The 124,739-nt window shown below is 49.0% G+C and overlaps 8 protein-coding genes across 8 annotated transcripts in view; 3 read left to right on the forward strand and 5 right to left on the reverse strand.

The window, feature by feature from the left end:
* Positions 1-244: 244 nt before the first annotated feature.
* Positions 245-10,874, reverse strand: LOC136947218 (gamma-aminobutyric acid receptor subunit rho-2-like). Its single transcript, XM_067241142.1, has 9 exons — positions 10,679-10,874; positions 9,659-9,762; positions 5,750-5,817; positions 4,398-4,621; positions 4,143-4,225; positions 3,926-4,066; positions 3,571-3,723; positions 3,265-3,473; positions 245-1,799 (listed from the first exon to the last, which is right to left on the reverse strand). Exons 1-9 carry the CDS (start codon positions 10,798-10,800, stop codon positions 1,494-1,496), a joined length of 1,410 nt encoding a protein of 469 aa, XP_067097243.1. The 5' UTR covers positions 10,801-10,874; the 3' UTR covers positions 245-1,493.
* Positions 10,875-11,418: 544 nt separating this feature from the next.
* Positions 11,419-28,576, reverse strand: ube2j1 (ubiquitin-conjugating enzyme E2, J1). The gene is made up of 8 exons (XM_067241034.1): positions 28,272-28,576; positions 22,485-22,558; positions 21,221-21,352; positions 20,632-20,716; positions 18,553-18,658; positions 15,875-16,004; positions 15,420-15,545; positions 11,419-12,717 (listed from the first exon to the last, which is right to left on the reverse strand). The coding sequence occupies exons 1-8, from the start codon at positions 28,300-28,302 to the stop codon at positions 12,427-12,429; spliced, it is 975 nt and encodes a 324-aa protein (XP_067097135.1). The 5' UTR covers positions 28,303-28,576; the 3' UTR covers positions 11,419-12,426.
* Positions 28,577-34,371: 5,795 nt separating this feature from the next.
* On the forward strand, positions 34,372-55,417 carry ankrd6b (ankyrin repeat domain 6b). The gene is made up of 16 exons (XM_067241031.1): positions 34,372-34,541; positions 43,502-43,855; positions 46,788-46,886; positions 48,037-48,135; positions 48,545-48,643; positions 48,980-49,078; positions 49,695-49,793; positions 50,260-50,358; positions 50,482-50,559; positions 51,573-51,677; positions 51,786-51,902; positions 52,026-52,196; positions 52,575-52,727; positions 52,967-53,080; positions 53,255-53,558; positions 53,983-55,417. The coding sequence occupies exons 2-16, from the start codon at positions 43,730-43,732 to the stop codon at positions 54,672-54,674; spliced, it is 2,454 nt and encodes an 817-aa protein (XP_067097132.1). The 5' UTR covers positions 34,372-34,541; positions 43,502-43,729; the 3' UTR covers positions 54,675-55,417.
* Positions 55,402-56,654, reverse strand: lyrm2 (LYR motif containing 2). Its single transcript, XM_067241036.1, has 3 exons — positions 56,568-56,654; positions 56,222-56,362; positions 55,402-56,119 (listed from the first exon to the last, which is right to left on the reverse strand). Exons 1-3 carry the CDS (start codon positions 56,610-56,612, stop codon positions 56,036-56,038), a joined length of 270 nt encoding a protein of 89 aa, XP_067097137.1. The 5' UTR covers positions 56,613-56,654; the 3' UTR covers positions 55,402-56,035.
* A 116-nt stretch (positions 56,655-56,770) lies between these two features.
* On the reverse strand, positions 56,771-96,854 carry mdn1 (midasin AAA ATPase 1). The gene is made up of 101 exons (XM_067241152.1): positions 96,722-96,854; positions 96,157-96,383; positions 95,841-96,065; positions 95,645-95,752; positions 95,335-95,527; positions 95,011-95,220; positions 94,787-94,918; positions 94,552-94,655; positions 94,351-94,465; positions 93,984-94,189; positions 93,032-93,113; positions 92,733-92,828; positions 92,380-92,492; positions 91,758-91,906; positions 91,609-91,669; positions 91,298-91,509; positions 91,077-91,180; positions 90,822-90,966; positions 90,302-90,398; positions 90,089-90,202; positions 89,837-89,984; positions 89,449-89,556; positions 89,114-89,265; positions 88,695-88,873; positions 88,362-88,570; positions 87,933-88,079; positions 87,678-87,819; positions 87,171-87,305; positions 86,638-86,776; positions 86,371-86,509; positions 85,996-86,126; positions 85,776-85,914; positions 85,565-85,679; positions 85,181-85,441; positions 84,536-84,733; positions 84,213-84,421; positions 83,948-84,070; positions 83,593-83,790; positions 83,385-83,492; positions 82,800-82,988; positions 82,605-82,694; positions 82,219-82,482; positions 81,679-81,943; positions 81,158-81,317; positions 80,934-81,050; positions 80,630-80,838; positions 80,204-80,352; positions 79,879-80,078; positions 79,555-79,778; positions 79,034-79,147; positions 78,778-78,907; positions 78,390-78,496; positions 78,132-78,265; positions 77,593-77,753; positions 77,216-77,336; positions 76,802-77,009; positions 76,465-76,708; positions 76,237-76,360; positions 75,733-75,897; positions 75,433-75,647; positions 74,801-75,191; positions 74,590-74,702; positions 73,798-74,467; positions 73,485-73,646; positions 72,678-72,957; positions 72,055-72,338; positions 71,858-71,953; positions 71,533-71,627; positions 71,145-71,263; positions 70,835-70,993; positions 69,982-70,091; positions 69,808-69,881; positions 69,508-69,691; positions 69,020-69,170; positions 68,448-68,594; positions 68,125-68,251; positions 67,544-67,649; positions 66,468-66,583; positions 65,718-66,137; positions 65,358-65,587; positions 65,049-65,186; positions 64,668-64,849; positions 64,394-64,555; positions 64,126-64,263; positions 63,817-63,955; positions 63,437-63,612; positions 63,182-63,313; positions 62,953-63,091; positions 62,563-62,870; positions 62,295-62,450; positions 61,907-62,008; positions 61,594-61,792; positions 61,294-61,461; positions 60,949-61,196; positions 60,414-60,529; positions 60,057-60,231; positions 59,476-59,549; positions 59,253-59,367; positions 58,832-58,898; positions 58,114-58,256; positions 56,771-57,972 (listed from the first exon to the last, which is right to left on the reverse strand). The coding sequence occupies exons 1-101, from the start codon at positions 96,815-96,817 to the stop codon at positions 57,787-57,789; spliced, it is 16,656 nt and encodes a 5,551-aa protein (XP_067097253.1). The 5' UTR covers positions 96,818-96,854; the 3' UTR covers positions 56,771-57,786.
* Positions 96,855-97,141: 287 nt separating this feature from the next.
* On the forward strand, positions 97,142-106,432 carry casp8ap2 (caspase 8 associated protein 2). Its single transcript, XM_067241630.1, has 12 exons — positions 97,142-97,203; positions 97,501-97,592; positions 98,073-98,172; positions 98,494-98,568; positions 98,746-98,849; positions 98,967-99,041; positions 99,180-99,295; positions 99,406-99,584; positions 100,242-102,467; positions 102,588-105,114; positions 105,457-105,556; positions 105,675-106,432. Exons 3-12 carry the CDS (start codon positions 98,118-98,120, stop codon positions 105,735-105,737), a joined length of 5,520 nt encoding a protein of 1,839 aa, XP_067097731.1. The 5' UTR covers positions 97,142-97,203; positions 97,501-97,592; positions 98,073-98,117; the 3' UTR covers positions 105,738-106,432.
* Positions 106,433-107,583: 1,151 nt separating this feature from the next.
* On the forward strand, positions 107,584-109,128 carry gja10b (gap junction protein alpha 10 b). Its single transcript, XM_067242432.1, has 2 exons — positions 107,584-108,993; positions 109,090-109,128. The coding sequence occupies exons 1-2, from the start codon at positions 107,584-107,586 to the stop codon at positions 109,126-109,128; spliced, it is 1,449 nt and encodes a 482-aa protein (XP_067098533.1).
* A 4,190-nt stretch (positions 109,129-113,318) lies between these two features.
* Positions 113,319-124,739, reverse strand: part of bach2b (BTB and CNC homology 1, basic leucine zipper transcription factor 2b) — a 20,905-nt gene continuing 9,484 nt past the window's right edge. The window contains 4 exon segments of the mRNA XM_067242431.1: positions 113,319-115,225; positions 116,369-116,575; positions 123,198-123,335; positions 123,337-124,677. Of these exon segments, the coding sequence (XP_067098532.1) occupies positions 114,746-115,225; positions 116,369-116,575; positions 123,198-123,335; positions 123,337-124,677 (2,166 nt within the window). The 3' untranslated portion in view covers positions 113,319-114,745.

Genomic DNA, 124,739 nt, shown 5'->3' on the forward strand with positions numbered 1-124,739 from the left:
TAAATTCAAGTGTTGTTTTGTTGACACAGTTCAGAGGTGACACATGTTACACAGGAAGATAGTCTGTGAAATCCATAGTTCTTTCTCAGTCATACCCTCTCTGAAGCTTTCTCTATACGCTCGGAAATAAAACATTCAGAAAGATCCTCCAGCTTCAAACATTCTTCACATAGCACGACTCAAAACGCTCATAAATCACTCTCAAACACATTTATACAGTACATGCTTTAAAAAAAAGCTTTTATTTTGAAAATCTGCTTCAGAAGCATACATTCTGAACATTTTGTAATGAAACAACAATGGTCTGTGTTGGTTCGGAAGCTGGTACAGCTAGCAGGTCTTTCTGAGGTGGTTTGACTAAGTTGATTTCCACACGCTTACATGAGCAGACCACAGCAACAGTGACGAAGTAACGTTGCACATTCTAAAGAGTGACATCACCCGCTCAATCCAGCACATGCTTGAGGCTAACTACTACATTATTTATAATTTGCACTAATACTGTCTGAATGGAACGATGTATCGAGAAATACTACAAAAGAATAAGCAGTCAGATAATCCAAGAAATCAACAAACTAAAAATATACACCCTCATAGGCTGTATAAAACCACAGATGACTTTAAGGCTGTTCACATTTGTTAGATTACTGATAAAGCTTTATTATGACTTTAAAACCCTTTCTCAGCATCACAATCTGTCCCAAAAAACATCAGATCACAATAAACTTCACATTGGTAATGCCGCCATTATGATGTTACCAATAGATTATCACATCTTTTCAGACAAGTAACTGTCAAAGTAAACATGTTCCATCAGGTTTCATCCTCTTTCCAACTTAAGGTAAAATGGCATATCTATCAGTGCACTAAAAAGTAATAAATATATATAAATAAATATGAGATAAACAAATTAATTCTTGAAAATGTTAGACAATTTTGTTCTGCTGCAAGTCCTTTGCTGCAAAAAATTGTGTATATACATTATGCACTGTCCTAGTGCATAATGTAATTTCACATTTGTGAGTGGGTTGCTAGAGCAGATAGATTATAACAAATAGAAACACTGTTCAATACATTATTACAGCAAACTACCCTTGTATTCCATGAATATTTATACTCTCCTTCCAATCCACATGGTCAATCCACATGCTCAATATAGCAATCATCTGATTCTCATGTTAAAGGATGCCTTTAATTACTCTAAAATAGTCCGCTCCAACATTTACATTTACAAAGTGTCTGCAATGTAGACACATACTTTCTGGTTTGACAGTATCACTATGATAAAATATAGGAGATAAAATTACGATTATATTAAAAGAGTCTGTTGCATGGACCTGCATGTCATGTGGTACAGTGGGGACACAGAGTATGAAAATATGCCGTACAGAAAGCTGGTGTTCAAAACCCCTCCTGTACAAGAGCCACGACTGCTCAGCTCAGGGTTCATAAAAACAAACAAAAACAGTAGTTTATCTGGATGAGACGGGATCTCAACAGTATACAGACCAGTAGATTAAGTTAAAGATAATGTAGGCGCCAGGGAAGATCATGCGCGAGTATGTGTCTATGGCGTGAGTGTTCTGGATGATCCGGAAACCTCTTCTCTTCTTCTTGGTTCCTGTGGACTCGCTGTCCAGGGACAGGTGGACCACCATGCGCTCCTGCTTCTCTGGAGGGTCCTCGGGCACCATGGGAGCCCGGGTGTAGCCTGCCAGGCTGTTGGTGTCTGCCTCACTGTAGGTCCCATCCAGCATCATGGTCCTGGTGTGGGACATGCCACAGGTACATGGCAGGGCCTGGGGGGGGGGAAGAGAGAGAGAGAGAGACAGAGAGAAATGTAAACACAGACAGAACTGACAATGATCGCTACCAGTGAGCTTTTTATGAATGAGCTTATATACATTTTTGGGGGCATATTTTCAGTTAGCAGATGGTACTGTTTGAATCGCGATTCCATCTTCTACTGCCGGTAACGTCGTAGAATAATCTTCAAAGGGGGTTCTTTATTAATGAATGAATGCAATATGAGTAGGCTAAATGCCTGAAAATATCACGAGAAGGGAAAACTTAAAAGGACGTTTAAGTCATAGAGATTAGGTCCATTTTTACACAGGTCTGCCAAATTTATTCGTTTTGATTCAGCTATGAGGCTGCCTCTTGAAGGGGAAATGAGAAGACATCATATTTAATTCTACACTTCACTCGTATTTTCAGTTGTAAATGAGCAGCACAAAAAAAATGCTTTTAAATCTATGTGATCTTTATAAATAATAAGTATGCATTTTAATATAAAATATACAGAAATATCAGTTGTAAAAATGTAATTCAAAAACGGGCCCCTGTGCAACCGACGCAAGCAAGCACACCCTACAATTTCCCCAGAAATTGTACCCTATCTAGTTAGATTTGGATTAAATATGAACGTGTAATATAATAATTATATATTCTTAGTCATGCTGAGCAATTTTAAATGACTGTTTTGCCAAGCAAAGTGTGCTACAGTTTGGGTCACCTTCTGATCTGAAAGTTTGTGCTGGATCTGTGCAATAATACTTATTTCAGTGAATGCCCATTTTAGTCATGGTTATCTTTCCCTTTTATCTTAAAGCTCAGCACTTAGCCTACCAGTTAATAAATATGCGTTCTTTTTTGGGCTATTATTCTCAATCTCCTGTTGAGAATATTGGCCATAGGCTACTGTCAGAACGGTTTCAGACAGCTCATGAAATTACGCTAATTATCAGTAGGCCTAACTGCATATAGTTATGTTAAGGAGATTTGGTAGGCCTACAATTTACGCATTTTAACGGGCGTAATGGTTTGACAAGTTGTTTCCCTTGCCTTGTTAATTGCGGCAACATTGCTGTTTGGGGACAACTCCAAAAAAACTCAAAAACTCAATTTACGCTGCTGAAAATAACGCCACTCTGCTGGTTTACGCTTTGCTTTTTGCGACATGACTCCTGTTTTTGACGATCGCCTGATCAGGGCTGCATAGTCGAAGCTTATGGAGGTCTAGCTTGAATTAGCGTTGCCTGTTAGTGGAACGGAACATTAGTGGAACGGCTAGAGGCTTAAGTCTAAGTTGACGTTTACCCAAGTGAGACGTGTAAGCGCGACTTGCGTTAGCGACGTTGATGGAACACCCCCCAGATCAGAGCATGTCATGGACTCAGAAGAGATCATCTCTGTCATTAGCATGAACAAGCCATGATCAATAATCCCCAGCATAGTCATGACAGCGTAACCATGACTACTCACCTGCTCTCTTGCCTTCTCCCTGAGCTTCCGATCTTTCCCGTCTCTCACCGTCGTCAGGTAGTTCACAGCTGCGTATTCCAACACCGACAGGAACACAAACACAAAACTGACCCAGAGGTAAATGTCCACAGCTTTGATGTAGGAGACTCTGGGCATGGATGCGTTCACTCCAGTGATGATGGTGGACATGGTGAGCACCGTGGTGATACCTGGAAGGCACAGGCCAACATGTCATTCAAGGACCGTAGGCCTCACAGGCAAAGAGAAACAACAACGTCAGCGTGGGATAGGTATAGGCTAGCATACCTAATGAGACTCTGGCAGGTACAGCCCTTCTGTCGATCCAGAAAGACACCCAGGACAGCATGACCATCAGGGTGGCAGGAAAGTAGGTCTGGAGCAGGAAGAAGAAGATGTGGCGCCGCAGGGTGAAGTTGATGTACAGACGGTTGTACCAACCTGGGGGGAAGAGAGGAGATGGAGACACAAGAAATCCCCTCACAGTAAGTAACATAATGCATTAGTTTTGCATGATGCAAATCATTTTTGACAGACGAGTCTGGTGTATATTGTAGACACAAGGATACGCTACAATTAAAAAAAATGTTTAACTCTCTTTTACAGGATTGAGGCAGAATCCTTTATTGACTTGAGCATCTACCTGTGCTGCTGTAGAAAGCCAGTCTAGAGGAAGTGTGAAACTTCTGGATGAGGAACTGGGAGAGGGAGATTCTGTCGTCCGTGCTTAGGGACTCATCCCCGCTTTTCCAGTACAGCATGAGGTCCTCATCCGTGTAAGCGTCTGAGGACAAACGTTTCAAAACCGTCACAATCGCTTCATGCCAACCGGACGCAGAGAGCAGTTGTTGATAACTCACAACTTTCCAGCTCCAAAGTACAGGTTTGGGAGTCCAGTGGAAAACGACTGAAGTCCATGTTACAGGCTGCAGTCACTGTGACCCTGGGGATAGAAAAAAAAAAATCAGAAAAACATGAAACGTTACATTATTATACAGACTACAAGAAAAGGCTGCTGGGCACATTTCCCTCCAGTCCACTACTGTGGACAGAGCACCATACTCCAGGGAACTGTGAAGGTCAAAGGTCATGGTGACAAAGATCATCCTCCTCACCTCAGGCTGTAGAGAACATGTCCGTCAGGGAAAACCCTCAGCATGATGTTCTCAGTGGTGGTGTCATGGATGAAAGACCTCTTGGAGTGGACGAAAAACACATCAGGCACCCAGATCTTCTTCACCAAGCGCCCGTCGAATGTCATGCTCTTATTGGTGGAGCTGGGGAAAGACAGGCGCTCATCCTTCCAGTAGTGTCTCAGATACAGGGTCATGGTGAAGTCCTGGGGGAGGGCAGAGGGGAAAGCACACAGCAAATCCTCATGCTGAATCTCTTCCTTTTTAAAGCTCCATCTTTTGCTGTTTACATCCATTGATTGTATGCTGGGATTATCAGGGTGTGTCTGCCTATGGATTACATGGTGTGTTAACGATTAAACACATGTCCTATGTTTGATACACAGCACAGCAGTGTTGTCGTCTCACGAGGTATATAATGATGGTGGATGCATTATTTGCATTGGCCACTGTCACTTATATCCCCTCCTCCTCTCCCTGACCTGTCCTGCTATGACTGCACTGCCTACTACATCCTCTCCTTTGTCATCGAGATAACAAAAGATCATCCTCTGACCCATTCAGCTCACATTATTACATAATCTAAAATAAAATACCCAATCTGCTTGGAATAATGGCTCCAAAGATGGGTGCTCACAAGCACTGTTATTGTTGCATAAGATGGTAATAAAAGATACATTTTGGGCACTTTTGTACAAATGCAGACACCGTAATAATCATATACTTTTCATTTGAGAAAGTCATTGTTTTTTTGGCTGTACTGTGATTCAATGTTCTGGCACTATCAAATCACACCAGGACTAAAAATATTTAAAAAAAACATTTGTTTGTGTGACTGTTTTATGTACTGAGAATTAAACTAAATGTAATACTTGGTCATCTTCCCATATAAAGGGAACAACATCGGGATTTTACCGTCCAAATTACAGCTTAGAACAGAACGACTACTTAATTACATTACTACAAAAAATATACTTGAGCCTTGGTCTGGCACAAAAATCAATTTATACCCTCACTGTTCAATTTAGAGATAACTGAGAATGATGAAGTGAATATATTCATCTTTGCTTCACAAGGAAGTGTTAGATAAGGAAGAATCAAAATATAGACCCTTGATCTGACATTTTTTATCATGCCTTTTTTCCTCATCTCTTGGGAGGCCTGTCAAGTTGGTGAGCAGAAAACAAACCTGGTAATAACTTTGTCCTTGTTAATCATATTTATGGTGTTGCTGTATGAAGTGAAAGCTTTGCCCGAAGCATTAAATTGACACTATTGTTTTACAGTCATTACTAAACAAATTGTGCTCAGATATCGTTGTCAGCACTGCTTACCATGTCAACCTCTGATATACTGTCCAAACTCTCCACCTGCACATCGACACCTACCGGAACAGCCGGGCCTGGAAAGAAACATTCACAATATGAACCATAGAACATTATAATCTATTATAATCCTCACCCCATTTCTATGGAACCTCAGGGTAAAACCGACACAAATGGTCTCATATCCTTTGATTCAGCATCCAGATGATTGATGAGGATTACAGTTATATTTGAAAGTTCAGGTCATGTTTATTTTCCATCTCATCCAATTGAAATATTTACTCGCACCTTGTGATTTCGTATATATTAGCCTACGTATTGGTAGCCGCCATATCGTCTGCTATAGTTAATCTGCTCTGCAGCAGTGCCTGGTCCTGTTACATAACTCGTGGCAAAGCTATTACCTGGAAGCCAGGATATTAACTCATCGCCTTGTGCCAGCTGCGTGCTCCCTTGTCCTCCCCTCACACCATATGTCATCTATCCGATCTCTGACTACTTTAGTAGGACAACTGGATGACACACCTGTCACCAGCCAGCAGCAGCCCTACCTCCAGATTAGAGCGGGGATTGGGCTGTTATTTAAGAAAAGATTTCTATTACATTCAGTGATTACTGGTTCTGTCCATCTGCTGCTGGCGGACCGGTGCACAGGAGGGCGCGTTGGCTAGGCTGCACCCGCCTAAGATCACGCACGCAAATACAGTAATATATAGCCTACTTTACATAAACACACACACAACCACACACAAACGCACGCACACATACATAAACGCGCACACACTCTTATAGACGTAGTTGGTCACTTTTCCGGATTGTTTATTCTGACGAAGAAAATATCCGGAATGCAAACAAGTTTTGTTTTTTGTCAGGATAATCTTTCGTTTTGCCATTTTAAAGTACAGGCGCATTTTAAATCACTATAGTTTTTGATGTTTGCGTGACTCATTAATTTGAGAGTCACACAAATATTCTATATTTCCTTCCATCCCCCTATAGTGTAGTTCTTTACTGTAGTCTACTTGGTTGGCAAGCAATGTTAAATCGGCAGAAAATGCAGTGTTGCTCAGTGTTCGTCCAGCCAGTTTGAAATAACGTTCTGTAGCCACCTCACTGAACCTCCAAACACCAAACACATCAACACATCAACACAGTTGAGCTGCATTGGTTTCAGACTGTGGATAAACAACCCACCGGACCAGTTTGTGTGTGGCTAGTGAATGTACAGTTCCCACAAATTGTCCCAGAAAAGATGATTTACTCGATCATGATAACATTCCATGAGTCATAGTGTCTCATTAGTAAGCATGTCCACACACACACACACGCACGCACGCACGCACGCCGAACCTCCTCTAAAACAGTCACTGAATATTGAAAAGAACCTGTCATGGAAAGTTTTACAAGATCTGAAAGTATGTCATGAAGAGTTCCTTTATGCCTTTAATATACAGAAATCCAAACTTCCCTGGTCACATGCAACTAAGAGCTGCATGTGTGTTAGTGAATGTCTCAACAGATCTATTGTAAGGAGAAAAAAAAGCCCCTTGTCCATTTCCCCCAGCAGTGCTGGGGTGCTCTCCTGTTCTTGGATTAGCAACTCTAAATCCACCATTGGTTAGCACTGTCCAGATTAGGGCCAGCTAGGCCCATGCATTAGACACAGCTGGTCCCTCCAGAGGGAAATCCCATGGGGTCCATGTTCTTGGAAATCACAGGAGCTAGATGGGGGGCGGGGGAGCTCTCTCTATTATGCAAATATGATTAAGCCATATCAGGCCTTTCTACTCTCTCCTCAGGTGACTTCTAAAGCTGAGGATATCATTTTTTGTTTATTTGAAGCCTTCATGCAGAGAATGTTGATTTGTGAAGAAGCGCCAACAGAATATTGGCCGTTGTCCACATCGAATTGCATGAAGCTTCATCCTGAGAATGTGAAAATATTGTTACCGTCATGGCCTTTACTACAGGGAAGAGCTGGGCCTGTTGAACATGCAAACCTCACACTGTCTCTGCAACATCCACGGATACCATACACATGAAGAAAGAACACAGTCCTACAGGAAACAGGTTTTTTCCCCTCTGCAAACACCACATGCACGTTGTGATAAGGACTCTCCAGAAAGTAGCTGTGGCTATGATATACACAATTGGACAATGCCGGAATTCACCGGTAGGATTTGTCTGATTCTATTTGGACTGATCACCCGCCTGTGTTGTAGCCCCCTGTTGGCACGTCACAAGGCCGGCTGTGATAAAGTCTCTCCAGCTAGCAGGCAGCGTTTGTGTAAGAGGCTTTCATTAGCGACGCCGCCTGGGCGCTCCTTTTGAAGCTGGGAAGACACACTGCGACACCCAAATTAATTCAGACAGTTTGGGAGGCGAGGCGAAGCTTACACAAGTCAACATTTCATAACGTATGAATAAGATAGGCAAGAACAATCTGGAAGGCGTTTCTATTCCAGGACACACGATGGGGTGTCCCACTTTCAAACAACACAACACAGACATGGGTCCTCACAAGCAGGCAGGCTTTGTCCCGGACTCTCTTGTCTGCTGAAGCTTAGTAAACCTATTTTATTCAACAGGAGGTATCCCTTTAGGCATGTTGTTTACACAATAAGCATTTCTTACACATTTGGGGAGATCTACCCATGGCATTGTGAAATGTACATAGAATATTACTGGGTTATCATCAATTGTTCTTTTTTTATTCATGTCCCATATAGTTAGTTCATGGTTTTAGTCACACGGGTAATATGAATCTAGGCTTCACATAGGCTCATTCACAGCAATCATCTTAGTCTGACATGTCTTCCCACAAAAGTAAATCCAGAGATAAACAACCCCAGTCTTGCAGGCCGTAGCAACCATCACTACCGGACTGTTCGACTAATGTTTCGACTGCTCAAAGATAACTAAGAGACTGACAAACTATGGAGATGCTAGAGGCTGAGCATATGTAACAGGGTGGACATGTTGAGCACATGTAACAGGAGGGAGACGCTGAGCACATGTAACAGGAGGGAAATGCTGAGCACATGTAACAGGAGGGAGATGCTGAGCACATGTAACAGGGTGGAGATGCTGAGCACATGTAACAGGGTGGAGATGCTGAGCACATGTAACAGGGTGGAGACGCTGAGCACATGTAACAGGAGGGAGATGCTGAGCGCATGTAACAGGAGGGAGATGCTGAGCACATGTAACAGGGTGGAGATGCTGAGCACATGTAACAGGAGGGAGATGCTGAGCGCATGTAACAGGAGGGAGATGCTGAGCGCATGTAACAGGAGGGAGACGCTGAGCACATGTAACAGGGTGGAGATGCTGAGCACATGTAACAGGAGGGAGATGCTGAGCGCATGTAACAGGAGGGAGATGCTGAGCGCATGTAACAGGGTGGAGATGCTGAGCGCATGTAACAGGGTGGAGATGCTGAGCGCATGTAACAGGGTGGAGATGCTGAGCGCATGTAACAGGGTGGAGATGCTGAGCGCATGTAACAGGAGGGAGATGCTGAGCGCATGTAACAGGAGGGAGATGCTGAGCACATGTAACAGGAGGGAGGCGCCCACTCCTCCTGATCCTCTCGCCGGTGCTCGATCCTGGGACCTCTGACTCACCACGTCTGTTACAAGTGCATGCCTTGTGGTCTGAACACAGAGCTCCAGGACACTTTACAGGGTAGAGACCTGTAAAGGACCCGCTACTGCCCAGTATGAACATGGCCTGGACGCTGACTGGATTCGAATCAAATCAACATTTATTTGTATAGCCCTTTTTACACGCAAGCATGTCACAGAGGGCTTCACATACGCCCATAGAACTGCCCCTCAACCAACCTAAACCCGCAGGGAAGACAAGGAAAAAATCCCAGAAAAATTCAGGATTCAGATGATGACTGTTAGAGCTTACCTGCAAATGCTGGTCTCATGGTGAAATCATGATCATCCACACGTAGCAGGTGGTCTGTCTTCACCTTACGAGTTTTAGTTCCATCGACCAACTTTTTCAGGGGACTGCAATGGAGAGGAGTCACCAATGAGGGCTTACAGAAAATGTTGAAATGTGATGTTACAAAATATTACAAAAAAAATTATAAAAAATGATATATATATATATATTTGTAAATGCAGCAATGTTCAGAAGAAAAATTCACTTGTATGTGTTGTGTGTACGTGTGCATGGGTAGCCTATGTCTGTGTGCGTTTGTGACATAGGCTAGTTAATTAAATCGGCAGTTATACTGTCTGGTTACTAAACGTATGCATGAGTTCTTAGGTAGGTGTGTACCCTTGAATTTACCTCAGTTAACCCGAGGGTCATCCTCTACAATACGTCATTGCATGAACCAGGCATGGTGTAATGAAAGCTCAATGATGAAACAACATTTTGATTAAAACAGCAGCAGATTGATGAGGGGCAGCTGTGTGTAGTTGAACAGCACGCGGGGAACATCATGTTTGCGCACGTATTAGACTGTTGACCTAAACAAAAGAGGTTACCTCAAATGTTTTATGACCCAACCGAATAACCGGCAGCGAGACACCGCATCCTAGCGAGCAGAAATGTATGGATGTTCACCTATACTGTCCGTTAGACGCTTGGAATGCACAATGTGCGAAATGTGCGCCCTAGACCTTTTACGCGCGGCTCAATCCCTGTTGCGCATTCGATGTAAAACGGAAAACAAGCACACACGAGAGTATCATTAATAATATGATCAAAATGTCCACATGCATAAAAAGTCGACTACAAGTAAACGTATAACAATGAATGTTTGCGTTGAATTGCAACAAACACACGTTACGTACGGATCGTTAAACGCAGATTTCACCAAGGCAAGGTCGCGTAATTTAAAGTAGACTGAAAAGCAGTTAACCATATTGCTTTTCTGACAGAAATAACATTCTACACGTGAATGCGGGTACTTACGTGCCATGTTTTTGAGATTCCACAGTTCCAGACCACCGCCTTTTCCTACTTTTATGTTTCCGGCACTCTCCGACAAGGATCAAGCAGAAGAGTACAAACAAGAACCTTGTATAATATGGCATTATGTGTTCAAACTTTAAAGTCCTCTGATGAGTGGAGAAGCTCCTTTAGTCCACGTCCGCAACGATTTGAGCATTGTACCATCTTTTAGCAAGAAGCACAACGTCTTTGACGGCGAGCATTGTAATGATGAACTGAGTCGGCTGATTAGAGACCAATGACTGATAACGCGGCAGAGCGGTTTGTCTCGCCCGCCGATTGGTCTACTGGCTCCAGAGGTTTTTACGCTCTGGACCACGGCTCCGCGCAGCTACAGATTAGTGTGACCGCAACCAGGGCATCCTCGATCAACTGACGTAACACGTTCTTATATTTACTCAGCTGTCTACAGGCCTACTCTTTCGTAAAAATATAAGTATATTCTGCTTGTTGTCTCATTTTATATGATCTAAAGCTGGTGGTATTTTCATTTCCAGTTTTCAGAATAGAACCTAGTACAATTGAAGATCAGAGTTGGTAGATTAATGTTAGGTTAAATAATATATTAAGTCAGGCAGGCTTCCTGGCAACATACTGTTGATTGTTAACTAACCACTGCTAATTCTTTCTCAAATAAACTAAAAATGAGAGAATTTCAGAGAACTGAGAGACCACTTATTAAGAGTGACACAACACTAACAAAGTATCAGTATTTTTATTCAAAGGATTTATTTCCATTACAGTGTCCATATTTAGGGTTTAGCCATAGTAACTGAGGATGTGAACAGATGGATTATATTATCTTAAAAACAATATGGTTCTTGGTCATTGGACTCATTCCACCCTGAGGTAGTCTATCCGATCACAGTGACCATGAACGTCATGAGAACAGTACTACGAGAGAACTTATCTGTTCTGGTCCAAAAATGCTCCTCGAGAACGATGTCTCCACCCACACAAGTCCTGCATCAGCTCCCAGACAGAAAGATAACAGCGCATTCATCTGTCACACTGTGTACAGGACCTGAGTTCAACCAAGCCAATGTCGGGTCAATTGTTGGATCTTTCCCTTGCTCTACAGACATCTGCATCATCGATAAACTAAATACTTGTAAAAGCAGGAAAGCTGGAACTGTAAGCAATCTCAGGTTTTCAAAATGGCTGTCACAGGACGCTATGATAACTAATGTGCAGGTTGGCATTTTACTTCAAATGGAACAATTACATAAAGTATCAGAGACCAATACAAGCCTTCATAGTTTAGACGAGTTAAAACCATTGACTTTAAATATTGAAAGCGAGCAACAAACCCAAAAACTAAAATGAAATAAAAACCAAAAGGAAGTCTTTGTTTGTTGACGTTGAGTTTGGACACCAGACTCTCACCTTAAAAACACATTATACAGAGAGCAGTTATAACCCCTGGGGAGGTGTTGTGGTGAGTCGACCGTGACCCCCACAGGAATGCAGGACACCCTGACTGTGAACCCAGTCCCCAGTGATCTGTCCTGGGGAGAGCACCCCACCAGGCCAGCAGGAGCCCCCTGCACACAGAGCTGACGTCCACGCATATCCAGGTCCCTGGGCGTCACAGTTTGTCCAGCCAGGGGTAGGAGGGGGGGGAGGGGTAGGAGGGGAGGGGTATGAGGGGTAGGAGGGGAGGGAAGCGGGGGGGAGGGTGGCAGTGGGTGCGTGTGTTAGCAGCGTTATCACAGCTCGTAGTCAAACTTGTACTCTTGTGTCAGGTAGACCCTACGGAAGATGAGCGCGGCCAGGGCCAGGGTGAGCAGCAGGATGAGCACCACGGAGCCCGTGTGGCTGCCGTCCTGAGGGGGGTGAGGGGCCACGGGGAAGGCAGGGAAGATGGGCCGGCTCGGGGACTCCCTCTGGGCCTGGGCCTGGCCCTGCTGCTGGGCTCTGCGCTGGCGGGGGCTGAGGGAGCGGGCGCTGGCAGCAGGGGGGGCGGCCTGCTCCTCACTGGCTGCTGGAGATGCCTCCGACTGTAGGGATGGGATCACACACACACCGGATCAAAACACACACACACACACGCTCGCACCCCCAGTGTGACGTCGATGGCGTGGGGCCATCACAACTGTGTTTCTGCTCTCACACCATTTCAAAGTGTGTCGAATTTAGGAGCTTTTCAGATTACAATATTAGCAAGACTCAGAAATAACTTTTCCTTTCAAACATTGCTTTACAAGTTCGTGAAAAGAGTCAAATCATTTACGTCCATTAAACAACCTAAAACAAACTAGTGCAGTACCTATAAAAAGCTCAAACTGGTGAAGGAGCAGATGTTTATTTTCAGAGTATTTCTTGGGATGATGACTACACATGAGCACCGTAGCAGCAGGCAGGTTATTGTACAGAATAAGTCAGGTGGCTGAGTGGTGAGGGAATCGGGCTAGTAATCCGAAGGTTGCCAGTTCGATTCCCGGTCATGCAAACTGACGTTGTGTCCTTGGGCAAGGCACTTCACCCTACTTGCCTCGGGGGAATGTCCCTGTACTTACTGTAAGTCGCTCTGGATAAGAGCGTCTGCTAAATGACTAAATGTAAATGTAAATGTAACACGTTCCACTAAGTGAGGACCCGGCTTGAGGTCAAGCAGGGACATTGGGAAATGTCCCTGCTGTAAATAAGGACAGCAAAATAACAGTGCTGAAACTTTGTGTGTGATTGCTTGTGTGTTTGATGGCGCTATCTGGTAGCCCTGTCCTGTGACAGGCTGTCTGGTAGCCCTGTCCTGTGACAAGCTATCTGGTAGCCCTGTCCTGTGACAGGCTGTCTGGTAGCCCTGTCCTGTGACAGGCTGTCTGGTAGCCCTGTCCTGTGACAAGCTGTCTGGTAGCCCTGTCCTGTGACAGGCTGTCTGGTAGCCCTGTCCTGTGACAGGCTGTCTGGTAGCCCTGTCCTGTGACAGGCTGTCTGGTAGCCCTGTCCTGTGACAAGCTGTCTGGTAGCCCTGTCCTGTGACAGGCTGTCTGGTAGCCCTGTCCTGTGACAGGCTGTCTGGTAGCCCTGTCCTGTGACAGGCTGTCTGGTAGCCCTGTCCTGTGACAGGCTGTCTGGTAGCCCTGTCCTGTGACAAGCTGTCTGGTAGCCCTGTCCTGTGACAGGCTGTCTGGTAGCCCTGTCCTGTGACAGGCTGTCTGGTAGCCCTGTCCTGTGACAGGCTGTCTGGTAGCCCTGTCCTGTGACAAGCTGTCTGGTAGCCCTGTCCTGTGACAGGCTGTCTGGTAGCCCTGTCCTGTGACAAGCTGTCTGGTAGCCCTGTCCTGTGACAGGCTGTCTGGTAGCCCTGTCCTGTGACAGGCTGTCTGGTAGCCCTGTCCTGTGACAGGCTGTCTGGTAGCCCTGTCCTGTGACAGGCTGTCTGGTAGCCCTGTCCTGTGACAAGCTGTCTGGTAGCCCTGTCCTGTGACAAGCTGTCTGGTAGCCCTGTCCTGTGACAAGCTGTCTGGTAGCCCTGTCCTGTGACAGGCTGTCTGGTAGCCCTGTCCTGTGACAAGCTGTCTGGTAGCCCTGTCCTGTGACAGGCTGTCTGGTAGCCCTGTCCTGTGACAAGCTGTCTGGTAGCCCTGTCCTGTGACAGGCTGTCTGGTAGCCCTGTCCTGTGACAGGCTGTCTGGTAGCCCTGTCCTGTGACAAGCTGTCTGGTAGCCCTGTCCTGTGACAGGCTGTCTGGTAGCCCTGTCCTGTGACAGGCTGTCTGGTAGCCCTGTCCTGTGACAAGCTGTCTGGTAGCCCTGTCCTGTGACAGGCTGTCTGGTAGCCCTGTCCTGTGACAGGCTGTCTGGTAGCCCTGTCCTGTGACAGGCTGTCTGGTAGCCCTGTCCTGTGACAGGCTGTCTGGTAGCCCTGTCCTGTGACAAGCTGTCTGGTAGCCCTGTCCTGTGACAGGCTGTCTGGTAGCCCTGTCCTGTGACAAGCTGTCTGGTAGCCCTGTCCTGTGACAGGCTGTCTGGTAGCCCTGTCCTGTGACAGGCTGTCTGGTAGCCCTGTCCTGTGACAAGCTGTCTGGTAGCCCTGTCCTGTGACAGGCTGTCTGGTAGCCCTGTCCTGTGACAGGCTGTCTGGTAGCCCTGTCCTGTGACAGGCTGCCTGGTAGCCCTGTCCTGAGCCCAATCCTCCAGATTGAAAGCCCTTCTAATGTTCCCCCCCGGTGCAGCACGTGGTGGGAAGTACGGTCGGGGCCTGATACAGCCGTGTCATCGTGCGCTGCGATTACTTCTGATGCCATTAGGCGTGATTTCCTGTCGGTGGCGTGCTGCGGCAACACGGGACGAGCCAGCCGTTACATAAAGCACTATCAGAGATGAGGGATCATTTACAGGACAACTACAACGTCAACATAGCCATACTCTGCTCTTAATCCCTGACCCCCCTGTGAGGGGCACACAGACCCCCCACAGCTCAGCCTCATAGATCTCATAATGAACCTTTAATGGGGTTAGAATCGAATACCTCGGAATCAATGACTGAGATAACAGACCCCAGGACTTACTGACGAGGGGGCGTAATCATGTCTAACCGTCCCATTCCTCTGGAAAGGAGGGAACATTACCAAGTTGTAGAAGATCCAGCTAATCTCTTCGGCGTGGATCATTTCCCCTGGTGGTTTTTCTTCCCACATTGGTGACAAACATAGCGGGCTGTGGGGGTTTGTGGGTGCTGGGCTGGCCGTGTCTCCTACCTGCTCCCCCAGGCCCTCAGAGGGCCCCTGCTCCCCCAGACCCAAGCTCTGACCCTGGGAGCTGGCGGAGGAATCGCTGGACGCTCCGGCGCTCTCGCTGGAGAGGCTGGACGAGCTGGACTCTTCCTGCAGTCACACACAGTTACACAAGCATGAATGCAAGTACACTTACACAGACAAACAACTGATGTCAAATACAATGTACTCCAGTGTATTTGAGAATGCTGAGCAAGTCTTTAAATGTAAAAACCCAGCTTTTTTTACTACAACTACTAGATGTAGAATGGGGTTAAGACACAGAAACACATTTCCATACTGGCAGCTAAGGAGTTCTGGAAGAAAAAAACCCCCACTTCACAAGAGACACACTTTACAATATTATGTTAGATTTTTATAGTGCCTTTCTGGAGCTCAAGGACACTTAGAATACACCATCTAGTAGACAATCCCTGTACCTTGAATTTGATCTGCTGGGCGAGTTCTTTGGCCTTGGCATGGGCAGGGCTGTGCGTGCTGTTGGGGGAGAGGGACAGCAGGGCCGTCCGAGTGGAGCACTCACAGGCCTCGCAGCAGAAGTCCAGGGATCTACCACAGGGTCAACAAAACACTCAGCGTAAGGGCCCGGACGAGCATGGGAGGCTCTGAGGCTGGGGGCTTGAAGGGACGTGTTTGCTCCCGTGCACACGCATCTTCTGTTGCGCTTGCGAGTTAGAAGTCCCGGGATGGAGTACCAGTGAGGGGAAAGATGACTGAAAGAAGACTGAAAGAATCAAATCAAATCAAATTTATTTGTATAGCCCTTTTTACACGCAAGCATGTCACAAAAAGAGGAAAGAGGACTGAAAGATGACTGAAAGATGACTGAAAGATGACTGAAAGAGGACTGACGAGCAGCGTGATTTCTCCCGTAACACCTGCACGTGTCTGCAGACGAACGTCAACCTTCATCACTCCTCGGTGAGTCAAACTCCCACCAGACGGTCACCCCCGCCCTGCAAGTCTCCTGCCAGTCCAGTCCTCACTCACTCACTCATCTACCACAGAACCCTCTGCTGCACGCCTTACTGGAGCATCACATTAACACCAGTTGAGCATCTGGACAAATCAATTTTCACAGACATTTACTAAAAAAACACAACAATTTCCATGCATTCGATGGATTGATGTAAGAAGCTAGGTGTAGAGGAGCACGGTTTAGCACAGTGTATAAACCCAGCGTGTGTGTGGGGCTGTTTGAGGCCAGATCATTTTACTCATAGCGTCCCATAAAGCCAAAAGATGGACTGGACAGATTTGGCTGCATTAGGGAGCATTAAGGGAGTCGATGCTTTCCTCTCGTGTCACGCTGGCATGAGACCTCTTTTCCACCAGGGCAGTTTTGAGTGCCAGTACAGTGCCTAATCTCAAATCAGTTCTTTGCATTTTGACGGCAAAAGAACTAGCTCTGAACCCAGCCGCACCATAACTCTGGTGGTCTAGGAATAAGAACCGCTTACGTCAGGGGCGGAGTTGTCGTGAACAACAAACTGTTGTTTCAAACCGCCATTTAAAAAAAAGCAGCTGCACACTATGGACGTTAAAGTCAAAGTGGAGGAAACTAACTGTCTCCTTGCACTCTGGTCCTCGACAGGAGTTCAGAGGGAACCAGAGAGGAGACCAGGGAGTGCATCCAGGTTGGGGAGCCATGGATACCAGGTTGTGAAGAACAGGCTCAAATGACACAGAGCTCACTGAGACACGACATTAGCCTCTAGTTCTTCACAGGACATGTCAGCGTAGCGCTGAAGACAAGACATCTCCACCCTGTATGCAGGCACCACGCTGAGAGCAACCCGAGCCGGCTGCTCATCACGGCTGCTGGGGGAGTCTGGAGCTCTGGAGGATGGCGCTCCTCCTCGCTCCCTCTGAACAAACAACATCTAACACTTTGAAACTTCTGCAATGTGGTCTGTCGACTGAGTCTCCTCGCTCAGATTGAACCAGATGAAGACAAGTCGGATGATTAAGAATACTTTAGTGGTCGTGAGTCACATGCAAACTGAAAGCCCTAGGTTCCCACCCGAACATCGACCAGGCCCCATCTGTTCAGGAGGCACAGGCTGGCAAGCCCTGATACCCAAAACACACAGATAGCAAAACCAAATCCATGACAATCCGACTGATCTCACAGTACAGCAGTTTTTTTCCCCTTCTTCCCCCGTTATTGTATTTTGACCGGCTGATAAAAAAAATCCCTCTGCATTGTGGGTAAGCCTGTGTGTTATGTACCCGACTTTAGCATGAATACCGTGTGACATAACAGCAGCCAAGAAACTTCTTGTACAGTTTACTTTCATGAAGCCGCTGTGTTCATGTGCTAGGGGGGTGAGGATCCCATTGACTGACATCTCTCACAATTACCGGGGGCGCAACGACAGGAGATGAGAATCAAAGCGAAGTGCTGTCTCACCCACAGCCTCAGCCTTTGTGGAATAACAGTCTTTTCATCAGGGAGACGCCTGTGTGTATTTATAGACGGGCGGTATGTGGTTCTGTCACTTCTCATCTGCGTGTGATAATGAAACGGCCAGTCGCTAAAGACCCCATCCTCATGTGTTAATGGAGGAGTCAGTCATCTGGACTCTCATTTGTCTTCAACATGCTCACATCTTCATTAGGTCCCTCGGTGGAAAGAGACTACAAAAGAGCAAGAATAAACTACAACAGGTCCCAACATGTGGAATGCAAGCCCCCTCTTCCTGGGGGGGCGTTGAGGAAACTGTCAGATCCCTATTCCATGTAATGAGAACGCTCTTTGTAGAGGGCACTTTGTCCATGGTCCAGGTGTTAATTACATTACATGCTCGCACAAGCAATGTTTTCTGCTCGATTGTGTTCGATAACCCCCCGCCTCTCTGAACCATATGCTCTCTTAAGCTCAGCTAGAACGATCTAGGATGTCAAACTGGTTCATGGTGAAGGTATTACTTATATTAGGTGCATGCGTTTAATAATATGCAAGGTTACATTGACCCCCAAAAAACGAACGGCTAACAGGGATTGCACCTACTACTACACACACACTTTATTGATTGTCAGTGCTCAAACATGAACGTGGTGTGGAATGGGAGGGCTCTCGTCTGATCAATCTTACTTTTTGGCCAGGGCTCTTCTTTCTTCCGGGGTGTAATCAAGGGATCCTATCGCCCCCTCTCCTTTGGTCGGCATGAATCCGATTATAGCTATTAGTGCCGTTCTTACTGGAACAGAAACGGGGGGGGGGGGGGGGGGGGAATGAGAAACAGGAAAAGAGGTAAAACTAAAATACAAGCTGTGCTGCCGCTGTGAATGAAGAGAGTGGGTTAAATCACAGGAAACACAGCACATTCTGTCAAGTTCAGCCCCTGGGTTACGTAAGCGGGAGTAATGCTTTGTTTTCCAGCGTAAGCCTGGATTTACAGCTTCGCTGAGGACACTGGCCAGCCACCCTCACATCCTTCAGCTGACATGAACACCTTCCTCACTGAGGACGAGGGCCAACGACTGGACCGGCCCACTTCACCTGGGCCCTCTGACCTCACTGCTCTGGGCTTCACCTGGACCCTCTGACCTCAGCGCTCTGGGCTTCACCTGGGCCCTCTGACCTCACCGCTCTGGGCTTCACCTGGGCCCTCTGACCTCACCGCTCTGGGCTTCACCTGGGCCCTCTGAACTCACTAACTTGCAAGTCACTGATAAAGTAAAATAAAAAAAATAAAACTCCTGGAAATGACAAGAGCACCAATCAGAGATGACAAGTGTACATGAAAAAAGTCAGAGGAAAAATAATTTGCGGCCAGGGTGAGGCCAGACTGAGGCCAGGAGGAGGCCAGGGTGAGGCCAGGAGGAGGCCAGGGTGAGGCCAGGAGGAGGCCAGACTGAGGCCAGGAGGAGGCCAGGAGGAGGCCAGGGTGAGGCCAGGAGGAGGCCAGGGTGAGGCCAGGGTGAGGCCAGGGTGAGGCCAGGGTGAGGCCAGGAGGAGGCCAGGAGGAGGCCAGGGTGAGGCCAGGAGGAGGCCAGGAGGAGGCCAGGGTGAGGCCAGGGTGAGGCCAGGGTGAGGCCAGGAGGAGGCCAGGGTGAGGCCAGGAGGAGGCCAGGGTGAGGCCAGGAGGAGGCCAGGAGGAGGCCAGGAGGAGGCCAGGGTGAGGCCAGGAGGAGGCCAGGGTGAGGCCAGGAGGAGGCCAGACTGAGGCCAGGGTGAGGCCAGGGTGAGGCCAGGGTAAGGCCAGGAGGAGGCCAGGAGGAGGCCAGGAGGAGGCCAGGAGGAGGCCAGGAGGAGGCCAGGAGGAGGCCAGGGTGAGGCCAGGGTGAGGCCAGGAGGAGGCCAGGGTGAGGCCAGGGTGTGGGAGGCTACATGAGACACCAGGGGGCCCAGTGGGGGAGATGACATATATGAGTCACAGCCTGCCTTCACAGCTCCATTACAACCCTTTGTTTGTCACCATGGGATCCCATTGTGTTATTAATTCCTCGCTTTAATAAGAGCTAAGCTTTTATTTGGTCAAAACAAAAGAGAAGAAATGGAGATAAATGCAATGCAGGGGATCTACAGACAATTCTCCCTTTGAATTTTCTACTGATTACATGTTCATGTTTTATGATTGAAAGTAACGTGGATGGATTAATGATGCCTGAAAGCAGGCCAGGGGAGACGGACACAGCAGTATCCTGCCGACATGGAGCTTTGTCTGCCAACACAACACACACGCCCAGCTCAACTGTCAGGGACCCATTCATCGAAAGGTCCGTGGTCATACACCATTTTGACTCCATTCCAGTAGTCGACTCATTGAAGTCGCTAAAACTGACTAGAGAACAGCATCTAGAACAACAAAAGCACCCAGAGAAAATAGCATAATGTATATATTCTTCATTTAAATATAAATGGAAAAGTCTTACTCCCATGTTTGTTTTACTGTTTGGGTTGTGCCAGTCAGTGAGCAGAGATGGGATGGTATGAGCACTAGCCCAGCAGCTGGAGGGACTGGAGGACTGGAGGATTGGGGGACTGGAGGACTGGGGGACTGGAGGACTGGGGGGACTGGAGGACTGGGGGGACTGGAGGACTGGGGGGACTGGGGGGAGAGGTTGGAGGACTGACAGGAGGGCGAGGGCTGGAGAGGTGGTGGTGGGGAGCAGGGGAGCAGGGGTGTGTGTCTGGCAGCAGACTGGGCCTGGCTAAAGGGATACCTACTGCTCCAGGATGGCTGCCAGGTCTCCGGATGGTGCCCAGAAATACTCAGACAGATCTTCTTCCCCACCTCGAACCTCCCGTTGGGCTGAAAGACAAGCACATCCACAGTGAGGGGGCCTTAACAGGCCCAAATCAAGAGGATGGTCTTCAGAGTGAGACAGGGGAGGGAGGAGGCAGGGGAGATGTTAAGGAGAAGAAAGAGAGAGCCTTCAAAGGAGCTGGTCCAACCTGCCACAAGACTGCTAACAGGGAGGGAGGAACAGCACCGGACGGATAAACAAAAAGAAACAAAACAAAAACATCTTCTGTGATCTACAAGCTTTTATCAGGCTATCATTGGTGCAGGTTTTCTAAGGCCAGAGCAAGGAATTCAAAATAAGGAACTTTTTCATTTGTTCACACAAAACCCAGAGAAATCCTCCCTGACGACGCAAAGGCAACAGTGTCTTTGTTCTGACACCAGTCACTCCGTGTGAGGCACCCTGAAACAGGCGTCTTCCCACATTGCTTTGATCTTTTGATTAAATGCCTTTCAGCGTTACTGTGGAGCCCGTGACTGGAGGATGGGGGGGGGGGGGGGGTGTCTTACTGTGAGGAGGATGATGCTGGGGGGCTTCATGGGGTACTCTGGGGGGAGGACGATCCTGCCATGGTAGACCCCCCCATCAAAGTCTGAGTCAGGGGGGCCACGGACTGAGAAGTGCCACTCAAACAGATTATCCTGACAGTGAGAGAGAGAGAGAGAGAGAGAGGTAGGGAGGGGGAAAGAGAGGTAGGGAGGGGGAGAGAGAGGTAGGGAGGGGGAGAGAGAGAGGTAGGGAGGGGGAGAGAGAGGTAGGGAGGGGGAGAGAGAGAGGTAGGGAGGGGGAGAGAGAGGTAGGGAGGGGGAGAGAGAGAGGTAGGGAGGGGGAGAGAGAGGTAGGGAGGGGGAGAGAGAGAGGTAGGGAGGGGGAGAGAGAGAGGTAGGGAGGGGGAGAGAGAGAGGTAGGGAGGGGGAGAGAGAGGTAGGGAGGGGGAGAGAGAGGTAGGGAGGGGGAGAGAGAGAGGTAGGGAGGGGGAGAGAGAGAGGTAGGGAGGGGGAGAGAGAGGTAGGGAGGGGGAGAGAGAGAGGTAGGGAGGGGGAGAGAGAGGTAGGGAGGGGGAGAGAGGTAGGGAGGGGGAGAGGGAGAAGGAGGGAGAGATAAGCACATCTTAACACATGCCTGTTCTGTGTGTGGGTAATGAGTCGTACAGGGACTGGTTGGAGTGAACATAAAGTGCGTGTGTGTCAGTGTGTGTCTGCTCATTTCGGAGGAAATCATTTCCGATAACCGACGCTCGTCAACGACCATTATCTGTCAACCGACATGAAAAATGTAGCATGGACGAGTGTCTGTGACCCATAAAAATACCAATACAACAAATGTTTTTTTCTCCATAAGGAGTTAATCTTTATATAGCATCATAAACAACAGAACAAAAACAGATTAATAAAACGAAAATGCATTGAATCCGAGACGCTGGCTGTACCTACATGATTGGCGGCTATTAACAACACAGAAGTACAATAACAGTTATTTGGCTGCTGCTCAACAACGAAAATTGCCAAAGCAGCAGAAAGTTGCTAGATTTGTTGCTAGTCGCTAAATATGACTTTTTGTCACTAGGAAAAGTGAAAGATGGCTACAGCCAGCGACACTGTCGTTAAATTGGCAACACTGTTTAACCGATAGAATTAACCGGTAAACATTCGTATTGTCGGTTAACTGTTACACGGTTAATTATGAGCATCCCTAGTGTATGAGTGTGTGTCTGAGCGAGCATGGAGTGTGTGTGTGTGTGTGTGTGTGTGCGGGGCTGCGAGGGTGTCTCACCTCCAGTGGCTGGGCGTGGTAGTGCTCTGTGGGTTCCCTCAGCTCTGCAGCCTCCTTCATCAGCCTCTTCACCGCTGTCACGCGGTAAACAAACAAACACAGTCATTAGCGCCACTTGGAGAAGCAGCCGACAGCCACCCTGGCTCCCTTCTGACGACCTGGGGCTGGCAGGCCACATCCTCTCCTGTCTAACTACCCTGTCAGCGCACATATCCATCACACAGGGTTGAACTGCTCCTCTGAGAGACGCATGGGGACCTGAGAGACAGCTGAAGACCAGGCCAGGAACACCCACACACAGACATGACACTCAGGAAAACAGGCCTTACATAGTTAGGGGAGTAGCTTGCAGGTTCTGCTCAACTTGTCTGTCATACAAAAATAATATCTGTTTTCCTCAGTCACGAGGTGGAGAGAAACAGGTCCACGAGAGAAACGCTTCCTCTAAAATCAAATCACGAGCAAAGAAGCTCTAAAAGCAAATGACTAAATGACTAAATGTAATGTAAGCAAATACCTGCAAAAACGTTTCTGTTTTGAAAAGACTTACTGGAGAGGAGGCGCAGGACAACAGGTCTTAATGGCAGCAGTTGAAGTCGCCTCAGCTGAAGGCTCAGACGGAAGGGGGGGATTTGAACTTTGGGGAGCTACAGCTTTACACACAGCAGGAATCATCTGCTCTGTCACTCAGGAAGTGTGTGTGTGTGTGTGGAGGGAGGGGTGGGCTAGTGCCACAGCTCCCAGGACCAGTGTCTTGCCTGGCTACTCACTAGATGGCTCGTCAGGTGGCTGAGCGGTGAGGGAATCGGGCTAGTAATCCGAAGGTTGCCAGTTCGATTCCCGGTCCTGCCAGCTGACGTTGTGTCCTTGGGCAAGGCACTTCTCCCTACTTGCCTCGGGGAGAATGTCCCTGTACTTACTGTAAGTCGCTCTGGATAAGAGCGTCTGCTAAATGACTAAATGTAAATGTAGATCTCTCTCACCATACAGGACCCTTGGAGGCTTTAGACATGACAGTGACCAGCTCAGTGCTCCTGCCTGCCTGTCCTGTGTGGCTCCTGCTAGCCAGGCGGGTGGGGTGAGTTAGGGCGTGGTGTCAACCCATCAGCCATGCTTCTGTATAGGGTCGCCGGGGAAACACAACAGGTGCCAGTGTTCCAGTGGACAACACTGTGCCAACTGGGCCCCGCGACTCAGGAGTCGAGAGGTCCTTAGAGACCCGTGTCACTGCTCTGTTATCCCAGCGTTACAGCCCTCCCAACAGGCCCCCGAGGAGGAATCGAGATGGTGCTGGAATTGGAAAATAATTGGAAAAGGATGTGGAACTAAGAGGTATTGAGAGGGACCGAATTGGTTTGGAATCCAATCGAGTGAGGCCTGCTATGGTTTTGGGGGAGGTTGGAGGGAGGGGGGGAGCGGGGGCTGGAGGGAGGGGGGGCTGAGGGAGGGGTGGGGAGATGAGAGAAGGCTCCATCTGATCCAGCCCCAGGACTGTCAGACAGAGAAGATGGAGATATCAGGAGCCATGCACTGGGAACATGGAGAAAGGATGGTGATGAGTGAGCTCTGATTCAGCCCTTTCATCTTCTCTTCCACCTTTCCTTCCCTCTCCTCTACCTCTCCCCTCCTCTCCTTTACAGTACCTCTCCTCCACCTTCCCGCTCCTCCACCTTCCCTCTCCTCCACCTTCCCTCTCCTCCACCTTCCCTCTCCTCCACCTTCCCTCTTTATTAGCTGGTGGAGTGAGTTTTTCCAGTTATTATTTCACAGGTTTTTACTTCTGGTTGATGCCGTCCATTGGAGCAGACAGATGCATCTCTGTTGCATCCCCAATCTACAAGAAATAAAAACTTCCTAATCACTCTGGAACTCAAAATAGTATTTTGTAATGTTCAGCTCCAACAGAGAACATCAAACCAGTAAAGCTGATGAGCCATGCTCCAGTGAAACTGCAGCTCAACGTACGGCAGGAGAACTGGAGGAGAAGCCTAATCACAGCTTCCTACTCACCATGAACATCTCGGCCCCTTCCTGTCAAACTGCTCTGGTTCTCCACTCACTAACATCAACTATGTCCCCTGTTAGTTGGAAATCATGTTTAAAACATGTCACAATTGATCATGTCTATCTCAGAATGTCAAAAGCGGTTGTTACGACCTCATACGCTTCAACTCAACATGTCATGACTCGGAACAAGATGGTTACATCCAGAGAGAGACTGAGTTCTGCAGGAGCAGGCAGCTTGAGGCGCTAGTGTACTGCACATTGAGCACTGTAGCTGGAACACTGTAGGAAACTAAATGGTAACAGCATATATATATAGAGAGAGAGAGGATAGGAGAGAGAGAGAAAGAGACAGAGAGAGATGAAGAGGGAGAGAGCAAGCGAGAGTTGGAGAGGATGTGTGTGTGTGTAACTTGTGTTTTAAACCCATATTCAGTCCACACCGCGAGAAGCCGTGGTCCGGAGGTGACAGTGAGGGTGATGTGTGGTGTAAGCTGTCCTGACAGCCGCTGGAGGTTTACAGTGCTCTGTCCAAAGTGGGGCACGATTCCCCAGCAGGCCCCCTCACACACACACACACACACACACACACACACACACACAGGCACACACAGGCACACACAGGCACACACACAGCCTGGCGGCAGAATTAAGCATTCACACACTAGGGCTCTGTGGGGGAGGATGGGAACATCCCTGGAGTATGATTACAAGCAGAAAACAGTCTGTGTTTCTTCCCTGCCTATAAATAAGAATGTGGGAGTGGGACTATATAGTCGTGGGTAGCGGTGTGGAGAAAGAGGTACAGGGTAGAGAGCTGCACAGCTGTAGGCCCCTCCAGTGAGCTCCTACCCCCTCTCCCCCCTCCCTGCTGTGTACAGCAGCAGCCTGCCGTATCTCTCTGCCACTTGGGGACCCGACCTGCTGGGAGCGGCAGGGGAGAGGAGCGTGACGGAGGGGAGATGGATGGACTATCGGAGGAGAGCAGACACACACGGTGAGAGCACCTTGGAAGTGTCATCCATCCTGATTAGGAAACAGCTTCGCAGACGGAGGCGGACGGCTGCTCACACTCTGACCTGCGTCGAGCCACTAAGCCCTCCAGTCACAGGCCTGATCGCCTGGACACGGCAGCTGCCAGCAGGAGCCAGGCTGGCTGGCTGGCTGGCTGACATCTTGTTAGATAACGTTCAGTCTCTGCTCCATCTCTCCAGTCCTCCTCGTGTTGGCAGCTGCCAGACTCATTTGGTTAAGCTCGCCCTGATTGACACTCAACCCGTGACCAGAGTGTGATGGGCGGAGGTGATAAATCACCATCTACAGAAACGTTGTCCAGTTAAACTGTCATTTGGTTGCACATGGAGAGTAGATTTCCCTCCACATGAACCAGTGTGTGTGGCCAAGGTCAAACTTATCTGTAATGAGACAGGCAGCTGCTGAACTGCGGAATACTAGCCATGCAACCTATCAGGACTTAAGTCTAAAGACATGTGATCAAGGCTGGATATTACCAAACCCCAACCTTGTCCATCAGTAAGATGGGACTTACATGTATCATTGCACTTAAACATATTGCCCTGTACAGATGGATCACTTTAAAATATGTTACATCCATTAAATCTATAGAACCACATATCAGGCTATAGGCCTAAGAAGAACGTACTCTACCATGCTCCCTTCAGAGTTTGGTGTTGCCCTGGCGACGTGTGATGGCTGCTGCTCTCATTGGCTGAGAGGAGATCTAGGTTATGTAAATATGAGGGTTGTTATTATGGCCATGTGACAACTCGGCCCAGAGTAGAATGTAACCCGGAGCATCACTGAGCACTCCAAGAACCATCGTCCTCAAGTGCAATTCATTTGGTTCTGGGATTAGGCTAGACTCTAGACTCTGGTTTGGCTGCAGCTGAAAGACCTACAGAAGGCACCAGTAACATTGGCCTCTCCACAGTGCTGGGCAAAGACAGGGGAAGGAAAATAACAAGCTTGATGTGGGTGGTGCTGCTGCCTTAAAACCCACTCCCATGTGAACTGAGGGAAGGGAAACAGTGCTATTCTTCACCCTGAGAATGAAACCTCATGTAAACATCTCACCATATCCCCCTGATCTGCATGTCTACTTTACATCCATACCCAAAACTGTTCACGGGAGAAAACAAAAACATATCATCAAGACCAATTCCCCTAACTCAGTCAATCAAGACAGCGTTCATCATCAACCACAGCCCAAAAACAAACCAATGAGGTTTAGTTTGTCTCAGCTAGAGCGATAAGTTTGCACTGCTTCCTTCAAAACAGCTTTCACATGTGGTGGGCCCGTCAAATGCAAAACATCAACACTCAAGGGACAGACGCGGAGGAAAGCAGTGACAGCTGGATCTGAGCCCCTCATGCTGCCGTCAGAGGGAACGCCAGGACACTCTGACAGCAGCCCCCCTGCTGAGAGCTACATGTTAGTCTCTTTCTATCTCCCCCCTCGTAATAAGGGTGAGAGGGAGTGAGGAGAAAAGCTGCTGCCTGGACGTGCACCTCCTGACTCAGGCGGAGGGTGGGCAGGCACGGGCTCGGTCAGCCGGCCTTTGGGGATAGGATTATAATCCTGTACACAAAATCGAGTTATGTAACACATTTTAGTGTCTGCCCGGGATGATTCACTGTTAGACTCGAGGTAGGGCGGTGGGGGGGACTATTACGTAACAAACCGAAACTTGTAAGACACACTATGCAGACCTTTGATTGTATCCTTGGAGCACCTTTCCCGACTAGCAGTCTGGGGGACATTCCTTTTCACTGTACTTCTCCTAAAATCAAAGGCGTATTGTAATCTCTATATAAGTTAGGGGTGTTGGCTAGCCCTGAGGAAAGTGATACAGCTTTTGGCATAGATCTGTTATTACTTTTTTCCAAACATGGAAAACATCCGACCAATGCAAAAAGAAAGTTCCAGAACCACCTCACAAAACCTTTATTGGCACTAATAAAGGCACAGGAAACCAAATCTACACTGACCTTTCTGAACCTATGGAACTTGTAATTAAAGTACTTTATATGCTAGTTTGACCACTGTATGTAACAGGTAGTTGTAGGGGAATTCTACCAGGCATTTGTAGGGGAATTCTAGGAGTGTGTACATGAGAGTGTGTGTGTGTGTGTGTGTGTGTGTGTGTGTGTGTGTGTGTGGGGGGGGGGGGGGGGGGGGGGGGGGGGGGGTTCGTGTAAGTGGATGTCTGTCCTTGGCCATGCAAATCTTTCGAAAAACAAACAGTGGCCTTCACTTTCGGATACGTGGCATAACCAGAACCAACTCCTCTAGTTGCACTATTTTGGAGAGAAATGGGGGGGGGGGGGGATTTCCATGTTGGCTATGTCAAACCAGAATAATACAACAATGTTTACAACAGCAAGTTATAGTAATACTAAATCGGCGTGTAAGCTATCAAATGCTAACACGTCACGTCACCTGCTAATGCTGACCAGATCAAACAATGTTAAACATAGCAGTAGCTATCTCATGAAGTCCAAAATAAAGATAGGATTAAGAAGAAGTTTGCGTCCATCATCGTTGATATCTATTCAGATAGGTTAAAACATTTTCCAACCTCTTTAGCAAACTGTCTTGGCAATGACATCCAAAAGGGTATGGTGTCGTAGTACAAGTTAGCTACATAATCTGCTCGCTAACAGGAACTATAGTAGCAGCTACCAGCTGCACAGAAGGACTGTAAATTCGGCATTGGTTAATCTCAGCTAGTCTAGAGCTAACTTCGGTATATTTTCACTTACCCGGACTCTTGAGGTTGTACTTATTCTCCATGTTACGAGACACAGCGACACTAAAATATTGTCGGTGACTTAAGCTAGCAGCCCTCAGAATTATGATGATCGGCCGAAAGTGCAATTTTTTTATAGCTAGCTATAGCCAGCTAGTTATAAAATGATCCAAACGTGTTCCAGTTCACAATAAACCTCTGTCATATCAATTAATTTGAAAGTTGGTGAGCTACTTTTAGTCCTTATGTAACACAAGCTATACGTTTTGACCACGTTTAGCTAAAAGTAGGACGACGACTTGTTCGAAACTATACAAATGTCAGTCCAATGGTTGTCAAAAACGTAAACAGGAAGTGCACTTGTCGAAAAGGTTCCTTGTTTTAGGCGCCGGAATTTGCCGAAAGATGTCGACGGCTCAGGAGGAGTTCTACCGTTCTACCGCTCGTACCACTGAATTTAGGTTGCGCCGTTATTTTTTGTCATTCTCCAGGGAATGGCTCTAGCAAGAGGGACATTCTGTGTACTTTATGGAGGCTAAAATCACTAGTTTCAATCGACCAATCATTACGTATTTTACGGGTCCCCGAGGTCCCATGTAGGCCTTCCTGAAAAATAGCCCAGATATATGGATTAACTCTTAAGTAACACCGTAGGGGAGTTATGACAACAGTTGTGATCAGAGAGCAGTACATCCAATAAAAAAGTATAATGTTTCCATGTTTACAGAAAAACTTTTGAATCGAATGTCAGGGCTTCATAGATGAAACAGGATTAAACAGAGAGCTTTGCAGCAATGGCTATGGATTCACTCCTGCCTCAAGAGAATTTGGACTTTCTCTTTGCCCTCTAGTGATATCCTGTAACAGCTGTCTCCCACCACACTGCCAACCAGGGGAATGGGAATATGTTGAGGACACTGGATTATAAAGTAATTTAATCTTTATTTAATTAAATATGCCTTTTAATAATACACACTGCTGAAATAACATTTTGAAAATGATGTGTGTCCACGCAATATGGGCATCCGTGTCTTTCTGGCAACGTGAGATAATTCATGAGATCACCACGTTTTTATTTTCTTTAAATATCTACCACTAAAAGGACCATAGCCTACATGACTAATCCATACTGAAGATGCAATGTTGTTATTCTGCCTCACTGCTTGTGTTCCCATACATTTTTCAGTCTAGATGTTATTAGTCATAGGCTCAGGGGGCATTTTTACATTCCCCTTGTCGTGCCACAACAGAGAGCTGATGTAGTGCATCTGAACTGGACCTAAGGATCTCTGCCCTTTCACCTCAGCAGTGCCTTTACAGTACACAGTCTCCCCAGGGAGCACTCTGTGGGGAACCCTGTCGCCTTCGCACAATATCTGACTGTCTCAGTAAGTCTTGCAGCTAGAGGTGTTCCTAATTGAAATAACTGTGTGACCTTCATGATCTTAAACATGTCTATGTGAAATCTTCTAGAACAAGGCAGCCTTGATAGAAATTCAGATGTCTAATCTAGCCTGATTTTAAATTAAAATACCAGAAACCTGGCTCATTACATAATGTAAGGCACCAGTGCAAGTTACTCCTTTGCCGGAGGAAATGTCGAGGTAAACAAGCCTACTGCTTTAAATCAACCGTCGCTCTTCGTTTGTTTTGTGTTTTTCTGACATCTGCTGGTTGAGGTTTAAAACACTGCAACTTGATAAATCGCCAAGGCGCTTCAGTTTGTAGGGATTTGCCATCAACTTTACAATTTACATTATCTAGGACAGGTCTATAGGCTTTTGAAAGTGAGGTTGGAGTTTCTTTGTTAGATAGTGTCTTTATTGAGAATATGTATTTTATTGGAATGGGGAGAAGAGACTGTACTCACCTGCAGATTTGGGCAACCGTTTTCAAGCATTGGGAAATTATTTGAAAGGACAAGCAGAACTCAGTTTTTTCCTATTTATTTTCCTATTACATGACCAATCAACGTCTGATGTGTTTACTATATATCAACTATTTGAGGATAGAAATCAATGAAATACAAGACATCCGTCCCAGGACAGTAGCTACATCACCACCTGATGGAGCTCTAGGGTAGTCATACTAAAGGTCTTCCCTAACGCTTTCTCGACGAAATGTCACTCTAATCGTGTGTGACTCGTTGACAAACAGAAAGTGGAAATATTTCACCGTATTGGTAAGTTTTTCTTTTTATCGTGTAACATTGACGAATATAGTTCTTTACAGGATCGAACTGGTAAAGTTATTTTTTGATTTCATCTTAAAAAAGTGAAGACCGTAGCTTTGTGCGTCAACTGAATGCTAGGTAGTGCTGCTCAAAGTGACCACACTGATGTTGGAAATTAATAACAGTGAATGTAAATTGTAAAGTTTTATTAGAAATATCGATATAGCTCTTCTTAGGAATAGAATGGTAATGGTTTTGGACAATTAAGTTACCAGAATGCCGCCCTTGATTGTAGTGATGCTACAGTGGGTAGGCCTACTGGAAGTACCGCCTTAAGGCGTTCTCTGAAATTCTGTTAGTGTTATCGCAGATTGGATCATGACTCTTTCGCTGTCACAGGTTAGTTTTTGTTACTTTCATATGGACTTCTGGTCAGTGGTTCACGGCATATTCATGAGAGCCTCTTATGTGGGATTAGTTGTTAAACGAAAGACACTTTTTATGGCTGTGCACTTGCAAGTTTGGTAGTATCCAGATCCTTCCAGTTACCTGTCTTCAAAGAGCCTCTGTGCTTGAGGGTCTCTGTGGTCGATTATAAAAATACGTGCCCGTCCAAAGGGCCTGCGTCAAGTTACTAACACTCAGGAAACTAAAGGATGGGTGGTGATTGACACTCTTCAGACCTTAGATACTATTATTGACACGATGCGCCTCACATCTCACATATCCAAACTGAGAGTTCAACATACCATGGTCACAAAGACCACCGTGGATGACCCAGGGCAAAACTGAGGGTGGAAGCAGTGGGTTGCAATGTGGTAATGCAGATCATGTTTCTTCCCTGGAGTAGGAGACAGTACTTTGATAAAGTACTATCAAGGCTTCACTTTGTTTTTCGAGAGCACTTCATGTATAAAGCAGAGATAGACACAAGTTTATTACAACTAGCCTGCCACAACAATCTCCTTGGCCTATGGTAGTTCATCCAAGCAGCAGCTGACCAAAGACCAACAAATAAATACATAAGACACTTCATGTTAAGACACCCTGAGTGCATAAGTCGTCTGTGCAGTACTGTATGCATGGGCTGCACTGATGGCCTGACTGTTGAAGGCAGCATGAGAGAGAGGGCTCATGCCACTGCCTCGTCCATCTCCTGTGGAATGCTGGGGTTGGAGTGTTGGGGTTGGAGTGTTGGGGTTGGAGTGCTGGGGTTGGAGTGTTGGGGTTGGAGTGTTGGGGTTGGAGTGCTGGGGTTGGAGTGTTGGGGTTGGAGTGTTAGGGTTGGAGTGCTGGGGTTGGAATGCTGGGGTTGGAGTGTTGGGGTTGGAGTGCTGGGGTTGGAGTGTTGGGGTTTGAATGCTGGGGTTGGAATGCTGGGGTTGGAGTGTTGGGGTTGGAGTGCTGGGGTTGGAATGCTGGGGTTGGAATGCTGGGGTTGGAGTGTTGGGGTTGGAGTGCTGGGGTTGGAATGCTGGGGTTGGAGTGTTGGGGTTGGAGTGCTGGGGTTGGAGTGTTGGGGTTTGAATGCTGGGGTTGGAATGCTGGGGTTGGAGTGTTGGGGTTGGAATGCTGGGGTTGGAGTGTTGGGGTTGGAATGCTGGGGTTGGAGTGTTGGAAAGTCACCTGATACGTGTAGGCCGTGTTCACAACGCGTTGACGAGTTTGTCATCGAAGAAGACAGATCTTGGCTCACGTCTCTTTACAGCCATGGTTGCCTGATCAGATGAGACGTTTAACCGACAGGTTCGATTATATCTTAGAATTGTGGCATTGGATTTGGCACAAGTTAACCAGTATGACAAGTCTTGCATTGTTTTGGTATTTGGGGTAAACCCACTGTTCTGTATCTCAGTTAACCTCATAAAGTTAGACTGACACTGCCCATTGATGCTTAAGTAATCTAAAACACGAAATTAATGTCCAGTTTATCCTTACGTTTTGAGAGCGTTTGAATGGCCGCATGTCAACGTAAAAGTGGTTTCATCTCTTGAAGCACAAGTGAATTGAAATAGCTTATTTTTATTTTTTGCTTTGTGAGCTTCATATATTGAACTTCAGTAACTGAGAGAAATGAGGTGCTTGACAGTTCAGTGTATCAGGTTGTGCCGTGGCTCATTGCTTTGTGGTTAGATCAGATGAGATCAGGCCTTAAGGGTAGTGTTATTGTTAGAACTGTTCAGACACACAATACTGCCCCTCCAACTCACTGGGGGAGGTATACTATAAATGCTTAAATCTATATATTTTTTGTGGATGTAATCATTTAAGTCATTAACATCATGTGGTGTGTCCTAAGCATTTGGTTACCTATTGAAATGCAATCAATTATAAAACACCCTCATAAGTCAATATAAAACAATAGCATTTTACATTTCCATTCTTAAAGATCCTAATGGAATTCTTTAATATCGAAGAATTCACTTTATAGGAAATGTATGTTTAAATCTCCTTGCATTTGAAGAAGGAACAAAGCGAGTTTGAGTGAAACATGGCATTTCTCAGTCACACCCTTCCAGCCCTGAATGGGCCCCTCTATGGTCTCCATACCTTGGGGGCAGGAAGATGCCAAAAGAGCTAGATAACCAGGCATAGAACATGTACTTAGGTCATCATACTGGATGTCTGTTTTCCATGATGGAAATGGAGGGATTTTACTAACTGAATGTGTCAAACCAGTGGGATATAATCAATGTTTCCCTCACTGACTGCATTGGGCTATAGGCTTGTAGTCATATGTTCCTCAAAGCTTTACATTATCTTAACCCTTGTGTTCTCTTCGGGTCATTCTGACCCGTCAGTCATTGTTACCCACCGTTGTATTGCGACAACTTTACTGCATACAAAAACAAAGTGAAGCATTTTCTTTTAACCGTCGGGCTGTCTCAGACCCTCCACATTGCGAAGGTTAAAATAAAATTATTTTTATTTGTTTTTTGTTGGGTAAAATTGGGTAAACACAACGATGGTTCGTTATGAACCTTTGGGTCATGTGACCCGAAGGCAGCACAAGGGTTAAATAGATTGTTGATGTTTTTGGTCACTCCATTTGTTGACCAGCAACTGCTAAGCTTCAAAGAAGAGTCATATAAAAGCCGGATTAGTGAATCCTGACTGGAAGACAGAGGTTGCAGAGGGAGATTCCTTACAAAGCCATAATGATAGAGGGACAGTGCAGGAACGTGAGAACCTAACCTGGTCAAGCAAGCTCGTTTACTGCAACCTTTCTGTGACCCCAGCAGGGGTCATGCCCCCCCCCCCCCCCCCCCCCCCCCCCCCGGGGTCATGCCCCCCCCCTCCTCTGTCTAGTAGGTGTAGTAGGTACTTTATTGATACCCAAGGGTAGGCTTTCATGTTGCAGCAGGCAAGAAGGCAAGAAAAAGGAAATATACTATATATATCACCAATACATCTACATGGATCTGTGTATTTCAACAGTATATGGAATTTTCATTTTCAATCAGGCATAAATGAAAGGACACAATTATAACTAAATTAATACTTGGTCTTATTTAAGATACCTGATGGATAATGTTATTGAATTTATGATGACCAAGGATGGGCTATTGCAGAGACATACAGTATGTCCATAATGTAATGATTTCATACTTTGTTTACAATTGATTAAGGTATTTTTTCAAGGATTTTCAAGATTACTGTTAGTTATCAAATAGCAGTTCCATTGCTAAAAGAACACACGACCTACACAACGTTGACGCACAGCCCATCATCTGGGAAAGTTGAACAGTATGCGCTCCTCTAACTTATTTTCAATTCACTTTTAGAGCTTTTGGCAGCCTATATCCTTACTGGTTGCAAGCGCCATTGATATGTTAATAGGGCAGAGCGGGTGGCGGTAGAGAAGAGCGTAGTAGGCTACATGTCCATGCCACACCGTCACCGCCCCAAGTGTTTTCACTTTTTCCCGACATACGCAGCAATCAAGACTCCTGGGAAATAATACAGCTTCGGTTTTTTGTTGTGATTCTTTTACATTTATGATCTGGTGAGATCACTCCGCACCACGCCACATTTAGCGCCTGGAATTATATCTTCGAGGATTTACTATCGGTCTGAAAGTTCATCAGGGGATTTTAAACGCGCAGTTTGGTATGAGCTTTTGCTTTTAAAACACCTTATTCCATGTGTTGTGTTTTTAACTTTTTCTAATTTATTGTTCTGCTGTTAAATGCTTCTTTATGGGCCTATTTCAAGCATCAGCCCTTTAAAACTAGTGTGTCGTACATCAAATGTTTGAGCTTTTGAGTTTAACTTGAGCCTTTTCAAGCTACAAGGCATTGCCAGTTGAAGCGTTTGGCTGTCCATCTTGTTCCGAATATTTTATAGCTGTTAATAATTCTATAATGTTATCAAAATAAAAACGATAACGAGTGTCTCCCAGTGGAATGTAGTGAAGCTTCAATTACAGGTGTACAGTATAATTAGCTTGGTAAGAGAACACGAGAAAATCCCCTGGTCCACACAAAACGACACAACTTCATACAGTGCTAATTGGGTGGTTGTACATTATATTTATTTCTTACTTCATGAGCAATTAATGATGTATTTAGGGAGAAAGGCAGAGAAGACAATTTGGGAAAAATGTTTTGTAGGCCTACTGTAGCTGCACGTTTGTTCTGTTTGCTGTAAACTGTAACTGGAGACTAACTCCCAAATCAGCCCAGTACAACTAGGTTTCATATGCAGTTAAAATGGTTATGAATTAGTGCCAAATCGTGTTGATAGCCTACTCCTTACCTCGGTTAGACCTTGTGGTGTCAGTTGAATTCCTTTTTGTGCAAAAAACTATTGAGGGATTGCATTAAGCAAGAACCGTCACAAGAGAGAACAATAGGCAATAATATGGCATGGGTAAATTGAATTTACCACTACCATCGTGTCTAATCGGATCTTTCCAGGTCATTGTTTTAACATGGCAGTAGTGCCCTGGACTACTACCATGTGTTGGCGCTGAAAGTGTCCATGCATGCAGCGTGTTGTGAGGGCCCCTCCCACTCGCATGCCCGTCTGCTCGCCTCCCTGGGGAACTGATTAGCGAAGCAGTGTGATGGAGAGGTCAGGGGGCACCAGGTGTGTAATGGACAAATTATGAATCTTAATTGGTGTCTGGGGCAGGGGGGCATTGTAACCCCATAAAACACAATGGGAACTAGATATGCTGTGTGGATTAGAGAAGTTTGTATTGATTCCTAATTGTACTCCCAGGTGGTTAGACAATGCCTGTTCTGGGCTTATTAAAGGAAGACAAGTGGAAGGGGAGGGGCTTACTGAAGAAGCTTTCAGCTGGAACTTTCTTTCATTGTTGTTGACAATGTGGAAAAAGGATAGTGGAGTTAACAATGTACAGGTACTTTTAGACATAAATCACAGTTTAAAATCAGTCTCAATTGGATATTTAATTGATAAAATTCACAGGCTTATTGGGCTTTTAATCACGACCAACCAGCCTAGTGGGCCATTGTAGGGATGTGAATAGCTTAGTGGTATAATAAAGCAGCTTTCTTTAGTCTTTTGCTGTGCGGGGTCAGAGACCTCTCCATGGGTACCTTGAAACAATAAACGCTTTTGGTTTCTCTGCTTCTCTGCTTCTTCCTGCTCTTTCAGTACAACCACACCTGCTGTCATTAAGTGTCTTAGCGTGGGGGATTAAAAAATGCTAAAATATTGATGTTTGGTACTTCTTTTGAGAAGCAGCCTGAAAGAAGGTTCTCCCAGACAAAGCAGTGTAAGGAGGGGGTCTCTCCCAGGGGAGAAGATGGTCCTTCAGCAGGCTCTGCTGTTCATTAGTCCTCCAGCTGGAGACAACCTGGCGTGGCTGGCAGCACCTCCACCCTGCCCACCCATCCTCCATCCTCTGCCCTCCCGTCCCCCGCCCTGCCCTCCCGTCCTCCACCCTGCCCTCCCATCCTCCACCCTGCCCTCCCATCCTCCACCCTGCCCTCCCATCCCCCACCCTGCCCTCCCATCCCCCACCCTGCCCTCCCATCCCCCACCCTGCCCTCCCGTCCCCCACCCTGCCCTCCCGTCCTCCGCCCTGCCCTCCCGTCCCCCACCTTGCCCTCCCATCCTCCACCCTGCCCTCCCGTCCCCCACCCTGCCCTCCCGTCCCCCACCCTGCCCTCCCATCCTCCACCCTGCCCTCCCGTCCTCCACCCTCCCGTCAGCCGTGTGTGTGTGTGTGTGTGTGTGTGTGTGTGTGTGTGTGTGTGTGTGTGTGTGTGTGTGTGTGTGTGTGTGTGTGTGTGTGTGTGTGTGTGTGTGTGTGTGTGTGTGTGTGTGTGTGTGTGTGTGTGTGTGTGTGTGTGTGTGTGTGTGTGTGTGTGTGTGTGTGTGTGTGTGTGTGTGTGTGTGTGTGTGTGTGTGTGTGTGTGTGTGTGTGTGTGTGTGTGTGTGTGTGTGTGATGGAAAGAAGCAAACGTGCACCGGTGAGGTTAATGGAGTGTAGATGTAGTATGAGGGTGGCTGAAAGTGTGTGTCCATGGATGAATGGAGACGGTCATTGTAGGACACCAATAAAAGGAAGCTCTTTTTAGGGAACACAAGGGGCTTTTCTGCTCTGTGGCCTTGGACAATGAATGCAAAGCAGATGATTATGATAACTAAATTGGCCTGGCTCTTGGTACAGAATAGTAAAATGGAAAGCTACCAGTGTCAGCAGTCTGTGAGGATACTCGTAACAGTACAGACAGACAGAACAGGTCTTGTGACACTGTCACTTTATTTGTGATTCATAGTTTTGTGCACATGGGAGCAATTGAAACCACTGCCTTTCCATCAGCTTTTGTTGGAAAAAAGGTTTTCCCCTTAATCTTTGAATTACAGAGATATGATGACAACAACCACTTGACCTGCCTTTCCTCTAGATCTGCATCTTTTGGCCATCAGATATTTGTTTTGCTCCGTTCTGCAAGCAGGCTATGAGTGCTGAGATTAGATTAGATTTGGGGATTAGTGAAGGGGGGGGGGGTCAAAGTTAGGTTTTAATGTTGTTTTGTCCCTCTCCCTCTGTGTACATTTACATAACATTTAGTCATTTAGCAGACGCTCTTATTCAGAGCGACTTACAGTAAGTACAGGGACATTCCCCCCGAGGCAAGTAGGGTGAAGTGCCTTGCCCAAGAACACAACGTCATTTTGGCACGGCCGAGAATTGAACTGGCAACCTTCAGATTACTAGCCCGATTCCCTCACCGCTCAGCCACCTGACTCCTGTGTGCTGGACTTGTGTGGTGAGGATGAAGATGGCTGGAGGGAACCCCAAAGTTACTAGACCATCTCTCTCTTCACTGACCACGCCTTGCTGGCCTCATCCAATCATTTGACAGATTCCGTATCCCAATCTGGTTTGGGACCCACCCCTCTGTTCGGGGAAGAGGCCCCATTACCCCCCTCACACACACGCTTATGAGAAGTGAAGGCTGTTTCTCCTTCAGTTGTTTTCCTGTGGGCAGTCTCTGGGGCAGCTGTGGGGCAGTCTCTGGGGCAGCTGTGGGGCAGTCTCTGGGGCAGCTGTGGGGCAGTCTCTGGGGCAGCTGTGGGGCAGTCTCTGGGCAAGTCTCTCCATTCTGGGTCAGATGCTGATATCGACTCTGGTATCTTCATTAGAGGAAACAGCAGATTTCCCCTGAGCAAGCCGGAGTGAGGCACTGGAAGTTGGAGCGAGTGCTCCAGCTGAGAAACACAAACTTCTCCTCTGCATCCTCATCTTGCCGCGGCTATGTTTCTTATATAACTAGTCTGCTGGCACAGTCGTTCTGGGAGGTTTATGTAAGAGAAATCTCCTCTGATGGAGTTGCAGCTGGTTCACAAGAGGTTAAATCTGTGTGTGTGTGTGTGTGTTCTCCCAGAGCACAGCGAAGCAAACGTGCTTCTTTGTAGTCAGGGACAACACAGTCTGGAAACTGTGGAGAATCTATGACAGGCCACAGCTTAGAGGACGTTCATCCCCCTGTGTGTGGTGTAGATGTAATGTGTTTGTTTCGACTGACTCCATCCTGCTTGCGTGTCTCAGGTGGAGTTAAGTGACTGAGTGTAGATGAAAGGCTTGAAGGGTTGGCTCCTCCTGCTACCAGGGGGATGGAAACTGTTCTCACATCCATAAAACGACAACAACGAAAAGATTATAGAACGAAGAAAAATTGTGACACTGCCCAATGTAATTTCTCTCTGCAAACTGTGGGGATAGGCTGTATAGGATGTTATGTTTTCTGGGTTTTGAGAGTGATTTTGGTGCAGTCCTTTTTAAGCTGTACATGGCAAAATGAATGCGCCAGTTTTTTTTTTATCTATACCTTGAGATATGCAAGAAGCAGCATTCCTGACATGCTCAGGATATAAAGTGCAGTGCCCTTTCTCAGAAGGTATGTGCTTGCCTTCACAATCATCACTCATGTTGACAGAGTGACGTTGACTGCTTTATTCCATAAATGGTCCAAGGAGGCGACCACAGGCTGAATGGTTCTCTCTCGTACTCCGTTTCTCCACTGGTATTAACTAGAAATATGAACAGAAGCCTGGTAAGCCAGGGAAATTCAGTTGAGATTCCTCCGACATCTTTAATAAAAACATTTGGACAATTTGTCCACATATGAACTCAGTCCAGAATAGTTCAGTCAGATATGATGGTCTGTCCAGAATTAGTGGAATAATTTGGTGTCAGGAAGGTCAATTCCACCAGAATATGGACAACCCATCTGCCTTGTAGAGCTTAAGCTTTCCAGAATACTAGCCTATATGAGTTATGCATTCCTGTTTTGGGGACACATTAATTCAGTCATATTAATTCAGCCGTATTCATTCACTGAAATTCTCACATTCACATCAATAGCACCAGCTTTGATGCCTTCAGTGTGTCAGTAGTTTGGTGCGGGGTCTAGGGGTGAAAAGGTCTGTTGTCTTCTGGGGAACAACTGACATGGATCCTTTTGACTAATGACCAAGGAGTAAACAAATGGGAGAGATCAAAGAGATCCCTGCCTGGTCAGACCAGTTCTGCTTGTCTCCTGACCTTTACTTCAACTAGACAGTGTTTTTCAGATGGGAAGGATAGCTCCAAGCCTACCCATCTTTCTATGGGTGTGAAAATCCCCCAGGACGCCTAAATTCCTTCAGGATCTTTGTAGATAAAGACAGAAATGGTTCAATCTACCCAGACTGCACAACTACAAAACATGTCTGTGGAAACAAGTTGTTTTTAATCATTTTCTGCTTTTGAAAGACTGTGTGTGTGGGGGGGTCTTTTCAAAACATTTGAAAGGCAAGGGAGCTTGGCATTTCTTGTTTTTGAGCTGAATCCTGACTGAGTTCCTGAAGGGTTATACAAAAGCCGCGTTGCCTAGCTGCCTGCAAAGAGCACTGCTCTGCCAGTCATTGTGTGAGGCTATCTGGCTGAACAGAGCTCTTATGGAGATTCAGTAAGAATGGGGCTGGGGAGAGAATTCCCTCACTTAATCTTATTCATTTCTCAGCTGGAGGGGGGGGTAATTCAAATGTTGCCATAGTGCAATAGCACTTATTTAATCTCAAGTGAAATGGTCTTTTCAAAGCGTGTGGAACAAAACTCTCTTCTTTTTACTATTTCTACTACCCTGTCTTGTGTGGAATAGCCATTTTGTACAGTGCCCCTGCCTTTTCAGTTTGGCTCAATTATTTTAGAAGATTTCTGTGAGGTAAAACTTGCCAGCTTGTCAAGGTCTGACCCTTCTCTCACATCCTTAACTATCTGAGGCATAGAGGACACTGGGTGTGTTATCTGCAGATTCTTGGCCTTGCATTCTTCTTTCAGGGGGTGACGTTGACAGACCCCTCTAGGAAGCTTTGACCCCCACAGATAGACTGAAGGAGGGTCTGGAATGTCCAGTCTTGTACCCTAATAGCCCCAGCAAAAGTATAGACCACCTCCACTGAAGTTGTAGCAACTAACAAGAGGATGTTTGGTCATAAAATGTAAACTTGATTTTGAGTCTCAGCATTTTCAATATTCGTTTATTTTCTTTATTTGGTCGGTGGGATTTAGCCATTGGAGTCAGCGAGATAGGAGGTGGGGACAAGGCTTTAGAGACAGTACTGTATGAAAACAGCCCAGTTTGGGGGTCAGCATGTGCTTGTCCCTTCGCGTGACAGTAGAATAAAATAATCTAAAATGAGGACTAAACAATATTAAACAATCAGAATAAACATTGTACAGTGACACGGGCAACATGCTACTGACCATTTCAAATATTTGGTACCAGGTTATTAAAGTTGGAGAGATATTAATATATTTTTGGTTCATTTCTGGGGTTTTTTGTTACTTTTTATTAAAGTATGCCTGTAGCTATGCACATTTCTGAAATTACTGTGATCTTGTTTCCAGTGACCCAGTGATAATAGTGTGTGTGTGTGTGTGTGTGTGTGTGTGTGTGTGTGTGTGTGTGTGTGTGTGTGTGTGTGTGTGTGTGTGTGTGTGTGTGTGTGTGTGTGTGTGTGTGTGAGAGAGAGTATACTGTGTGTGTGTGTGTGTGTGCTGTCACTGCAGAAATGAAACACTCATTAAAGCATTTGTCGTAGTACAACTCGGGGGAGCAGATCGGACATGCCAATTCCTCTGCATGTTTCAGCTCAACTGGGAGTTCTCACGGGAAAATGGTCCTGACTGTTTTTCTCTTACCTTCTTTGGAAATAGCCCTATTTAAGTCAATTATGTACAAAGGATTACCTTAGGTTTCTGAGTGGTATTCCCCAGAACAAGGCATTCTGTCCATGCTATAGATCAGATGTTGAAGTATAGCTTCCATGTATGTCTGTCGGGGGTCAGATGGCTGAGCGGTTAGGGAGTCGGGCTATTAATCAGAAGGTTGTTGGTTCAAATCCTGGCTGTGCCAAATGACGTTGTGTCCTTGGGCAAGGCACTTCACCCTACTTGCCTTGGGGAGAATGTCCCTGTACTTATTGTAAGTCGCTCTGGATAAGAGCATCTGCTAAATGACTAAATGTAAATGTATGTGACCTGTGAACTCTGTGTAAAGGGAATTTAAATTGACATCCTCACCACAATCCCAGACATAAGTCAGAGATGACAGGTCACAGCCTCCGCAAGGCTCAAAGCACCTGGCCCCTGGATTAGAGGCTCCAGAGGGGGATCTCAACTTTAATCTGAGCGCTGCATTATGCACCAACATTAATCCTGTTAATTGGGGCCCAGATATTGGAGGTGTGAGGGACTGTGAGAAACTCGATTAAAGCCACACTGAGCGAGGAGCGAGCCGGGCCCCCTACAGCACCTCCCTGCTCCCCGCTCCTCCTCTGGGCTTAAGAAAGGGGCTTGGTGCTCCCTGGAGCCCCTGCTGAGAACCAAGACTGTGGAAACCCTCTCTCTTCTCTCCTGACCATCCCTGAGTGCCTGCAATGGCCTATTTTTAGCCCTGGAAATCCCACATGACTACATCTGTGTGGGGGAACCCTCCGTTCTCCCATGAGGGGATTAGCGAGGTATGTACCAGTGTACATCCTCCATGAAACAGCTGCTTTTAAGTTATATCAACAGACTTATGACTGCTGGGTTGCCTGGTTATCTGAAATATGGACCTTTTCAAAGCTAGCTCCTCTGTGTTGATGGATGTGTCTAAGCTCTGTGAGCCCCCATCTCAGGAAGCCTGAAGACATGGCACAATGGCTTGTGTTATTTATGGTTCCTCTTCAGTTTTTACCTCTGTGGCGAGGACGCTGGAAAGGATCCCCTGGCATATTAAATCCTTTGAAGCTAGTTTAACCCTTGTGTTATCTTCGGGTCATTGTGTGTCGTATTGCGACAACTTTACAGCATACAAAAACAAAGTGAAGCATTTTCTTTTAACCGTTGGGCTGTCTCAGACCCCCCACATTGCAAAGGTTAAAAGAAAATTATTTTAATTTGTTTTTGTATTGGGTAAAATTGGGTAAACACAACGATGGTTCGTTATGAACCTTTGGGTCATGTGACCCGAAGGCAGCACAAGGGTTAAGAATTACAAAGGTGATTTATTTCGCTGTAGCCTAGTGTATCTCTTGATACAAGTAGAGAAGAAGTGAGAAAGAGTCAGTCAATGTAATCAGATGGAGACTCTTGTTAGGACATGTGATGAGAGACTGTTTTCACCCATGAAGTACAACCTACTTGTTTTATGATGATGAAATACCTCATAGTTGATCCTGCTACTGTGGAGCTGAGAAGAAAAGCGTGACCTAGATTGAAAATACCAGCGACACGATCTGCTCACCTCTTGCCTCGATAAACAACCTTCTGAATTTGTAAAACCATGTGTTTTTAAGGCAGGCAAATGGGTAGAGAATGTGTCCAATGAAGTAGACAATGATTCTTGATCATTATGGGTTTCTTATCTTATTTCTGCTTTATCTGTCATGACAGAACACAGACCATACAAGCTGTCAAACCTCTGCCTGTCCTTTCAACACACCTTCCCTAGCACGCTTAGTTATATGGGAATTTGGAGTTGTTGACAGCCCATTTAGTTTTAACAAGCGTGACTGAAAACAGTCTTGCGTATCTTGTCTGTCTACAGCCGCCCTGTGGTTTACAAGAGGTTTGATATGCTGTCATGGATAATTGCTGGACAGTTCTCATGAGTCTGGTCTGACGCATACACACCTGACAGTTCAGCATGTTGATGGGTTGTAATGATGCTAGTTAGATGAGCAGCCATCTTCCTCTGAGTCACTCTGCCTGCGGTTACACCAACTTTCACTTCGCCCACCGCACAAGTCTGAGTGTTTATGGCTGTGTTTATGACCTTGCCGTCGTGGTGCGGTACGGAAAGCGCTATCTGTTGTCTGACAGAGAGTGAACGATTAACCAGATGTGCTGCCTTTGACACAGACCAGTAAGGATAGAATATCTGTTGTTCACCCGGTCAGGAAGCCCATGTGTTCCCTCCAGGTTCAGAGAGCGCAGGAGCGATGATGTCACTCCTGTTGAATCCTCAAACCAGTGTTTCCCCCTTTCTCCCTCGGCCTTCCTGTTTGCCACGTGCCGAGCCGGCGCTCACGCCCGTGTGTTTCCTGTGGTCCTGCAGGAGCTGAGGAGGACATGAGGGAGGGGCCTCGCGTCGCCCGACACGCCGAGGCAGGAACGCCCGCTCTCTCTCCCCCGCCGCCGCGCGCCGCCGAGCCCAGACACTCGTCCCAGGGAGGGTCATGAGTTAGTCGGGTGCGGGCATCACCTCCCTCTCCCCCCCCCCCCCCGCCCCGGAGCACCGTGTCTGGAGACCCCGCCCCCAGCCCCGCCCCCTTCGCCCTGCTTCATGAGCCAGCAGGATGCAGCTGCGGTCCTCGCACTGTCCGAGCGCCTCCTGGTAGCCTGCCACAAGGGCCAGGCCGACAATGTGGTGCAGCTCATCAACAAGGGCGCCAAAGTAGCCGTCACCAAGGTGAGTGCAGGAAGGGGAGGAGGAAGGGGGTGGGGGGGGGAGGAGGAGGAGGAGGGGGAGGAGGGGCGGTGAGAGGGGGGGAGGGGGAGAGGATGCTGGGTGGGGGGGGAGGCTGTGTTAGTTGAAGGATGTGTGCTGGTTGTCTTGACGGTCTGTTGTATTCACGGGTAGTGGTCGTGTAGGTGTGATATGTAGGTTTCTGTTGTGAATGGTGCTTGTGTTATGGCTCACGTTCACTGTGTCTGCCTGTGGAAACCACAAACACACGTGCTGTTCATGCTCTAATTAGAAAGTCAGCCGTAACAGTGCTAGTGGGGCCAAGGCAGTGTGAACTTGCTAATCCTGACCAGTGTTCAGGAATTACACCTCAAATGGAGCGTTGGATATTTGTAAATAAACATGTAAATAGACTAGTCGGTTCCCACATGTGTCATCAGTGAGCCATGGGGTTATCAAGACAGTCCAGACAATGTCATTATTGTGATTTGAGAGAAAAAGTGCTGTTTTGTGGCACTGGCTGAAAAAGAAAGAGCAAAGCTATGTGAGGGATTCTTTGTTTGAGTTACACCGTGTGTGTGTGTGTGTGTGTGTGTGTGTGTGTGTGTGAGGGCGCTTTGTCAATGTTCCATGTGTTTATCTGCTATCACAGCTGTGGAGAGAACATCTGGGTATACAAACGCCATCAGCACGATGTGAAGCTCTGTTTTCACACAGGACACACAACAGAGAGGCAAGCTTTCATGTACAAGCTACATGACGTCCAGTCCACAGTCACAAGAGCACACTGGTGAGGGCAGTAGCTCTGCTGGATATACAGAATCCCTGTGCCAAGGTTTTATTTTGTGACATTTTACAGGAAGACGTGCTTGATTGAAGTCATGTGCTACTGTAGCAGAATGTGAGCAGCTTGTCTGAGAGGGAGAGCAGCAGTGGAATTAAGATAGACCTACATTGAAGAATGTAGGTCATCCTTAGATCTAGACAAGCTTTTTATCTTTATGGACTCTTGGCTGTAATGTGATACTGGCCAGTAAGGCCCACAGCTCAGGCTTCTTGCTGGGTACTAAAATGATTTCTCAATGCCATAACTGAACTCATCAGTGGGCACACAGTGAATCCTATTTGGAATCGGTTCTATTTGTCTTTAATCTTATACCACGTTGAGTTTTTTATTGGATCCCAAATCTTCCCAAAACCCTTATTTACATTTTGCGTAAAATATTTTGGTATTCTTGAATCCTTTGTCAGTGGGTATTTAATCTTGTTCATAGTCATATCGGTTACATATTTCCTGCAAGGGCTAGTGGCCCTCTTTTGATATATTTGTTGCTGTTGGTATTTTGTGGTTTTGGCAGGTTGCCATGATAACGGCTTAACCCAGGAATAGGGGGATCGAGTTTCAGATGGAAATTCCTCTGCGGTGCTGGGGAGAGAGAGGTAAAGTGTTGGGTGTTGGACCGTTCAGGCCTGAGAAAGAGATGCGGTAACTGTTTAAACAAAAGCTGAAGAAAGAGAGAGAGGGCGATAGAGTGAGTCAGAAAGTTAGACAAGAAAGAAAGAGAGCACGGGTTGGAAGATTGAAATAAAAAGAACTGAGATTCAGCCTCACCCAGGTAAAGAGATAAAGAGAGAGCCATTTGGGAGAGAGGGAGAAAGGGGGAGAGAGAAGTACCTGTCCAGTCTTATGGAGACTGACCCCCCTCCCCACCTTCCTGGACTGACTGTTTACCTAAGCCAGTACCATGGTAGTCTTCCAGGTCTGGGCCGGTGAAACTCTACCCCAGGAACAGGACTGCCAGGCAGGGCAGGAGGAGAGGCAGAGCCACACCTGCGGAGGCCGAACGCCCCCCTGCCCCCGCCCCCCACCTCCCCTGTTATTGGAGCCAGAGTTTAATGGAGGGCTTTCAAGAGGAACTGCTAATAAGAGTTTAAGGGGGGGGGGGTGTTGTGTGCTTGTGTTAATGTGTTTCTTTGTGAATCCACACCTGTCCTATAACTTCATTGTGTTAACACAGGTGGCTGGTTCAATACGGTAGGCTGCTGCTGCATTCTTCTCAGGAAGAGCTAGTTCTTGTTTCTACATCCTATAGTAATCCTAAATTAGAAGCCCTGGTCGGATGTCACGGTGTGATGTTTTAGGAATAGGCTAACCGTGAGTTTACATTAGCTCAACCTAATCCTCTTTCAAATTCCTATTTCTTGTTGAGTATGAAAGGTGTCGCAATCATCCTCCCACACATCACTGCATCAGCGTAAGAGGTGTGCAGGGCTCACCCTGAGGGAGTGTGGGGCTCACCCTGAGGGAGTGCGGGGCTCACCCTGAGGGAGTGCGGGGCTCACCCTGAGGGAGTGCGGGGCTCACCCTGAGGGAGTGCGGGGCTCACCCTGAGGGAGTGCGGGGCTCACCCTGAGGGAGTGCGGGGCTCACCCTGAGGGAGTGCGGGACTCACCCTGAGGGAGTGCGGGGCTCACCCTGAGGGAGTGCGGGGCTCACCCTGAGGGAGTGCGGGGCTCACCCTGAGGGAGTGCGGGGCTCACCCTGAGGGAGTGCGGGGCTCACCCTGAGGGAGTGCGGGGCTCAGCAGCTGCTGTGGATGCTCCATGGCCTTCTCTTAAACCGATGGATTAAACATTTGTTTGTTTACTTGTGACTCATTATTCAGATGGGTCTCAGAGCTCCTGACAGATGGCTCTGCCACGCTGTAGGGATGTGTCTGACCTGTAAATCTACACACTGGGACTCTCTCTTTCTCTCTCTTTCTGTTAATCTCTCTCCCTTTCTCTCTCTGTCCCTCTTTCTCTCCATCGGTAGTGTCTGTCAGCACGTTCTGCCTGTCTTCAGACAGCTCTCCTCGTGGTGGAAACATCTCGTGCTTCCTGTCCATGGCTCCCTCTTTTCTTTGTGACAGAGTGTGTTTTCTGTTTCCCACAGTACGGCCGAAGTCCTCTGCACCTGGCCTCCTACAAGGGCCACATTGAGGTGGTGCGCATTCTGCTGAAGGCCGGCTGTGACCTGGACATCCAGGACGACGTAAGTAGCCCTCCTGGCTGCGGACACGCCAGCCGTCCTGCTCTCCACGCTCACATGCTTCCTGCAGTCAGGACTGGGATCAGGACGTTTGTGGGGCTGGGCCGGGGCTTCCTGTGGCCGTGCACTAGTGAGGCTTGCAGTGTCCGACTTGACAATCAGCGTAATGACCTCCAGTGGTCTAGAGTGGGATTATTGGGACTGTGAGCTAGTTGGAGCCGGCAGCCCTCCTTCGGGGTCGGCCTCTGGGCGCGGCTCCTCCCCCCTCCCCACAGATCCAGGCCCAGGCCTCTGGCGCTCCCAAATCCTCTCCTTCTGGTCTCTGAGCTCCCGAACGGGCCACAGCACGTCCTCAGTGGCCAGGGGGACCAGGCAGGAGGGGCAGGAGGAGGAGGAGGGGAGAGACAGACTTCAGTGGAGGAAGGCCGGGAAAGAGCCTGGAAGAGCAGGGAGAGTGAAGGAGGTTAGAGAAACCTACTCTGAGCCAGTGGACATTGCTCCCCTGCCCCACCCCACCGCCCCTCCACCCCTGGTTACTCCCTTGTCTCCTCCTACTGCTGCTGCACGCCTCTGGTGCTGGGCACGCCAGCTTCTTATCTCGCTTGGAATGACCCTCCCCTCCACCTCAGGGGAAACGACACTTTCAGCTCTGTCTTTCTGTCTTCGAAACCTCTACCCCCCCAACCTGTGCTGATCCCGCCCTGCTGAACATCTTCCTGCTTCTCATCCCTGGCTTCAGCAGGGTTCCTCTGCAGGTTAACGCGGAAGGGGAGCAGGAATTCCATTTATGGTCGAGCATAAATGTGTAGCTGAGCTGTGTGCCTCTCGCCTGCTGCTGTGCTTCGTGTGGATAATCTGTCCAGTAGTGGACTCTGTTCATGTGGAACCCTACCAGGGATCACACTGCGCTGACTGAGCTGTTATAACATCAGTGGTGCATGAGCTGTTCCAGTAATAACAAGTGGATGCTGGGCTACAGCTCCCCCCCCTCTCCTCCCCCCCCTCCAGCCTACTAAAACATCAACCAATCACAGTTATCTTGTTATGTCAGTTTAAATAGATTTGGAAGAGTGAATAAGTTTGTGTGTGGTGGGGTGTGTGAGGTTCCAAGCTGACCAGGCTGTGTGTGTGTGTGTGTGTGTGTGGTTGTCAGGGGGAACAGACAGCGCTACACAGAGCAGCTGTGGTGGGACACACAGACGTCCTCTCTGCTCTCGTCCAGGAAGGGTGTGCTCTGGACAGACAGGACAAGGTAACACACACACACTCTCTTGCACATACCCGCAAACTACACACAAACGCTTACAGCTCGGTTGCACTCAAACATGGTTAGAGGGATTTTTAAACTGAACAAAAAGACATCTAGCACTAAAACTATTTGACAATCCATAATGAAAACATGGGGCTTTGTAATCTGCTTAACCCCTATTCCCAGCAGAAACGGCCATGGTCTTTCCGGATACAAAGTGTATTTATGTTCATGTTCTGCACACAGACTCTTCAGATATGTCTCTAATCTACGATTTACAGAGAGAGGTTAAGTGAGGTATTTAGACCTAGATGCAGAACATGCAGAGTTGCAGAAGGATGACTCATCAAAATTATTATTCCAAAGCTCAGGTCAAAACACTAAAGTGTGTGTGTGTGTGTGTGTGTTACAGGATGGTAACACTGCTCTGCATGAGGTCTCGTGGCATGGCTTTAGCCAGTCTGTCAAACTGCTGGTCAAGGCTGGAGCTAACGTCCATGCTAAAAACAAGGTATGTTTGTTAGCTCTACGGTACAGCTATACTCTTCAGATAACAGTTAAACAGGGGTCCCTTCATGACTCTCTACCTTTGCCTCTGTCTTTTTCTGTCTCCTTCCCTCTTTCTCTCCTTCCCTCTCTCTCTTTGTCTCTCTCTCTCCCCTTCCCTCTCTTTCTTTCTCTCGCTCCCCTTTCCTGTCTCTATCTTTCTCTCTCCTTCCCTCTCTCTTTTTCTCTCATTCCCTCTCTTTGTCTCTCTCCCCTTCCCTCTCTCTTTCTCTCGCTCCCCTTTCCTGTCTCTCTCCTCTCCATCTTTCTCTTCCTTCCCTCTCTCTGTCCCCCTCTCCAGGCAGGGAACACAGCCCTCCACCTGGCCTGTCAGAACGGTCATGCTCAGAGCTCCAAAGTGCTGCTGCTAGGAGGCTCCCGGCCCGACAGCAAGAACCATGTGAGTCCTTCTCTCCTCCTCCCTCCTGTTCCCATCCCTTCCTCCACTCCTCTCCTCCTCCCTCCTGTTCCCATCCCTTCCTCCACTCCTCCTTTCCTCCCCCTTCCTGTTCCCATCCCTTCCTCCACTCCTCCTTTCCTCCCCCTTCCTGTTCCCATCCCTTCCTCCACTCCTCCTTTCCTCCCCCTTCCTGTTCCCATCCCTTCCTCCACTCCTCTCCTCCCCCCTCCTCTTCCCATCCCTTCCTCCTCTCCTCCCCCCCTCCTCCTTTCCTCCTCTGGGTTGAGTACTCTTCTATTCAGAAGCCCCAGCTGAAACGATCCAGGCTGACAGCCACCTCTCCACAGTTTACCGCCGCCACAACAGACCTCGCATGGCTGAATCGTCGCTTAATTATGGAACGTGCCGCCTCCCTCATTTGCACTTCAACCGTGCTCTCAGGGGTGGGGAGCTTCTGCCAGGAGGAAGCCTCTCGTTCCGTGGCGCTAGTCGTCGAAGGCGCCCCCAGATCGGCTCAGTCTTCCAGTGCTTTGGGATCTTCAGGGAACCTTAAGCCCTGAGGAGACATCTCCGCCGCTCAGCTGTTGACTGTGCTGCTGTCTTCCCTGTGTTCTAGGTAGGTGACACCTGCCTGCATGTGGCCGGCCGCTACAACCATGTGACCATGATCCGGATCCTGCTGGGAGCCTTCTGCTCTGTGTCGGAAAGGAACAAGGTCAGTCCGTGTTTGGGGCCGCGGAAGGACACTGCAGGGCCATAGGCTTCTTCGAAACGTAAAAATATTATTTGTTTGGGTCAATCTCTTGAGTAAGTGTTATTGTGCCTCTGGGTTATGCTGGACATGTTATTGTGGTGGGTAGCTTTTGAAAGCCAAGGCAGGCAGTTTTAGTGTTTATTTATACTTGTTCATAGAAGCGTAAGAATAGGGTGGATTTATAGTACTCCACTCTCTCTTTTCATCTCAACTCTATCTCTTTGCCTCTCCCCCCCTCTCTCTCTGTCTCTCTCTCTCCTCTGTATCTCTCCTCTCTCTGTCTCTCTCCTCTCTCTCTCTCTCTGTCTCTCTGTCTCTCTCCCCCTCTCTCCTCTCTCTGTCTCTCTCCTCTCTGTTTCTCTCCTCTCTCTGTCTCTCTGTCTCTCTCCCCCTCTCTCTCCGTCTCTCTCCTCTCTCTGTCTCTCAGGTTGGGGACACACCGCTGCATGTTGCAGCTGCGTTGAATCATAAGAAGACTGTGCGTCTTCTCCTGGAGGCGGGAACAGACGGCAGCATTCTCAACAACGTGAGTGACGCCCTCAGGACAGCCTCTTCTAGGACAGACTGACATTTATTTTCTTTCTTTTTTTAAGTAGGATGTTCTGAGTCATTTCTCACTGTGTCTTTGTGTCTTTGTGTGTGTGTGTAGGCAGGTCAGACTGCGCTGGACCAGGCTAGAGAACACAACAACCCAGATGTAGCTCTTCTCCTGACCAAAGCTCCTCAGGTGAGAGCACAGTCTCACCAGCAGTCTCACCAGCAGTCTCACCAGCACAGTCTCACCAGCACAGTCTCACCAGCACAGTCTCACCAGCACAGTCTCACCAGCAGTCTCACCAGCACAGTCTCACCAGCACAGTCTCACCAGCGCAGTCTCACCAGCACAGTCTCACCAGCACAGTCTCACCAGCACAGTCTCACCAGCAGTCTCACCAGCACAGTCTCACCAGCACAGTCTCACCAGCACAGTCTCACCAGCAGTCTCACCAGCACAGTCTCACCAGCGCAGTCTCACCAGCACAGTCTCACCAGCAGTCTCACCAGCACAGTCTCACCAGCACAGTCTCACCAGCACAGTCTCACCAGCACAGTCTCACCAGCGCAGTCTCACCAGCACAGTCTCACCAGCGCAGTCTCACCAGCACAGTCTCACCAGCACAGTCTCACCAGCAGTCTCACCAGCACAGTCTCACCAGCACAGTCTCACCAGCGCAGTCTCACCAGCACAGTCTCACCAGCGCAGTCTCACCAGCACAGTCTCACCAGCACAGTCTCACCAGCACAGTCTCACCAGCACAGTCTCACCAGCACAGTCTCACCAGCACAGTCTCACCAGCACAGTCTCCACATCTCACCAGCAGGGCCACGAACAGTGTTGAACTCTGCACCATCTCTATCTAGCCATGTGGTTCTGTATCTATAGAAGCATTCATGTTTCTGTTGGGACTTGAGTTACGACCCTGCAGTTTGACTTTGCTTTTCATCTATCTCAGGCTTATCTGACATCATTCCTGTAGGCCGGCTGTAAAAGTGTTTCAAGTACAGGCAGTATTCTGCTATAGGGAGACAGCCTAGCACTCAGGAAGGCTGCGAGGCTGAACGCAGTATAGAATACGCCGCTTTCCTACTGTTTCCCTTTTTCATCCTGTAAATATTTAACTGAATGGCTCCATGTCCTAAATTGCAGACTTGTTATTGTTTGTGTACATGCATATTGGATGCACGTGTTTGTGCGTGCAGGTGCAGAGCTTCGCCCGGGGCAGGAGTGTGAGGAAGAGGAGGGACAAGCTGAAGGCCGAGCGCAGAGCCCAGTCAGTTCCCAGGGACGCCATGCTGCCCAGCAAGGTACAGCAGCAGGCCCATCCTCTCAGTAGGCAGGAGACTGGGACCAGTGTGTGGTGTCGTGAGTGTGGAGCCCTGATGGTTGACCCTGCTGGTCCATGCTGTTTACAGGACAGTGCATCGGCTGCAGACGACACCCACAGCAGTGACAGGGCGGCCCGCAAGCACACCGAAACCATAGAAACCACTGCCAGGAAAGGCTCTAAAAACAGGAAGCTGAAAGAAAAGGTCAGTCATGACGTCACGGGCAACTCCGTACAGTACTCAAATACCAAAGCCATTACAGTGAAATAACAGGTTTTTTTATATTGACGAGGTGCAGTAATTGATGTAGCGCCTTTTCTTTGACAGCCTTCTCTCTCGGAGCCCCTCCGTCGCCGGGAAAACAAACCCAACGACGAGGGGAGGAAAAGGAAGGCCAAACTGCGAGGCTCCTCCCCCCCGGCCCCCGGCCTGCCACACAACTTCAAGGCCTATCAGCTGTACACTCTGTACCGCGGCAAGGACGGCAAGGTCATGCAGGTACTGTTGAGGACGGCTTGCCTCCCATCCTCTGGCCCACAGGGGGATATTAGTCTCAGTATTTTAGGCATGCTGAATCAAAAAGATGCAACTTTTTAAGGCGCTACAGAAAACACTGTTTTATTTTTCTATGAATATGTGAGACCTTACCTTACTTCCATTTCGTAATTTAGCAGACGCTCTTATCCAGAGCAACTTACAGTAAGTACAGGGACATTCCCCCCGAGGCAAGTAGGGTGAAGTGCCTTGCCCAAGGACACAACGTCATTTGGCACAGCCTGGAATCGAACAGGCAACCTTCAAATTACTAGCCCGATTCCCCTAACCGCTCAGCCACCTGACTCCCTTACTTACTTAGTCCTTCCCCTTGTGTGCCAGGCCCCTCTAAACGGCTGTCGCTGTGAGCCCCTCATCAACAAGCTGGAGAACCAGCTAGAAGCGACCAAGGAGGAGATGAAGACTGAGATCAGCACCGTCCAGGACCTGATGAACAACAAGATGGGTCAGCTGGATCGGAAGAACAAGCACCAGGTACAGACCCTCGCATCCATCCTACATCCCTTTTTGGCAACCCTGGACCCGGCTCTGAAACCAGGCATGCGTGATGGATGTGGAATCTTGCCTAGCTAAAAGATTAAATCAAGGGTGAAAATGTCCCTGTAAACAGAAAGAGAACCTGCAGAGGTGTAAGTGTTCCATGGTTCCATGGTGCATTAGTGACGTTGCCCCTCTCAGATGTTTACCTCGACGCGCCTCCTGATTGGTTGCAGATCCGTGCTCTTGATAAGATGACGGTGGAGAGGGTGTCAGCAGAGAGGACAGAGTGTTTCCACAGGATCGACCAGAGAGCCATGGAAGAGAGGCTGGAGGTGGACAAGAGACAGGTAAAGCTAGCTACCACACCAAAGCTAGGCTTGTTATATCTGATAAAACAACCGCTGAGGAGTATGTATGGCTCATTGAAAAGTGCTTCTTACACATGAAGACATGGAGACCATGTCATCCCGATGTTGTGCTCGTCACTAACTGCCCCCTCGTCTGGCCTTGTCTTTTTTAAGCAGGCGTCAGTGGTCAACGAGCTGAAAAGCTGGTGCATGGCCAAGCTGCAGAACATCGAGGTCCGCTTCAACCGAGACCCCCGTCAGGGCCTGCTGAAGCGCTCTTCCTCCATGGCCGAGGGTCTGTGTGAGGTGGACCCTGCCGGGGTCACCGTGCTGCCTGCTGGGCCCGGGGGCAGCACCCACGGCCTGGCCCCTGCCGCCCCAGAGGGGCTGGGTCCTGAGGAGGGAGAGCCCTATGGAGGTACCTCAGAGGAAGGCAACGCCAATCACTATTTTGTGATTCATGTGGACACCTCTCCAGGTACACTACAAACGTGACACAGTGGAGTCTCCAGAGGTGGTGTTTGACCGCCAGTCCTATCGTGACGATTACACAGGCATGCATGCACACTCATACACACACATGCAGAAATACTGTGAACTCATTTTGAACTAATACAGGCTTATGTAACTGCTGTTATGTAATCCAAATACATTATTCTTCTGTCGTGACCTTTTTCTGAAGTAAATAACAGGATTCAGCAGAAAGCACATTATCGCTGAAAATTTTTTATGGTAGCATAGTGTTCATTATTTATAATTGTCAGACCTTTTTAATTCAATTTTTTTTCATGTTAATCTTACAAGACTACTTATAGATAACTGAAAAACGATTTGGTGTAAAATGGAATGTGAAGTGTTTTTTTTTTGGTCTCATTCATTTATCCCTCCTGGACATCTGTTAGATGGAGATAAACATCCCAAGCCAGAGCTCTCTTCCCCGTCTCCTGCCAAGTCTCTCTCACCGTCTCCCCGAGTCGTCCGTCCCAAGGAGCGCTTGCTTGCCTCTGCTGACCCCCAGAGGCCGCAGCAGGGACTGCAGCACACAGAGCAGCCAGACCTCCGACCCGGTCGGGGCCCCAGGGCCGGCAGCTTGTCCCCTGCCATGGGGCGTCGCTGCAGCAGCAGACATGAGCGGGACCGAGGAAGGGACAGGGGCAAACACCACAAGAGGCATTCCCAGGGCAGAACTATGGCCAGGGGGGGCTCAGGGCAGCCTGGGGGGGGCTCAGGGCAGCCTGGGGGGGGCTCAGGGCAGCCTGGGGGGGGCTCAGGGCAGCCTGGGGGGGGCTCAGGGCAGCCTGGGGGGGGCTCAGGGCAGCCTGGGGGGGCCCAGACTCTGGAGGTGTTTGCGGAGAAAGGAAAAGAGCCCTCCTTCGCCCAGGAGAGGGAGAACATGCACGCCCTGGAGGTGACGCAGTACTTCTTCGAGGCGGTGTCGACCCAGATGGAGCGCTGGTACGAGAGGAAGATCCAGGAGGCTCGCTGGCAGGCAGAGCAGAGGGCGCAGGCGGACCGGGCCGCCCTGATGGAGAGGATCACCTACCTGGAGGACGAACTGCGACTCCTGAGGACCAACCGCAAGGACGACAGCTAACAGGCGCTCACAACACACGCTCACCTAGAGCCCTCTGAACAACAACTGTCTTTTACATTTGAAAAGAATGATGAGCTCAGTAAGTTTACTTAAAAAAAGATAAAATGAGTCATCTCTGTTGTAATCATTCCCTGCTAACAATAGCCCAAAACTCAAGCATTTAAATCGACACAATATGGCATGAACGTTCAGCACTATGATGCATTGTAAATATTGTGTAACTTTGAGCAGGACAGCTTGTGTGTACCGTGCTGTGAAGACCCAAGTAGATGATAGTTGTTGTTGTTGATGGATCAGTCACAGCCGTTATCGTTTAGGAAGACTTACTGCAGATAAAGTTTAGGGCATTAACACACACTAAATCACAACTCTCAAATTGACATGTTAAGAAACTGCAAGAGGGAAAACATGGCTCTGACATGTTACTGGATTAATTATAATCAATTTATTCAATAGAATAAATATAATAGAAAACCACTTAATCATCACATGCCTATCTTTTGAAGCATGACTGTCGAGATAATGAAAAGGATGGTAAAATAAGCTTGTATTGACCACTGTAGGCTGGAACTTTATATGTGACCTTAAAGGGCGAACACCTCATGTGAATACAGCCAAACTGTATGTCTTAACTGAAGAAAACTTGATCTTTCATAACATAGACTTAGCATTTGTATACATTTAGACTTGTCTCCTCCCTTGATGGTAAAAAAGAAATGCAACATCACAGCATTCGAATTTGATTTATGTTGACACGAGATCCCTTTGCATGAAAATATGGCTGATACGCATCCTGCAGTATTACTCGAAATACTGTCTTTTTTTATCTAGTTGTCATGCGTCATTGGTTCTGTTTATGATGATGAGTTGTATAATGTTCGTTGATAATATCAATATGGATTATATGTGACAAAGCTTGGAGAAAATAAAATGTATTTTATAAAGAAAAGAGTTGAAATGACATTTCATTGTTTGCCAGTTGCAAAATATATTCAACAAGAACATAACATGCGAAAATGTATCATGTAAAGTGCACAGAAATAAACTCTTAGTCTTGCAGAATAGTCGCAATGTGAATTGATAGTAAACTGTAAGAGCATAACGATATCACCACTCTTCTGATCACTTATATATTACAACATAATTTCTCAGTCACACTGCGCACCACAAAGTGTCGGTGTCAGGGTTTGGGGAGGGACGAGTTGGCCTTGCAAAAAGTATGTGTTCCAAGTCCCTCTCTTGCCAGGCGATGAGGTATTAATCCAACACATACTCGGCTCAATGAAGAGTCGCAGAGCTTGCTCTCAGATGAGCACTGCAGTGTCTTTAGGCATCCAATGCCTGTCACTTGTTTAGCCTAGCTAGCTTCTACCAGCCAACGCAAGAGATTTCTGTAGGTCCTCAAGATGATTGTTTGCTTGTGTGATCATCATACGGATCGCGTCCTGGGGATGAGAGATTTGTGTATTATTACAGATGATTTGCTTATAATTTTGCTAATATAATTAGTCTCAGGACACCGATTCAGCTGGAGCTCGTCAAGTTACCTGATTTGTGGCATTCTTGTTCCTTTTGAATTCGTCCCTTGCCCAGTCCTTCAGGTATTTTCGGTCCCCCTCGTCAGGTACCTGCCTTATGGTCTTCATCATGTTTCTGTACAAACCTAAAACCTTCTGCCTCTGTAAAAACTGCACACAAAAAGGTAAAGTTTTCTTTTACGATTCAGTTAACTTACCTAGCTCAAGTCAGTTGGCATGCTAGCATAAACGCTACTAGTTGCAAAATGTCAGCGAGACGAGGCTGACTCAGTTTTAAAGAACGAATACTCTCAACGTTACTGTGAATATAAATGTTTTTGTAAATGCAAGCTCAATCTTGGGTACGGTAGTCTACCTGCTTCAGGGTAAGCGCTGCATGAGGTAACCTTGAGATGGCCATGTTGTAACTGAACTTCTGCTCGGTTGTTTAGCCTTACTAGCTTAGCTAGGCTACTGTGCTTCGCTTGTTGTGGCCTCTTCAACTCACCTAACCCAACGGCTCCCTCGTGCGGGCTGGGGTATCATGGCTTCAAGACGAATTGTACACGTTTCTATTTTTTCATACATTTTATTGTGTCATGGCATTGTTTAACTGATGGATGGTATGAAGGAACAACTTTTTAGAATGTAATCTACGTGTGATTATATTCATGTCCACATTACAAAACACCTTGATGATAAACATTTCAATGCACAAACATTCTGTAATCATTAGCACTACTTTGTGATATGGGAAAGTCGTCAATACAACTGATTAGTTGATATGTTTCTAGACCAGAAAATGAGTTATTGGAGATTCTATCAAAATAGGTATTAGCAGTCCTTGTGCTTCAAAGTGCATAAGAACTGGCTTTCTAAAAACCTGTGACCTTTACATGGATCTTACTGCAAGTAATAATGGCCTCATTTTTGGGTAGAATGATACATTTGGGCCCCTAACCGTTTACCTGAGGTAAACAACTGCTCTTTGAGTACATGGTGTAAAATGAGATGCAACTTTCTTCAAGGCACATTTCAGTAATTTCAAATGTATCTAGAACATATCAACATGCTTCTTTTTTTTTGCCATGATTTGCCACGTAGGGGGGTGTTTCTTTTACAAATTGTGTGCAAAAACACACATTTTACAACTGTCAGTTATCCCACAGTCAGTCATGTGTTCACATTTAAGCAGAAATGGGCTGATGAGCAATGTAACACTGAAACATCCACACATTGTGAAGGAGGGGTATATTACAGGGGGAAAGAGGTATTTACCTTCACCAAGGTTTTTCCACACAAAGGGGGATCACATTTGCTTCTATCATTTGTTATAGACGTGCAAGTTACAGCAATCCTTATTACGTTACAAAAGAACTTCCAGAATTCCCCTGATGACAAAAGACGAAATGTCAGAGGTTGCTATCAAACTCTATAGAGTCTACTAAAATGAGAGTAAAAATAAGAAAATAAAGGCACATGTACAGCGGCAAGTCCGTCTTTTGAGTCCCGTGTTTGAGTCCAAGAGAGGAGGCTAGCAGCAGAGTGGCCTTGTGCAGTGTCGATGCCGCCACCTGGGATGGCTTCTCGCTGGCCTACAGGTCGGTTGCCGTGACGAGTTCAAACCACTGCCTCAGTGCATCGCTCAGGGTCTCAGGCAAGGCGTTGACGTCCCGCAGGATGACGTAGAAGGGGAAGGGGAACTCCTCCATGTAGGAGCGGATTTCCGGCATTTCACCCGGGCCTTTGAAGATGGGCACCTTAATGTCCAGGATGGAGTCCTGCACGAGAGAGCCAGGAGACAAACGTTCAGAGGACAAGGCCTGGACAAGGTTTCAACCTAGTCACCTGTCATGGAGGATTTCTTCACCACCCACAACCACACGCTTCAACTTGGTTTCATACAGGCAAGTGGCCCTTACCCTTGAGTTGGGGTTGTCTAGCACCACAAAGATGACAAACACGTTGGCGCTGCGAGCCGCCTGCACTGCCGCGGTCACCCTCTCCTTCCCCTCCAGGAAGAGGCCCCTGCCGTCCGACACGATGAGCAGCAGCTGGGCTGTGTCTGCGCGGAGAGAGAGACACGGCCAGAGAGAAGGACGAGAGAGGGAGCAGAAGAGAGAGTCAGGGAGAGAAAGGTCAGCCAGTGTAGACCGTCTCACAATGTCTGTGGCTCTCTGGTTACACCCCTCTGGGAGTCTGGGGAGCACATAGGGAGCCTGATACTGGTTCTACACTGATCTGCGCCGCGGTTCCACAAAGACGAAACGTTAACTCCACCGTGGGCACTGTAGGGAGGAACAATGGCCTTCCTTTCAATAACAGTACCTGGCTCTGCTCTCCCAGCTCCCTCTGCTAACACGGCGTGTTTGTTGGACATCAGATACAACCAGGGCATTGACCCAATAGGCTCAGAAGTGAATGCAATCAGCAGGCATTCATGAATGTCTTTTCTCATTACTGGAGGTTAAGGACTAATGAGATTCCTAACTCACCCCAACCAAAGCACTAGCCTAACAAAGGAAATCAGGCAGTCTGTTTTAATGGAAACAGAGTTAAATGTTACAGTGGACAGATGAAAGGAGATCTTGAGATGAGTGATTTTCTGAGGGTTAAGAGAAGGCTGGAGGTGCTTCGTACCTGTGTGCATGGTCCCAGGAGTCTGCTGCCGCGCAGCTACAAACATGCCGGCTGACGTCTCCAAAAACTGACAGATGGAAACACAACACTGGTCAGTCTAGTCTGAACAGACATCTACAGTCAAACAACACTGGTCAGTCTAGTCTGAACGGATATCTACAGTCAAACAACACTGGTCAGTCTAGTCTGAACAGACATCTACAGTCAAACAACACTGGTCAGTCTAGTCTGAACGGATATCTACAGTCAAACAACACTGGTCAGTCTAGTCTGAACAGACATCTACAGTCAAACAAGTAACTGGAGAAATAGATGGGTTCCACTAATGACAAGTTAAGAAGAAATCATTAACTATTTCTACAATTATATTTTATAAGACATAAGTCATCAGAAGGGGTGGATGGATGTCAGATTTCTCCACCTGAGCTATCCTGGTCTTCTTCTGCTTGAACTGGCAAAGCCTCAGGATCCTGGCGCCTGATTCGTCAGTGAACTGCTGCTGGAACGGGTGGAGCAGCTGCACAGTCTCGCCGAAACTGACAGAAGAAGAAGAAAATAATAATGTTTTTTGTTGAGTTAGGAATTGTAGAAGTACTTCTAAGTAGCGGTCATAGACTCCCTCTAGGGGTGAGCGAGCATGTTACCTGCACACCGACACCTGGCCCACCTCCAGGAGAGTGAGGGCGTTCACAATCACAGACAGGGACTCGAACGCCAGCTGCAAGTCACAGGAAACATGTTGGGTTATGAGCAGCAGACGCGGTCCTGACTGGCTCACAAAAAAAGTTTATATTTTTTTTTGAAAATGTTTTATCAACCCATCAGCTTTTTTTGAATGCTTTTTTCCAACCTTTCAAAACTTTGTTGGAAAATATTTGTTCAAAACCTTTTTGAAAATATTTTATCAACCTTTCCCAAAAAAAAAAAAAAAAAAAAGTTTCTTTCGCTATTTTTTTTTTCCACCCACCCACACGCTAAACACCAAAAGTTAAAGAAAATATTTGTTCAAAACCTTTTTGAAAATATTTTATCAACCTTTCCCAAAAAAAAAAAAAAAAAAACGTTTCTTTCGCTATTTTTTTTTCCCACCCACCCACACGCTAAACACCAAAAGTTAAGTTTTTTCAAAAACTTTTTGGGGAAAATATTCTTTCAACATTTCAAAACTTTCTTTCAGAAAATATCAAGTTCTGAGCCACCCAGGGCTCTAGCTGGATTCTCCTACCTGTTTGGAGTGGTTGTCCACCATGCTGGACGAGTCATCCACAGCCAAGCAGATCTGGTACTCCCTCTTACTAGGCTTGGTCCTCCTTAGCCAGATCTTGTCTTTGCGGAACTGGCTAGCAATGTAGGGGATGACCTTGCGCATGTTCAGGCGCTTGCCTGTGCGGAAGTCTCCCCTGTGGTCCAAGAAGAGAGGAAGAAAGAAAAGACGAGCTCCTTAAAAGAACAGGAACAAAAAAAAAACGCACCCTCCAAAGAAAGTGTCGTTTCACAGAATCCATCCAGTTTTGAGAACGGAAGACTCAAATCAACAATGACCACAACTGTGGCGTGGAGGTCCTGGGAAGGCGTTGCTTACTTGAGCTTGGCGGCGCGTGTGGGCTCCAGGATGAGGCGGAGCTGCTCACACAGCTGCTGGGACAGGCCCGACGTCAGGGTCTGGTACTGGTGCCACATGGCAGCCGCCGCACTCTCCTGGACCACAGGGACACGCAGGGACATGCAGGGACACGCAGGGACACGCAGGGACACACAGGGACACACAGGACAAGGGTCAGACGACACAGAACAAACGGTCTAAAGCCAACAACCAAGGCTTTGATCTAGGTGTGTATCTACATATGAAAGTACAATGCTGTGACAGCTAGTGTTGTGTGTGTACTACATTACATTACATTTAGTCATTTAGCAGACGCTCTTATCCAGAGCGACTTACAGTAAGTACAGGGACATTCCCCCCGAGGCAAATAGGGTGAAGTGCCTTGCCCAAGGACACAATGTCAGTTGGCATGACTGGGAATCGAACTGGCAACCTTCGGATTACTAGCCCGATTCCCTCACCACTCAGCCACCTGACTCCCCAGTACTAGTGGTGTGTGTGTGTATGTGTGCACCTCCTCGTGGTCTCCTGGAGCCTGTCTCTGCCAGGACTCCAGCTGCAGCTCCATCTCCCTCCTCAGCTGGTCCGGGTCGGGGGGTGCAGCCCGCTGGGTCTCCATCAGCAGGTCAGGGACTGTGTGGATGGTGGACTCTGTGCTCCTCTCTGGTCTCTCCTCTTCCTCCTCCAGTCTCTCTCTGTCTTTCCATCGCTTCTCTTCCTCCTCTCCCTGTCTCTTGGCCTCCATATCTCCACTGTCCAGTCCTACACAAGGGGAAACTGCATGAGCTACAACACAGACAGACACACATGTCTAAGCTGTGCGGAGCAGAATGGGATGATGAGGGGATGAACAGGGCACCTTTCTGGGATCCTTTAGTAGAGTCTAGTTGCTCGGGCTTCAACTCTTGAGCATCCGCAGCCTGCAGGTCCTCTTCCTGGTCCTCCGTGTCCATGGCAACGTCATCGTCGTCTGGGTCCGAGTCGTGCTGTGGACCGGCTGGTTTCTGCTGCTCTGCGCTGGCCACATCTGTCAAACAACACACGGCGTGGGAGCCAATCAGCTCTCAGAGTTATTTGAAAGTGCCGTTAGAGGAAGGCTACTTTAAAACATAAAACTAAACAGTATTTAGTCCCAGAGTACAGAGAGGTGGTGTCTGACCGTATGTCTGCTTGTCGTAGCCCGTCTCTCCCTGCTTGATGTGCTCGTACAGGTCGGACTCCTGCTGTGCTGGCGGCTGCTTGGTGTCCTGGCGTCGCTCCTGGCTGCTCTCTACCGTACGCAGGCGCTTGTTGACGCGCTCGCTGTCGTCTCCGGTTGAGCGCTCGTTGTCCGCCCGGCCCGGCTTCCTCTTGAAGCTCTGGAACAGGAGAGGATAGAGGAGAGAGAGAGACACAGAGAGAGCTTCTAGGTCAGGGAGAGAAACACCCCAGGTCTGGTTTGACTGGTGTTTCCACGCTCCTCTGAGTCGTACCTGTGTTTTGCTCTGACTCTGTCTCTGTGAGGCCATCCTGGCTGTCAGCTTGGACTCGTGGCCCTCAGTCTGACTGGCATCCGCTGCCCCGCTACCGTGCTCCTGGGGACACAAGTCACACATCGGTGGCTGGGACTATTGTGTGTGTGTGTGTGCTGGTATTTCTATCCCCTTGTGGGGACTTTTACGACAGTAAAACTGGTCAAACTTGACCTTTTGCTGGTCCCCATAAGGTCAAATGCTTTGTCCAGGGAGTTTAATAGATAGGGTTAGAATTAGTGTTAGGGTTAAGGGTTAGAGAGAACATAATTTTGAATGGAAGTCAATTGTAGGTCCTCACAAGAATGATCCTAACGTGTGTGTGTGTGCGTGTGTTTGTGTGCCGTACCTCTTTAGCCTGGTCTCTCTCTGACGCCTCTCCTGCCAGCTCCACAGCTGTGTCGCTCTGGACGTTCTCCTCTCCTGTCTGGCCGTCTGTGGCGTGTTCCTCCCTCTTCACCGCCTCCGGCTGCTCCTCGTCCTCACCCACCCCCTCCTCCTCCTCCTGAAGACACCACAGAGACTTGGTTACTTCTACACACACGCACGCACGCACGCACGCACGCACGCACGCACAATACCGTTTTCTGTAGGTGGTAAATGAGAGTTTCAGTTACCTTTGGTTTCTGGCCTTTGTCTGTTGGGATAGTCAGGTCTTTCTCTTTTCCCGCCTCTTGTCCTTGATCTTTTTCTTGCTCCTCCTCTTCTTCCTTGACTCCAGGCTCACTGTCCTCCTCTGGCTTCTCTCCTCCTCCCTCCTGCTCCTCCTCCTCCTCAGTCTTTGGCTCCTTGCACTCTTCCTCTCCTGGCTGCTCAGCGTCCGTCTCTCCTGCTCCCTCCTCTCCTCCCATCTCCTCTCCCTCCTCCTCTCCTCCCTCCTTATCCAGGTCCATGGGCTTCTCATCAATGTCGAAAGGATTCTCTTCTGGAAGGAAAGAGAAAATAGGTATTTCTGATTGGTCTAAGCCCAATCAACTCCACCCTTAGTTTGACCCCTGACCCCGTACCGTCTCCCTCGCCCTCGTCCCCAGCTTGGTCGTCCTCCTGGTCCAGGTTGAGGTCATCCGGCAGGTCCATGGCATCAGGCTCTGGCTTCTTCTCCTGTTTCCCATGATAGGGGTCAACCTCGTTCTCGTCGAACTCGCGCTGAAATACAGCAGCAGCACAGATATAACAGAGACTCTCTCTCTCGCTCTGCTAATCACAAGCAGGTACATCAAGACGTCCGAGCCACACCTCATCTCCCTGCTCGTGGATCTTCTCCTTCTCCTCATCCTCCAGCGACTGGTCTTTGTCCTGGTTCTTCTGATCTTTGTTGGGGTCGGCTGCATCAAGGTTGTCGTCCTTGGCAACCATTTCCGATTCGCCCTAAAACAGAAATACCAAAAAGGAACATGCGGATAAGCAAACAGATTAAGCAAGTGGCAAGCTACGCTCCTCAACCTGACGTGAGTCAGTAGGATCATCTTGAACTAAGCTCCTTGTACATACCTGGTCCATTCCCTGGCCAGACTCCTCCTCCTTGTCGCTGCCCTCCAGATCTTCATCCTCCTCATCATCCCCCCACATCCTCTCGTCCAGGGTGTCAGTCTGACCCTCGCCCAGGTCGCCCATCTTCTTATCCAGCTCTTCCTCATCCTCCTTGTCTGACTCCTCCGACTCCTCACCTAAACACAGACCAAGAGGAACACTGTGACATCCAAGCCTGGAGGAGTGCCCAGTTCTGACCCAGTTCTGCCCCAGCTCTGCCCCAGCAGATGACCCAGCTCTGCCCCAGCAGGTGACCCAGCAGGTGACCCAGCTCTGCCCCAGCAGGTGACCCAGCTCTGCCCCAGCAGGTGACCCAGCAGGTGACCCAGCAGGTGCCCTACCTGGCTCTCTTTCGTCCCCATCATGCATCTGCCCATCAAAGTCCTCCGACATCTCGATGGCGTTATCTTCCTCTTTGATGTTCTTCTTATCCTGCTCCTCCTCCTTCTTCTCTTGACCCTCCTGGAAGGTGTCCTCCACCTGCACAAGCACACAACGGTCAGGACACACACAGGGGTCAGGACGCACACAGGGGTCAGGACGCACTCAGGGGTCAGGACGCACTCAGGGGTCAGGACGCACAGGGGTCAGGACAGCATGGAGGGCTAGCGTTCGTCCTGCATGAAACCTGCCCTTCGGGCACACATCACCTGTTCTTCGTTCTCGATCTTGTCACTGACGTCTTTGACTCCCTCCCCCTCTCCTATGCCTCCACCCTCGTAGTCATGGAAGTCCGTGGCTCCTTCTCCGTCTCCTCCCTCCATCAGCTCCTGGGGCAGGCAGAAGCCCTGCGCACAGAGGAGGAACCATCACAGTCAGCCGTTAACTCAGAGCAAGGTTCCCCTTCGCGTGGGAGGTGGAGGTGTAAGGGGAGGTGGAGGTGTAAGGGGAGGTGTAAGGGGAGGTGGAGGGCGCTACCTTCTGAGCCAGCTCGGTGAAGATGCTGGCCAGGACTGACAGCAGCTTGCCGGTGCTCCTGTGGGCTCCCAGAGACACGGCCAGGTAGTAGCGCACCAGCTCAGAGTACACACCCAGCATGGGCTCCAGACGCACTAGCAACACACACGCCTCAGTCAGCTCCTGAACACACACACACACACACACACACTGGGAGTTAACACACTTCAAAGAACACCATTATTCTTCTATGTCTAAGAAAATTGAATTGAACTGTGAGTATGTGAGCACGTACATGTAGCTGCTGTGAAGGACAGGTCTCTCTGTGTGTTGCCAGTCTGTTAAGCAGCTGCTCCAGAGCGGCGCTGACGTCCCCCAGGGCCAGACACCCCAGCTCCCCCGCCAGCTCCTCCTCCAGGAGGCGGCTGAGGTGTCCGGGCTTCAGCAGGTCCTCCGCAGCCTCCTCCTCCTCGCTCTCTGGACACAGCACAGCAGGCAGCCGCATCAACACCCCCACACCTCCGAGACCATCATGGTTAGGGTTCTAATCTCGATGATCTCACTTCCAGGTGCTGGAAGATTCCCCCCCCCACTCCTCAGTCCAGACAGCAGGGTGAGTTCACCCACAGTGAACAGGGAGGATGCTGGAGCTAACCACCAGGCTGGAGCCTCTCACCTCTCTTGGCGCCCGCGTGCTGCTCTCCCTTGGCCTCACCCTCCCTCCTCTTCACCAGGGTCTGGATGGCTAACAGCACCATGTTGATGGTGTTCTCCAGCTCGCCAGAGAACTCAGAGCCAAAGTCCTGCTGGCTCCCTGTGAAGCCATGAGGGACAGATACAAGTTTATTTATGACATAAATCATGGGTGTCCAACTCATAGGATACTTTTTCCATACATACAATATTTATTTTATTCGTATTCAATGATCAAATTGATATAAAAACGCTGGTGTGTTACTTCCTGTTCACATGCGTACAGGCCTACCTGTGTGTCCCCCGTGGCCCAGGGAGAGGTGCTGAGCCTTCCAGGTGGTGAACTCTGTGAGACAGGCCTCCACCTCTCCTCTGATGTAGCGCAGGCTGGAGGCCAGGCCAGGCTGGGAGCCTGCAGGGCCCTCAGGCCCCGCAGGGGTGAACAGCTGCTCCACGGACAGCATCTGGCCCGCCACCGAGCCCAGCCGGTCCAAACCAGAACAGCACGTGGCAAAATGGCTCCTGTGGGGATGGAGGTGAAGGAGGGGCTTTGTCAACAACAACAACGTCTTTTTGTCATCTTGTTTAAAGACCGGAACATACATTAGAAGACACACTGTAGAAGCAATGAGGTGTGGGTATGTGCGCTCACCAGGTGTGCAGCGCCCCCTGTGTGGACTGCTGTGCTACTGCCTGCAGCTCCTCCTTCAGGGCCTGGGTCTGGGCCAGCATGGCTGCCACGCGCTGGCTCAGCTGGCACCAGCCTGGGTCTCCCCTCCTCATCAGACAGCCAAGGGGCTGGCGCTGGGCCGCCAGGGGAGTAGGGCACCTCAGGTTGGGCTCCGCCAGGCCGCCTGCCCCCTCCGTGTCCTGCAGGCCTGGGTGGTGGTGGTTCTCCGGGCAGCACTGGAGCAGCCAGGCCAGCTGCTGGAGGAGGGTGGCACACTGGGAGGCCAGACCCTGGGCCCGGGACACCCAGCCCTGGAGGGCGACCTGAGGGGGAAGACCTCCTGCGTCTGGGCCCTGGCTCTGGAGGTTGGCCTGGATCCCCTGAACGCTGGTGGTTAACCTCCTGTGTGTGAGGGAGGGGAGAGGGGGGAGCACACCAGCAACAAGCCTGTGAGGATGTTTGTACATCCAGTATGAGAGCAGAGTTGGTGGGTAACTGGAGGAGCAGATGGTGGCTTGGGGGGTGAGGGTGGAAGGGGAGGGAGGAGGGTGAGGGTGGAGGGTGTAGGGTGTAGGGGGAGGGTGAGGGTGGAGGGTGTAGGGGGAGGGTGAGGGTGGAGGGTGTAGGGTGTAGGGGGAGGGTGGAGGGTGAGGGAGGAGGGTGTAGGGGGAGGGTGGAGGGTGTAGGGGGAGGGTGGAGGGTGAGGGTGTAGGGTGAGGGTGGAGGTCTGACCTGAGGTGCACCCACTGTTCCGTCAGCCTGGCCAGCCGGCGTCTCTGCTTCAGGAGGAGCTTGAACAGGTGTGAGGAGAACCCCCTGCAGCGGTCGATGTTCCCCAGCCCCACCTCCTGAAACACACACAAACACAGTCAGCCCCACCTCCTGAAACACACACAAACACAGTCAGCCCCACCTCCTGAAACACACACAAACACAGTCAGCCCCACCTCCTGAAACACACACAAACACAGTCAGCCCCACCTCCTGAAACACACACACACACAGTCAGCCCCACCTCCTGAAACACACACAAACACAGTCAGCCCCACCTCCTGAAACACACACAAACACAGTCAGCCCCACCTCCTGAAACACACACAAACACAGTCAGCCCCACCTCCTGAAACACACACAAACACAGTCAGCCCCACCTCCTGAAACACACACACACACAGTCAGCCCCACCTCCTGAAACACACACAAACACAGTCAGCCCCACCTCCTGAAACACACACAAACACAGTCAGCCCCACCTCCTGAAACACACACAAACACAGTCAGCCCCACCTCCTGAAACACACACAAACACAGTCAGCCCCACCTCCTGAAACACACACAAACACAGTCAGCCCCACCTCCTGAAACACACACAAACACAGTCAGCCCCACCTCCTGAAATACACACAAACACAGTCAGCCCCACCTCCTGAAATACACACAAACACAGTCAGCCCCACCTCCTGAAATACACACAAACACAGTCAGCCCCACCTCCTGAAATACACACACACACAGTCAGCCCCACCTCCTGAAACACACACAAACACAGTCAGCCCCACCTCCTGAAACACACACAAACACAGTCAGCCCCACCTCCTGAAATACACACACACACACCCAGCCCACCCCCTGAAACACATACACACACACCCCCAGCCCACCTACTGAAATACACACACACACACCCCCAGCCCACCTACTGAAATACACACACACTCCCCCAGCCCACCTACTGAAATACACACACACCCCCAGCTCCTGACCACTACAGCTGACACAGAAACCCAGTTGTGCCGTCTGTGTCTCACCTTGGCAGCGCTCTGAAGCGCAGTCTGCATGGCTGTCCTCCGCGCCCAGGAGCGATAGAAATACTTCTGACAGCCGTCCCACGCTGCTGCCAACTCTGTGAACAGCCTGAGGAAAGAAAAACACCTGTTAGACTCAATTACAGAGTCACACATCATCTACTAAATAGGAAATAGCTCTCTCTGTGTGTGTGTGTGTGTGTGGAGAGGTGTGTGTGTGGAGGGGAGTGTGTGTGTGTGTGGAGGTTTGTGTGTGTGTGTGGAGGGGTGTGTGTGGGTGGAGAGGTGTGTGTGTGTGTGTGTGTGTGTGGAGGGGTGTGTGTGTGTGTGTGTGTGTGTGTGTGGAGGGGTGTGTGTGTGTGGAGGGGAGTGTGTGTGTGTGTGTGTGTGGAGGGGTGTGTGTGTGTGTGTGTGTGGAGGGGAGTGTGTGTGTGTGGAGGGGAGTGTGTGTGTGTGTGGAGGGGAGTGTGTGTGTGTGTGTGTGTGTGTGGAGGGGAGTGTGTGTGTGTGTGTGGAGGGGAGTGTGTGTGTGTGTGTGTGGAGGGGAGTGTGTGTGTGTGTGGAGGGGAGTGAGTGTGGCGTACGTGTTCTCAGCCTGCTCCTGGGTCCTGACGGCGGTCAGGGCGGTGGAGAGCTCCAGAGGCTGCAGACAGAGCATCTCCTCTGGGCTGGCTGTCCTGCTCCACGCCAGCCCCGCTCGGTACGACAGGCCTGCACACACACAAGCACACACCACCATCATCATCATCATCATCAATCTCACCGCCCACGCTACGCAGCTCAACGCTCGTCTCAACGGAGGAGGAACACAAACGTCCTCAGAGGTCGAGTCAAGGTCAACCTTGACCGCTGAGAGGTGCAGTTTCATCAGACCGAGGTACAATGAGGACAGGCGGGGGGGACTCACCGATCTCTGCCAGCATCTTGAAGAGGTCGGAGAGAGCTCTCTGCTTCTGCTGCAGGATGTGCTTCACCTCGGACTTCTGCCTGTCCTTCTCTGCCTTCATGTCCACCGTCAAGCTCTGCAGGTCGCGCAGGTTACTGATGATCTCCCCTGAAACAGCATCCAGCTCCCACGGTCAACACCTCCCTCTCCTCCTCACCCACACCAACACCTCCCTCTCCTCCTCTCTCACACCAACACCTCCCTCTCCTCCTCTCTCACACCAACACCTCCCTCTCCTCCTCTCTCACACCAACACCTCCCTCTCCTCCTCACCCACACCAACACCTCCCTCTCCTCCTCTCTCACACCAACACCTCCCTCTCCTCCTCTCTCACACCAATACCTCCCTCTCTTCTCTCACACCAACACCTCCCTCTCCTCCTCTCTCACACCAACACCTCCCTCTCCTCCTCACCCACACCTCCCTCTCCTCCTCTCTCACACCAACACCTCCCTCTCCTCCTCACCCACACCAACACCTCCCTCTCCTCCTCTCTCACACCAACAGGACTCAGAGAGGCACGGTTCCTTACCGGTGAACATGTCCAGGTCCTCTGAGAGCTCTGGCAGGGGGTTGTTCTTCACCAGCTGGACGCTCATGTTCTTCATCTTCCTGGTGAGGTGAGGCAGGCGGACCAGGAGGGACGAGGGGTCAGCCAGGTGACTCGTCTCTGGGACGTCGCTCTGAAACACACACCACCAAACAACTTCAACAACCTCCTCCACGTATACATCTAGACCAGGGGTGTTCCCATCCTGGTCCTCAGGGTCCACGGTCCTGAATGTTCTAGATGTTTCCCTGCTCAAACACACCTGACTCAAACGAATGGTCGTTACCAGGCTTCCGCAGAGCTCGATCACAACTCAGTCACTTGAATCAGGTGCGTTGGCGCAGTCTTGACAAATAATAATACATTGTATTTCTAACGCACTTTTCATTTGAAAACAAATCTCAAAGTGCTAAGTGCCTTTAACACTAAAGGTTGTTCTGCTGTGTGGTGGCTAGTTTGTGACGGGATACCTGGAGGTCTCTTCCCCTGCCAGGGAGTGTGATCTTCAGGGCCCGGTGGACCCGATGCAGGGGCGTCTCCTCTGGGTTGGCATCAACAGTGTCCAGGCTGGCACTGGTCCCCTGCTCCACCAGCGCTGGGGCACAGGGGCTGCACAGGGCCGCCTCAAACTTCTTCACAAACTTGAAGAGGGTTCTGAGTGGTAGAGGAAAGACAGTCATTCTACTGTACTTATCACAACATACCTCAAAGCGGCTGATGTTTGTAATGCTATAGAAGCAGCCACGGTTACTGGAGGTAATCCATCGTACCTGTGGGTCTTGTCCACTGACTGTTTGATGGACCAGAAACTGACATCGTTCCACTTGGAAATCTTCACAAAGTCCTAAAGGGGTACACCTTGTTAGTACGCATTGCATGCCACTACTGGCATCTCAAAACATCTATGTACTCTATAGTTAGTGGCACAGTTCTTGCCAGCATACCTTGAGCTCCTTCTCAATGGGCTGTCTGAGCTGAATGAGTTTGTTCTGGATGCACTCAGAGAACTGGCTGTAGTATTTGTGCAGGTTCCACAGCAAGTGGCACAGGGGTTCTGTGTAGCAAAAACAAACCCCACTCAGAACAGCTGTTACAACAGCAGCCATGGAACCAAGATACCAGTTTCATACAGTCACACTGACGAAACCACATGACTAAATCAGCCCTCCTCTGCCCTGGTCCTCGTGACCCTCAGCCCTGGTCCTCGTGACCCTCAGCCCTGGTCCTCGTGACCCTCAGCCCTGGTCCTCGTGACCCTCAGCCCTGGTCCTCGTGACCCTCAGCCCTGGTCCTCGTGACCCTCAGCCCTGGTCCTCGTGACCCTCAGCCCTGGTCCTCGTGACCCTCAGCCCTGGTCCTCGTGACCCTCAGCCCTGGTCCTCGTGACCCTCTGCCCTGGTCCTCGTGACCCTCAGCCCTGGTCCTCGTGACCCTCAGCCCTGGTCCTCGTGACCCTCAGCCCTGGTCCTCGTGACCCTCAGCCCTGGTCCTCGTGACCCTCAGCCCTGGTCCTCGTGACCCTCAGCCCTGGTCCTCGTGACCCTCAGCCCTGGTCCTCGTGACCCTCAGCCCTGGTCCTCGTGACCCTCAGCCCTGGTCCTCGTGACCCTCAGCCCTGGTCCTCGTGACCCTCTGCCCTGAGAGGCTTCCACAGAGCTTGATAACAACCCACTCGTCTGAATCTGGGTCGCAGCAGGGAAACATCTAGAACACGCATGACAGGAGTTCCCTGAGGACCAGGGCTGAGTAAGGCTGGTCTGAGTGTGGGTGGTGTGCGGGAAGAGGAGCGAGGCAGACCTTGTCCCTGCTGGCTGGGGGCCAGGAGGAGCAGGTGGCAGTGGAAGCCCAGCAGCATGGCCAGGCGGGGGTGGAACTCCCCCAGGGAGGAGCCCTCCATGTAGGCCTGCAGCGTGGAGGACACTGAGGACAGTGACAGCGGCTCCAACTCCTCCTCCCCTGGACAGCACACACACAAACACAGGGTTAGCACTTCTTAGATCCTAAATATCTTTAGAAACATTCATACAATTAACTGCATAATGAATGATAATAGCATTGAGGAGATTTACAAACTGGGTGAGATGTTGTGGAAGGGTTGCTTGGTTACCTGCATCCATCCTCTGCTCCTCCAGGTACCTCTCGATAAGCTGGTACAGAGAGAACCAGTGCTTGGTGGATTTTTCCGTGTGGCGCTTCAGGGCGTTGTCCAGACTGCTGGACCAACAGCTAGGAAGCAACAGAAACAAATCGACTTTAATGGCGGTTCAGTGTTGCACCCTGCTGGGTTTGTTTTGAAAGATAAAAAAACAAACAAGAAAAAAAAGTCAGCCGTCATGAGTCCTGCCCACCAGCAGAGGGCGCTGGCAGGACCCGTACGGCAGGACCCCGTACGGCAGGACCCCGTACGGCAGGACCCCGTACGGCAGGACCCCGTACGGCAGGACCCCGTACGGCAGGACCCCGTACGGCAGGACCCCATACGGCAGGACTCGTACCTCAGTTCAAGTTTGCGCCAGTGGATGATGAGCTGAGTGACAGGCTCCAGCTCCCTGCGCAGAGACACAGAGCGACTGGCGTTGTTCTCCCAGTCCTGGCAGGGGGGAGGGGGGGTTAGCTCCACAGGTAGAACATGATTACATAACACTTGCAGAGAGAGAGGGAGAGCGAGAGTGATGGAGAGGGAGTGAGAGAGACAGAAACAGAAAAAGAGAGTGAGAGAGACAGAGAAAGAAAGAAAGAGAGACAGAAAGACAAAGAGACAGAGAAACAGAGCCAGTATTCAGTCCAGGGCCAGCTGTGGGCTGTGGGGAGGGAGCTGACCTGGGCCTTGCTGAGCAGGATCTCCAGGCCGTTGAGGAACTTGGCCAGAGGGCTGGCCAGACTGAAGCCCAGGATCCTCTCCATCACCACGGTGAGCTGGGGCAAGAACACACAACACAAGACTGACACACTGAAGCGGAACAGAACGATACATCCTTCTCAAGTCAGCTGACACAGGGGGGGGGTGGGGCTCCCACCTGGATGAGGGCGGGGTGTTCAGGCCAGTCGTCCAGCCTCTGTCTGACAGCCACGGCCATCTGCTCCACCACAGGGAGGCAGCAGCGAGCCTCGCTCATGTTGGGCTGCTGGTAGAAGTCGTAGGGCCCGTCTGGCTGCAGGCTGAGGCCGGCGTCGGAGGCCCCTGGGCTGGCAGGCGAGGCCCCGGGGCCGGCGGGGGAGGCCCCCGGGCCCTGGACCGTGTTCTGGAGCAGGGAGCTGAGCAGCAGCTGGGTGCAGGCTAGATGCTGGTCCAGCTCAGAGTCTGAGGACAGAGAGGAAGGTGGGGCCAGGGTGGGGTGGGGGATTAGTAGATTAGATTAGTAATTCACCATAAGGTATCCTAAATTGAAGAAATATTGAACTTAAAGTATGCTTACAAAGTATTGACACACTTCAATGTCAAAAAGCGTGTGATGTACAACATATACACATTTCAAATAGCACTTCCAATTGTGGACACGAAGATAAATACAATGAACACGTATTTAGCTCTCATTTAGTACATTTAAATTAGACGTAAGTAGAACATTTTCCCCTTGGGATTCACAAACAGAAATTGACTTCGGCTTTGATCCATGAATCGTTCAGTGGCAGCACCCACCTAGCAGGTGATAAAAGCGGGCCATCACAGGAGCTGTGATCTGGTACGAAGTGACCAGGGCTTTGATGTGATGTTTGCTGTGATTGGCTGGAGGGTTGCCTTGGTACCACAGCGACTGTGAGTATCCCAGACAGAGGCTCAGATGGACCTGGACCATGGTGTTCATACAGGCCGGGGACAGGAAACCAGCCTCGCCCGCATCCTCCGGGACTTCCTCCTCCTCTAGCCCCGCCTCCGCCGGCCCCTCCAGAGTGTCCGGGCCGGTGATGTCAGCAAAGTCCTGAGGAGAACCAAAGAGAAGGGATCAGAATCGCCGTTGCAAAGCAGACTAGCTCAACCCAGCCAGAGTAAAACAAGCACGTCCTGTACAGACCAGCGGAGGTAGAGGGTACCAGCAGTGGTAGAGGGTACCAGCAGTGGTAGAGGGTACCAGCAGTGAGAGAGGGTACCAGCAGTGAGAGAGGGTACCAGCAGTGAGAGAGGATACCAGCAGAGGTAGAGGGTACCAGCAGTGGTAGAGAGTACCAGCAGTGGTAGAGGGTACCAGCAGTGGTAGAGGGTACCAGCAGAGGTAGAGAGTACCAGCAGTGGTAGAGGGTACCAGCAGAGGTAGAGAGTACCAGCAGTGGTAGAGGGTACCAGCAGAGGCAGAGGGGTATGCACAGGTAGAGGGTACCAGCAGAGGCAGAGGGGTATGCACAGGTAGAGGGTACCAGCAGAGGCAGAGGGGTATGCACAGGTAGAGGGTACCAGCAGAGGCAGAGGGGTATGCACAGGTAGAGGGTACCAGCAGAAGCAGAGGGGTACCTGGTTGTACTGAGGGAAGCTGCGTCTGTAGTCCCTCTCCTCCTGCTCCTCCTCGCTCAGGCCCGTCCCGTGGAGACGGCTGCGATGGCGGTACAAACTGGCCTCCAGCTGCTCCTTCTCCCTGGCCCTTCTCTCCTGCTCGTCCCACTCGTTCACCACCGCCTGTGGGGGGGGGAGAGAGAGAGAGAGAGAAGAGGGCGGGGTAGGGGGGAGAGAGGAGAGGGGTAGAGCATCACACACTGCACCACAAACCCTGGTGCTCGTTCAGACCCCCCACCCCTCCACCTGGTGATGGAGGCCCACGCTAGCGCACCTGACAGATGTGCCTGAAGAGCTTGTGTGTATCCTGGCTCAGCCCCCCGGTGGACAGGGCGTGGCACTGCACGTACAGGAGGGCGTTCAGCAGCAGGGTGGAGGTCTCAGGGACCGTGCGTGCTGGGTCCTGCTGGGGGAGGAGCTTGGCCAGGCCCCGCAGCACGTCCACACAGGCCCGGGAGCACAGGTAGTCAGCCCTGGCCAGGTAGGAGGGCAGGCTGGGGGACAGGGAGGGGAAGGCCAGCAGGCAGGACACCAGCTTGGGCAGGCCTGGCATGGGGGTTAGAGAGGAGGCCAGCTGGGAAGCCACCAGCCTCATGCCGTGTCGGAGCTGCAGGATGGCGGTCCGCAGGGGGCCCACCACGTCAGGGTACAGCGGGTAGTCCTCCTGGAGCCTGTGGGCGAAGCGCTGCTGGGAGGCCTGCCACACAGCCTCCTCCTTCAGCAGGCCCTGGATCCCCGACCTGGATTTGGGCCCGCTCCCCTGGAGGGCCTTCAGGAGGTGGGAGAGGAGGTCCTCCACGGCGGCAGGCTGGCCGATGCTGCAGAGGTAGTGCTGCAGCTCCTGGAAGAGCCTGCCGTACTGCGGCTCTGTGGGGCGACACGCCTGCTTCCTGGACAGCTCTGCGATCTGCTCCTTCACCTGCTGCATCCGGATCCACAGGTACCTGAGCCACAGCGGAGGGAGATGCTTAACGAGAGGACACAATCCTCCCGCTGGTTAACGCTTAAAGCTGTTTGACACGAGTGGGTCTCGGCATGTCCAGGCCACAGCTGTCCTGATCCTGACCTGATGCGAGGGTGCTGGAAGCCGTCGGTGGTGCTGTTCTCCCCAAGCTCTGCTCCCGTCAGCAGCTGCGACGCCAGGCTCCGCCCCCTCCACTCCTCCTGCAGCAAGGCCAGCTGGGAAACACAGGCGGTCACACAGCCAGTTAGCGTAAAACGTTAAAACACGCGGAGAAACATGGAAGAGCCGCGCGGCGTCCTGGAGGGGTACCCACCTCCTCCTGAGAGTAGCTCAGCTTGTAGGCTCGCTTCACGGCCGGGTCGAAGATGGTCTGCGGGGTCCACACCTTCATGTGCATCAGGCCCATGTTGACCCAGAACACCCCGGAGCGTGCGGCCGGGCTGGGCCCGGGCTGGACCTTGTTCTGGACGTACTGCTGCAGGCCGGTGAGCAGGGCGTCCAGCATGCCTTCGGGGAGCAGGCTGGGGGCCAGGAAGTCTCGGAGGACGGTCTGGATCTCCTGGGCAGCCACCAGGGGGTCCTGGTCCTCCACCAGGCTCTCACAGCTCTCGGTGTAGCCCTCCTGCAGGGCGGGGGGCAGCAGGTCGGCCATGCTCTGCAGCTGCCTGCGCAGCACCACCCCCTGCAGCTTGCTGTCTGTTCGTCTGTGGGGGGAAACACAGGAACACCAGGGAGTCAGGTGGCTGAGCGGTTAGGGAGTCGGGCTAGTAATCCGAAGGTTGCCAGTTCGATTCCCGGTCATGCCAACTGACGTTGTGTCCTTAGGCAAGGCACTTCACCCTACTTGCCTCGGGGGAATGTCCCTGTATTTACTGTAAGTCGCTCTGGATAAGAGCGTCTGCTAAATGACTAAATGTAAATGTGTTTTCCGCCCAGTGTGTGTACCTGCACTCAGCCAGGACAGGCATGGCCATGTTGTTCCACAGCAGGGCGCTGACATCCTGCAGCTGCTGGCTCCTCTCCCGCCATTCCCCGAGGGTGACCCTGGAGGCCGAAAGGAGCGACATCCCTGTGGGGTCCCAGCCGCCCCCACTCTCAATGCTGCTTAGAACTCCCAGCATGCAATGCGACCACACAGCTTTATTCAGCATGCCAGGACCCTGGAAAGGAAAACAACATGACAGTTATTTTCAACTTTACATTCCGATTAGAACACCATTAGACGTTACACTGTAGCTACGGTACCGTGCTGTCAGGTACCAGAGATGACTTTGCTGCCATCTGGGTCTCTGGATTCAGGGGGTCCCACTTCAGCCAGCGCTCGGGGTCAGAGGTCACGCTGCTGCTCCACAGAGAGGCCAGGGCTTCAGACAGCAGCTCGCACCACACAAACTGCAGCTCCTCCGAAGGCTGGGGGGAGGAGTGCAACACGGTCACCACACAGGACAGAAACACGGTCACCACACAGGACAGAAACACGGTCACCACACAAACTGCAGCTCCTCCGAAGGCTGGGGGGAGGAGTGCAACACGGTCACCACACAGGACAGAAACACGGTCACCACACAAACTGCAGCTCCTCCGAAGGCTGGGGGGAGGAGTGCAACACGGTCACCACACAGGACAGAAACACGGTCACCACACAGGACAGAAACACGGTCACCACACAGGACAGAAACACGGTCACCACACAGGACAGAAACATGGACGCTTTGGCGCTTGAAAGGTTAAACAGGGAGTCTCACTGACCCGGTCACTGCTGAGCAGGAACCAGAGAGGCTGCAGCTGGCTGACGTTCATGGGAGTGGACTGGAGGCAGAAGCGCAGGTGCTGGGAGAGTTCCCTCCTCATGCTGTCCTCCCTGTCCCTATCCCTGAGGAAGCAACACCACCAGATATTCAACCCTGACGAGACAACACTGCAGCGAGCAAACATGGCCGACCACCTCCTTCACCACGGCGTTCCACTGCTCCCTACCCCTGCGTGAGGGCCATCTGCAGCAGGTCTGCACACAGCCGGAGCTGGTTGAGAAGGGCTAGTTCCTCCACCAGCGGCCAGAGCTGGGCCCTGCGGCGCAGCTGCAGTAACACCTCCCTGCAGGCGGGGGCGCTGTCTGCCGGCTGGCCGTCTCCCGTCACGGACGGACGAACTTCCAGGAGGCCGCAGGAGGTCATGTGACCCTGCTGCTGCTCCACGCAGGACACCAACCTCTCCAGCACACCTGAGGAGCACGACGTAACAGACATCAGAGGAAGCCAATGCGCAGAACATTTTCCCCGACGGCCGACGTTAGAAGCCGTGTGATTCAGCCGACCTGAGTTCTGCGGCTCGAGCTGGTTGTTGGCGAGCAGGACCAGGCCCCAGGCCTCCAGCAGCCTCTCCTTGGTCTCCAGGCCCAGGACAGCCTCCTGGAGGCGGGCCACCTCCTGCTTCCTGGACGAGCCGTCCAGCCTCAGGTCCCCCACATCCAGGACGTGGCTCAGGACTCTCAGACGAGACGCACACTCAGCCACTGACTCCAACTGAAAGAGGGTGTTTGTTTTTGTTTTTTATTACACATTTATAGTATTGTTGTTTCTTATTGTTCCTTAATGTTTTTTTTATTGTTTAAAATGTTTCTCAATAAGGTGAAGACGTGTCAACATCCAGTACTGTGACTTTTCAAAATAACACATCAGGAAGATTAACAGGAAGCATTAGGAGGTCTGTGATCAGACATTCTCTGTACCTTGAAGGGCAGTGGTTTTCCCAGTGTCTTCTGGATGCCCTTCAGGGCAGTGGCCACAGTGACCGGGGTGGACAGGACCGTCTGGATGGCAGCTGACACCGTCTGCAGCTCCTGCTGTCCTCTGGAAGACAAGAGAAACCTCACGTCACCATCACACAGCCTGACCAGCAGCCTGACCACAGCAGCCTGGACACAGCAGTCTGACCACAGCAGTCTGACCACAGCAGCCTGACCACACAGCCGGATCACAGCAGCCTGACCACAGCAGTCTGACCACACAGCCTGACCACAGCAGTCTGACCACAGCAGCCTGACCACAGCCTCTCACCAGGGTGGTGTCTGGGAGAGTGTGGGGGATCTGTGGAGGATAAACTCACTCGTAGGTGCCGTCCCCCAGGAGCAGATGAGGCAGCCGTAAGATCAGGTGCTTCTGGACCCACTGCCAGTGCAGCGACAGCACCGACACGCCCTGGGAGTCTGCGGGGAGCGTGTTGCACACGTCCCAGAAGCGGTCTCTCCACTGCAGCAGCTGCAGAACCTGGAGACACACACACACAGTTATATACACACACACGCACAGTTATACACACACACACACACACAGTTATACACACACACACAGTTATACACACACACACACAGTTATACACACACACGCACAGTTATACACACACATACACACACAGTTATACACACACACACAGTTATACACACACACACACAGTTATACACACACACGCACAGTTATACACACACACGCACAGTTATACACATACACACACACACAGTTATACACACACACACACACAGTTACACACACGCACAGTTATACACAGAGCAGCCATGATTGAGGTTTATGAGATGCAATAAGGAGCCTTCAGATGAAGTGACTAGTGTGTAATGCCTGGAGTCTGACCTCGAACATGAGGTGGTCTGATATGTAGGGCTGGCCTGTCTGGATGCCCTCCAGGATGAAGTCGTCCCATAGGTCGAAAAAGGAGCGTAGGTGTATCAGCACCGGGTGTGGCAGGTGGCCGATGTCCACTGTCCCTTCAGGTGAGGGAAAACAAAATAGGAATCAACACCAACATCCTGTAACTTTTTTTGTGTTTTTTTTTTTTTAAGCGTCCAGGTGGAAGTGTGTTTCAGCTGGGCTCCTTGTGTGTTTGGGTACCTTTGGAGAACGCGGTGGCCAGTCTTAGGGCGCTGTTGTGTGCTGATGCATTGATGGCACAGGTGCAGATGACAGCCCTCTCCTCTCTGTCCATCTGCAGGACAATCCTGTGAAAACACAAAACACACCCGGTGACTCCTTCCCCATCGCAGCGACACCAGTGGTCAGACTGAGGCACCAGCGGTCCGACTGAGACTCCAGCGATCAGACTGAGACTCCAGCGATCAGACTGAGACTCCAGCGGTCAGACTGAGACTCCAGCGATCAGACTGAGACTCCAGCGATCAGACTGAGACTCCAGCGGTCAGACTGAGACTCCAGCGATCAGACTGAGACTCCAGCGATCAGACTGAGACTCCAGCGGTCAGACTGAGACTCGGGCACGTACCTGTTAGCGACGGCGTTCAGGGCCTCCATGAACTCCATGTACCTCTCCTCATCCTCAAAGTTGCACGTGTTGGCCAGAATGTCCAGATATTGCTTGTTCCATCGCATGTCCACCAGGATCCTGTAGTCATCTACCCACATCGCAGACGCCGTTAACCTCAACACTGCAGCTCTCAAAAGCACTCAAACTTTTTCATTTGTTTGTGAAATCTTTTTGTGTTGATGTAGAAGTGTTTTAGCGGGTGTGTGTTTGGTACCTGTGCTGTGCGGCTGCAGCAGTTCGGTGAGGCTCTTGCCCTTGACCATCAGCTTGCTGGAGAACACCGCCTTCAGAGCTCGGTTTCCCGCCTCCAGTTGCACCAGCGCCGGATCTGCAAACAAGCAGAGCGGAAAAAAAATATTAGACTTCAAGTATGTTTACAGAGTAAAAGTACGAACACACATTTGTTAAAGCTGGTTTGGGCTGGCCAACATTTTTACAACGTCTGGCTCCGCCTCTGCCTACCGCCACAAATATATATATTTTTTATGGGTCACAGACACTGTCCATTCTACATTTTCATATTGTCGGTTAATAGTTTGACGGTCATTAACGAGCGGTCAGAATTTAGTTTCTAAATGAGCATCCCTGGTACACAGCACATACGTATCCCTCACAGAACGTTCCAGAGCAACGAAGTTGACATATTAAGTATGTGAGTGTACCGTCAGGACCTAATGTCCCTGATATTAACGCTCCAACTGCCTGCTTGTCTGTGGCTCCATCTCTGGGACGTACCGGGGGCGGACTTGTAGCTCCTGCCCAGGTGGGCCAGCCAGCTGCTGCGCAGGATCCAGTCGCTGTGGGAGGCCCTCTCCGTCAGCAGCCTGACGGCCGTGGGGATGAGGCGCAGGGTGTCCCCATCCTCCAGGTCCACCACCCCTCCAGAGAACACCAGGCCCTCGTGGACCCCTCCGCTCTGCAGCGCCCTCTGGAGGTCACACAGGCTCAGCGGACGACTCCTGGTTCCACACACAAGGGGGAAGCCACACAGACATCAGCCTTGTAGCTCCAAAACCAAACCTTCTCTACGTTACCCGTGAGCGTGGTCCAGTGTCTGACCTCTTGCCCTGCAGGCTGAGGGTGTTGAGGCAGAAGGACAGGACCTGTCCGTCGCGGAGGACGGAGGAGAAGCAGGAGTCCTCGGTGGAGAGGAGTGCGGAGGGGAAGCCGTCCGGCCACACCCCAGCACACAGCAGCCCGCTGCCCCAGTCCTCTGTGTCCAGGATGGCTAGCCGTCTCTCGATCACCTGCTGGGCTTGCTGCAGAGAGACACAGCAGAACAAACAAGCGTCAACACCTGTGCTTTGGCCTGCTGTGCTGTCGAGGACTGTGATGACAGACAGGCTGGACTGCTAGGAGTGGAGGCGGCGTGTGCTGTTGGTACCCGCTGGCTGGCGGTGGTGCGCTGGCAGAGGGAGTAGGCTTCTCCACAGGAGTGCTGCAGGGCGCTGGGCAGGTCCACTCCTCTCTGCAGCTGGCAGGACAGCAGGGTGGCAGCATGGAGCAGGGAGGACACAGAGGAGGCAGGAGAGTCTGGCCGGGGAGGGAGGGAGAGGAGGAGGGAGGGAGGGAGGGAGGGAGAGGGGGAGAGAGGAGGAGGGAGGGGGAGGGAGGGAGAGTAGGAGGGAGGGAGAGAGAGAGGAGGAGGGAGGGAGGGAGAGGGAGGGAGGGGGAGGGAGGGAGGGAGGGAGAGAGGGGGAGAAGAGACTTCCATCCTTACATATCTGTCTGTTTAGATCACTTGATCAGTGGCTGGGAAAACACCAGCCACTCCTGTTTTCAAAGTAAAGGACCGTCTCTGGAAGCTTACCCCAGATGGTGGTCTTGATGTCAGCGTGGATTTCGATGAGCAGATCACACACGCAGTCCCCGGTCACTCCCACTGTGTGCAGCACAGTCTTCAGGTCCAGAGAGTCCCAGCACACACCCTCGTGTTCTCCTGGGACGTAGATCTCCACCCCTCGGTTCCTCATGGCCCTGGAGATCTCCCCGTGCGCGGGGTCCATGGTCAGGAACAGCCTGGAGGAACGCGGGACACCAGCTCACGTCAGGCGGAGCCCCCAGGTGTTGCTGTCCGTGTGCTGAGCCAGGAGTTCCAGCTCTGTGTGACGTACCTGAAGTTGGGGTGAGGCGTGATCCTGGGCGTGGTCCCGTCGATGACGCCACGCTCGTTGATGGTCAGACAGCCGCCCGGTTCCAGCAGGGCGTTGAGGCGGTCCAGCACCGAGGGGCTGAACACAAACAAATTTAAGTCACACTGACGTCGACTCTGCTCAGGTTGGCTGAAGCTCTTGGATGCCTGTAACCCCCTCCTCTCACCCCGGCATCCTCCCCTCACCTGCAGAAGTTGACGTTGTCCATGAGCAGCCAGTCCCCAGCCTGCAGGGCCTGCACCAACATCCCATCCAGCCACTCGAAGCCTCCGTTGGTCCAGCCGTCCTGCAGCTGGGCCAGACGCTCCTTCAGCAGGGTGAAGTCCATCTGCAGCTTGGACATGTCTGAGGACGACAGTGCAGCCCATCACACAGGGTCTCCACTCACCTTACTGTAGCTGCTGTGGTTTTACTTCATTGTTTGTTTGATCCTTGTTGCATTCATGTTTACATTTTGTTTGTTTTATTAGAATCTGGGTCATAGCATCCTTCTAATAAAACAAACAACATTTAAACATGAATGCAACAAGGATAAAAAAAACAAACAATGAAATATAACCACACCAGTGACATTAACCACACCAGTGACATTAACCACACCAGCGACATTAACCACACCAGCGACATTAGCTCGCAGTCAGTTTGTTTTTAAACAGGACAGCCGTTCATGGAAGGGCCAAACACAGCGTGTGAGGGAGGGCCGTACCTGTGAAGACCTTGAGTTTAGTGTTGAGCTTCTGCAGCAGCAGGATGATGACCTCCAGCTTGTTCAGGGCGTCCGAGGTGACCGTCCCCCCAGTGCTCTCCAGACCCTCGTCCTTCAGCCAGCGGCAGAACAGGCTCCAGGTCTTCAGCAGGAACTCTGTGTCCTGCACCGCCCCATCCAGCGACATCAGGCCCCGCCTCGTCACCATGGCAACCACGTAGTCCACCGTCTCCAGCACCTGTTGCCATGGCCGCATGATGTCCACCTGGGGGAACGCAGAAGCAGGCTCTGACGCGTCGCGTTCTCGGTTTGAATTGGGAAAAAACGGTTCACGCACGCGGCACGAGGCAATTGGGCACGTGGGCCATTTAAACTAGCAAGCGTAACACAGCTAGCACAACAAGGAAGTAAGCGCTAGGCTTTCTTTTACACCCTCTGTTCGCACTAAGCCGCTTTAGAGGAGAACACCAGGCAAATCTGAGCTATAAAACCAAGTCTGCTCTGCAGGGTGAAGGCAGCTGTCCCAGGTTGCTGAGTTACCTGCTCGAACCCGCCCAGCAGCTCTGTGGTATCCATGGCGCTGTTCATGGCCATGACCCGGAGACGGTGGCCTGTGAGCAGAGCCAGCAGACGCACCAGGCTGGTCTTCCCGCTGGCTGTGGGGCCCACCAGGATGGACATCCAGCCCATCTCCACACACTTCATGACCGACTCCAGAGGGCGCAGGGCCTGGTGGGTGATGGACAGGGGGGGGTCCAGGACCACTGGGGCCCCCCCACTGCGCTGAAGGACTGAGAAGCCCACCTGGGGGAACATGGCGGGGGGGATGACTTTATGCACTTTTTACACATCTGTGGGTTTTTATATAAACTCTTTATTTTTGCTTTCCGTCTAGCACTGGATGAGGTGTCGAGGCTGTGACCAACCTGAAGGTTAAGTGGTGTGATGTGGAACTGCCTTGAACCAGTGTAGGGCTCAAAATCTTCACCAAACACCTTCCGGAACACAGACAGCACCTGAACAGAGGAGTATTCATGAGAAGAGCTGACAGCTTTGAACTAGCATCAAGTTTCACAGACAACTCAAGACTAGAAGTTAGTAAACAGCAGGGCTGTACATACCTGGGTCTTATCTGTCTCTGTCCTCATCCGGTCTGCGTACACCACACCCACATGCTGACCTGGGTTGAAGAAGCCGGGCGATTGGTCGGCTTGCATCAGCTGACACCAGCGGAACATGTCTCGCAGGTTGAATTCCCAGGGGCCTCCTTTCTGACCCCACTTCCTCTCGACAGAGACTTCCTGCACGAGCTGAGGGACGGAGGGAGAGGAGGGACAAACAGAGCAGGACACAGAAGGATGGTTTGTGACCAGATATAGGACAAAGCAGTGGAGAAGAGATAAGTGGCTTGTGTATTCAGAAGCCAGTGGACCACACAGAGCTCATAGAGCCCCCCCAAAATAAAACAAAGCCAGCAGTGAACTTGGGACATTGAACCAATTACCACGAATAGCTCTATGGGCAGGGAAACGATGCCAACTGCTGGGACAGACTGGCGGGTATTGTCCTTTATTGTCACAATGGGATCAAGCGAGGACATCTAACCCTGCTGGACCCTGGCCACAGAGGGACAGACGAGGTCAGTCCAGAGTCGCACTGAACCCCAGAGGCTCTGACTGGACCAGGGACACGAGTCCTTAACCTACCCGGTTATTGAACTGCACCATTTTAGAGGTGATTTGCTTGTCGATGTTGGGGAAAATTGAGTCCCCGATAAACTCCATATCTTCACTGGTGAGTTGGTCCACAAACACCTGTAAAAGGCAGGAGTGCAATTACATAATTACATATATTTTATGATAATAATAACGTGATCATGTTTCTGTGTGTTTGGCTGGCTCACGTCTACAGTACCTGAGTGAACCTGTTGAGGAATGATTTGGGCAGTCCCTTGCGCCCCCCTCCCTGGATGAAGGGGTTCTGGCAGCCGTAGATCTTGGTCTTCTCGTGCTGCACCTGGAAGGTCATTCCCAGCTCCGGAATATAGATCTCTGAGCGGTGGTCAAAGCAGGCGTTCAGGCCCTCGAGAACTGACTGGGAAGCCAGGTTCAACTACAGAAGAAAAGAAAACCACAAGCATTCATATCAGTATCACATGGAAAATCATACATACACATCTAACGAACACAAAGACTCTGTATTCCATAACATAACTCTATAACATAATTCCATAACTCTGAAATACAGTAGGTTGTGGGAGATATCGTACCTCATCCAGGACTATCCAGTGACCAGCCTTCAGTGCAGCCAGAAGAGGACCATCTCGCCAAGCAAACTCTCCCCCCTTCCCCCCCTCTACAGGCAGGTCAGTCCCAAACAGATCCGTCACATCCTGCCCCGGGACAAAACAACATCATTAACCGATCAGGGAGTGATCGCTAGTCCACCCGTCTCTTTTGAGACATTATATAGCAGCAGAAGCACAGATGTTCTGGCTAACATAAACATTGAGAGACTGGGGAACAGGGGCTTACCGTTTGTTCAGAGAGATTAATTCGGACCAGGTGGTTCCCAGAGGCCTTGGCCAGGGCTGCCACCAGGCTGGTCTTGCCCACGCCAGGGGAGCCCTCCAGCAGCACGGGCCTCTGGAGCTTCAGGGCTCGGAGGATCCTCTGGGCGTTCACCGCAGTGGTGCCCGCGGCCAGGGCGTAGTCTGACAGGCTCCGGCTCTCAGTCGCTGGTCCTGAAGGGTCGAGGGGAAATAAAGATGAAGTCGACCTGCATTTCCAGACACAGCAGAGAATCTGCTATGGAAACACTACTGCAGGACACGTCCAGAGGAAAAAAACGTCCAGACCTAGGGCGATGTAGAAGGGGTCGATGCCGAAGAAGTCATCCCCCAGCTGGGGCTCCCTGGGCAGGGTGGTGTCGTACACCCGCAGGGCGTCCAGCATCTCCTGGTCCAGCTGGGTGACCCTGCTCAGCCTCTGCTGCAGGAAGCCCAGACAGGACCGGCGAGCCACCAGGGCACTCTCAGCTGACGACGCCGTCGTGCCTGATGGGTAACAACACGGGGGAGGAGGGGGAGGTGGGGGGGAGGAGAGGAGGGGGGAGGAGGAGTGGGAGAGAGGAGGGGGGGTGGGGGGGAGGTGGAAGAGAGGAGGGGAAGAGAGGAGGGGGGGGGGGGGAGTGGAAGAGAGGAGGGAGGGGTGGGGGGAGGTGGAAGAGAGGAGGGGAGGGGGGAGGAGGAGGGGGGGAGTGGGAGAGAGGAGGGAGGGGTGGGGGGAGTGGGAGAGAGGAGGGAGGGGTGGGGGGAGTGGGAGAGAGGAGGGAGGGGTGGGGGGAGTGGGAGAGAGCAGGGAGGGGTGGGGGGAGGAGGGGGTGGGGGGGAGTGAGAGAAAGAAGAGGAAATTAGGAAGAGGAGGAGGACACTTGAGTCATGTGATTCTAGCACTTCCTGAGTTTACACAGGTGGAGTCAGTGTCGTGTGGCAGTGTCTGACCTGATCCGATGCCGTCCACGTACACCAGACAGGCAGCGTGGATGAAGGCAGTGATGGTGTCCAGCCTGAGGTCCCACTCAGCCTCCTCCTCATCCTCCTCCGCCCCCATGGTCATAAAGCCATCCATGTCACGCTCACACACCACGTTCAGGAAGTGGACCCAGGACAGGATGTCCCTCACGCTCAGGATGCAGCGCCGTCCGAACTCCTGACTGGTTAGCCAGTCGATGAAGTCCAGCATCAGCTCAGCGATGTCTCCGCCTGCATGGAGGGGGACAGGGCGCGTCGTCAGGGTTACGGGATGCGTCAGAGAGAGAGGGGAGGAGGAGGGGGGCTTTACTCCAGACGTGAGACAGACTGAGCGGAGGAGAGGAGCTGGGGTACCGTCTATGGCGAGGCCTGAGCGCAGGTTGTGTTGGATGATCTGGACCAGGTCACTACGGCTGTTGGTCTGAGGGCACCAGATCTCGGTGAACCTGTTCCTGAGAGCTGGGGAAAGCTGCACACACACACACACAGAGAGAACAAGTGTATGGTTTAAATAACCAGAAGCCATGATGGCTGATCTTTCAGGATCTACATTTAAGAGCTTTACCTCCTTCTTGCCGAAGTCTCCTCCAGGGTTCATGGTGGCCACCAGGCGGAAGCTGGGCGCCGCTGTGATCACCTCCACATCATCATCATCCCCGCTGCCCTTCTCAGCCAGCAACAGGGACCTCTCCGTCTCCAGAACGCTGCGAGGGGAAGAGGTCAAAGGTCAGTGACGCTCATGTGTGAGGGAGAGCTAAGAGCCGTGACGGAGAGAGCGTGCCCACCTGTTGAGTCTCTCCAGCACAGAATCGTCTGCCAGGGAGATCTCGTCCATGAGGAACACCCCTGCCTGCTTCATGGCCTGGACCAGAGGCCCGTCCTGCCACTCAAACAGACGGCCGTCTTCTGCGTCCACCTGCAGCGCCGCACAGCACACAGGCAGTACCAGCAGGGGGTTAGGACTTCCTATCTGCTTTACCTGCAGTTAGTCTGGAGGTACCTGACTAGGGTTGTAACCAAGATTATGCTGCCAGATAGGGGTTTTTCAGCTACATTTAAGTGTAGCATATAGGCTAACCTGTAATTTAGCTCATTTAATTTTAATTAATTTAAAATTATGATTTTTTTTTTTATGAAGCAATTCCCATGCAAGCCTGTACCTGATGTGTCCCGGCGTGTCTGACCGGACGCAGCCCTCCCAGGAAGTCTGATGTCTCCATGTGCAGGTGACAGTTCAGGGAGAAGAACTGCTGTCCTGCCAGGGCAGCAAACAGCTGGCAGATGGTCGTCTTTCCACACCTAAGAAGAAAATAAAAAACAATAAATAAAAACCACAAAACTTCAGCCCTCAGAAGTGTTCCCTTTCACTCCACTCGGAGATCAGACAGACGAGTTGAGTTTGTGCGGTGTCTGTTTCAGGTCCATACCCTGTGTCTCCCACCAGGAGGACCGACTCTCCGAATCGCAGCGCTCGCCCCACCAGGACGGCCAGCCTCCGCATGCTGTGCGTCCACACCACGTGACGGAACTCCTCGGGGACGCCCGCGATGCTGTCCACGAAAGGACCTGCCGTGCAGACCACATCACAACTCCTAATCGGTCCTAACACTCTGGCCAATACTAATGTCCCACTGAGTGGAGAACCCCCCACATGCAACACTGCACAACACGCAACGCTCTTCACACTCAATAGAAACTCCAGGATCTAACTCCTGATAGACAACATAAAACAGTGATTCAACACCTCAAGAGTTCATACTCAGTGTTTACCTAAAATGTCAACCGCTGGTTTAGTTGAGAGCCATTTCATATTTTGTTCAGTTTAATAAGTGCTTGAATAATGCAGACAGTGCAGTTGACCTATTGAGCTGAAATGGAGGGTTGTTCTGTGGTCAGACTGTGGCGTTGCGGCGCATTGGTTCTGGCACGGTATGACGCTCTGTCCTCTGATTGTACTCACTGAACTGAGTGGTGACCTGCTGTTCAGAGAACAGGGAGTCAGGGTTCACCCTCCGCTTGAAGTGCTTTTCCAGGATGGACTGGATGATGGCCGCCTCGTCTGCCTTCCTTACTCGGCCTGCCAGCAGCATGAATCCTGACAGACACACAAGCAGGTGCGATTTACAACAACGCGACTACAAGAGCTGGAAGACACTGTGGGTTATGTGTTGTTCGGCCCGTGAGACAGAATCTGTTAGGGGTGGGAATCGTTTGGTACCTCACGATTCGATTCAGATCGATTCGATTAGAAATCGATTCACAACTTTTCCGAGATTTTTTGAAAAAAACAACAACAAAAAAATATATATATACAAAAGCGAAGCATAATAAAAACACATTTATTCCCATAAATTTTTTAATAGATCAGAATCGTTAGCAGACTGAATCGCGATTCAAATGTGAATCGATTTTTTCCCCCACCGCTAGAATCGGTCTCATCTACGTTTCTGTAACTATCTGGCGTTACCATCGTCAGCCAAATGCTGCAGCCAATCCCTCGACGTCTCTGTCTGTTCCTCCAGCCTATAGCGGTCTGCCCAGCGGAACAGGTCCCTGAGGGTGATGAAGCCATGTTTCCCCGCAAACACAGACGATCCCCTGCGCAGGGACTGGAGCACACATCCAAAAGGTCACATGAGCGATCATCCCAAAGGTCACATGTGCGATGAAACCCTGCAGCGAGCTGGCTGAAGACGCAGCGTCCCTGGTGGTTAGCGCTCACCTGCAGGTCCTGCATGACCTGGACCAGCTTGGTGCAGTAGGACGGAGGGAGGCTGCACCTCTGGTGGAGGATGACCTCCAACTCGGCGCTCGGCAGCTCGTCAAAGTGCAGCTCCACAAAGCGGTTCCTGAACGCCCTGGAGAGGACCTGGGGAAGAAAGGAAGAGGAGTCAGATGGCTGAGTGGTTAGGGACACGGGCTATTAATCAGAAGGTTGCCGGTTCGATTCCCGGCCGTGCGAAAAGAAATGACGTTGGCACTTCACCTTACTTGCCTCGTGGAGAATGTCCCTGTACTGACTGTAAGTTGCTCTGGATAAGACAGTCTGCTAAATGACTAAACATTTCTAAAAATGAAGAGACTCAACCAACCAGCCCCTGTCAACACTAACCCTTAACCACTACTCTACTGAAGCCACAACAAGGTCTACCTTTCTACCCCCGTAGAGGCCTGGAGGGTTCTGGGTGGCGAAGAGCATGAATCTGGGGTGGGCTTTGATCACTTCCTGGGTCTCTGCTACAAAGAGCTCTCGGTTGTCATCCAGGAGTCTGTTCAGGGCCTCCAGAACATCGGTGGGGGCCAGATTCAACTCATCCAGGATGATCCAGTAGCCTTTCCTCATAGCATCAATGAGAACGCCTGGAGAGAGAGCACACACACACACACACACACGTTACACTATGACCCTGACAGAGGCTCTGGTGGGAGGGAAAGAAGTGGTCTTTCCGTGGATTTGACTGGGCTGTATCTAAATGTCTGATACCCTCTTTGAAGACCAGCTTTCCCCCGTCGTCAGAGGAGTAGCAGCCCATGTACTCCTGGATGTCTGTGTGTTCGTGGTTGTTGATCCTCACACACTGGTTCCCTGTGGCGGACGCCAGCCACCTGATCAGGCTGGTCTTCCCCACAGACGTCTCTCCCTGGATCAGGACGGGATGGCTCCTGAAGGAGGCAAACAAATGGTGTGATTCTCTAACAACCCGTTTGCAATGAAAACAAGCGATTTTGTAGTTTGACCTCTATAGGAACGGCCAAGTGCCTGGAGCAAACTAAATTGACCTGTGGTGTACGGTTAGAGGATAATTGACTCTTAACTGGGCCAGTTGTCCCATGAGAAGCTCCCTACCACTAATCCCAATAAGCAAACTAGTGGGGGAGGGGGGTTAGTGGAGGTTTTCCTACCCTGCGGACACCACTCTGGCCAGATCACGGAGGTTGAGCTTGACAGAGGAGGTGAGGATGTAGTTGGGGTCCAGAGCTGGCTCCATCTCCCCCTGGGACACCCAGTAGCCCTCCATCTCCACACAGACCCGCCCCGAGGGCTCTGGAATAGGCTGGAGGAGACACACGACACCTGCTCACTATCACGGTGGATCAGAAAACCAGGGTGGTTCAAGACGGGACGGGTTTCCCGAAAGCTTTTTAGAATCACGTGATTTCCACTTTAAGCTTTAAGGAAGTCCCTCCACTCCTTTGGGCCTGCTACATGACCTTGGTTTGTTGTCGTGCTGCATTACCTGTTTCAAACACTTGACGTTTCCCGCCAGGATGTGTTGACAAACTAGATTCTGGACGACGGGATGGGAGCTCCTGTCCAGCTGGGTCAGGAAGCTCATGCAGAACCCCTGACAGAAACACAGCACGTCACATTTCAAGCACAGTCATTTACATTTACATTTAGCAGACGCTCTTATCCAGAGCGACTTACAGTAAATACAGGGACATTCCCCCGAGGCAAGTAGGGTGAAGTGCCTTGCCCAAGGACACAACGTCAGTTGGCATGACCGGGAATCGAACTGGCAACCTTCAGATTACTAGCCCGATTCCCTCACCGCTCAGCCACCTGACTCCCCAGTCAGCGAGATCCGTAAGAATGTCAGTTTGGGCCGAGCCCTGTTCTCTCACCTCGTATAGCGAGCGCTGGACACTGTAGCAGGGGTTGGAAGCCACGTACTTCAGGGCCCTGCACAGCGTCCGCAGGCTGTAGTGAGGCCTGTGGCCCGTACCATCCACCAGGTGGCTGTTAGCCTCCTTGCGCACCGCCAGGTAAAAACTACACGCAAACAGTCACCAGGTCAGCCAAACAGTTTGAGATGAAATCAACAATGCGCAGATACTTCTCATGACGTCTCAGAGGGAGGCGCTTCTCCTCCTCACCTGATGATGCCGTTGATGACGGCCTTCGAGGGGTTCAGGCCTTTCAGGTAGTCGGAGACCAGGATCCTCAGGTCCGACTCGTTCTCCAGCTCCTCCACGTACAGTTCGGTGAACCTGAGAGGGGTTGGGACACCAGGAACATGAGGGGAAGGTTGTGAAGACGCTCAGAGGTTCAGCCGTCCACCACACCTGGTTATCTTAAGAGCTTCTCACCGGTTCCTGATGCCCAGGGGTAGGTTTCTCTTGCCCACGTCGGTGGCTGGGTTCATGCAGGCAAACAGACGGAAGTCCGGATGGCGAACGATAGGTTCTGCCCAAAGAGAAGAGGCAAGGTGATATTCCCATTGCGACATCAAAAGACCACATCTCAAAAACAGAAGGGAATCATTGTGTGCATTGCAGTCATTTAGATCCTGCACCAGCACAGCACTTAAGACAGACGAAGGGCTTCATTTAGGATCATGGTGCAGGGGGGTATGATCCTGTCAGGGTGCAGTATTGAGATCATGGTGCAGGGGGGTGTGATCCTGTCAGGGTGCAGTATTGAGATCATGGTGCAGGGGGGTGTGATCCTGTCAGGGTGCAGTATTGAGATCATGGTGCAGGGGGGTGTGATCCTGTCAGGGTGCAGTATTGAGATCATGGTGCAGGGGGGTGTGATCCTGTCAGGGTGCAGTATTGAGATCATGGTGCAGGGGGGTGTGATCCTGTCAGGGTGCAGTATTGAGCTCACCTGTGTCTCCGCGGTCCTGCAGCACCAGAGAGCCAGCACTGCCCTCCAGGAGTCCACTCAGACACTCCAGGGTTTCAGCCGCCGCTAGGTTGATCTCATCCAGCAGGATCCATTCTCCTTTCTTCACCGCCTGGGCCAGAGTCCCCTACACACACACACACACACACACACACACTCGGTAAGGATCACAATGTAATGGGTGAGTAACACTCGTGTGAGGGGAGCGAGGTGCGTCAGTAGGGATCCTTGTGTTACCTCCACAAAGGCGAAGACCATGGCCGTCTCGCATGCTTTGATCTGCAGCTGTGTTTGGCTCAGTCTCAGCGCCAATGCCTCCCACTGCTCCTGCAACAAGGCAGCTGGGGGGGAAACACACAGTCACACCACGGGAATATTTACAGCCGTAAGTCCACAATCAAGGTGTGTAATGATCCGTTCGCTTAGAAAGGTGTTTTTAAATATCTGGGAGGTAGTACCATTAGATTTTTCTTGCAACTCTTTGGTGAGGGCTGACTTGCACACGTGGTCCATGAGTTTGAGCAGGTCCTGCCAGCGTTTGCCCCTGAAGCAGGTCTGCACGTGACCCAGGAAGGTCAGGTTCTGCTTGCGGGAGTAGGACTGGGAGAACAGGTCCTCGAAGGCCTCGCGCAGCGGCAACAGGATCAGCTTGTGGTCCACAGGTTTGTACCTGGAAAAGATCCGCATCAGCAAGGAAAAGTGATGGACCCCCTTCTGACCAGGTCGGTGTGGGACTGTGCAGGTAAGAACTAGGCTACAGCCGACTCACCCTCCCAGAAGATCGGCAGTGTCGCTCTGCTGGTTCATGTTTATCACCCTTAACCTGTGTCCTGGAGGGTACGGAAGAGAGAAAAAGGGACGTGTTGGAGTTTTCAGGGGAGTGGAGGAGGGCCAAGGACATTTCTGCCCGTGTCTCACCTGTAAGGCCAGCCAGGTACTGCACGGTGGACGTCTTGCCAGTGCCGGTCTCTCCCACCAGCAGGATGGGCTCTCCCTTCACCGCACACACTGCCAGCTGCTCCAGTAGCACTGCAGAGGGGCGTGTGGCTGCAAAGGTCTGCTTCTCACTATGAACACCCAGAAAAAGAACACTTATTTGGATTTTACTTACATTTTCTTCTCTATTTCTTACCCATACTTAAACTGGAAACAGGTATTTTTGATTAAACATCCATTTAATTTAATTATTTCACTCACTATTGAAACAACTGCGATCAATAAACACCCATCTCATTTAATTCACCCATTGTCGAAACAATTAATCAAACACCCATTTCATTTAATTTCTTTCATCCACTGTTGATGAAACCCAACTATTACAATGGGCTGCACTTAAAAGCAAATAATGCATTTCAGTAGATCTGATGGGATAAAAGAAAGAATCAATCGTTTTGGGGGATTTGCTTCGAGACAGAATATTTGTTAGTTTACCATAGTGTACTTAAGGATCAATTTGATGTTTATTCAATTTACCAGCAGGGAGTCTATCTGCTCTGACTAAATGTTGGCACAGGGACGAGAGGCAGGATGCCCAACTTACACGCACAGCCGGACCACTTCATTCTGCTTCCGGACCAGAGCAACTCGGCCCACAGTGGCCTCCAGCTCGGTCACAGAGATGCCAGGCTGGTACATCTGGCAGAAATGCTGCGCCTGGGGGCACACAGTGACCAGAGCATTTACATTTAGTCATTCAGACGCTCTTATCCAGAGCGACTTACAGTAAATACAGGGACATTCCCCCCGAGGCAAGTAGGGTTGAATCGAACTAGCAACCTTCAGATTACTAGCCCGATTCCCTCACCGCTCAGCCACCTGATTCCTATGACTTTATGGAACATGTCCCTGGTACGTTGAGAGGTCTGTAAGCAGGCGAGGGAAGCGCTGTAGTACCTTCTCTTTGGAGATATTCAGCTTGCTCCCGATGACCTCAGCCACCCGCAGACGGTTCTCTGGTCGTGACAGCATAGCTGTGAAACAGTCCAGAGCCTGGAGCGGGAAAAGCATTATCTTATATTAAAAGAAGAGTATAAATACTTTAGAATTACATCCATGCTAATGTAGTCGTTTCTAATGGTCTGCAGTAGAAGTATTTAGCGGCGGTATGACGTGTTCGAATCAAAACCACAACCAGGAGAGATCTGTTTGAAACAGGTTGACGTAATTGTTTGATGACTGGATTGAGAGCGAACCTCCAGGAAGACATGCTGTGCTGTAGCTGAGGAGCTGCTGTCAAAGTTACCGGTGATCCTCTCACACCACTTGAGCAAGTCCCTGTAAAGCAGCACAAACAAAACAAGATAAAGTACATGAAAATACGTAACATACGAGTCCTGACCATGTATCAAAGCTATTACAGCAGAACTGCCTGGCCAACTTTGTTTTGGTACTTTTACGGTACACCTGCATAAAGGCATTACAGATCATAAACAGTTCAAGGCAGCGCACATATTTTAACTGCATCGATCCATGCAAACAGAACACAACTAAAATGACAGAATATAGTCAGCATATCCATTCATGTGTGTAAAAAAAATTCCCTCTTCGATTCTATAACAAAAAATTCTATTAGCCTTATTTCTGTGAAGCTATGCAGGTAACAGGTAAGTAAACAGACAAGTGGTCAAATGTAAGGGTATGAATTTGTTATCTAATGAGGTTGTCCTAAACTGACACAAGCACCAGTAGTCAGAGCCTAGTCCATAGAACAATCCAATCAATCGGCCATCGACCGCAGCAGCATCCAGTGGAAAGCTAATTAATGTCCTTGGGGGGGCTGGTGGGTTCTGTTTCAACTGGGGAGGGCACACCCCCCTCAGACAGATACGGGACCATCACATTTACATCTCTATCTGGGACTTGACCGTAGGGCTTGCATTTAGGAGCATGAAAATTGATCTTATTCTTGTGTGCCAGAGGAAAACTGTTTTGATAGGTGAATGGGTTCATATTTCAGTAGAGAGACCACCATAATAGCAATGAAGCAGAGGACAACAATGAAGTAAACTACAATTGCTTGAGTTTGGATGGTGAATTTTTTGTAAGAAGTTGTTAAATAATCTTCCACCAAGAAAGTTACTTCTACTTCTATTTCGATACCAATCATGGAAAAAAAATGGATCAGAATCAGTTTGTCTGCCCTACCTGAGGGACAGGTCTCTCCCCTCTAGGGATGTGGTTTTCTCCTCCGGCTTATACTGGGCCACCTCGGGGTCCTGCAGGCTGCCCGTGTGGCCGTGGCACAGAGAAGCAGGGCTGAGTTCAGGGTGCCTCTCCCCTGTCAGCTGGCAGTAGATATCCAGCAGTCGCTCCACCACCACGGTCAGGTTAGGGTACCTCGTCACCAACACCTAAACAGCCCAACAGACACACGAACGACACAGTAACGTCATGACAACAGCCACTGCTCCCCAAAGACGAGGAAATGGTTACAACACACAGCTACTAGCATCCAGCAGGAGCCAGACTAAGGCAGACAGGTGAATGAACTCCACGCTCTGGGACAGCTTACCTTCTTTAATTCATCTCGCACCATATTTCCCATCTGTAGTTTAGTCCAGTACTTGTCCAAGAGAGAAGCATGGCTGTGCTGTGGCCTGTACCAACTGCCGTTACCATAATACATCCTACAAATACACAACGCTCACCATTCATTTATCAGTCAACAAAGTCAATAATACACAGATGTTTATAAAAATATTGATTTGTATACCTTCTCGTGGCAAAGAACTGGAAGCCTGGAGAAACATCTATGCAGTCCTCCCGTCCTGGAATCATCAGCTTCTTATTCTCCATCAGAGGCAGCAGAACAGATATCTGCAAGAACAGCACAACACCAGGTAGACAACCATTAGACACAGCCATAACAGTCAAGAGTATTCTACATTCTATTTCCCTATCTGATTCATGAGTTTCCTTTGTGATTATCGAAGTGAACTTATTCTCACCACATCAAGAGGAGCATGGTCAATGTCTTCAAGCAGGATCCAGTGGCCTTTGGATACAGCTTGTGTCAAGGTGCCAGGCTGCCAAATAAACTTCCCTGGGATGTCTGTACACCGGTACATCCCTAGTAACATCTACAACGACATCAGTCAAGTTATTATTAGAATCACTATGACTGCAAATATGCCATATCAAACTGGTATGGTTTTGTGGCTGTTTGTCTCACTTTGCTGTCAGTCTGATCCCCAAGTTGAACCTTCAGAATTTCTGTGGCATTTGTATGGCCGGTGACTGATGCCATAAACTCCACAAGAGCAGTTTTACCACATCCGATTGGCCCTTCAAGGAGAACAGCCTTCTGGGAGGCCACTGCCATCGCCAGTCTGCGCATGTTGCGACAGGTTGAATCCACAAGCACCAGTTCCTTTGGGTTAGCCTAAAGAAAGGTGTGAAGAAAATGACAAATATCCACACAAAAAAAACACGATTAATCACATTTCTGGGTTACATAATAGCCCACGTAAGAAAACGTTCAACCTAAATGTAGTACCTGCTCTGTGTGCTTGGGGGAAACCCTGGGCAACACCACCCCACACACAGCCACAACATTCTGGGAGAGGTCTTCAGACACCACCTGGCCTCTGGTGAACTTGTTTGCCTTTTCCTGGCGCCACATCACAGTACCCTGATTGGCCAGGACAAGGGCTTTTTCGACCTCCAACTGCTGCGTTTCCTCCAATGACCTTCAAGACGATAAAAACGAGTCAGAACCTGACAGCAACAGAACGTGAAGCTGATCGCATGTCGATTATGACGTCAAAACAATCCTTCGTAACGTCAGCCAATCAGAATCGACATACTTAATCTTCATGTGGAGGATCTCCTCGCTCGATAGCACCTTTCTCAAGAAAATGGTTTTCTGATTGTCCGTCATGTGAGACACCAGGGCCAAACACTGGGCAGTGTACCTTCACAACAGGGCACAAAAAAAGTGTTATTCTCATAAATAACAATGTTTACAACATGAGGACTGTAACAGGTAGGCTGGGTACGCACCCTCGGACCATGACGTCACTGGTGAGGAGTTGAGACACACAGGCGCTCCAGTCCCAGAGGACTCGGAACTTGGCACGGTCGCTCTGGAGGAAGCGCAGGGTGGCGCCCATGAGGTCTCGCAGCTTCATCCTCCTGGGCCCATACTGCACGGACGAGGACTCCTCGCTGGTAAAAAAGAGCCTCTGAAAAACTGGAGGGGCGGTGTCAAAGTATCTGGCAGCAAACCTGTGAAGGAGAGGATGGAAAAAGACAAGAGTTGTTTGTCGTGTCACGGGATACTGATGGTCATCGGTGGTGATGCATGGGGTAGACTTACGCCTGTGCATCCGGACTAACAAAGAGGAGTTTGCTGAGGGCCACACACAAGCGCTCATGAAGATCGTGGTTTATTGTGCCATCAGCTTTGATCCTCTCTGTGTTCCTCTCAAGGAGGTCCAGGATGAGGGGCCGGAGGTGGCGGGCGATCAGGAGAGTATAGTCTTTCTCCAAGAGGAGCTGGGCGAGACATGACAGAATACTTTGTCTGTCTTGTTGGCTCCATATCTGTAGACAGGGATAAGTCGGTTAAGTCTTAACACTAAAACATACTTGAATCCTGACACGTTTAATTTCCAAACCATCATCCGTTAATTTCGTGAACAAAACACGCTTAAAACGTGATTTCAGAGTACACAACATTACAATTGTGATGCACAAACATGTATTCTGATTGTGTATGAAGTCGTAAAACGATTGATTGAAATATAAATAGACACTGTCAATTTTGAGGAGGGTGGGTTTGATAGATCAAATGAGGTTGCGCTTTCTGTTCGGTTAGCGTAAATAACTCATTATAGAAACAAAATCCAGTTTCTAATGAGTTCGAAAGAATTCTATCTTACCTGTTTTGCCAAGTATTTGCTTAGTTCGTTGTGGTTTTTATCAATATGTCTGGATATGGTACCCAGTGATGACAGGCTCAATTCTAAATTTTCCATCGTACCATTTGTCGTTTGTGGAACGGCGATCTACAACGAAATAAACGACAAATTATTAACAATGTAGTATGTTATATTCTTCGTTGACCAAATAGTGGGGTACATCACTTGCTTGTCTGTCTAGGTTGTATCACAACACAGCAAGCACGTTCCCGTCAGTGTTAAAATCCAGTCCACATGTGAGTAAATGAGAAACCCTTCCGGGTCGATTGTCTGTGCCAACGTCGCCTGAATGAATGACGCGAAAAAAAGCGACAATACATTTGGATTTTAATGTAGATTCAACTTGGATTGCGAGAGGTCCGAGATCCTCGTCCAATAAGTGTTTACATAGTAATGGTTGGACATCTGATAACAGATCAAGGAGTCGGGGAAGATTGACAAAGGTTAGCGATTAAGGTATCTAGAGCTTTAGGCTAGTGTTTGATCCTTGGCCTGTGCTAATTCACTGACAAGTGTAAAAAATTGTGACGACAAAGTGAGGCAAACGTGTGGGTATGGATAGACGTCTGCCATATTCTTGATAATAAAATAGTCGACAATGGCTTTCCAAACATTTTTATTTATTAATAAAACAGGTGCTGTACGGGCATATAACTGATAACAAACTGTTTAGACGTAAATTGATGGTCCCGGAAGAGGCTCTTGTGTTCACCGCGGGAAAATGTCGTTGCTTCCTGCAGTGAGGACGAGGGTTTCGTTAGCGCGCCAGTGATAGTAAACATACAGAACAAGAAGCCGAACAATAACGACTCTTGACTATCATTTTCAGATGGTAAGTGAACAGTACATAACGTTCAATACATTTCTGAGGGATAATGGACATGAACTGTATTTTCTTGATATGATCTAGCTGGTTGCAAGCAATGCCTTGAGACCTTACATCTGAGACCATATTAATGGTCGCTTGTAGCTATAGCTACTAGCTTCCATCTGGTAAACATGTCAAACTTGAATACAGTTGTGTGTGTGGGTCGCTTTATATTAACCAGTTACTGTATATTGCCGTTTCGTTTTTCTTAGCCAGTGCAGTTCAATAACACATTTGAGACAAATCTAGAGCTACACTGTCAAATACCCCTCAATCTGCCTCACCAGCTGCAGTCTTTGTTCGTGTGGTAGCATTCTCCTTACTACTAGCAAGACGTTACAATACTTCCTAATAGTACTTAAATAAACGTTTTCTAAGAAACGTTGTGTTTTTGTTTTTTTTGTTCTCTCATTCATAATAACAAACCAACTTTCATCTTCTCAGCCGCTTTCTCTTCCACCCTTCAACTGTTGATAGATTCCAGTCAGGATGGAGGGAAATGTAATTGATGACCTATATGGCGATTTGAGCCAAGACCAATATTGTAAGTAAATCAAATGTATACATCTTAACTGTCCTTCCCATGTGTTGTGGCTCAGTACATTGTTCTCAAAATTCAATGAAGGAGTGAGGTTAGAAAAGGTGCATTTGAAAATGTGCACCTTAGGAGGTTCTCCGATAATGTAGATGTGCACCAAACTCTGCCTTATGATAATGTTTCATCAGACTTATGATAATGTTTCATCAGACTTATGATAATGTTTCATAAGACTTATAACAAGTATTTGACATGATGACAGTTAAGGGTGTACTGTAAAACATCATTACTTGAGCAGAAATACAACTTACTATTTTATCCTGTCAGGCTCCATAACCACATGCAATGAAGATTCCATGGATATATATTCTGGGTTGGATACCAGTCCAAGAAGTAATGGAGGTATACAAGTTACAAACATATTCCATAAAATGACATATAAATATCATAATAATGTCTAAGAAAGCCTGTTTGGCAGTTATTTAGTTTGTTATTTTAACCTTGCTTTCCCTGAACAGTATATTATAATACTGGTGTTATTCAATGTTACCTAATCTTTGTCGATGTCGTCTTCATCAGAAACACCGTGCGCACTCGTCTCGCCACAGCTAAAAGAATCTATGGATTTATATGAAGAAATCATTACAGAGGAACAGCGGGGTATAGAGTCTGCTCAAACTGAGGTATGACCTTGAGAATGTTCTTTTATACGTGCATAAAAGAAGAAGAAAGAAAAAAAGCATTATCTCTGACACAGATCTTGCTCTGATAATAAAATACCGATGTTGACCTAATTACAGTTGAAAAGAAGATTCATTGCGGCACAAAATCAAGTTGAGGAGTTGCGAATGAGACTGCTGCAGATGGAAACACAGGTACATCACCACACTTGTCGCGCATGCCGTTTTTATTCATTGATATCCCGTCAAATGAAATGTTTTGTGTTTATGTTTATTACGATAACAAAATGTGTGATACATGTTTGTTCTCTGTGTGATGATTTCATCTTATAGAATACTGCACTTAACACCGAGAACTGCTGCCTCAAGAAGAACATCTGTGCTCTCATCAAAACTGCTCGAATGGAAATTGTGCGTAAAGATGAGGAGATAAAGAGGTTGAGCCAAAGGTGAGTGCAGTGCAATGATTAGCAAATTATGCTTCTCTCAGTGTACACCAAGTGCTTCAACCTGTGTAATCATGTCATTGATTATTACATGTTCACAATTGTTTCCACAGGTCAGGGAGAGCTTATGTTCATCATACACCTCATATAAATGGTATGAGAGATCCAGTTTCAACCAGACTCAACTCTTTGGGACACAGTAGGTCTTCAGGACCTTCTGTGCCTCCTCCCATCAACCCTCCTGGTCCTAGAAAAGACTGTGCTTCAAAGGATGCTGGTCCTCCCAAACCGCGCCCTCCTCCACCTCCTTCATCTCGCCCTCCTCCACCTCCTTCATCTCGCCCTCCTCCACCTCCTTCATCTCGCCCTCCACCACCTCCTTCATCTCGCCCTCCACCACCTCCTTCATCTCGCCCTCCACCACCTCCTTCATCTCGCCCTCCACCACCTCCTTCATCTCTTCCTCCTTCATCTCTTCCTCCTCCACCACCTCCTTCATCTCTTCCTCCTCCACCACCTCCTTCATCTCTTTCTCCTCCTCCACCACCTCCTTCATCTCTTTCTCCTCCTCTTCCACCTCCTTCATCTCTTCCTCCTCCACCACCTCCTTCATCTCTTCCTCCTCCACCACCTCCTTCATCTCTTTCTCCTCCTCCACCACCTCCTTCATCTCTTTCTCCTCCTCCACCACCTCCTTCATCTCTTCCTCCACCACCTCCTTCATCTCTTTCTCCTCCTCCACCACCTCCTTCATCTCTTCCTCCACCACCTCCTTCATCTCTTCCTCCTCCACCACCTCCTTCATCTCTTCCTCCTCCACCACCTCCTTCATCTCTTCCTCCATTTCTTCCTCCTCTTCCACCACCTCCTTCATCTCCATCTCCACCCCCTCCTCTTCAGCCCCCATGTAAAAAAAGAGACAATGTCAATCACCAATCTGATGCCTCAGATTCAAGACCCCCTCCTGATGTGGATTCAAAGTATTCTACCGCAAGAGACTGTAAAGCTCCAACAAAACAGACAGATTTTTCCATCAGTAAAGCCAACAAAGACTCCACTCCTGGACACAGCATGTTAGACAAACACAAGCAGCCCAGTCATAAGGACGGTAAATCTGAACATCACAGATCAGATTCAACAGAACGCAGGCATAAAAACACAGTGGAACCTTATAAAGAATGTCAGGCAGAGGACAGGGGCCGATCACACAAGACGCATCGAGAGTCTGGAAGATATGATTCCAAGTCAAGAAAAGACAAACACTGTTCTTCTGATATTGAAGTGGACAGGAGATCAGAGAAGTCTAAAAGCCCGCCACCAGAATCTGTAAATGGCGCAGTGTTGTCAGCCCATAAGTCTAAGAGATCTTCTAAAAAAAGTTCAGAGCCGCTTTCAAAAAGTGGTGGTAGGGAGCTTTGTCATGATAAGGATGGAGATGGTAGAAGTTGTAAAGATTTGAGCACTTCAAGAAGGACTCAGGAAGTGGTCAGTTCAAGTCGTCGTAGCCTGACTGAACGGTCCAGTGAGCCACTAAATCACAAGAGAGGAGCCAGTCTATCAAGCGACCATCGTAGGAAAGAGGAGAGGAAACGAAAAGATGACAGAAAATGCAGAGAGAAGATAAGAAGCCCTTTGACAGAGACAGGGGAAGAGCTTGAGCAAAAACATCAGAAGGAAAGGGAGAGGCGCAAGAAGGTGCCTGACGGTAAGGATGAAAAGTCAACATCCGGATGCCCAGACGTACCTCCAGGGGAGCTTAAACTGGCTGAGAAAGTCACTGTAGAGGAAAACAGTCCAAACAGAAAACTGAGTTTCATGGAAACTCTGAATCTCACCCTGTCACCTGTCAAAAAGCCAAGACGGCCCTCTGGATCCAAGGAGCAAGGAAGCTCTCTCCCCGAGGAGGATGTGGAAGATGCATCAATGGAAAGCTGTGGGCAGCTTGACATAGAGGACTTCTGTGTCATAGATGAAGTCCACAGTGACTCCATGGAAATCAACAGTAGTCAATCTGCGGTGGAGATCAATGAGCCCTTAATAGACAATGCAAAGCATGTATCCTCAGATGGACCACTGGTTCTTGACCCTGCTGGTATTGAGAGCCTAAGTACAGGTGAAAAACCATCAGAAAAGAGTGACAGGACAGAGGCTGCCACAGAGATTAAAGCAATACAGGATCCCATCAAAGACAGTCTGAAACGTGATATTGAAGTTTCCAAGGTCACAGAGGATCCACACAATCCAGAACAGCTTGAAAATAGGTGCGTATCTGCTCAGGACAGTGAGCTTGTTATGGAAACTAATCTGCAAAGCGTAGACATTTGCCATATTGTGGAATCTAAGGATCTAACTACTGCAGTTTGTCTTACTGACAGTCAGGAAGACACTCAAGTGTGTCACTCCACTGACAGAAAGAATATCCCAGACAAACCGGAAGAATCTATTGGTCTTCTGGATAGTTGTGCTCTTAATTTAAATGGTGAACCTTCCAGTGTCTTAGTATCTAAAAACCAGCCTTCTGAAACGATTGCACAAGATACAGTTGACGCAAGCTGTGAGGAAGAGCCCGCAGTTAAAGATGGAAAGGCAAAGATAAATCAAGAGAGTCAACAAATGGCATTCCCCATCCAGCCTGAGGGCTATTCACTACCACTGTCTACCTCTTGCAGTTCTTCTGAAAGTCATGAGAAGCTTTCTCCACTTAAGAAAGATGTTTCAGTAGATGCGAATGTGGTGTCCAGCACAATAAGCATGGAGGTTCCTCCACAAAAGGATCTTGCATGTGAGGCGTATGCTGAAGTCACACTGTTGGATAATGCAGTAGACGGGCCTGTTCATGAACAAAGTTCACCACCGGGGAGCATTGCAGTTTCAAGGGTAAGCAGTACCACAGAAGAAATCCTGCCATTGGAGAACCTCAGCACTTGTAGGGTCCAGTCTCCAAAGGTCTCCTGCAATACTGACTCTGGTTACGCAAAGAATCGAGAGGGGAAGGTTGAGGCTACTAGTTCAATACCATTGCTCTACGATGAGGAGTCCATGATGACGACATTGAACAGTCTAAAAATAATTCCAGATCCTGTTAGTCCCCTCACCAGCCCCATCCGCATAACCAGGAGAAACCAGCCCCACTCTCAAGCCAACAAGCCAGCTCATGTGAAAAGTCTCGGGAAAGGTATGTACAGTTTACATTTATTTCTCTATATGTATGGAATTACTCATGCCTAGTTTGGAATTCCAAACTAGGCATTCCAAAGTCATATTGCTAATGATGCTTTTCTTTGTCGTCTCTAAGATTTCTCCAGTGTCGTAGTGGATGCTACTTCAACTGATCTGGGTGTGAACAAAGAGAACAAGAACCCTGGTGGCCCCACGCTCACCAAAAGCCAAACCGAGGATGAATTGGAGGAGGGTGAAATCATTAGTGAAAGTGATGAAGAGCAAAGCCCGGTCTCATCCCAGGATAAAAGACATACAAAGACAGATCAGCCTAGTCCTCAGTCCTCCAGGCTGAAAAGAGTCTCAGCGAAGTCACTTGCTGCATCACAGGAGAGTCCTAAAACTATCAGAAAAAACGCAACTGCATCAAGTGGAAGCCCCTCGTTGAATAGAAGTCGACACAAAACGATTTGTCTTCCAACAGCTACAACTTCTGTGTTAACCACTGAGGAAGTTATGGATATGATCGGGAAGATTCGCCACCAGGTCAGGAAGAAGTATATGAAGCTCCATAAAACGTTCCATATGAGCAGCTTTTATGGTATTGTAGACAATGCCCTTGTCTCCTTTTTAGACTTTGTCGACAGGGTCAACTTCAGTAAGTTCTGTGACCAAGGTGATGACCTTAAATCTAGACTGAAGAACATTATGTCAAATGTTTTAAACAAAATATCAAAAAACGGGATTGTCAACCGCATATTTGAACAGCAATCTGAATGTCTGAAAAAAAAGCTATGGAACTTTGTGGATGTACAACTAGACTTTATGTTCAAGGAAGTCCGGGCTGCTCTGGCAAGTGTTTGCAAAGCTATAAAGGAAAAGGTACCTTCAAGCGCAGACACGGATGAAAAGCTGAGTACAAATAAGAAGTCAACAAAGCCACTGAAGTCGCCTGTAACCATAACATCAAGGCCAAAATCACAGCAGGCAAAGTCACCTGTAACCATAACATCAAGACCAAAATCACAGCAGAAAAAGTCCCCTGTAACCATAACATCAAGGCTAAAATCACAGCAGAAAAAGTCACCTATGACCATAAAATCAAGGCCAAAAATGAGGCAGCTGAAATCACCTGTGACTCCAAACTCAAAACCTAGAATGAGGCAGAAGATGGAGGAATCCAACACAAAGAGAACTATGTCGGTGGGACTTGGAAGTAGAGGTAAAAATATCAAAATGACCTTTGATAAAGATGAAGAAGAGAATTCTCCAAACACATCAGATCACCCTTCCATGAAAAACACCGTTGAGATGTTACCTCGGCGAAATACACATTCAACATCTGCAAAGGAGGCTACTTTGGTGCGCCGCATATCTCGAAGCAACTCACTCCATGACAAGTCGGACTTCCAAATCCTCACAGAACAGCAAGCGTCCAGCTTAACTTTCAACCTGGTTACGGACACACAGATGGGAGATATATTCAAGTGTCTTTTAGATGGCTCTGATCTCCTGGACACCAATATCTCTGCTGTGGACTGTCATGGCTGGCCCGTCGGTACCCCTCGCAAGGAGACTCCTACTGGGGAGCACCTCCTGAGCATCACCACCCCCACGAAAGTGTGTTCGCCTTCCAAACTTATTGCCACGTGGTCCGCCATTTCACCTCGTAAAAAGTCTCCCTCTCCCAACAGCAAACTTCACATTCCTGTTAATCCAATCATGTTTGATGAGAGCTGCATGCTGGAGGTTCCCTCTGGGATTGGGCCATCGTCCGGTGGGTTTTCGCAGAGGTCGTATTCCATTCTGGCAGAAGACCTGGCTGTGTCCCTCACGATACCTTCTCCTCTCAAGTCTGACAGTCACCTCAGCTTCTTACGCCCAGTTAACGGGGAGCCCATGTCTGCGCCGGACAGTGTCATCAGTGCACACTTCAGTGAAGATGCCCTCTTGGAAGAGGAGGATGCTACTGAGCAGGACATCCACCTTGCCCTCGATACAGACAACTCCAGCTGTGGATCCAGTGATGGTAGGAGTAGAGAGGCAGCTGCTCCTCTTCTGTTTCACTTCAAACCTCATCTGCCCATGCAGGCAGTGGTGATGGAGAAGTCAAACGATCATTTCATCGTAAAGATCCGACAAGCTGCCACCAGGGCTTGCATACCTCCAGGCAATGAGGAGAATCTGACCAAAAAGCCAACAGGAGAAGAACAGTCTAGCGAAGGCTGTGATCCTGTCACACCTGCTGTGGGTGGAGAACTGGCTCCATCTTCAGAGGACAGCTCCTCCAGCCTTCCTCCAAGCACTGAAAATGTAAATGGTAAAGCAGTGCTTGAGGTTCAGTCACAAGCATCTGGGGAAGACACAGAGGATGCTCTCAGTAAAACATGCAGAGTCCCAGATGTAAACCAGAGGGATCCAAAGACTGGTACCAAACGAAAGAAGGCTCAACTGGAAACCAAGGCGAAACGGGTCAAAGAGGAGGTTAATTTGGGAAGAAGTAAGCAGGAGAAGGCTTTCAAACATTCCAAGGAAAAGAGGAGCAGAACCCCCAGGAAGGAGAGAAGCAAGTCTGCATCTCCCACAGTACAGTTATCACCTAACAGCCTGTCTGCCAAGAACATCATCAAGAAGAAGGGCGAAGTTGTGGTGATGTGGACTAAGTGAGTTGGTCTTTTGCCTATTTTGTTATGAAGGGGAAAACTATTTAACTATTGTTTTTAGATACATAGAACATTTAGATAATGTACTGTACATGTACTTTTAGAATGAACTATCCATTAAATCTATCTGTGGGAGTCAAGTGGCTGAGCGGTTAAGGAATCGGGCTAGTAATCCGAAGGTTGATAATTCGATTCCCGGCCGTGCCAAATTACGTTGTGTCCTTGGGCAAGGCACTTCACCCTACTTGCCTCGGGGGGAATGTCCCTGTACTTACTGTAAGTCGCTCTGGATAAGAGCGTCTGCTAAATGACTAAATGTAAATGTCTCTGTTTTACCCCCAGGAATGAAGATCGAGCTATTCTCCTTGAACTGAAAATGAAAAGGGCCTCAACAGATGCATTCTCTGCCTTGTCAGACAAGCTGAACAAGTCACCAGCTCAAGTATGCCTCACCATTTATAATGGGAACCCAGTACAATCAGCCAAACCAACACATTATCATTATCAACACTTTGGGTTAAAGAATCGTAAATGACACAATTCTTATTTTAAATTTGCAGATTGCTGAAAGATTTGGCCAACTCATGAAGCTTTTTAAGAAGAAGGAGAAGATGGCAAGCTGACCTTTCCGAAGATGTTTAAAAGTAACTTGAGTTTTTGAAGTACTCTGTTCTCCCGTGGGAAAGAAGACTGAATGCGGAACCTGTCATTTGGAAGTGTTACAAATGAAATGTTTGTGTTTTGATCTGTAAGGACATCTGAAACACATTCATTTGAAGCAATATCAACACAGTTGTAGATAATTAAACCTAGGATTTACATTCTTGAATGCAGTGTTTCACAATATAGCTGTTCTGGTTTCATTTATTGCACTTTTGTATACAGTGTCTTATTTTATTTTGAACATTACCATATCTCTCAACTTGACATGTATAATTATGCAGGTGGTACAGAATCTTTTTTTGAGAGAGTTTTACAGTGAGTAAATTTAGGTCTTACAGTTAGTTAATTAATTTCTTTAGTTTTACATTAAACAGTATTTAATTTTAAACTAAAGTTCACCTTTAGTGCAACAATGTTTAATGTGTGAATGGGTTTCATGTTCAATAGTTTTCTGAGTCAAGTTTCTCTAGCCAGCACACCACAGAGGGCCTTTTATAAATGTTATTTTTATATGAGTCATGACCTGGGAACATTGATATTTTCTGTGTGAGGAATGCTTATACATTGTGTGTCATTGGTATGATACAAATGGAATTGGCCAAGGTTTGCTGGTTTGTCTTGGTATGTAGTGAATGAGTGACACGTGATAGTGTTAGACAATGTTAATATTGTACATTTGTCAATGAAAATAAAGTTTATTTATATATATAATGGTGATAATATTAATTTTTTATGCTAAATCACTTTAAAGACATGGAAAAAACAATTTCCCCTCTTCTACAGCAATACGCAGTGAAAGTCTTCTGAGTACAAGTAAACACTAAAACAATAAACACTAAAACAGCACATTTCAAAGTACGCTGAGTAGTACTGTTTCAAGGTTGTACTGGCTCCAGGCACGTCACTATTCACAAACTGGGCCACAGAAGAAAGGGAATTAAGGTCACTGCCAAAGGGTACACTTGTCCACCAATGCTATCCTTTAACTCCATTCAACTATGCTTCACCCGCGGTGGCATGACTGTTATTCGATAGGATTCCAGACGAGGTTCCACTGAGGACTACCCATTTTGGGGGTTGTCTGGTGGTTTGGCAGACAGAACACAGTTCCTAAAATAGCATATTCCCTTATGCCCCTTATCAGAAATCGTACATGGCTCATTGATCAGATTGTCTGGTTCGATGTGTTGCTCAGTTGATTAGAGGTCATTTTTATGAAATTTGTTCTTCTCCTCAAAACATTCCCTGTAAATTCCCAAGAAGATTGTGTCACCGCAATTGTAAATGACAATCTGTTTGGAGATAGAAAACAGTGCATGTATTGACATTCTAAGTTAGGCCATGGCATTATTGGTAACATGTCCTGTGTGTTGTCCTGCTGTCGACAATTGTGTGGTAAAACTAGCCTCGGGCTGTTGTCCATTCGTTTGGTGGGTCGATCCTTGCATTCTATGAGTCCAGTTTGCAACCGATTTGAAGTACTCTGAAAACAGCCATGCACACAGCGTTCTCTCCAGGCTCCTCAATGGATAAGACTGGACCCCACAAGTGGAGCATCGTCTCACTTATAATGGCAATACGCTGAAGCAAGGGAAACAGACCCTAGTTCACAAGTAAGTCTGATGTTAAATTGTTCATGTATGATGCTTGCCTAGAGGAATTCAAACATACATTTCCAACCTGAAATAGATCATTTCATATTGAAATCCATTCAAAGGATAGTTAAAAAATGTATATATTTATGCCTTTTGTGATGAGTAACCATGATTAATCCTTCTTACAGCATCTGGATATGAGACACAGAAGATGGGGGATTGGAATTTGCTTGGCAGTATCTTAGAAGAGGTACATGTTCACTCAACAATCGTTGGAAAAATCTGGCTCACCATTCTTTTCATTTTCCGGATGCTGGTTCTCGGTGTGGCGGCAGAGGACGTTTGGGACGATGAACGCAGTGAGTTTGTGTGCAACACAGACCAGCCCGGGTGCACCAACGTCTGCTATGACCAGGCTTTCCCCATCTCTCTCATACGGTACTGGGTCTTACAAATCATTTTTGTGTCTTCTCCTTCTCTGGTATACATGGGGCATGCACTCTACCGATTGAGGGCGCTTGAGAAAGAGAGGCACAGAAAGAAAGCCTTTTTGAAAGCAGAGTTGGAGGGAATCGAGGGTGCTCAGGAGGAACTCAAAAGGATCGAGAGAGAGTTGAGGAAGCTGGAAGAGCAGAAGAGGGTAAGGAAAGCGCCACTTCGGGGATCCTTGCTGCGTACATATGTTTTCCATATCTTGACCAGATCAGTGGTGGAAGTTGGTTTTATAATTGGGCAATATGTTCTGTATGGTATAGGACTTGATCCTCTGTATAAATGTGAGAGGTTTCCTTGCCCTAACAGTGTAGATTGTTTTGTGTCGAGACCAACTGAAAAGAACATTTTCATGGTCTTCATGCTTGTCATTTCTGGTGTTTCGTTATTCTTGAACCTCCTTGAGATATTTCACCTTGGGGTGAAGAAAATCAAACAAAGTGTGTATGGAAGTAGTAAATATGGAGACGAAGACAGCATATGCAGATCCAAGAAAAACTCCATGGTGCAGCAGGTTTGTGTTCTTACCAACTCCTCGCCCCAGAGGATGGTTCAGCTCACCCAGACGGCCTACACAGTGGTTCCTGGTGGCCAATCAGATGCTGTGCCCGTATACATGCCCACAGCCGCCCCTCAAACCCAGAACGGATCTGACCCACAGCCCCGGCAGCTGAGACTTCCCAGTCAGGCAGAACTCCACTCTCTGCGGCAGTACGGGGCGGTGGAGCGCCGCTACACCCTGGACAACAGGAACCACTCATGCAGCAGCGATGACTCCAACGGCCCCAAGGGTTCAGGACACCCACAGCACTGCGGAGCACAGCCTCGGGCCTCTCTGAGGGCCAGCCACATGGAGATACCGGCAGCCCTGAGGAACTCGCAGCGCAAACAGAGCAGAGTCAGCGCTTGCAAGGACTACAGTGACATGAGCGACTCTCCGGACAGCGGGCACTACCCCACAGCGAGGAAGGCCAGTTTCATGTCCCGTGGACTCTCTGAGAGCAAGCTGGCCAGTCCGCTCGACAGCCCTGGCTCTGGGAGCAGCCCGGACACGGAGGCCAAGAGACTAGCGCAGGGGGAGAGTCCTCCTATGACTCCACCTCCAGCAAGCGGACGGAGAATGTCCATGGTAAGTCTGCGTTTTTTGAAAATGGAGGGTTCTTTTCACGTATATCTGAATCGGAAGATTCAATTTATATTCACTGTGCATAATTCCCTCTTTCAGAGCATGATTCTGGAGCTGTCTTCAATCATGAAAAAATGAAACGACGCCTGGACCAGAACGACCAAACACTTAGGAATACAGTACACTTATCGCAAAGCAACACTCCCCTTTCTTATTTGCCATATTTATTCACAATGACCTACATACAGTATTGTGGATGAGTATTGACAGCTTCAATTTTCCTTTTGTGGGTACGTACCAAAAAGAGCACATTTAGATTTCTTTGTCACTTCTTTGCAAACAATATCTGCAGTATCAGATCTAATTGTTTTTTTTCTTGTTGTATAATTCCACTTTTTTATATTAGGTATATGCAAGCCACTTGTTTTTTTGTAGAATGTTTTGCACACTTCAAAACAACATGTTACTCAAAGAGTAAAACAGAAAATAGCCACATCCAATTCAATGATGAGTTGGTGAATGAATTATATCTTTACAATTTTGGGTGATGCCAAAATGGTCAGAGGTGCAGAAGTGCAGAAACTTAACTGCACAAAAACAAAACAAGAACAATATGTTGGTTATCATTAGTGCCATACCCAGAGGAACTGCATTCTCATAAAATGAGATCAAATCTAATAGTAGCAGTTTATAGGTAATAACTTCTGTGACGTAAAACATCACATTATGATGATATTGTTTATCGTAACAATTGATATGAGAGGAAAAAGGGCTCCCTGGATCCTTAAGATGTTTTTAAAGGTGATTTGGAATATCTTGCTTCTTTCTAGTGTTTTTAGGTCACTTTATATGCCTTTTTCTATTAAAAGTATTTAGCTTCATTATTTATCCTTTTTCTTATTTGACTCAATGTTTTGTTGGTGGATGAAGTGAAACGGAATAGTTGGGTATTTATTAATACTAAACACTTGTTTGCATCGAAAATACTTTCATAAAAGAATAACAAAATGAAATGCATGATATGTTTCTTTATTTCATAAACAGAAATGGTGTCTAGACAAAAATGTCATTTATATACCACTAGCAATTGAAATGAATGAAAATGGGGTATGCACAATACCGTATTTACAATGGTTATTAAGTCATTTTAATTCATAAGGGTCATGTAGCATTTAAAAATTAAAAAGAGAGGAGAATAAGCTAATAACAGCTATTTCAAATTGACAATATTAACACAAAACGGTCATCTAGAAAAACGAGAGAAAAAACAACTGTGACTACAAGCTTAAGAGCTATTACATTAAAAATGATGCACCGAATTCTACTAATACAATAATCCATATAATCTGTGTAAAAAGCATGTAGAAAAACACCTGATGCAGTTTGCTGATACAGTCATTGACCAGTTATGAGAGGTATGAAGGATTTCACAGGTAGATAAGTGTGAGAACGTTCGCACGGCTGACTCGATAGAGGGACAAGCCCCTGCATACACTCACTTCACTTGAATGTGAACTATGGCCTCTGCAAGTTCTAAGGCAAATATCGGAGGTGCACTTGTATCCATGTAATGTGGAAACATCCCAGTTGGATGAAAAGACAAGTTGAGGAAAAAAGCATAGTTTGTTTGTTTACAAAACACTTACCATCTGTCCAATTTAACCTATAAATCACTATGTACATGGCAAATTTAATAGACACATGAAATGTGACACGGTTTTGTAAACATATTTAGTTTTTTTTTTGTCTTTTTTTTTTTTTTACTCTTATAATGATCTCAGACTGTGCATTCAATCAGGATAGCATTATATTATAAAGTTGAGCAATGTGAAAAAGGCAAGTTTTGTTCATATTGTCAAAGAACAACCTTTGGAGTTGATGAGCCAGTGTTTGATTCAGAGAAGCAGCAACAAAAAGTATCAAAAAGACAAAAATACTAAACAAAAGCATTAAAAAGAGGGTTATTTCTCATAATTTTGCAGCAAAAGCCTTGCAAAACCATTATTTAGCATAACCCCATTAATCACAAAGCCCATAGTTGACAGATTCAGATTACATGACTTGGCCTTTGTGTGTTAAACTAAGAAAAACTTACAGAGACAAAAAGAGCTAATTACTATTGTCTGGTTACTCCCAAAACAATATTTCCAATTCATTACCCTCAAAATCATTTAACTGTATAACTCTCTATTGCTGGCCTTGATCTATATTTTGGAAAGCTTATTCGTGTTCACAACAGTAAACATCAGCTTAGGTGATTTAAAATCATATTGTGGGATATAGAGCTATATTTTCAGACACAAAGTAAACAGAACAGAAGAGCAAACAAGGAAGCAAATGAGCTGAAAGCACAAAAAGCCAGATTCAGGTTAAGGATTTAAATGCTTGGCACCCTGACACAATATACAAGAGCAACTGCGAAAACGACAGCCTCAATCACTTAAACCTGACAACTTGAGATGCTTACAGAAGCTTACATGGCCTGAAATGCATCGGGTGACCATGGAGGTGACTGCTACGTTCAACTGCTCGTGAAGCAGGCGTACTGGAGCACTCTCAGGATAAAAGGCTGATAGATCTGGACTTGACTGTTTCCCAATATGAGGGTGAGCTTGCACACCAAACCTTGTTCTGTGTCACCTATATGAATTTAGGGTCTCTTTAGGTATAACAAAACAATTAGGAAGAATTCGAAATGTTACATACTGTAGCCTACAAACCAGAAATAAGCTATGCACTCATTGCTATCCAAAGAACAACATCAATAGTAATTTATAGTAGCATTATAAGGACATTAAAAACAGATATCAAGTGATACCTAATATTATAGCTTTGATGGAGGATGATAAACTTCATGAATCTAAATACATTTCCCCCTGTCGTCAGAAAGATATTTATCAACTGAAGCCTTAATAGGAGTGTGCTTTTTCTGTGGAACCTCATGCTTCCCACATTACTTCAAAAACAAGTAAGTAAAAATCCATCAATAGTTTAGGAATTGCATATGTCCTGTTCAGCCCATTCATCTTTAGTTTCCTGTTTTACCTGATGAAACGTTTAGGATGGTAAATACTGTTCCCCTTTCCTGCTAGCATATGAATGAGAAAAGACTGGAGTGAAAAAATTACCTCACAAAAACGAATTACAAAAGGCAACACTAACACACACACATTACTGGTCAAGTATTGTGTGTGTCTGTGTGTTGACGTGTGAGAACCTAGTTTAATCTTATTAAAATCTTATGGAAACTTGTAAAATAATCGGACTAGCAAACACACTGAAACAAAGACACACTAAAGCAACCCAACCTAAACAGCTCTAGTCTCATCACTGATCTTGAGTATCAGAATTTCATCACGACAAGCTTTTAGGAAAGCCTTTTAGCTGATAAAAGTTGGGGACATTAATTCTAAAAGGGTCTATCCATGTCATCCAATGTTGAGTCTTTCCACAGTCTGAATTTAATTTGTCTTCAACCTGAAAGTATTATAAATAAAGCTTTATATTTTTATGTACTTCACACCGCATAAATTATGGCTCTGCTTTTTCTAAGTATTACTTTTAAGTATCTCAAATGAACAGGTAAGATCAAGGATTTGTTTTTAACAAGAAAATGCAAATATTGTTCATCAAAAAACAATATTGTTTTGCTGAGGACTATAGAGGCAAACATAAGCTAGACAGAATAACTATGTAAGTTATACAGGCAACATGCAAGCACATCACAGAAGGATGTTTTCAACAAATGTACAATTAGAGCAAAAGTTGCTATTTCTGACTATTGCCATCAGTTTAACAACAATACACTGCTTTCACATGAACTGAATTTTGAATCAGCTTATTCCATTTTTAAAGAAATAGAAATATAAGATGTGAACACTCATAGTATAACATTCACCTCCTTTCTTTGTTAATAGACCTGTGTATTTTATTAGCATTCTTCATCGAGATATTTATTGTGTGTCAACATACACATATTTAAGGATGTTTATTTAAGTGCCAATTTAAGTGCTCCATGATCAGACTCCCTTGGTTCTGATAGAGTCTCTAAATGAAGAGCCAACCAGCTGAGCCTGGGGCTGCAAACGAAGTGCCAGAACCGAGTCAAATTATTAGGAGAAAGCATCTCTGTAGTCAAATAAATCAATTTTCCTTTCTTTCTTTTGTCAAAGAAACTAGCTGAATTAATGACCCATAGCTTGAGAAGGTGTCCACACTCCCTGACTTGAAAACACAACACTGGAGAAATTCATAGGGTTCAGAGGGAGTTTCACCATCAGGCTTGTAGCATCTTTCAATACTGATAAGAAAAAAAAATATCCTTTTTTTTTTTTTGTCCTTTTCTTTCTGGTTTTCTTTTTCTTTTCAAAAACACAAGCTGAGACTCTTTTCACATTTAAAGAGGTGTCAAAGTTTGAGTGGATGTGGCTTGAGCCACCAGCCACGTTCCTTACACTGCCCTCATCATAAACATAGCATTTTCACGCAAGGGGCTCTAAAATGAATGTGTGTGTGTTTTCAATGCACGTGGCTGTGTGTCTGTGCGTGTGTGTGTGTGGTGTGTATTAAGCTGATTTCCTGAGTTGAAGAACACCCACCCTTATGGGGAATTTTCCTTTAGACAGGAAACAGCAAAGCAAATGTTTCCCTTAGCAAAAAGGTGCATGATACAAGCCCAGTGAAAAAGAAACAACCTTACAATATTACTGCGACAGTCACCATGCGCCAAACTATGTACATTATAATTCTGCAAAGCAAGCACTTGAAAATTACCATTACAACATCCAAATACAATGGTATTGCTGACCTGTGGGAACATAGCTATTTAACCACCTGGGAAATATTTCTTCTTCTCTTTCTTTCAGTGCTGAGGAAGGCAAAGGAGGAATGTTTAGGTACTGTGTGTACACAAAGTCTGCTGTACAGAGACACAAACGAAAGACACAGAAGACATTTTTGCATATGAACATGTACAGTCTGTCTGCTTCATAAATCTCTCAAGTACATACGCTGTATTCTCATTCTCATGAATCAAGTTGAACATTCAGAAGATTTCCTGAGTTTGAATTGCTGTGACAAGGGCCACCAAGAGCGAGTTATAGAGAGGGAGAGAAAGTGTGAGAGAGAGTTAGAGAGAGGGAGAGAGAGAAAGAGTAAGAGAGAGTTAGAGAGAAGGGGAGAAAGAGGGAGAGAGAGTTAGAGAGAGAGAGGAGAGGTAGAAATAGAAAACAGACGAAGTGGGACAGAACGTTGGTGTGTATTTATGAGTCTATGAGAGTGAAAAAGACAGAAAAAGAAAGAGAGAAAAACAAAGAGAAAGATTGAGGTTAAGATATCAAAAGTAGACAGAGAGACAGAAGACAATTAGAGAGTTGCAGTTAGGTCCATTGAGGTTTGATATTGATGTGTGATCTTTGCCCATCCCTGTTGTGGGGAGACTGAAATACATGAAGAGACAGTGTTGCCACTGTGGAGGTTGCTGCCAGGGCGAGAGTAGCACCATTGAACTGACGTGATTGGTTAGACGGTCCCACTCTGTCTTGGTATAAGGAGAATACCTGGAGAACAGTATTGCTGCTGTTAAGACAACTGTAGTGTCGACTTTTCAAAAGACAACAAAACACATAAATACAAACAAAAATTTGCGTTCAAAGAACACTGGCAGAGGCTGACCGTCTCAACAACCCGAGAGAGGGTTTGTCAGAAGAATACGACTAGAATTAAATAATAAAAAATAAAAACAAACCGAAAGATACTAAGAACAGTCCTTTCTCGGCTGTTCGTCGGTCGTACATTTATCTGTCATTTCCTGGCAGAAGTCTACCGTGACCGTCTGATTGGACTGTTCGAAAGAGAGGCCTGACTCCGTGAGCTGGCCTGGCTCCTGGCCCTCCACGTCAGTTCCCGGGCCATCCGCACCGTTCCCCATGGCCGAGTCTGCTTCGCTCTCTGAGGGGCCCGGAGACTTCTGGAAGCTGGGTTCCGGGGTGGCGGCGCCCGAGTGGGTTGTGAGGTCAATGCTGGTGGCGGCTGGTGAGTGGGAGGCGTTGTTGTTGGTTGTGGTGTTGCCGGGCCGCAGGACAGGGCAGTAGTGGTGCAGCGACTGCACCTGTTCTGGGCTCAGCTGCACGTCTCTGCACACCTCCTGGGACAAGCAGGAGAAGTTCTCCCACAGCTCGCCCATACACGCCTTCAACTGGTTCCTCTCTGTCAGCAGCTTCTCCTTCTCACAGACCTGTACACACACACACCCACCCACACACAGACACACACACACACACACAGACACACACACACACACACACAGACACACACAGACACACACACACACAGACACACACACAGACATTAGGCACTTATAAATATAGCTTTGATGATGGCTTCAGAGAGGCACATCCATGTTGATTCCAATTTAACGGTTAAAAAGGGAACACTTTTCACATCCTTCTATTATACTCAGAAGGCTGGATGACATTTCGAGGAGTCTTGTCAGTTTTCGTGGGCTGTGTAACACTTCCTGTGCTGACACAGCACATCAAAGACTCGCCGCTCCACCCCCATAATGGAACGAGCATGTGACAGACAACCTCCAGAGCTGCCATGGAAACGTGTGGGTAGGAAGGTAGGAGGAGAGTCAGCAGTCTATGGAGAGGGGCTGGTTTCAGAGTGCTCTGCCCCCAACACCAACCTCCACCAGACTGCTGTTTGGCATCTGGGCAATAGAAACTAATGATCTGGAGCTAAAGTGCAGACACATGATACTGATATGATCATATTTAATTTAACATACACTTTGTCACAAGGTAATGTTTACTGCACGGTCAACATCTGGTGATGTCTTTGTCAAAAAGAGCGTTGTTCTTGATTAATGTTTTTTTTTGAGTGAACATGGATAATGTTGAAAGAGCGAGCTTGTAAACAGAGTGTATGCTTGTAGACAGAGTGTGTGCTTGTAGACAGAGTGTATGCTTGTAAACAGAGTGTATGCTTGTAGACAGAGTGTGTGCTTGTAGACAGAGTGTATGCTTGTAAACAGAGTGTATGCTTGTAGACAGAGTGTGTGCTTGTAGACAGAGTGTATGCTTGTAGACAGAGTGTATGCTTGTAGACAGAGTGTGTGCTTGTAGACAGAGTGTGCTTGTGTAACAAACGTGGCGATGCCACCGTCAGAGGTGGTCGATGTTTCGCCCGCACCTGGGATCCAACCCGCCACCTCTAACTCCTCAAGCGAGCGACCACTACCAGCTACGCCAACCAAAGGCTAGCAAATCGCTAGCTCGGGTGGCACGTATACACACCTGAGCAGTGAGCCGATCAACACAGGCTGCACTTAGAAATATGACTGGATACAAGACATGAGTGCAGTAATCTCACTCACAAGTTTTCGAATCTCGACCTCCAGGTTGAGGATGCAGTCGAGCTTCCTCTTGCGGCAGCGCTGGGCGGCGATGCGGTTCTTACTTCGACGCCGGACGTCGTGGATGAATTCCAGCTGCTCAGATGTCAGTTTGTGCATTTTTACCATCATTTGGAAGTCGTTCCGTGGAAGATTTGTGATTTGATCTACAGGGAAAGGGAGCTTCACCTGAAAATAACACAAACATCAAATATACCGTTACTATCGCAGTATCAATGTATTTGAATGATAATTACCATCAGTTGAAACTCCAAAATTCCAAATTCCATTATTTGACAAACCAACTTTCAGAGGTGGAGCATTGTAAACATGGTGCATGTTCACCTTTTGCCACAAGATGGCGATAAAGGAGTGCTTTCTGACCCATAAACACACTTATTGTGAAAGAACTGGCCCTGAAGCTCTCTCCCTATAAAATATTTAGCTTGTCGCTCCATATGTATTCTGATGTGGGAGAGAAGAGGTGATCCAAGGCTGGGCAAAGGTCTCTCCATCTGGCTCAGACGGTCTGGAGTAACGCCAAGGTGACAGATTGAGGGGATCCAGGCAGTGTCAGAGGCTTCCATGGAGGAAAGAACATCTACATAGTATAAACCTGAGGTACTCTACAAGGACTGGTAAAAAGGAGTAATCACTGAAATGCACATTGTGGATGTAGTTCTGATATTTGAGAGGCACATTTTCTTTCAGTTCACAAAAGCATCCATAGCTTGGTTTGTGTTCCCCCAGGTTCTGGCAAACCTTCTGATCACATCACAGGCTGATACCCCACTGGTATCTGCATACACCAGAGATCCACTGCTTAAGGGGGAGAGAGAGAGAGAGAGAGAGAGAGAGAGAGAGAGAAGGAGAGAGAGAAGGAGAGAGAAGGAGAGAGAGAAGGAGAGAGAAAAAGAGAGAGAGAAATAGGGAGGTATAGAGGATGCTGAACAAAGAGCCAGAGGAAGACAGGCAGGAGGAGAGAAGCTGCTCTCTCCCCCCAGCTGCTGCTTCTCCCCCCGGCTGCCTCTCCCCCCGGCTGCCTCTCCCCATGGCTGCCTCTCATGAAGAACAAAGTCAAACGGAGGAGGGAAGAGAGAGGAGAGAGGGAAGAGATGCTACCCCGCTACCTGCACGGCTACTGAACCAGAGCCAGGAGCTCTCTGGAGCCCCTGTGTCGACACCAGACGGAGGCACTGTGACACCTCCAGTAGAGATGCTGGATGCACTCTCCTCACCCTGTCTTTACTAACCCAGCAGGGCGTGGGGGAGACAGGACCTGGGGTAAGTGTAGCACTCCTGGGGACAAATCAAGGTGCCTATTCATGATACAATGGAAATGACCCTCCGCTAAAGAGCACACCTCCACGTCGCCTCCTCCCAGAGAGAGTGAGAGGCGATGCCGTGCTTCACTTTCCTCATTACAACCTCAGCCACTCCAGAGACGTCGAGCGGAACCTACTTCTCATCTTGTGGCTGCATCTGCATGCAGACACATGAATTAATGATGGCTGGAGCTTTCAAGGCCAAACTGGGCCCGCAGGCTCTTCTCTCTGGCCAGGCCTGGCTAGCTCCAGATTCAGCTGTGAAGATGAGCGGGTGGAACACAGTCAGATGGCTGAGCGGTGAGGGAGTCAGGCTAGTAATCTGAAGGTTGCCAGTTCGATTCCCAGCCTTGCCAAATGACGTTGTGTCCTTGGGCAAGGAACTTCACCCTACTTGCCTCGGGGAGAATGTCCCTGTACTTACTGTAAGTCGCTCTGGATAAGAGCATCTGCTAAATGACTAAATGTAAATGTACCAGGTCTGAGGGGAAGGCTGCAGAAGCAGATGACTCCCTGTGTGATCTCTGAGAGCCAGGAGACGGCTCCGTGATACATAGGAGGGTGAACAGGCCAGGTGGTGGGCAGTAGTGCGGCCTCTGTGTTCTGGCTGGAAGACAAAGAGGAAAATGGGGGGGTGGGGGGGGTGGAGGACAAGCCACTTTCTCGACAGTGACCTTGTGAGGTTCCCTTTTCTCTCTCCTTCATCTGGTGTTCACGGTGGGAGTGGGGGCTTGGGGGTCTATATTTAGCCACGCCGCCAGGAGAGCTAGTCCAGTAAGAAGGCTGGGATGACAGAGTACGCTACCACGGCAACCATACATTTCAGACCCAACTGTTTCCTTTCCTTCCCCCTCCCGCTGCTCTCTCTCTCTCTCTCTCTCTCTCTCTCTCTCTCTCTCTCTCTCTCTCTCTCTCTGTGTCTCTCTCTGTGTCTCTCTCTGTCTCTCTCTGTCTCTCTCTGTCTGTCTCTCTCGCTCGCTCTCTCTCGCTCTCTCTCACTCTCTCTCTCGCTCTCTCTCTCGCTCTCTCTCTCGTTCTCTCTCGCTCTCTCTCTCGCTCTCTCTCTCTCTCTCTCTCTCTCTCTCTCTCTCTCTCTCTCTCTCTCTCTCTCTCTCTCTCTCTCGTTCTCTCTCTCTCTCTCGCTCTCTGTCTCTCTCGCTCTCGCTCTCTCTCTCTCTCTCTCTCTCTCTCTCTCTCTCTCTCTCTCTCTCTCTCTCTCTCTCTCTCTCTCTGTCTCTCTCTCTCTCTCTCTCTCTCTCTCTCTCTCTCGTTCTCTCTCGCTCTCTCTCGCTCTCTCTCTCTCTCTCGCTCTCTGTCTCTCTCGCTCTCTGTCTCTCTCGCTCTCTCTCTCGTTCTCTCTCGCTCTCTCTCTCTCTCTCTCTGTCTCTCTCTCTCTCGCTCTCTCTCACTCTCTCTCTGTCTCTATGGGTCATTATGCTGCAAATGGGTCCAGAGTGAAAAGTAGGGCTCACCTGTTACCTGGGCTGCCTGCCTGGCTGAGCCTTTGAGCCGCGTGTGAGCAGAGGCGAGGCAGCTGGCTGCCTCCAGAGGCCTCCAACTGCCTCCAGAGGCCCCCAGTTCCAGGCCCTTCCAGGAGGCAGTGAGGTCGGGGTTACTCTGACCGGCAGTGCTCACCTGCAGGGTTCTGACCCCTGCGGACCCCTGCTGACCCCTGGAGAACCAGCCCTTCACAGCCATGCTCCTACTCCATTATATTGCCACTAATGACTAACAAGCCAATCGGCGGTAAATACTGTAAATCTTCTCAACAATGTCCTTTAAAAGTTGCTGCAATTTTCTCTAATCGACAACCCCCGCCCTCAACAAACCTGACTGCCTTTACTACTGCTGCTGTTTTAGCTGCTGCAGTGTCCATCACTAAATCTAATCAGATAAAAAAAGAGATAAAGCACACTGCATACTGTTGTCTGTGTACATTTGATATGCTCCCTTTCCAGTGATAAGCCCGATGATAAATCTCATGTGGTGTCTAATGAGATTGTAAAGTATCAAATGGTTTGCTCTATAGATCTTGCGGAAGATCTAATCCTGAACGAGCTCATTAGTTATAGCCTTGTCTCTTGTACATAAAGATGCTAGAGTAACCTTTGGGAGATGGCCTTAGGACTTGGACAGGAAAAGGTGTGTGTGCTTGTGTGTGTGTGTGTGTGTGTGGGTGCTTGTGTGTGTGTGTGTGTGGGGGTGCTTGTGTGTGTGCTTGTGTGTGTGTGTGTGTGTGTGTGCTTGTGTGTGTGTGTGTGTGTAGTACCACAGGATGTAAGGTCTTGAGTGATGATGAGTGTGTATTATTACCCCATCTGGCCTTTAGGCTGGCACAGTGTCTGCTCCTCTATAGAGATGTTAACTGTCGAAGAATGTGTATACAATTGTAATAGTGTCACATGATATATAACTACATTGTTCTAATGAGATCAATGCTAGACATAAATTTGCCATGCCAATAGTTTAGCAGCACAATAGCTATGAGGCAAAAGGTTACTGTAGTTGTGACCACGCAGACTGATGAGTAACGGATGTGTTCTTTCTACAAATGTGTCACGTCAGCGCAGAGTTTCTAGATTCTGTAGTAGAGCGACCGAAATCCCGGTTCAGGCTCGTTCTCTGTGTGTGAGATTGAACACGTTGGCTGTTGAGTGCGATAAGCACGTGGATGTACAGGATCAGAGCGACAGTACAGCACGTACCCATCACTCAGCACTCTACGATCAATATTTGCACTACTGTGACCAGATGATATGCTAGACTGATCTTGATGCCTATACCGAGAGCTGGAGAGAGAGAGAGAGAGACAGAGAGAGGGAGAGGTTAAAATAGATATAGTCAGAAGAGATGGATGAGTGTGGAAACAGTTCAGAGATCCCGCACTGAGATTGTGTTCTGATAACAAGCTCTCAGCTCTTAAATCCTCCTTGGTCACTGGGAACCCTTCCTCTGCACAGCCAGCCAGGCCCCCACCACTCCCCGTGTGAGGACAGGGATCCTGCCCTGCCTGCAGCCCTGCAGCCCTGCAGCCCTGCAGCCCTGCAGGACAGAGCACACACTGTTGACCTGGCCTGTGGTTACAGGGTCAAACCACAACGTAGAACGACACAAGAAAACTGTCAAATCGTGTCTGTGAAACTCCGCCCCCTAGTAGGCCTCTAGTTTGGCTTTGTGTGAAGGCTGTTACTGTAATTCCAGATGTCACTGGACTGTGTGCAACAACACCTCATAACCACCGAGCTGAAAGCAGGCAGAGACCTCATGTGACTCGGACTACCTTGAATGACTATCGCTTCGGTCAGATTAGCCCCCCAGTTTAACAACTTCCTTCCTCATCAGGATTCATTGTTTCCAGCTCTGGACTGCTGCTATTTTTACCAGCGCTGCTCGACCTCGGTGGGGGCTGCTGTTTGCTCTGCAAACACACACCGACGCATGGCAAAGCCTTCTCCCTGGACACGCTGGCTGTTTGGACAGACAACTCGCCGGGGGGAAAGAGGACAAGAGCGGCCCAGGAAGAAAGAGGTCGCTTTTCTGGTTGCTGCAGACCCAGGCAAGGAGGCCTGGGTCTGCAGCAACACAGAGGGGGATTACATAAGAGCCTTGCCCTGCTCCAGGAAGACCATAAAGTGAACAGCTTCTGAGAGCCGGCCCACACTAATTCATCCACAATAAATCTTATCACCAGCAGATGATAGTAAGTGGAGGGCTGGATGAGAAGTCTGAGGGTCAACAGGGATCTGGCAGGGAACGTTGTCAGTGGTAAGGGGGCGCCCCGCGTGCTGGAGAGAGTCCATCTGACTCATACAACGAGGGAGAGGAAAGACAGGGAAATGTCTCCGGGTCATTTTTGGGCAGCTAGTCGTTGGCAGCTTTACCCGGTAAATCAATTCTATGTAATTTACAGCGGTGCATTCAGCACTGCTACAAAAAGGGCCATAAATCTGGAGGCTGTGGGTGTGGGCCACGCTAGCAGGGTAATAATTACACATGACTGTCGGGGCTGGTGGGGCTCGTTGCGTTTGTGGATTCCTTCCACAGACGGAGGCTCAGTCCTGTCATGTCGCTCCAGCCCCTGCTGAAGCCCCGAGACTCGCTCTGTGGATCCCATCGCCATGGCAACGCACCAGTTTCACCCTCTCCTCCCTCTCCGATCTCTCTCTCTCTGATCTCGCTCTCTCTTTCGTTCTCTCGCTCTCTCTCTCTCTGGGCTCCCTGTGCACTTCAAGGTCTCAGTCTAGGAAGCTGAGATACCTCTCCTCCAGGAACATCGGAAATAAGTCTGCCTGCAACAAAGGCAAATGTTGCTGACGCAATGCATCTACGCTGAAAGTGAAACAGCGCTAGAAACATGACTCTGATTACAGCATGTCCCTCGCTATTCAACTGTCTTCCTAATGATCTTCGCTGTAGACAAGGTTACATCCTACATTTTCGCTATCAAAGTAGATTGTCACCTAGGAAATAAAAACAACCACAACAACAACAACAACAGCCACCACCATCCCAGTGTGACTGCAGTCTGGAGGACGTCTGCCCAGGTGGATTAAAGGATGATTAGAGGATTTGCCATTCATCCCTGTCAGCACAGCTCCTCATCCTCCCCCGGACAGCCAGCCCCCCATGCACCCTCTCCTGCTGCGCTCTCCTACTCCCCCCCCTGCACCCTCTCCTGCTGCGCTCTCCTACTCCCCCCCCCCCCCCCCCCTCTCCCCACACACACACAACCTTCTGGCCACATCGCTCACCGCACGCCCAGCACGGCTTCACCTTAGCACGCCGGCTTATTAGTAATCCAACAAAAATTTCACAGGTCTGCTTGATACCTTGGTGCTCTGAGAATTTACACATGCATATGAGATCTGGGTGTGGATGAAAAGTGCTTGTTAGCATGGCTAATCTTGATTAGGGAGATATAGCTCCACGGGGGGGCGGGAGATAGAGAGGCCATGGACACCCTCAGAGGATCCTAACCCTTCCTTCATCACAGCTTGTCTTACAACCACACACCTCCCAGCACACAGGATCAACCAATCACAGCGCTCGATGCTGCCGCCGCCCCCTCCAATGTGTGCGCTCAGTTTGTTACGGCGCGTTTGGACTCCCACATTCAGTCTCATTACACAAACATCCAGCAGTGCATAAAGCAGATTAATAATATCAAAGCACATCTGTGCCCTTTGGTGGTGGAGTAAATCTTTTAGCGAAACACTCTCGCTTCAAGAATGAGATGATCTAATGAGCGCTAATGCACACCTGGAGTGCTGGGTCACCGGGAACAGATTAGCCAAGGTGACGTGTGGTGACAGATGATCTGTCTTGTGTGGGACATGTCTTCTTTCTTTTCTTCTGTAAACGTATTCCTTATTGTTGTTGCATGTCTTGATTGTTGTGTTTTATATATTTTGGTCAACCTCGTTTAAAAAAAAAAGTGCTACATAAAGATTGATTGATTGTTTGACAGGAGAGGAGGGCGTACTCACCTCTGGGCCCTGCTCCTGCACATGACAGGACTCGCTGTCTCCCTCGGAGAAGGACCCGGACTCGTCGCTGGAGTTGGTGCCGTACGACTGCTCGCACTTGATCTTGGGGCGCGCCTGGCTGAAGAGGGTGTCGCCCCCCCACGCCGGGCTCCGGTGGGTCGGCGGTGATGCAGCGCGTCACGTTGGAGCTCGGCGAGGAGGAGAACTCGAACTGGGGCAGGCTGCAGGGCGAGCCCCCGCTCCCGTCCTCCGCGTACGAGTAGGAGGAGCAGGAGCTGGAGGTCCGCGTCCGTGTCTCAGACGGCGGAGACCGCGGGCACACCTTGATGGGCACAGGGCAGCTGGTGTTGGGCCTGGGCCGGCAGGGGATGGGGGCCTCGGCCGGGGTGGTGCTGGGCGAGTAGGTCTGGGAGCTGGGGAGAGACTGGCTGGACCCGGCCCACAGGCCCTTTGGAGGGTGCTCAGAGAGGCCCACCTCCAGGGAGTTCCCTCCGGGGTAGGAATGCGCCGGGGTTCCCAGGCGGTCACAAGCCCCTGAGGAGAAGATGACGCTCCGGCGGTCCAGCTCCACTTCCTGTTTGCAGACGCCGTCGCAGGAGGCGGACTTGAGGGACAGCCCGGAGGGGAAGCCGTCCACCTCTTTAGGGGAGGGAACAGGCAGGGCCTGCTCCCCAGAGAAAGGCCTGAAATCTTTATGATCTCCCTGAGTGGTTCCTTTGTCTTGTGGACAGGCGAGTCTGTTAGCAAACAGCCGCTGTGACGTGTCAGGCAGGGCCTGCGGGTCCCCCCCTTTCTTGAAGAAGGCGCGCAGGCAGGAAGGGGACTTGTTGCTCTTGGCTCGGTCGGCCAGCACGGGGCTGTCCATCTCCATGGCAGTCACGTCGTCCTTGTCTTGGCTGTCCCGCTCGTCTCCAGACAGGCACAGCGAGATGGCTTCGTCCTCAGCCCGAGGCTCCACTTTGATCTGGGCTGCAGGCAGCCTGCTCTGCCCTCGCACCGCACCGCTGCCAACCCCGACGCCTTCTGTTAATGTGCTTGGGAAACCTGAGGTACTGGTGTGTGAGGTGTCGTTATTGTGCTTGTTGCAGGCCCACTGGTACTTCCTGTATTTGGGGCAGCGCGGGTGGTCAGAGGCGCCGTGCCTGTCGAAGTCGGCCGCTACACGCTCCTCCTCCGGGCGGCGCAGGGAGGCCAGGGCGTCTCCGCGGCGACGCGGCCTGGGGGACGTGGCCTTGGCGCTCTCCGACTGCATGCTCTCGTCCTCCGAGTGGTTGACGTCCGGCGCCCCCTTGCGGCACAGCAGCAGCCCGTCCTCCTCGCTGCGGAGCTGAGCCTCCAGGAAGCGAAAACACGAATCTTCCAGGTTGTGCATGCGCAGGAACTGGGCACAGCGGATGACTTCCTGGATGTTTTCTCTGCTGAGTAACAGCTTAGCAGTGTAGGCAAACTGCAACAATGGGGCGAATCCTCTGGCAGTGACCTGTGAAAAAACAGGGAAATTGCCAGCATTACCATCAGCACTGTCGTTGTTCAGAGTCCTTG

The sequence above is a fragment of the Osmerus mordax genome, chromosome 8 (assembly GCF_038355195.1).
Source record: "Osmerus mordax isolate fOsmMor3 chromosome 8, fOsmMor3.pri, whole genome shotgun sequence".
Taxonomy (NCBI): domain Eukaryota; kingdom Metazoa; phylum Chordata; class Actinopteri; order Osmeriformes; family Osmeridae; genus Osmerus; species Osmerus mordax.

Coding starts and splice junctions, on each gene's coding strand:
- LOC136947218 (XM_067241142.1), bottom strand. CDS start 10,800: ATGCCATATTATACAAGGTTCTTGTTTGTACTCTTCTGCTTGATCCTT. Junction 3,474..3,570: donor ACCTGCCAGAGTCTCATTAG/GTATGCTAGCCT, acceptor TGTGCCTTCCAG/GTATCACCACGGTGCTCACC. Junction 1,800..3,264: donor GGGAGAAGGCAAGAGAGCAG/GTGAGTAGTCAT, acceptor CCCCCCCCCCAG/GCCCTGCCATGTACCTGTGG.
- ube2j1 (XM_067241034.1), bottom strand. CDS start 28,302: ATGGAGAATAAGTACAACCTCAAGAGTCCGG. Junction 21,353..22,484: donor ACCACGCCCAGCCACTGGAG/GTGAGACACCCT, acceptor TCTCACTGTCAG/GATAATCTGTTTGAGTGGCA. Junction 16,005..18,552: donor AGAAGAGCCCTGGCCAAAAA/GTAAGATTGATC, acceptor ACCCTGTGGTAG/ATCCCTGGACTTCTGCTGCG.
- ankrd6b (XM_067241031.1), top strand. CDS start 43,730: ATGAGCCAGCAGGATGCAGCTGCGGTCCTCGCACTGTCCGAGCGCCTC. Junction 48,644..48,979: donor ACGTCCATGCTAAAAACAAG/GTATGTTTGTTA, acceptor CCCCCTCTCCAG/GCAGGGAACACAGCCCTCCA. Junction 50,359..50,481: donor ACGGCAGCATTCTCAACAAC/GTGAGTGACGCC, acceptor GTGTGTGTGTAG/GCAGGTCAGACTGCGCTGGA.
- lyrm2 (XM_067241036.1), bottom strand. CDS start 56,612: ATGGCCATCTCAAGGTTACCTCATGCAGCGCTTACCCTGAAGCAG. Junction 56,363..56,567: donor CAGCGCTTACCCTGAAGCAG/GTAGACTACCGT, acceptor TTTTGTGTGCAG/TTTTTACAGAGGCAGAAGGT. Junction 56,120..56,221: donor ACAAGAATGCCACAAATCAG/GTAACTTGACGA, acceptor TCTCATCCCCAG/GACGCGATCCGTATGATGAT.
- mdn1 (XM_067241152.1), bottom strand. CDS start 96,817: ATGGAAAATTTAGAATTGAGCCTGTCATCACTGGGTACCATATCCAGA. Junction 93,114..93,983: donor GGGAGAGACCTGTCCCTCAG/GTAGGGCAGACA, acceptor GCTGCTTTACAG/GGACTTGCTCAAGTGGTGTG. Junction 69,882..69,981: donor CCATTGAGAAGGAGCTCAAG/GTATGCTGGCAA, acceptor GTACCCCTTTAG/GACTTTGTGAAGATTTCCAA.
- casp8ap2 (XM_067241630.1), top strand. CDS start 98,118: ATGGAGGGAAATGTAATTGATGACCTATATGGCGATTTGAGCCAAGAC. Junction 98,173..98,493: donor TTTGAGCCAAGACCAATATT/GTAAGTAAATCA, acceptor TTATCCTGTCAG/GCTCCATAACCACATGCAAT. Junction 98,569..98,745: donor CAGTCCAAGAAGTAATGGAG/GTATACAAGTTA, acceptor CGTCTTCATCAG/AAACACCGTGCGCACTCGTC.
- gja10b (XM_067242432.1), top strand. CDS start 107,584: ATGGGGGATTGGAATTTGCTTGGCAGTATCTTAGAAGAGGTACATGTT. Junction 108,994..109,089: donor GCGGACGGAGAATGTCCATG/GTAAGTCTGCGT, acceptor TCCCTCTTTCAG/AGCATGATTCTGGAGCTGTC.